Raw genomic sequence first — 139768 nt, 5'->3', positions numbered from 1 at the left:
TCCTTGCAAAATCAACAACTACTTCCAGGGAATCTGACATCTGCAATTAAACTAGCTCTAATTTTATAAAGTCATATCTGCTTCACATTTAAGAAGGCATGCTGAGTGACCATGTGCAAAGTTGTGTGAAATTTACAGACATTTTCATGCAGAAGAGAAGGCAGGAACTGTTTGTTCCCCATGTTGTCTTTCTTTCACTGCAATCAAAAGTTCACATTGAGTAGAAGTTGTTCAGTGTCACCGAGGACACACCAGGCCCTGAGATAATTGTAATATAACTCGCTAAAATCACAGCGAGTCAGTCATGACATCCCACAGCTTTCATTTTACTTTCCTGCAAGTCAAAGAACAAAAAGATGTTTGATGTTCTTTCTTTTGAGGATGTCGCTGCAGGCAAAGGTCAGAGATGGAGAGAAGGATGGCTGAAACCTGAATAACACCACATTTTACAGGCATGTACCGTCACAAATATCGGTCTAGACTTCACTGTTTTCAGATTTAGCTCTACACATGAACTCTCATGTATTCTGCTGTCTTTATTAAGTCATAATTACTAGTTTTCCTCCCAGTACTTACACACAAATGCACACACATTTACATTCCTTTAGTGTGAACAGTACATTTGTACGTAATGCATGAGACCTTGCTGCTAAGCAACAGTTGACTTGGTCAGAATGTCCAGGATTAAAGATTAGACTGGGAATGTGTCTCTGTGTTTTCCTTTCTCTAATAATGCTGTACTGGACCTGTTTGACTGGAGATCATGAGTAAAGGGGACATAAGGACATCTGTTAGCCTGTGTATGGGTTTGTTGCCACTAATCTGGATTGTAAGGTCGGTTGTGTGCATAAGCCACAAGGCGAATATATGCTAAGCACTGGCACCATATTCAATTTTACACTCACAAATTTCCCTTCTTTCTTTAGGATATCTCCACTGTGTTGCATTTAGTTTACAAAGTTCTTGTGTACTATCTTTTTCCTTTGAAGCATTTCTGATTCAATCTCTGTTTTGTTGTGTGAAGTGTATTCTGCACACAGAGACTAGCATTCAATCAAACAGTCGGACTGAGCTTTTCCTCTCCAGAGATTTGCAGTTCTTTGTTGAAAGAGTGTCAGTAAATTCCCTGAATGAAGAAAGTAGAGGCTTTGTGCTTTACAGACTTAACTAACTTTCACAGGCTGGAACAGTGCTCTACAATAGATTTTTTTCTGCTGTATTTTTCATTTGAACTTAATAACCTTAACTAAAAATTATTCTGTTACATTTACACCAAATTGCACTACTTGAGTTCAAGACAGACTTCTGCAAGAGCACAAGTGTATCCAATTCTATCTACCCTTTCCTATTCTTATCATATTTTGTATAATCATATTGTGCAGTTTAATATGGGGCTTTCCCACTGTGACTTTTGGCCATGCCGAGCCAAACCAAGCCATGCTGATTTGCTTTGCAGAGCCAAAGCGAGCCAGCCCCACCTCCAAGCGTGCCACACTGACATCAGAGCAGCTCGCAAGGTGTGATTTGCCGGGGGTATTTACCCCTTTTGCTACTGCTATGGGTTGCACCAGCTGTGCGTAAGTTAAAACGTAGCCTAGTTTGAACGTAAGTTCTTACTTACGATGGAGTTTACGCTCTCCTAACATTTAAGATGTGGCACCAGCTGAGATAGTTTCAACGTAGGCTTAGGTTATAACTTAAATCTTACATCTACCCTCTACTAGGTGTAAAGTCCTCCGTAGAATATGGCTGTCATAGTGATAGCTTCAGCACTGTGTTCTCCATGATCAGAAACACTGTTGTTTTCCATGAGTGGAGATCATTTCCGCCACCCACTGTTATGTTATCTCGTGTTATTAGCGATTTCACCACTCGATGTCAATGTTATTATTTTGTACTGGCTCTAGGTTTAGTCTGTAGGCTTTACGGTACTCAATTGTCATATTTTTCGTCCACACTGGACGTTGTTTAAGGATTAACGGCAGTTAGCAAACATTATTTTTAGCCATTAGCATGTGTAGCAAACACGAGGTTAAAAAATGCTTCTAGTGATTGGTTAAAGTAAGAGAATACGTCATATCTGTGACAATATTTTGGTCAGTTTGGACATAAATCTCTACTAGTTAAGATCAACCTAACGTCTCTGTGGTGCAACTGAACAATGGAACAACTAAAATTAGAACTTAACTAGTTTCAACGTAGGGTTTGGTGTGGACTTTACTCCATAACTTAAGGCAGAACTTTCTGTCTCTCAGTGGCAAATCCATCTTGCAAAACTCCTGTCTGAACAGTTTGGTCCTGGTTAGAAACTGACAGGACCAATCAGCGATGAGGGGCAGTACTTTAGGACACAGTAGAGTTCGTGACCTAAGCAAGCAGCAACAAGAGGCCTGTGCAATTATGGTGGAAGACATTAGCGTGGATGCTGCTAAAGCGTCAGTTTTATCAGAACTTGATGACATTTCTTTGTTTAAAGGAGAACAAAGAACAGCATTGAGTTGTTTAGTTTTCAAAAATGACAAAAGTCGTGTACTGACATGTCTACAGTCGCCATGATTTGTGTTATGCAGTTCTCTATGGGGTTTACTCATCGGTAGATGCTACAACGTCACGCGTTTTGTTGCACTGATTGGCCCGTAAAGACAGAACGCTCATCCAATCACCCTCAGAGTTTTTTTCAAAGGCTCTGCCCTTTTCCAAACACCATCTATGGGAGGTTATCCGGATGAATGTGCGAACCAAATCCATCTGGCGTGTCAGGTTAACGGATACCCCACCATGATACATTTTCAGCCCACAGGGAGACGGGGAGATATGTTTTATACCTGCCTCTGCTCCAGCTGTCTATAACTCTGTTAAATATTTGTCTAATGTCAGCATTTATTGTATGACTTAAACATTTATGACACATGACCAAAACTCCAGATTTCTGTGCTCATACTACGATCCGATAGTCGCAGGTTCTCACACTGATGAGTGAGATCAACAAGGCCCAAGCTAATCCAGGATTTCAATTTTACTGCACCTTTTAGTAGGTAAGTTTGACCCTTTCACCTTCTTATAGAGAAATACATTTTAGACTTTAAAAGATAAAACGCTTGAAATGTTTGAAACATTTAGTCTATGACAGAGGCGGTCTTTAATTTATTAACTGGCATGCTAGTAAAGCATGCAGTTTTCACTGCCCAATCCAAAAATATGATTGTGTTCTTTCATGGCTGCTTTAATAAAAATAGTGCATAATTTTCTACTATTCAAATGTGTTTCTCAGAATAGATGCACTGAAATAAATGCTAAAGCTTGCAGTAGGTGCATTTTTATTTCTTAGCCACTTGTATTTCATAACTGTATCTAATCATGATTTATGAGAAACAGGATGGATTACATACCTTTATTGTGTAGCTATGTGTAATTCATTATTTACATTATTACACAACTGTTTACTGAAGGGAATGGCACATTGAGACAGGATGTAGTCAGTACAATGCCAAATATTGTGTTGTGTAATCCACATGTTAAGCTTTAAGGCAGAGGTCAGAGTAGCACATGTCCACACATCTGGATGTTACAGTATAGAATGAAACATTATAGCAGATCAATCCATCAGCACTCCAGAATCACACAAATTATGTCTAAATATAGTATTTTAATCACTTATTTAATCAATAGGGGCTGTTTATGCCCTTTTATGGATTGTTCATGTTCAATCTTTGGGATTAAATTTTCTGAAATTGTGATGAAACTGATAAGTCTTCTATTTTTTGTTATAATAATCGTGATTTGAAATTAATATTGTACTTTTTCTAATACGGACAAAAATCAATGACATGAAATGCTCTGTTTAACTAAATAACTCTAATCCAGGTGGTGAATTCTGCTGACTGAGTCAGATAGTTGAGTAAGTATGTGCAGTTTGCTGCTAGAATGTGGAATTACATGTTCACCCACATACAAGAGACGCCACAGTGTTTGTGACTAAACATCTTTCTGTTGTAAACAAACAAGAACTCACCTTTATGCTCTAAACTGTGATCGCCTCTTCTTCCTACCTGTGATTGTATACATATATCACACTGAAACAGGACTAATGATATTTCAAATATCCCTACTGCTTTCCTTTCTATGCACGCTGGCATTCAATCATTGTGCTATTGTATGCAGTAATCCTCTTGTGATGAGCTTAAGCCCGACTTTTGCTGTCTTTCAACAGCACTTCTCCGTACATGTCGGAGCCGAGCAGTACTGAAGCTTATCATATCTTTTTAGGTCGGGGGGTACATCTCAGCAAAAAGAACATTTTTATTTGGATGTACGCTGCTCCCATTGGACTTTTAGGTTCTACCGTGGTCAAAATATTAGAATAGGCTATAATAACTCTCACTCTGTCTTGCAAGGAAGTTGTGTTAACATTGACTTACTTTAAATGTTGGAAACTCCACCTGTAAGGTTTGGGCTGTTGAAAATAAACTACTTGCAACATGGAGAGCATGGTAGCAGCATTAGCAAATTAAAACAACAGCCTGTGATTGACTTCCACTCTACATAGCAACAACTGAACAAGATGTGATTTATGCATGGCTATTTTTAAATTTGTGCCATTTACTTGCCGGAGATCTTTTTAACAGTTTGATATTTTGGTATGGGTTTGTGATATGACAGTGTGCTAAAAGCTAAGCTATTTATGCAAGACATCGAGTATGGCAATCTTCAACCAACGGGCCGTCAACCTGTACTCATTTTCTTGTAATTGTATTAAATCTTGTAATTGTAATTTTATTGACTATCATAGTCTGAAAGATGTTTTACTTTGAAAAATTACTGGATTCTCTTCTGTTATTTTACCAGTCTGTGCCTTTTGACCTCTTGAGACATGTAAAGATTCTCGTCTCAGTCACACAATACCCTAAAATTAACCCAAATTAACATTTTGTGCTATTTGCTTATTTATTTTCAAGCCATTTTGGCTGTGTTGAATGAACATATCTCAAATTTGCCAGAGAAAATGTCTTTTTTTAAATGTTTAGAACTGTTACAGTTCCTTAAATTAGCCTAAAATGGCTAAGCTACACAAAAAAACTGACACATTTGTTCCTAAGGACAAAAAATGTCCCTTTGAAAATGATTGAGAATGCCATTTTTGATCCTACATTTCTATTAACATAGCAAAGCAACTCCTTTCTATCCTTTACTACATGGCCACTTGATTTGGATAAAGACAAATCCTATGGCCGAGTTGTGGGTGTAGATTCTTGTGTGGGCTGCTACAAGTATAGTGGAACCTTGCTGTCTGCTGACTGTGTCAGCAGCATGGGTAGTTGGATTAAAAACATTAGACAGCTGTTTAGGAAGATTTTACATATAAGACATTGGAAAAATCTAGTCCATACACCCCATATTTGTTATTCTACTTTAAAACTGCATTTAATCATCACAGATTGATCGTGTTAACACATACATTTTTAGATATATCTATATTAAGTACCTTTTTTTGGATTTTTCTGGCAAATGATAAAATGCCATATACAAATCAGCAAGAGAAATCCACAGATTTTCCTGATGTCTTTTACATTGTTTAAAAGATGAAGTTGTGTTGAAATTAGTTGAAAGAACTGTCTATATGTACACTGTCCAAACAACCCTATAATGATTTAATGCAACCTTATGCAGTTGTTTGCATGTATGGCTTCTTTTTGGGTACTCCATTTTCCTCTCAGGAGGTCCTGAGGTGTTCATAGTTTTGAGAGTGACAGTGATTGCTTGTTTGTCTCCATTTGTCAGGAACTGTTGATGGGTGACAAGTCCGGGTTGTACCCTGATCTGCTCCAGCCTTCTGCCACAATGCATGGATAAATAGTATACAGTAAGTATAAAAGATACTAACACTATTGGACGTTTTACCTTTTTACTGATTTTATGAATCAATCATAGTCAACCATTTCTATGTAGCTTTCGTTGTGTTTTTCAGGTCATTGTCTTGCTGTTAAATAAATCTATGGTGTTTTTGTGATGTCCACCAAACATAGCATCTTGTCTGATGACCTAAAAGCACCATTTTGATCTCATCAGACCAAAGAATTTTCTTCCACTTGACCATGGAGTCTCCCACATGCCTTTTGGCTAACTCTAGTTGAGATACGTTAGGAGCGTTTTTCAACAGTTGCTTTCTCTGTGCCACTCTTCTATAAAGCTTTGACTGTATGCAGAGTCTCTCCCATTTTGGCTGAAGCTTGTAACTCCTTCAGAGTAGTCATAAGTATCTTGGTGGCCTCTCTTACTGGTCTCCTTCTTACACAGTTGCTCAGTTTTTGAGGACGGCCTTATCTGGGCATTTCTGATAGATTCAGCTAAACTCGGGGGATTTTCAGTGCCTTGGAAATTTTTTTGACTTACACTTTGCAATAACCATATCTCTGAGTGTTCTTTTGTCTTCATGGTGAAATGGTAGCCAGGAATACTGACCCTCCAGACACAGGCATCTTTATGCTACACCTGCTGGGACACATTCATTGCACTCAGGTGATTGATTGCCATTTTCACTAATCGGCTGGACCCCTTTAAAGGGGGTGAATATTTATGCAGTCACTTATTTTACCTTTCATATTTTTATTAAAATGGCATTACTTTGTAGACATATGTTTTTACTTTCACATTAAAGAGGGTTTTTTTTTGTAATTTTGTTGTCTAAAAAACCAGATCGTGATGACCTTGATTGATGAAGTGTCAAACATTGAACCTTTGTCACCAAATAAAGACTTGTTTTGTAGAAAGAAACAATAAAAATTTTCAAAAAATTAACGACTTGTTAAGGATGCTTTTATTCAAGCACGTTTTTTTTTGGTTTGTTTTTTGGAAGTAAAAAAATACAACTTTACACTAAATATGACCTCGAACAACAGAAAACTATTGTTAAAAGGCACTGAGTAATGAGCAAAGCAGAAAAGGCACCTGCAAGGCATAGTTGTAGGTCAATGGAGGATTAGTCCAGTGGGAGGTGGTGTTGCTTTGAATGGATTCGGCTCTGCTCTCTCTCTCTTTGCACCATGTGTGTCTAAGGAAGGGTCTGCCTGTATTTAACCGTCAGTCGGCCTTTTGAGGCTGTTGGGAATGTAAATATTGGTGTAGTCACGTGTGAGAATGTGGAAAAGTTTCAACTCACTTCACTGGTTTTCATTTGATTTGATGAATATAAGAAAGAACCCCTCTCCTGTCTCGTTTTTTTCCCAATAATTCTGCTGTCCACTGCTTGCACAGATCACGTTTTGTGTGTCTGTGTGTGCTGGTAGTTTTCCATGAGGGGAGGTCGAGAGGGCCTCAGGGGGAAAGTCTTTAAGGGGGAGGAGCCTGCAATGGAATTCTGAGTGTGTATGTGACAGTACGATTATGATAACGAAGAGTAAGAGGGAATGTGGGGGGGGGAACAGGTGAGCGTATGAGTGAATGAACTCCTATTGGGTAACAACAGCAGCACCAGAAAGCGGAAAAACTCCAAAGTCTGTGCTGTGAAAGTGGAAGCTGCTAAAGTTTGGAGCAGACAGAGCAAAGAAAGACAGGAATAAAAGAGTGGAGGAGAAAGTGGAGGAGGTGCAGACAGACAGGAAGACAAAGAAAGTGTTTGTTGTAAGATGCCGGTGTCCTTTCCAAGGACAAGCAGGCATGCCACTACCGTCATGTGAGGCTTCCTTGTCTCCTCCTCTGCACTTTTCAACTCCTCCCTCCTCAACTTTCACTCTTCTCTTTCAGCTTTCCTCGAAGCTGGAGGTGAAGGAGAAAGCTGCCGTTTGTGGCGACACTTGGGAGGAAAAACACCAGAAAGTTTTCTCAGAAGTTGTTTGTGCAACACTCTTCAAGTGATTCTGTCTTCAATCCCTCGACTCACTCTGCCTGTGCTACCTTAAAGAAGATGCACTGAAAATGCTTGATGTTTCAAACACTTTGTTTTGCTGGAAAAGTCAGCCATACATCACAACGAGCTGGAACAGGAAGTGTATTTACAGTAGCCGACTGCCACCAATTTAAAGCTGCTTCAAGTCCATTTGTAGGGCTTCCTCTTTCTCTGTGTGTGTTTTTCCCTTCCCCCCCTTCACTTCTACTCGTGTAAAAAGTTACCACCGACTCAATGACCTTTAGCCCACTTAGTCATCAGCCACCCTGTCCCTGCTATCCGTCCGGGAAGTGCGAACAGCTTAGTTTGTACGGCAAGTTACCAGCAGTGCTTTTATTCTGAAAGCCTCAATGTACCAGAGCTCTGACTCCAGTGACGTGAACACAGCATGACCAGTGAAGGGAGGCAGAGAGGGACAAAATTACTCACTGAGAAGTTATGTTGTGTTTTGAAACCTTAAATTTCAGGACGTTGAGTTTATATGACTCAACAACAAAAATAGCGTACATGTAGTGTTTATGATTCGTAAAGTTGTAATTTACTGTCTTCTACAGCAAATTAACTCAGCACTTAGCTTCAGATATTCACATTTGCAGCCTCAGGGAAAACCTTTAACATAACACACTTAAGCTAAACATAATGTTGGGTTTTAAGGCAGTAATTATATGCTGTTTTGTTTTGGTAGGTGCATCCATGGTGTGTAAGTAGCGACATGTTGTAGTCATAATCCCAAATAAAGTAGCTCTCTACAGCAGCTGAAAGATTATTTTTTTTAGAACAGCGTCTCATAGCAGGGAAAAGATTTCCCAGCACAGGCAATTAAGCAACGTTTTCGCCTTATCAGGAGTCTTGAGTTCACGACCCAGAAACAATTTGCAATGTTTGATGGTCATTTCAACACATTCGCTCACATGAATGCCCTGATCTTATGGCCTGAGTCTGACTCCAAGCAGACAGCAGAGAAAGGAGGGTATCAGTGGTTAAAGAATGGCTCAACATGAGAAGTGGGATAACACATTTATACAGATAAGTCCCATTATATCAGAAGTTATCAAACTGTATGCTAAAGGGTTGTGTGAAAATCAAGGCCAAGTGAGTACCAGTTTTGCTACTCATGTCTCTCCCTAATGCTTTGTGTCTACTTGTATTTGAATGTTTGTATTATTAGCTATGTTGTGATAGAACAGACACACATTGGCTTCTGGGAAATTAGCAATTAGCATCCAAAGTCAGGCAAACACACTCTGTAAACCAATTTTACATTGTACTGTGATGGTGCAAAGTGGGTTTAAAGAATGTCGCTAACGTTAGCAGTGCTTTCACCACCGGCCTTCGGCCCTCTTTGCTGGGTAAAATCCACACTCTGGTTGAGTGGATATGCGAGAATAATCTGACAGCCTCTGAACAACTGTACCCGTGTTGTCAAACATAATAGTGCTAAACTGTGCTGTTTCTAAGAGATGCTATCGTTGCTATCAGTTCAGTGTTGTTTACATTAGGCTATAGAGCACTGTGGCAGCAAAGCAGTAGCCACTGAGAACAGCGACAAGGGCTACAAGTGACAGACGGCTGTGTTACAATTTGGACAGAGCGCTTGACAGATATTGTGGGCCTTGACTGATAAAACGATTAATAATTAGTATAACCTTCTTCTAATTTCAGTGCTGACAACCAAGGGATCTGAATTTAATCGTTTAGCGGATAACTGCACATAACTCTAGTAATATCATTTGTAAATTTGGTGTCGCACATCTTTCTATACAGGTGGGAAAAAACCCAAAGAAAGTAAAGGAAAACTTCTTACTGTTGCACATGACTTGTAAGAAAGCACATAAACAACAGCTTTATGTTAGGGATGCGCTGATTCATTAGTTTAACATCAGTATCAGTCAATATCTATCTTGCTGACAAATACACCTATGTTTATCCATTGTTTCTAATCAGTTTAATGGTGCTATGTAGTCAATTTCCTGATTGAAAGGTTTTTTTAATAGCCAGAATGAGTCACCTGGTGAGCAACTCTGATCTGTTTTCATGGTCAAAAACAAGAGAAAATGTCAGTCATTGATCTGCAGAAAATAACTGCAGATCTAAGACCTCTACAGTGATATGCTGCATCTGTCAAAACAGAAATGCACTCTGAAACTTTTAAAATCACGTCACATTCAGCTTTCAGTAATTGTTATGGTAAGGGTTAAGATAGAGGTTGGGATACCAAAGGTTAAAAGTAAAAAATACTTGACCTGCAACACCTGATAACTCTGATTACACTGGAAAGCAGCTAACATAGCTAGATCTAAAGCTAATGAAGCTACCATAGCCACATAGATATCATTGCTACATAACATAGCTAAATCTGAAGCTACCATACTATATAGATAACGCTGCAACATTACATAGCTAAATCTAAAGCTAATAAAGCTACCGTTGCTATGTAGATAACATTGCCTTGTAAAGTAGCTAAATATGAAACTAATGAAGCTAGCATTGCTACGTAGATAACATTGCCTCATAAAGTAGCTAAATCTGAAGTTAATCAAGATACCATAGCTATGTAGATAACGTTGCCACATAACGTAGCTAAATCTAAGACTAATGAAGTGTCATAACTAATATAGCTAAAGCAAACAAGCTACATCAGGTATATTTGATTAGGCTACATTTGCTAAAGATAGACCTATTTTAGAAGTAGCAACTCAACAGGTAGCTATCTTTACCTCTGTTAGCTTTAGCTAACATAGCTACATTAGCTTATAAAGTAATGTTAACATGTAGCTTACAAAGCCATGTTTGCTCTAGCTAAAGCTAAAAAGTTAAAGCGAGCTACCCTTTGCTTAACTACGTCTAGAATGGGCCTATACACAATTGAATCCTGGATTAGAAATCCAGCTTTTTTCTGTTTTTTTTAATGTGGCTTAGTCTGTAATGTTTGCATTTCATACATAAACATTTCAGAGGTGGTGTCTCACGGATGTCGTCTGCAAAAGAGGGTTCTGAGATCTGCGGTCTGCAGCCAGACTCCTTTCGAAAATGTTGGTATACTTTGAGACTGAAAACACATCGGTATTGACATTGGCTTAATTGTCCATTTAAACATCAGAGTTATTTTTGGAATCAGTCGATTTCTACCCTTGAGTGATACAACAGTACCAAGAGTGCACTTTTTTATTTATTTATTTGTTTATTTTATTGTTATTTATTTATTTATTTTCAAGATTCCACTTTTGTATCGGCAGCGTCTTACTCACCCATTGGGCAAGAAACCAGCACCTCCTATCCTTGTGCTACGATGCTAGCGTGGCAAAAATCACTGCTAAAAACTGCCGCAGTATGGCATCATATAGCCTATTGGTTTTGTCATTCACCCAATGTGCAGTGGCTTTACTCCTGGAACCACGCTGTTGGAGTTTGACTCCAACACTTGGCACTTTTACACAAATCCTTCCCCACTCATGCGCCCCCATTTCTACCCATCATCCAATTGTACAATAGAGGCACAACATGGCCCCAAAAATAAGCTTTAAAAAAGGCTGCAACTGTGAGGCTTGTCCCTGGCATTGAAAGTTGTAGTTAGCAAAGTTTGAACTGAAGTTACGTGTCGGCCTGTACGTCTATCTTTAGAAAGTCTGACCTCTAAAGAAGGAAATCTCTAAAACAATATTCACATTCTGGGTTATTTCAGTGTTTGTGTCGTCTGTTAGCAGGCTTTAATGTGTCTATGCTTTGGTGTACACAGTACAGTATGTGTGTATGTGGGAGACAGAGTGAGCAGAGACAGTGGCTCTTTGTTGCCGTTGCCAGGGCTTTGGATCAGCCGGGCTGGCAGTGCCTACAGCCACTCTTTTCTTCCTTTATCCTCTCATTCACTCGCTCGCTAGTTTTCTATGTGGTTGTTGTTCTACCCTGCAAAATTATGAACAATCTAAAATGATAAAGCTACATGTTATGTTAGAGTGGCACCTTGTTTTTGTAGTTTATTTATCCAGAGGCTGGTAGATTGTTGAGAAATGAGCATGCATGCTTGGGTTATATCATATTTAAGCTCACAAGGTTTATCCAGGATTTTCCTGGTTCTTCTTATTTGCACTCTTGTGTTTTTGAAGGGGTTTGATGGCTGGCGAAGAGACAAATATTCAGGTGTTATGAGTAAAACTGGCAGCCCTAACTTTGTTATTTCCACAACAGGAATATCAAAAAATCTGAGGGGCAATATGAAAAATAAAACCTGGTGAAGCCCGTGGCCAAACGTATTATACGCATGCTTGGTCTTGTGATTTTTTTAATAAATGTGGAGTTATGAGACGAGCCTCCAGCTGTGAGTGTTTGAGGAAACAAAAATATAAACTTCTAATGTGCCAGATTTTTACACTTAAGCATATTTGAGACAATTTTCAGAAGCTGCAGAAACTATTGAGTGGCAAAACATCATCCTTGCAGAATCAAGAGACAGTAGCAATGATAATAACAGCAATGTAAATTAGAAAACTAGGGTGGGTGTGTCTGCATCTCTTTCTCTTCCTCCCTCCATATCTCTTTCTCATTCCTCTAATTGCAGCCGTAATCCTCAGCCAGATTAAAGGGATGTTCAGGGTCTCCGTGTGCGTTAGCTGCGGTGTGTGTGTGGTCTGAATGAAGGATGCATTGATGCTTTCAGAGATTACACGATCCCTGTCATCATCACACGGGTCGGGACTGACAAGAATCCAAATCCAATTTACCCTCCGCCGACATTTACTCGTACAAGGAATGCGATCTGGCAGCTTGTGAAGCTACCAAGCCCCACCGCTGTGCTTCTCAGAGATGCTGCGTTGTTTGTTTTTGTAGCCTAGTTTGATTAAAGTTCGGCGTGTCAGCTGTCATATCTTGTTCTGACGTCCTCTCTGATTTGAATGTGTAATGTATTTACTGATTCTACATCATTGGTTCTGCCTGATTTCATAGACCCTGCCTCCTCTTTCTTCAATGCAAGTTGGCCTGGAAGGAACTGTGTTTCTGGCAAATGTTGGGACCTAAAAATAGCAGCACTTTCCCTTTTGTGTTGTTTCTCTACTCCTCTCTACTGCAGTCTGACCTGCTTAGCTTAAGCAAGACTTGGTTCATATTGTAATTAATTTTTCATCTGATATTTTTTGGTTTTCTTTTATCATACAAGATTAAAATAAGAAAATTTCATAAATAACTTTTGTGTAGACTTCCAAATAAGAAAGCATTCTCACTGAGTGGAGGTTGAATAATTGAAGTTTTCCCTTAGGCAGCGGGTATTTTTGGTGGTGGATTTTTGGCTCATTATGAGATGAATTTTAATGGGTTTTCATGTCGCGTGTTGCAGAAGCAAAGCCACCAGAATAGAGTATTAAAGTCATGCCAAAGTTAAACTTGAATGCTCAAAAAGGGAAGGACTTAAAGGGACAAAACATGTGGTGTTCTAGCTGTTGAAAGAACACTGAAATAAAGAACAGGTTTTAGGGAAAACAGAATTATGTGAATCATTTTTGTCCATTTTCCCTCAACTGACAGTTTGAGTGTGACACACCCACTGGCATTTTCTTCCGTGCTCCTTCTCCACCTTCTTTGGCACGATGATGCAGTAGATGTGTCAACCCTCGTCAGTGTCATTGGCTTTTTTGACAAAAAAGTTCAACATGGAAATTTTTCTCCATTCTTCTATGCAAAACTGCTCAAGCTCTGTCAGGTTGCATGGAAAGTGGGAGTGAACAGCCACAAACTCTCTACTGGATTGAGGTCTTAGCTTTGACTCGGCCTCTCCAGAACATTCACCTTGTTGTCTAAACCATTTCTGTGTAGCTTTTTCTGCGGTTCATTGTCTTGCTGGAAAATTAATCTTCTCCCAAGCCATAGTTCTCTTGCAGACTGTACAAGATTGTCCTCTTATATTTTGCTACCTTCATTTTACCCTCTACCTTTACGAAATCCAGGGAAAGCTGCTAAGAACCATCCCCACAGCATGATGCTACCACCGTGCTTCACAGTGGGCATGGTGTGTTTGTGGTGATGTGAAGTTCCATCATTTTTTTTGTAGCCATCCTCTGACCTATATTTTTCAATAACCTTTTCTCTGAGTTGCTTGGAGTGTTGTTTTGTCCTTAAGGTGTAATGGTAGCCAGAATACTGACCTTCCAGACAATGGCATCTTTATACTACAATCACCTGAGACACATTTATTCTTTTATTTGACAGTGCATATTTTACTTTGTAGAAATCTGTTTCACTTTTACTTTTTTTTAATTTAAAAGCGAAATTCAGTTGACCATGATTGAGTTATAAAAACAGTATAGGGTTAAACATCCAAGGGGGCAATCATTTTTTATAGGCACTGTAAGAGGAAGCTTCAATTTTTGTATTCAATATGCAACGTCTGCAAAATGAAAGTACTGTGGGACTGATACAAAGCCCAAGCTCACATCATATGCCACCAGTTGGTGCTGACACAGCATAACTTTACCCATCATCCAACCAGTTCTGGACAATAAATAATAAGATTCATCGTCTGTTTCGTGTCAGAGACCTGCACCCTTAGAGTGTCATCAACAATGGAGGTTTCAGATTTATGACGGACATTTTTCCATTGTAAAGTTTCTGATAAATGTAATTCTCGAGCAAGGACCACACCATCAACAGAATGCAGTTTGACAATCATTTATGTATCAGTGATGTTGGAATGGTTCTTTTGAGTCAGTGATGTTAAATGTTTGCTGACGCTGGTTCTTGAAATCTTGGGGGATCTGTTGTACCTCCCAGGCACAATGAACCCCCGTCAGAGCCCTATGGAAAGGGGGGAAATGGGAAATAGAGGGACTGTGGAGTGTTCAGTGCAAGAGCAAACCACTTAAAGTTAGATATTGCCAGCTTAAAAACCTTACAAACATGAAAGCTGTTCTATCTGAACACATTTTATTTTACTTTTTTGATGTAAAATAATGATATACATCTCTTAATGCACATCAGATTGGAGTAGATCCTGTAATAAGCACCCCTTTTATCAAAAAGGTATCTGAAGATTGGTTTTCAATGAAATCATAAATAAAGGTATAAAAGACTCAGAAATGCATCTTTAAAAACATGCGACCCCAACAAAACTAACTAAAAACCAAATGGAATGAGTCAAAGGGCCTTAATGGCATGTTGCTCTCCATTTTCTCTTATTTCCATACATCTCTCTACTGTCTACTTTCTAAAAGAAGACTTCAATAAAACACTTTTTTGATCTGCTACATAGTTTAACTACAAGTCTAGACAGTTTTATAAGAAAACAAGACTTTCCTCTTCTGCCTGTCACTAGATGAATACCTGCATGTTTTTTATTTCGATCACAGAAAGAAGCAGAAGTTTTTCCGTGTCACCTTTATGAAGGTTTTGTCATCTATTGGACATATGGCATTAGCCTCGTTTGGCCCTCATGAAATGCAAAGTTATGCGACATGGGCGCAGCTGTTAAAATAGCCATAATAGATGGGAACACCCAGGGGAAACGCATGTGTCGTCGAAAGGGCGTTGGACCAGGATGCTACTTATTGTGAATTTTGAATACTTCAACAGCGCTAGTTGAAAAAGTTGGTTGACTTCATGTAAAACAAATCACCTTTGTATGATCTAATACAGCATCTACTGTAGGTATTTAAGGGCTAAGATGGACTGAGCCGGTCACATAACATCTTAGTCCTTTATCTGACCTCAGCTTGTTGAAGATACGAGAGGAGAGGCACTAAGAACACGGAGGCAGACTTTTTGTGCGTTTGCCGTCCTTATCAGGCTCACCAGCCTGAGCAAGAGCGCACTGTTTTCACTTTCTGTCGTCACCTTTATCTGTGACATATTTTGAGGAAGGATGTTGGACCTTGGCATAAATGTAGCAAAGAAGATGGAAGACTGAGGTTGATGGAGCGAATTGTTTGTCCTTTTAACCATGATTTGTAGCTTTTTCAAGTCTTTGTTGTGTGATAAAGCCTTTCCTACCAAATCAGTTTGTATTCTCTCTCAAACACAATTTAAAACTACTCAAGCTAAATTGAGCTACTCAGAGTTAAAATAAGGATTCCACTTTGTTTCCACCGTGAGGATTCTGCCTGAAATAAACACTTTGGTTGGGAATTTCGAGCAGGTGTGTGAAAGCGCTTCTGGGAGTTTCGACTCCCTATTTATTGTCTGATTCACTGGCCACGTTGCTCAAGAGATTGCATGTTTTTATCAGTCTGCTTTCAAAAGTTCTTGGCTCTCAAACTAAAGGAACTATAACTGGCTTGTTCCTGTGCTTTACACAAAGACAGACTTTTTGAAGAAGCTTTGGATATGACATTGGCACTGCCAGCATGGCACTGGCAAGAGCGGCGGTGTGCGTCATAGATGCACTCAAGGGAATTGCAGGTGTCACCAGCCAATGCTTAAAAATGTGGAGCTGCAATCGGACTTGAACACCCAGTATGTTTTCAGGCATTATTCTCAGAGACAGAAGGGACGTGATGTGGGCACTTTTATCATTTTCAGTTCCATCCTGTTTGGTTTGACACGACAGCAGCAGTTCCGGAGATAATCTTCATACTGCTCTGTGAAAAAGCTTGTAGATTGTCCTCCATATCTCTGAAATAAGCTGGAGTTTGGTGCTCATTAGGTCCTTTAAGTCAAAGATTTCCTCTTCATTTTGTCTCTGATAGGTTCTGCTTTCCATTTCGGCCTGACGGCAAGAACTCTTTCTGCTCTCCAAATTGGCTGCAATCTTGACTCTCAGCTTGACACGGCCAGTGCTCTCAACTGTGAATAAAAAGAGATGACATCTTGTTCAATGTAAAGCTCAACACTCTGTAAAGGAGTTGCTGTGACTCACTCAGATGAAAAATATTCTGGTTTTATGTTTAAAACCTTTGCAAATTAAGCTGGGAATAACACCAGATAATCCACATTCAACTTGCTTACATTGCTGCCTTGGCAGTTAAATGATATGCTGATGACACGCACATTTACAAGTTAGGACACAAGGCAAAGGAATGTACAGAATCTTGACGGTGTTACAGTTCTCACACACTGATAAATCATGGCAAGGTTTATATATAAGCCATCGTATTGCTAGTAGAACAGCAAAGGGAGGAACATTTCCCCTGTATAAAGGCAGATTTCAGCTTACAAACTCATTTAAAGCTTAAAAAAACATTTTCACAACACAAGGAAGTCAATGTACTGCACTGTGCTGTAGAAATCAAGCACTGTATTGTAAGAAGAGCTCGGTAGGCTGGGGAACAAACTGTTCTTATAATGTAGTGGGTTGGAATTTGACTCATGGTTTGATAATTCACCTCCCTGTTGCTTCTTTCCATTATTATGTTGAATTCTTACTTAGAAATTGATTTATTTCTAAAGGCATTGCCATTTTCTCTGCTTTCTAATGAATGACCCAAGGGGAAATTTAGAGCAGAGCTTTAGGCATGGTTAGGCCAAAAATTAAGGCTGATGTAAGGCATAGAAGTGGCAAGAAGCTGGCTGGGGATGATTGGCACAACCCCAGTGGTCCTCTGGATGTCCTTGCATACTACCAGGAGGGGGAAAAACATCTACACCTTAAGGGCAGGGTAAGGGGTGGATGTAGGGAGTACACATGGCGTAGGGCAGTGGCTCTCAATGTTGGGGTTGGGACCCCCATGGGGGTCGCAAGATGCCCTAAAAGAACTAAGAATATTTTTTAAATTACAGTGTTGCCACTTTACACCAATTTTGCTAAATTTTAACCTCTTCTAATCACTTTTTCCCACCAATTTTAACATATTTTTGCCACTTTAAACCCATTTTTTCCCATTTCAAACCCTTTCGAACACTTTTTCTGCCAGGTTTTACCAGTTATAAACCAAGTATTGCCACTTTACACCTATTATTGCCTCTGTTAACCCATTATTGTTTCTTTTAACCACTTTTTACCACATTTAATGCCCATTTCAACCACATTTCACTATTTGATATGCTCATTTTTGTCAGTTTAACCCATTTTCTGCCCATTTTTTATCTTAGTTAACCCATTTTTGCCAGTTTATAGTAATTGCCATCCCATTTTACCAAATTTTCCTCCAATTGTTGCCAACTTAAAGTCATTTCAGCCACTTTGTAATTCCCCTTACCACAAACTATCCCCGTTTTTGCCACTTTAACCATATTTTGCCACTTTTTGCTTATATTTTTATCAATTTAATCAATTTTTTGCCACTCCTAACCAATTTCTGCAATTTTTAAAATACAATTTCATCACCTTTTTCACCGTTTGTGCCATTATTAACCTATTTCAGCCATTTTTTTTACCATTTTATTTCTGTTTTTAACAAAAGGGAGTTGAACCCATTTTTAAGAAGGCTAGCTACTACACAAATTGATAAAAAATATACTTGCTTCTTTGGTAAGAGAGGTAATTTCTCAGGTTAAAGCTCTCCCCTTTATCCCCCTTTATGGGTGGTCTTGTCTGCACACGCTTCTAGATTGTGCATGGCTGTGTTCAACCACCTTCAGGTACAGTGGGGGTCCCCAGTCTCTTGCACCTTTATTTTTGGGGTCCTGGGCTGAAAAGGTTGAGAGCCACTGGCTTAGGGTACCATTTGGGTGGGAAGTAGGGTTGCCACAAGACTCTGGTCATGCTATTGGTGCCCCAAGGGCTCAAAAACCGCCTCCCATCTCAAGTGTCTTACCACAATGGAAAGGCAGGACAAAAGAGATGCCATTGAGCTTGACCTTGGCTTGACCTTGGCTGCTATATATGTATTGACATGTGTTGAGCCCCCACCCATCCAGCCCATTGTAGGCCCCTACAACATCAGGCCCCATGAAACTTTATGTGACTGTATATTGATGAAATTGATGAAATTATAATTTAAAAGAAAAGGAAAGTTTGTTCATCAAACGAGCCACAGATGAGGTGGTGAAAAGCTTGTAATGGGCGCTCAAGAGGACAATAGATCTTTGTCTACTCAGGCTCGTCTGGAGGAGGAGGAATGACTTAACAGGGCTTATTATCTCCCCACGGCCACTAAACTTCTCGCAGTCTCAAGAGTCATTGAAATGGTAACTAAAAGTAGTTCTACAATGGAAATTTCCAAACTCAACTTATCTGTATTGGGCCTCAAGTCTAATTGCCATTTATGTATGAGCTAAACAATCATGCTTTTATGAGTTTAACTGATGAGATTTCTCATTATCATTCATGGCCACTAATATAAATTGGCTTTTTGTTTTTAGTTGACATTTTAACCCCAATTCAAAGACCTTAAAATCACTTATCATGGCTATATCCTTGGCTTTTGTTGAAGACCAGTTGTGACTTCCACTGCACATAACAAAGCTCCATTCAGCTCACCAATGTCTCAATGACATCCATTTTTCCTAGCTGTTTTTCCCCATTGCAAAACATTGATTGAAGTGTTAGTGAATGCTGATAATTGAGTGTCACAGTGGCAGTATTTCAGCAATAAGGCCAGACGGCTCAGTGAACACACATTTCTATCTTTGCCAAATAAACTTCAGACAGCTTGTCAGTATCAGAGTGTAAATACAATCTCAGTCAGTGGTGTTGGAATCATCATTTATCTGTTGACTGTCTCGCACAGCGTCTGGCTCTCTCCTCTTTTATGTGTCAATCAATGCTGAGCTTCTATCAAATAGTAACAGCTTAAAAAAACATTCGGTTTTGGTTTGATAATTAAACGCTGTAAAACGCGTGTACGTCACAGGAGGTGCAAAGTTCAAGAGAGTGAGTTTGAGTGTGAGTGCAGTGGAGTCAAACATTTACAGTGATCTGTTAAAGACATATTTGGACCAGCCAATGGAAAAATGAATGTACACTAAGTTCAAGGGCCTATGGCTTTTACCCAAAGACTTCAAAGTCAGCTCTTGCAGATTTGGTACCAACACGGCTAAATCCTAAGCCCCTTACTTCTTATGTTTCTCTTTGTAATATGACCATACCTACTGGTATTTCCTAGCACAACGACATTACAAAGGCCACATTTTAAGTAATCAGCTCACATGGTGTTTATGTATTGCAAAACATTGTTTGGGGTTAGTATCATGGATGGCCTCTGATATGAATAAGCTATCTTTTGTTATTGAAAATTAATGTTTGATTGATTGACGTGAAGTGTAACCTGACCATCAGACCACTTTTTAAAATGAAAACCAACATTTCTGGGGATTTTGTAGTGCTGTTAACCAGTTGGGGTCCAAATCTTGACATTTTTGTACCAAGTACCATTTTGTGTTAAAAACGTACAAAACAAATGCCCCCCACGGATTGAAGCCCTCTATGAAACCATGCTAAGTGACGTCTGTGGTGCTATCTGTTGTCACCATTGCATCACGATGATATATGCTAATGTAGAAGTTACAAACACTGTGTTACTGACCTTGTTGTGTGAGAAACATTTCATGGGCAATCTTAAAAAAAAATGCACTTCCACCAATCAGTCATGGCTGTGGTTTGTGATGAGAAAACAAGTTTTGGTGTTAAGGTGGGATCAGCCAATCAGAGACGTCCCTGTGACACTAAGATTGGAGGTCATGTTGTGCTGATTCCAGAGGTCGCGAATAAACTTTTTTTTTTCTGAAAATAAAGTCCATAATATGAACATGATAATGTCTTCTGCATGAGCATATTTCATTGGTACCTGGTGGAAAGGCTGCCTTGAATGGTGATGATGTCATATCTAAGTATTAAATCTGGAAAACAGCATTGGCTAAATCCATTGTTCTCAGTGTGGGGTTGGGACCCCCTTTGGGAGCACCAGACACATTTGCCACTTTATACCAATTCTGCCAAATTGTAACCCATTTCGATCACTTTTTTTTCCACCATTTTTGCTAATTTTAACACATTTTTGCCACTTTAAACCCATTATTGTCCATTTTTAAAACCTTTCCACCACTTTTTTCTGCCTGTTTTGCAACTATTAAACCAATTCTTGCCACTTTTTACCACATTTCATTATTTGTTATGCTCATTTTGCCAGTTTTACCAATTTATGCCTATTCTTATGCCTCAGTTAACCCATTTTTGCCAGTTTAAACAAAATTTTCATCCCATTTCACCACATTTTCCAACCATTTTTGCCACTCAAACCTCATTTTGACCGCTTATTAATCCCCATTTTAGCACTACTAAGCCATTTCTGCACCTTCCACCAATTTTGGCCATGTATAACCCATTTTATTTCTGTTTTTAAGAAAAGGGATTTATATTTTTAAGAAGGCTTTTTACTATGTCACAAAAGAATAAAAAAACTGATTTGTTTATTTGATAAGAGTGGCTATTATTCAGGTTGATTTGAAAATATGGATATCCCGGCTTAACTTTACAGTTGAGCATGATTTTGCTGACCTCCATGGGCCTCTAGTTTTGCTGGGCCCCAGAAAGTTCTCCAATTTATTCCTCCCTATGGTCAGCCTTGTCTGCACATGACTATTCTTGATTGTGCATGGCTGTGTTCAACCACCTTCAGGTACAGTGGGGACCCTGGTCTTCGGCACCTTTACTTTTGGGGATGCGGGCTGAAAAGGTTGAGAACCACTGGGTAAATGATGTGGCTGATGAGGGACAGCAGGAGGGAGGGCATGTCGTAATTCCCTTCTCCCTAACCCTTTCTGTGACATTCAGAAGGTACTTTTTGAAATTCCAGGGTTATGTTCCTCAGCTGAAATGCTGGTGTTTCATTGCTGTTTAAGTATCATAAATTTAAGAGTATACTGACCTTTTTTTGTTGTACTGGTAATAATGACACTGCTCTATTCCACTCGTCTGTTTCTCAATTAGATAAACTTTTCCATGCTTTTCATGGCCAGTGCCAAAGTGTGACATAACACCCAAATTATCTGCAAGCGCCATAAAATTTGACCCATAAACAACTCTCCACCACCTGCAAATCTACCGCCAATATGGCATAATTGTACGTCACTTGCTACTTACATGTTTTTTCTTTAACACTACCATAACTCAATACAAAGGCCACATTTTACGTCTTCAGCTCCCATGCTGTTTATGTATAGCAGAGCATTGTTTGGGGTTAAACAAGACCCTATACTGCCTCAATTATAAAGCTCTAACACCCACAAATGGCATGAAAACTCACAGCCACTGAGGCTCAATCGTGGTTTGATGTTTTGGTTTTTATTCATGCAGGCTTGACATCACAGCAGCGTGGGAGGTCAATTTCCCAAAGACTTAAACACACTCAAGTACAAATCCTGCAAAGGAGACGTGTAAACAGAGGTTCTGGATGTGTGTGTGCAGATGTGTTTGAATAGAAGGTGTGGTTGTAAGGCGAGATGCAGGTACTTAAAGCACGCGAACAGACATCTACAGCTGTTGACATACGTGCCGTGAAACACATGGCGTTTGTTAGCATCTCAATGAACTTCAGCTGATTGTCATGAATAACTCCAGCGCTAACCACTTTCCCGTGGCTTCTCCTGCATTGTGGCAAAGCTGAAGCCATTAGCTGAGTGGGTATGCAGCACTGCGGGAAAGACAGAGAGTGATTTAATTTTGGGTCCCCTGAAGGGTTTTCCGAACCTCCTTTTTCTTACATCCCAGCCCTCTTTCTGTTAGCTCATTTCATCCTTTTTGAATAGAACTGGATCAGAGCGAATTCAGCACACTGCAGGTTTGCAATGGCAGGATTTCTTGGCTCATGTACTGACAAAACAGCAAAGAAATCAGTTGCTTTGATTATGCAAAAATAGATCAATACCAGGGGAAATGTGCTATTTCTGCCCCACATACGCAAGTTTGTTTTACTTTTTTAAATCCCCTCTCTCTTTCTGCTATTCTTTGAATTCCCTTTCCCTCCTCCCCTGCTATTTTACTAGCCCTTCCTCCCTGCATACTCCAGTGACCATAAACAGTTGGAAGTTTACTACAAACATGTCAAACAACCCCCCTTCCAACAAGGACGATCCCTCCCTCTGCTAGAGAGTAACAATGAACAGGAAGAGCACTCCTTGGTTTCGTGGCAGCTTCAGGGTCAAGCGTGTCCTTTGGTGGCAGCCATAGAGCTGTCATGACATTGTGACAAGAAACTTTTTGTCCAAAGCATCTCCTGTGTAAATATGCAATCATAACTTTTCATATTCTGCTTTTTTGGCATCAGCTTGTCTTCCCAAGGACGGAACAGGGGCGTTCAATGGCCTGATTATTCATTTACATACCCCTCTGTAAAACTTTATGGCTCCTGCCAACACCAGGTACACCGTGGCACAAATCTCTTGGGTCTTGTCCATTTATCAACTGAGCCAATTAAATAAGTATTTGTGCTTATTTGCTGGTTTAGTGGTAGCTGAGCTTTGCCCAAATTTGTACGGGAACCTAAATCACACCTAGGGCAAATTGGGTGTGAAATGGGATTTTTTTTTTGTTTCTTTTTCTCAAGATGATTAGCATATATTAATCCCTTTGTCCCTGCATTGGAACAATCGGCAGCCTGCCAAGGGTCTTTGGGGCCAAGGTGTTCCAGCTGTGTAACTCCAAGATAAAAACAATGGTTTTAGCATTGTGAAGGGCGCTCAGGTCCTGTTGTTTGAGTTTTCCAAAGGTGGAAGGACTTCAGAATCAAGCTTTGTACTGGTACTTGACAACACTTAAAATAGGCTGACTTAGGCCACTTGACCAGCAAGCTTCACTACTGGGTAGTCCAGTCTGCCTCTGCTTAATACTTTAAACTTCTGGCCTATAGCATACATCCAGGGACACAAAATTGCAAGCTATGAATTCTGAACCAACTTAATGTGACATTGATGTGAAAGTATGTGGACATGGACTCAGCCTATGAGTTTTCAGAGGTCACATTGACCTCAACCTAATGGAGAAATCTCATTGGAGTCCTCCCTTTACATTCCATTGGTTATCTTTGCCGCGAGCGACCACGTGGTCCAGCCTCTTTTTCCCGTGCTCACACTTGGGGAAAGTCATTCACTTTGAAACGTCTTCTCACCTTTGGTTCTCCCACCAGTTGTTATTTAAATGCCTCGTTCAGCTCTGGGCAACCGACCAGTCACCTGCAGAACTGGACTTTCACCTCTCTGGCTCTGCCTTTATCTCGATCTGTCTCATTCACTATTCCACTATCTTGTTTTCTCCCCCCTGTTCATCCCTGTTTGTACTGTAAACTAAGCACACATACAGAGACTGGCGGTGCACCTAGTGGTTTCTAAAGGGCGTGGGTCTTTGGCCGCCAAAACCACATACCTGTTTCTGGAGCACTGAAACGTTTGAATTTAAAGATATATTGAGATTGCATTAAAAACAAATGCTTGAGAATTATTTCATTTAGGCACGTTTATATTATGTGTAAAAATCAAATGATATGATGTCTTTTTGATACCCAACATTTGACCTTTTTTCTGTTATGAAAATTGCTAAAATATTACATGAATAAATTATCAGTATGTAGAAAAGTAAGCTTAAGTGGCAAGAGGCAAGGGTTTCACTAACTCCCTGCAAGTTCTAGCTTTTTTTTAAATAATGCACCATATTAGGCCTTTTTTGGTTTGTTTTTGCCATTTTAAAATAATGGCAGGAAAATTCTATCACAATGTCTAAATCGCACAGATACTTTGGCAATATTTGGAAAAAATGAAATGGTAAGGAAGGAGGGGTTCAAATGTTGCCAGCAAATACCCAATATTGGGCACATTTTTTCTTTTTTATTTATTTATTTTCTGAAATTGTTAGTCCAGGTCCTTTACAATGTCTAAATTGTACAAATACGTTGGCAATATGGGCAAGTGTTTGGAACTAGCAATAAAAGAGGGTTGTCCTTGCCAGCCCCTAATTCAAATGTTGCTTCAAATACCCAATATAGGACAATGTTTTGGTTTTCAGTTATCAAACAATTGCAGATGAACTCTTTCACAATGTTATAATTGCACAAATGCGTTGGCAACAGGTGAATAAAGTGGGCATTACTGGTGAGGAAGGAGGGTTTCCTCACTCCTTGAAAGTGTCAGCCCCTTTTCTAAATGTTAACTCCAGAGACCCAACATTTGGATTTTTTTTTTCATCTTTAGTTATCAAAAATTGCAGGCAAACACTTGAAAAAATGTCAAAGTTGCTCAGATATGTTGGCAACATTTGGATAAGTGCATTAGAACTAGTAAGAAAGGAGGGTTTTTCTTTGTCCTTGCAAGTTCCCTCCCCATTGTTCAAATGTACCAAAAAAAATACCCATATTGGGCAATTTATGTGTCTTTAGTTATCAAAAATTGGAAGTAAACACCTAAAAAAATATCACAGTTGCTCATGAATGTTGGATAAGTGTTTGGAAATTTCCAGCCCTCTTTTCAATTGTTGCCAACAAATACCTAATACTGGGTAATTTCTTGTTTCAATTATCAAACATGTAGGGCAGACACTTTGACACCGTCTAAATTGCACAAATGCATTGGCAACACTTGGAAAAGTGGGACGCAACTAGTAATGAAGAAAGGTTCCTTGCTTCTTGTCAGTTCCAGCCCTTTTTTAAATAAAATGTTTCTAATAAATGCTCAATATTGAGGAATTTTTGTTTTTAATTACAAAAATGTACATTAAAACTCCAGCACAATGTCTGAATTGCGCAAATTTGTTGGCAACAATGGATAAATGAGTGGGAGGAGGGTTTTCCTTGCTCCTTGGTAGTGCCAGCCCTCTTTTCAAATTTTGCAAACAAACATTGGAAAATTATTTTTTTATTATCAAAAATTGAGGCCAATCTCCTGAAAAATGTTCAAATTGCTCAAACCTGTTGACAATACTTGGAGAAGTTGGTGGCTAGGCAGTGTGGGTTTCTTTTGCCGGTTTAAGACAATGAATGCCAAAGAATAACCAATTTAAGACAATGTTTTTATTTTTAGTTAGCAAAAATTTCCCGCAAACTCCTCTGCAATGTCAAAATTGCACAGATACATTGGCAACTTCTGAATTAGTGAATAGCACTGGCATGGAAAGAGGGTTTTCCTAGCTCCTTTTCAAATGTTGCCTACAAAACCACAATACTGGACTCTTTTCAGTTTTTCATTACAAAAAAGCACAGGCAAACTCCAGCACAATGTCTGAATTGCACAAATTTGTTGGCAATGTTTGGATAAGTGGGTGGAACTAGCAAGAAGGACTGCTTTCCTTGCTCCTTACGAACGCCAGCCCTCTTTTCAAATGTTTCAAACAAATACTCAATATAAGGCAATTTATGTATTTTTTAATCAAAAATTGTGGGCAATCTCATTAAAAATGTTTAAATTGCTCAAAAACATTGACAATACTTGGATGAATTGGTGAAACTAGCAAGGCAGTTGGGTTTTCCTCCCTTTTTGCAAGTTCCAGGGGTTTTCAATGAATACACAATATTGGACGACCATGTTCTTGTTTTTTAGTGATTAAAAATTGCAGGTAAACTTCCCCACAATGCCTAAATTGCACCAATACATTGACAAAATTTGGATTAGTGGATGGAACTAACATAGAAGGAAAATTTGCCAAGCTCCTTTTGGAATGTTGCTGACAAATACTCAATATTTGGAATTGTTTTTGTCAGAAATTGCAGTCAACCCCCTTTACAATGTCTACATTGTATTTAAGTTTGCAACATGAGGATAAGTGGTGGAACTGGCAAGGCAGTAGGGTTTTCCTCACTTTTTGCAAGTTCCAGGGGTTTTCAATGAATATCCAATCTTGGACAACTATGTTTTTGGTTTTTAATGATCAAAAATTGCAGGCAAACTCTCCCACATTGTCTAAATTGCACTAATATGTTGGTAACATTCGGATTAATGGATGGAACTAACATAGAAGGAAAGTTTACTGTGCTCCTTTTCAAATGTTGCCGACGAATACCCAATATTTGGCATTTTTTCTGTCAGAAATTGCAGTCAACCTCCTTTACAATGTCTCAATTGTAAAAATTAGTTGGCAACATGAGGATAAGAAGGTGGAACTGCGAGGAAGGAGGGTTTTCCTCTTTGAAACACAGTATTCAAGAGAATTGAAGATTTTGGCGGCCTCAGTATATGGAAATGTTCCCAATCTTTTGTACGATGAAGACAATGTTTAGGGATTGTCAGTCATTTCTGATCATTTGAAACGTCAAACTTTTTTATGTAAGCCATTCAGCCAAAAATTCTATTTTTTTTTGTCTGTATTTCCCAGCCCTACCTGTTGCTCGTAAAGGTTAAACTTAAGCTCAAAGGAATGCTAAAGGAAAAAGATTAAATGAGTGAATGAAGGAGAGGGGAAGCAGTGAGAACAAAACAGGGAAGTTGAGCAAGCATTACCCCTCCCCTTTCTTCCGCTTACCTCCTCCACCAACGCCTCCCTCCCCCTCGATCGTCCCCCCCCTCACTCCCTTTCCCACCACCACTACTCACCTGTCCAGTTTCTCTCCCACTACATCCCCCCTTGTCCCCTCAGGCTCCTCCTCTCTGGGCAGGTGAGCCTGAGAAGGGTATAAAGGTATGCTAATGTGAGGAAACCTATCTTCTCTGCTCTGGGGAGTGTGGAAGACACAGGACGGACGCAACAGGGCTGAGAGAGAGAGAGAGAGAGAGAGAGTGAGAGTGAGAGAGAGAGAGAGAGAGAGGCGGAGTAGGAAAGCAGCAATTTAAAAAGACAATTGGATTGAGTGTTCTCAGACTTGCACTGCAACCATGGGGCTGGGAGTAAGTATTGGAACTTTGTCACATGCTTTGGCCTACTTTCTAAGAGTCTTTAGATTTAGGTTGGGATTAGACCAGTTATGTTTTTAAGTTTTTGAGCTCAGACCAAGTTTCTGTCACAAGTTATTGGTTAAGCTTGACAGTTGTGGATCGCCTGAAGTACTTTGAACCTAACTTTTGAAAACCTCATGTGCGAGCGTACAGCTGTGGAAGTTTTTAGACCTCTTCAAACTTTCCACATAAGAGAATTTTTATGAGTTATTCACATTCCCTCCAACAATGATTAACAGCAGTTTCTCAGCGTGTTTAAACAGCAACGTTGACACTTCTTGCCGCGCAACGAAAGAGGAAGCTCAGACGCTGACTTCTCACATGTGCTCGCTCTTACGCGGTTGCTCATTTTTGTCTCACTTTCTTCTGCACAGAGAGGGAAAGATGAGTACAAACTGGCGGCAACGTCGGATGGCGGGGACAAGAAAGGCAAGAAAGGCAAAGGGGAAAAGGATATGGACGATCTGAAGAAAGAAGTTGACCTGGTGAGTACACAAAGAATGAAAAACCTGTCTTTCCTTAGGGGAAATGCAGCATTGCATGTACAGTTCTGCAAAATCCCCTTGATTCAGACTGAAACAGACTGACCTTCTTGAACTTTACAACCCTTTCTTCCAATACACACTGCTGACTCACACTTAAAGACAGCCTTATCCAGGCCGTGTTAACACTCCTGGTCACTGCAAGTCCCTGCTATTGGTCACAGCAATGACACAGTCACAGCTTTGACCTCACAGTCGGTCACATGAGATGGAGCCGTCTACCTCACATTGCATAGAGATTGCTACCTACTGTCACATGTTATTAAGGAGTCAAGAGCCATACTTAACTTCTAATTCATGTTTATGTAGAGTCTAGTGCGGGGTTAGAGGCTCTGTAGTCATTATTGTTTTAAAGATACAAACTAGCCCTTTCAAAACTCAGTTAGATCAGTAAATAGTTCTATCAGCTGCTACGAAACTTTCACCACTGCAGCCAGCTATTCATAAGGCATGTAAATATGCGGAGGGTTGCCTACATGGAGGGTTATGTGGTTTTCAAATTTCCTGTGTTGAACAGTCGCCCTGATTTCCACTGGTGTCAGCTTTTTCTGCCTCTGTAGCTGGCTCAGGGCATATCCCAAGGTCAGGGAGGTACTCATGCATTAGGTTCTCCCCAAGTAACAAAAAGAGGAATGATTTCACACCACTGATTAAAGGTTTAGATGCACAACAGTGGCAGTATAAGCAAAAAACTTTCTTGTTCAGTTATTAAGGGTTACAAGTTGAATAAAGTCTTTTGATTAAAGTGATCTTAGACCTGTTTTAGTTTCTCAGACACTTTAAAAATGCCTTGAGGACAGAAGGTCTTCAGACTTCCTTAAACTTTTACTTTAAGTAATGCTATGCCGATTTCTATCCAAAAACATCCTTTGAAATGTCGCATTTAAGGACAAAGAGTCCTTAAACTTTTAATAACGGTGACCTTTTGCCTTTTTTGGTTCATAAACGTCCTTGTAAATGCCTTGTTTAGGGGCAGAAAGCCTTTAAACTTCCTTAAGAATGAACTTCAAGTAGTACTACACCCATTTCTATCTGTAAATGCCCTTTAAAATGCCCCGTTTAAGGACAAGGAGTATTTAAACTTTTAATTACACTGACTTTATGCCTTTTTTGTTTCGTAAACTACCTCTTAAATGCCATGTTTAAGGACAGAACATCTTCAGACTTCCTTAAACTTTTACTTTAAGTAATGCTACACCTATTTTTATCTGTAAATGCCCTGTTTAAAGTCAAAGAGTCTTTAAACTTCTTATTAATGTGGTCTTTTGCCTGTTTTGGTCTACAACCTACCTCTGAAATGCTAAAGCCTTCAGACTACTGAAACTTTTACCTAGTAATGTTATGCCTATTTTTATCTGTTAACTTCCCCTTAAAGGCCTTGTGTAAGAAAAAGTGGCTTTAAACTTCTTTAAAGTTTCCACTTAGCTCTATTTTGTTTGTAGACCACCTTTAAAACATCGTGTTTTAGGATCTCCTGAATTTCTGTTCAAAGACTTTTAGCTTTTTCAAGTTCAAAAATTAAGTAGTCTCGTCTGCATTTTTTGTCCAGAAACTAACGTTAAACTTCTTTAATCTGTTAAGTAAGGTCATCTTTTATCTTTTGCTATCATGATCTACCATCAAAATCAGCCTTCAAACTTCTAAAAGCATTCAGTTAAGGTGATGTTAAAGCTATTTTGACATTCAGGATGCCTTGTTGAAGTACAAACAGCCTTGCTCTGCTTAAAAATGTAACCAAGGTGATGATATTCCTATTTCTATCTTGTTTTCTGTAAGGACAAACAACCTTTTAACTTCTTAAACTTTGAATACAGCTGATCCATGCACTTTTTAAATGTCTCCTTTCAGGACAAAGAGCCCTTTAACTTCCTTTCATAATGCCCTTCACAAGGTCATGCAGGTCTCATGTTCTTCTCAAATCTCTGAGAAGATAGGAGCTAACACGGCATGCTCAAACGGGCCGCTAATGATAAGATAATACAGTCATAGTGGGTTAATTTCAGTTGTTTTGTGATTGATGGTTTTATCCTTGAACAGGTGTTTGACTTTGACAAGGTCACCTAAAAAAAGGTCGAGATGAGATCTCTCAGCTTGCTGCTTCACATCTGTTTCTCGACTAAGTTATATAAAACGCTGATAGTTTTAATCAAGTCTTTGATTGCTACAACCTAGCAACAGTTGCTGCCCAATGTTATAACGCAGGTCAGAGAGTACTGCGGGTTATTAGGTAATAAAATCCCCATCTAGGTGACATATTAATGATTATTGTCCTCTTTGACTAGATCTCAAAGTCCTGCCGCAGCTGAAGGACATCTCAATGCCATAGCAACCGTATCACCAGAGTGCCATAACCTCCTCGGCTTAGCATATCATTTACCGCAATTAACAGCAGGCTATCGCTTTTAAGTGTCTTTAGAAAGGCTTTGATTTTTAAATTTACTGGTGTGCGTTGATGACGCTCTGGTTTAGACTGGTTAAAGAATAAAAGCACATTGTGGCGTAGTAGTAAAAGAGTCAGGGAGTCTCTGACACGTTAATGATTATTGCACCATCATACTTGCACCATCATTATTAACCGAGGCATCAAAGTCCAGCTGAAGACAATGGAGAGTGTTCCCATGGAGACATAAAGCATAAAATGTGACAAAGTCCAACAGAGAAGGCAACAAACAGAATCAGGTTGGATCAATTTTATACACCAGTGAAGAAGCAGGAGTTTTGATGTGAAGATATCATCCAAAAGAGTGGGGTTAAGTGATTTTTCCCTTTGAAAGGACCACAAAGATCTTAAAAAAGCAACAGTTGTTCACACCATGTGATTTAGCATTATCCACGGTTCATTTAGCATGGAGAGGCTGGGCAGACAGTGAATCCACTGTAACCTTTTCTCAAAGATTGTTAAGGTAAGAAGGACCTAGATATCTGACCAGAAAAAAGTAGCACTCTGTGTAGCAGTAATGAATTAAAGTCAATGTACTTTCCACATTAATGGTGACTGACTCGCTGCATTTGTGAAGGCGTATGCCATTCAGGTTTAATCACTGAGAAAAAAGTACTCCAAACTGGAAAATTCATCACCGTTTCAATCACAACAAGAATTTCTCACATATGTGAGGCCTGGAAAACCAACACAGAAACCTCTGTTGGCTCCTCCATGTCGCCGCTCTGCTGCGTTCTCAAACACGTTAGCTGTTAAAAAATAAGAGGTGGGAGTCAGATATTGCTGCAGATCATCCAAATTACAATCTCTATTCATTCACTGGCTGTAGGCGTTATTCAAACAACAGAGTAGGCGCGCGAATGTGCCAGCTCCTCTTGTTTTAAACACACTTTCCTAAATAACACAGCTGAAACCTTCTTTTAGTGTTACAAACACGCTTTGATCAAAAGTCTCCTCAAAGCCAGTTTTTAGATGATCAGATCATGCGCCAAATTGACTTTGATGGTGACGTGAGTTCAGCTATGAATGCACGAGTGTGTGTGCCACTTCTGGGCAGAATCCTCTGAAATGTCAAGATCATGAGTAACATCAGTCGGGTGACACTGATCAGGCTGGATGGACTGTTAGCTTACAGCAAGCTCAGACCTTGTGTTCGGCTTTTTTAATCATCTACGGACTCGATTTTTACTCAAGCTCTGCAGAGTTGCAAGCATTTATAATCCTCAACTGATTCTTTGTCATCTTTATGTTAAGGACATGATGTTTTTAATATTTAAAGGAGATAATATCTGCAGGGATTGTGGTTTTTTTTCCATGTTACATCTCTCAATCTCTCTTTGTTTCCCTCTCGCTCCATAGGATGATCACAAGTTGACCTTGGATGAACTCCACAGAAAGTATGGAACCGACCTGACCCGGGTAAGCCAGAGAGAGTGATTGTAAGGCTCTGTGAGGAAACTCGGCCAAGAAACAGAGGAAGATATCCCAGTGTAAATCCAGGCAAAAACACAACTTATCCACTACTTTGGCATGACAATGTGGTTTAATTTTGCAGCTCATACATCCTTAAACTTCAACCACATCCTCTGCCTCCACAACAATGCAAAAATGTCACATAAATCATTAAAAGGTACGGCTAAAACCTTAAAATGAGGTGAATTGTGAAAAACACAAGCATCAGTCTGACTCAGTTTCACAGAAATTAAGGCAGTTACCTGATTATGACACCAAAGCTTTATCAACAACAGGATTTCCTCAAGTGGCTACAGTCTTGTGGCTCCTTTTGCACCTCATTTGCCACTTTCCAACTCTAGCCACTGTCCTATTTGTGACAAAATGTGAAGAACAAAACATTATTTTCTTTCGCAGAAACCCAGTCTTTACTTCTATCATCCTTAAAACCTTGTCAGCTGTTGCCAAAGACCCCATGTAGTGCTCCTGGAAACTTTCCATAATCCACCGTACACACTGTCAGCATTCCTTTCATCAAAAAAATTCTCATAAGGGAAGTTACCAAGGGTAACCTGGAGTAGCAAAACCATGGCATGACATACCTAAAAGCCTGAGGCTTAAGCAACAGGTACCTACACAGGCAGACATTACAGTCAGACTACTCAGAAACTTGTTATTTTGGTGAACTGACCCTTTAAAGTGTCTCTAAATGTAGCATTATGAAAAAAAGGGGAAACCCAGCTGTTACAAAATGTTCTTTCCACGTGTAGACCGTGTTCTTCATTAAGCTGAGGACACAAACACACACTGAATCCCATTACACAACCATACACCGGCTAAATGCTTCACTGATGCTGATTATCTGCTGAAATCTGATCTGTCTGCATTTGGCCCAAAACAAAGACTTCATTCAGGCAGGAACACCGGTCTTATTGACCCTACCAACATCAAGAAAAAACTCCTGGTACCCTTCCAAAGAGACCTTCAGTCACGCTTTACCCTTAATGCTGCTCCATTTTTATGAACTGGAGGAAAGTGTGACCTTGGCCGTGTAGAAGCACGCATTGGTTATTGATAACACTGAAACCATCTGATTATCCTGTCTTGTTCTTTTGCACTCATATCACAAGTAGGGCTGGGTGATATGGACCATAAACCAGATTTCAAAAGTTTTTAACTTGATACAGACCCACAGAAATAGAAAATGCCAGAATTACAAACTTTGATATGATTCTAGTAAAACTCAAGCCATATAACAGACTTACATTTTAATGATGAAAAGCTGCAAACAAACTTCTATACACTCAAAGTTGTACAAAAACATTGGAATCTTTTCCATAAAGTTCAGTTGTCAAGATTTTCTACACTCTTAAAATTGATGTGTTTAAAAATTATTAAATATATATTATTTTATCAAGCTCTGGTATGAAAAAGTGCAGAAACTGAATGAACCTTAATTACATTTTTATCCAAAAGAGAGAGAGCGAAGGTTAGAGTTAGGGCTGTCTAAACTGCGCAAATTTCATTGGCAACATTTGGCAACATTTGGAAAAGTGGGTGAACCTGGTAAGAAGTGATGGAAGCCTTCTTTCCAGCCAGATCCACCCATTTAACTAAATATTGCCAATGAAAATTGTGCAATTTTGGCATGGTGCAGGAGTTGGGTTGCAGTTTCTAACCATTTAAGAAAAAACTCCCCATTGATTTTTTTTTATTAGCAACATTAAAAGACGGGACTGGAACTGTCAAGAAGTAATGGAAACCCTTGCTCCTTAGCAGTTGCACCCACCAATCTCAACATTCCCAACATATTGTGCAACATTTGTGCAGTTTACACAGTGTGCAGGAGGTTGCCAGAATTTATTTAATTTTAAAAAAGCTGATTTTTTTATATATTTGAAAAAGAGTCTGGAGCCAGTACAGAGTGAGGGAACCGTTACCCCCACTTATCTGAAATTGTTGACTTATTTGTGCAATATTTGTGCAACTTAGAGTGCAGGAGCTTGTCTGCAATTTCTGATGATTAAAAACAAAAAAAAAAAGCCTAATATTTTTCATTGGTGAAATTTGAAAAAGGGGCTGAAACTGGCAAGAGGCTAGGGAAACCCTTGCTCCATGCCAGTTAAGCCTACTTTTTCCACGTGTTGTCAACTTATTTGCAAATTATAATTTAAAACAAAACATGCACATTATCGGCTTTTTGTCTGCAACATTTGAAAAGTGGTTTGGTACTGGCAAACCTCTCCCTACCAGTTATTTTCTACATGTTGACAACTTATTTGTGCAATTTTTGTGCAAATTAGACAAAAGGGAGTTTGCCTGCAAATTTGAAAAATTTAAAACTAAAAGAAATTGCCCAATATTAGATATTTGTTGGCACTATTTGAAAGGGGGATAGAACAAGTACAGAGTGAGGTAACCCTTGCTTCTCACTACTTACACACAATTATCTGAAATTGTCTACTTATTTGTGCAATTTTAATAGAGTTCAGGAGTTGGTTTGCAATTTTTAATCATCAAAAAAAAAAACAAAAAAAAAACTTATTTTTATGTTGGTTAAAATTTGAAAAAAGGGCTGGAACTGGAACCCTTGCTTCATGCCAGTTCTGTCTACTTTTTCACATATTGGCAACTTATTTGTGCATTTTTGTGCAACGTAGACTTAGTGCAGGAGATGGATTGCAGTTTTGATCATTAAAAAAAAAAGAAAAAGAAAAAAACCTGCCTAAAATCTGTGTTTTGTTGGCATTTGTAAAAGGAACAGGCAAGGGCCAAGGGAAACCTTTGCTCCTCACCAGTTCCAATCATTTATCCCAATGTTGCCAACATATTTGTGCCATTTAGATAGTTTGCAGGAATTTTTAATGAACAAAAAATTGCCTAATATTCTTCTTTTCGGTAAATCTAAATAACGGGTCTTGAACTGGCAAAGAATTAAGTTCAATCCTTGCTCCCTACCAGATATGCCTACTTTTCTACATGTTGCCAACTTATCTCTGCCTTTTTATGCAATTTGGACAGTCTGGAGGAGGTTGCCTGCAATTTGTGACACAAAAAAAGGTCCAGTATTGAGTATTTGTTGGCAACGTTCAAGAAAGGGGGCTAGAAGTGGCAGGAACCAAGTTGAACTCTTGCTCCACACCAGTTAGGCCTATTTTCCACATGTTGCCAACATATTTGTGCAATTTAGACTGAGTGCATTATCAATTTTTGATTATGATCAGAAAAAATGTGCAGTAATGAGTGTTCAAGACTTCTAATCTTGTTGCATGGTCTTTACCAGGTATGATTATCATTTAGTTTTTACTAATAATACGAACACTGATATAAACTCAATATTCTGGCCCATCCTGACTCGTACCACAGGCTAAAAGTTCCATTAAATACATAGAAATGCAGTGAAAAGAGCAAACAGATATTATAAGATTACTGAGACCTTTGCTCATGTGCATTGTGGTTTCTTTTGTTTTTGTTCCAGCCAAACTTTAATCCTCCTCCTCTTCAGCTAATAGCAGTCTAGCTGTTTACTAAATAAGTAAAAATGTTGCCCTGACTTGTCCTTCATAGCGTCTTCCTCCTCTTCAGGAGGACAAAGTTGAAGCTATAGAGTAGCAGGGCATAAAAACTGGTATCACAGGTTTTCTATTGAGGGTTCTCTTTGTTTACACACACCTTACCACAAACAGGTATCATGCAAGATAACAATGGGCTGTTTGTGATCAACCTTACACTTCTTTGTGTCTCTATTCAGGGTCTTTCCAACTCTAGAGCAAAAGAGATCCTCGCCCGAGACGGCCCGAACGCCCTGACGCCTCCTCCCACGACACCTGAATGGGTCAAGTTCTGCAGACAGGTAAAGTGACTCCAGTGTGGAGATTCCCACGACAATATCCATGCAAAACTCAAGCCTGCTTTGCATATTCAAATGATTAAAAGATTTAAATTTTCTTACTGTGGCCTGAAAAACCAGAAGAGTCATGACTGTTGTTTCTTGTTTGTAGCTGTTTGGTGGTTTCTCCATGCTGCTGTGGATCGGTGCCATCCTCTGCTTCCTCGCTTACGGTATCCAGGCTGCCTCAGAAGATGAACCCGCCAATGATAACGTAAGAAAGACTGTATCTTTTCCTTAAAGAGGCGGTACCACCATGACTGGAATGACTAAACATCTGTTCTTTTTGGCTGTAGTTGTACCTCGGTGTTGTGCTGTCTGCTGTCGTCATCATCACTGGTTGCTTCTCCTACTACCAAGAGGCCAAGAGCTCCAAGATCATGGAGTCTTTCAAGAACCTGGTCCCACAGGTGAGTATCCTTTTTCCATTACTCTTTTTGTCTTTTGTGGTTATAGTACGAAGCAAAATCCATCTTAGGTATACAGTTTTGTTCAGAATTTGCTCGTAAATGTTTGCTTTTTAAACTTTTGTTGAACAGCAAGCCCTGGTTGTCCGTGACGGTGAGAAGAAGAGTATCAACGCTGAAGAAGTGGTGGTGGGAGATCTGGTGGAGGTGAAGGGTGGAGACAGGATCCCTGCTGATCTGAGAGTCATCTCTGCTCACGGCTGCAAGGTCTGAGACGTAGTTAAACTCACATTACAAACATTTAACAAGGGACTGTGGACTAAAACCGGCTAAATTTAAGACCATAGCAAGACTAGGTGAAAACCTAGTATTTGGCTGACCGCGACTATCTGGGATGCCAGCTGAAATGCCTTACTGAATTGTGTGGCAGTGATTAGTTTTTATGTGTGTGTAATTGTGCTGTCCCTTATTTCAGTGGGTTGAGAACTGAAGGATCCCATAAGTTTAAAACATAAAGCCCTGTCGTCAGGAAACAAACTTTTGCATGGATATATTTCACAGGCATCTGGGAAAGCTTCTATAGACAGCATTTGGGATTTTCATAAAATTCCCAAAAGGTGATTGGAGGAACGTTCTGGTTGTAACATTCATCACGGACCAATCATGAGCCTGACAGGCTACCACTGCCATAGATTATTAATAGCGGAGCTTCTCTGTGAATAGCATTAATGCTAAAGCCATTCAAACATCTTCTGTGCCAAGACAAGCTTTCTGTTTGGCTTCTTGCTCTTGTTTTAAAAAAGAAATGTTGTCCCTACAATTAAACTGCTGCTTTCCTACAGTTACATCCGAGCTAGTAGCTAGCATGGCAGCAGCCATTACATACACCAGCAAACCCCACCCGTAACCTGTAAATCACAAACCCATGCTAAAACAGACGGGAGAAGAGCGAAGACATCTTTTCTGTCATTAAAAGCTTTCAGTGTTGCTCTCTGCCCTTGCTTTGATAAAAACATGTTGTCCAATTCTGCTAAAATTGGCGCTGTGGTTACATCTGAGCTAATCAGCAGCCATTGTGCACAACCAGTCACACAACAACTAACCCTTTACCTCGTAACTTTCAGAAATCCATGCTGAAACAGGTCAGCAGAAGAACGGAAACATCTTTCACACCATGAAAAGCTTTTAGGGTTGTTATTATTATTTAATTAATACGGCTTGCGGCCTTTCCGCTTATTTCTGTTTTCTAATCCTGTTTTTTATGCCGAGTGAAATATTTTACAGCCCCAGTCTTTGTTAGATAATTGGCGTGCTTCCTGAAATTAGACAGATTCATTTAAGGATTTTCTGATATCACGGGTGAGTTTCATTGGAGAAATTTACTTCTGGAACCAGAGCCATTTGGATAGTAGGCCGTTGCTGTCAAGCTCGGTTACTAATGCCCTCTAAACATCAGATCCAATTCCTGAGATTAAACAGATTCATTTAAGGATTTTCTGATGTCACGGGTGAGTTTCATTGAAGAAATTTTACTTCTGGAGCCAGAGCCATTTGGATTGTAGGCCGTTACTGTCGAGCTCGGTTACTAATGCCCTCTAAACATCAGCTCACTTAGACTGTTTAGGATATCTATAGTATTTAATTCTAGTTTTACTTTACTCTCTCCAGGTGGACAACTCCTCTCTGACTGGTGAATCTGAGCCCCAGACTCGTACTCCAGACTTCTCCAACGACAACCCTCTGGAAACCAGGAACATCGCTTTCTTCTCTACCAACTGTGTCGAAGGTAGAGATGTCACAAATACTATTTCAACAAAGTTTCATAAAAGCCAGATCAATGGGATTAATGCTCTTGATTATTCCAGGTACTGCCAGAGGAATCGTCATCAACACTGGAGATCGCACCGTCATGGGTCGTATCGCCACTTTGGCTTCCAGTCTCGAGGGCGGCAAAACACCCATCGCAAAAGAGATTGAACATTTCATTCACATCATCACTGGCGTGGCTGTTTTCCTTGGTGTGTCCTTCTTCATCCTCTCACTCATCCTCGGGTACGGCTGGCTGGAAGCGGTCATCTTCCTTATCGGTATCATCGTCGCTAACGTGCCAGAAGGTCTCCTCGCTACTGTCACTGTGAGTCCTGGTGTTTATTTTGCATTTAGAGCCAAATTTCCCCGTTCTTTTGCTTTTACCTCTTTACATATATGACTGATGTTTGCCTCTAGGTGTGTCTGACTCTGACCGCCAAGCGTATGGCCAAGAAGAACTGCCTGGTGAAGAACTTGGAAGCCGTGGAGACCTTGGGTTCCACCTCCACCATCTGCTCCGACAAGACCGGCACCCTAACCCAGAACAGGATGACCGTAGCCCACATGTGGTTTGACAACCAGATCCACGAGGCTGACACCACAGAGAACCAGAGTGGCACCTCTTTCGACAGAAGCTCTGCCTCCTGGGCTTCCCTCGCCAGAATCGCTGGACTCTGCAACCGTGCCGTGTTCCTGGCTGAACAAGGAAACGTTCCCATCCTGAAGGTAACAACATGCTTCTTTTTGTAATTGCTGAATGTTTTGCTCCACTTCCCCCATTCTGATCATCACAAAAGGCTCTAAATAATTCACCAATGGAGTAGGATATCAATAGCATTGGCTTTTGGTGTAACACCATCTCTGAGTCCAAGCAGAAAGCTAATGGAATATTTTTCTGCCTGGAAACATTTTGTTTAATTTGATACTACACACAGATGAATCTGAGATGCAGCGTGGGAGGTGACTTGGCAGTATGAACTTTTTGGATGCAGAAAAATACAAAAGCAGACAGACTGCAGTACAAATCTTTATAAAAAGCACTCAACATAATTAAAGCCTTTTCCACAAATTTATAGCTGCTGTAGCAAGATGTAGCCAGGCAGACCGAGTGTTTTATTCCTGAATGAAGACTGGCTAGTTTACTTTCCTTCCAAATGCTCACTGAGGCTGAAAGAATTAAGCAGAGCAGACTTATTAGAGCTGGGTTTCTACCAAATATTCATTGCAATTTGCAAGTTCAAATTTGGATTTTTTCATGGAAGTAGACATGTTTCACTTGGTGTGATCCATCTGTCGTGGCTTGCACTTAGATTTCTGCTCTTAAAACTCAGCCAACAACTGTAAAGGGCACATAAATTGTTAATCTCAGGGTGTTTGTGACCAAAATGGTCATATATACATAAGTAGAAATTAAAAATAATACACATAAAAAAGTTTTTAAACCAAGATCAGACAGGATGACAAATATCAACTATTGATTTGTAGAGATTAAAGCACTTTAATGCCAATTTAGTGCAAAAATCAGATTTTTATAATGTAGAAAAAAGAAAAGAAGATTTTTCTTATACTACATGCAAATTGGTTTTCCTTGAAGGGGATAATTAAGTAGTATTAATTTAAAGATAGTAGTAGTAAGTAGTATTAATTAAAAGTATTACACTTGTTGTGTTTGTAACCAAAAATGGACACCATACATAAATAGCAATAAAAATACTATACAGTGAAAAAAATCTACTTGTTTTGCATTCAATTTCAAATCAATATCAGTCAGGATCAAAAAATAACAAATATTGTTTGTTTTTTTTGTTTTAAGAAATGTAATGCCTTTCTGTGCCAGGTTAGTGCAAAAAACAATTGATTTCTTTATTACAATCCCACAGAAATGATTCTTTTCTTTGAAGGGGATTATCACAGTCTTTAATTTTTTATTACTGAGCTACAACTTTAGTATATATGCTTTATTATTTTGTTATTTTAGGATTTTAATAAATTGTTATACTCAGGATGTTCAAGACCAAAAATTGGCATAAATAAATAGCAATAAAATTACTATACTTAAACTTTAAAAAAATCCACTTTGTTGCATTTATTTTTAAATCAAGATCTGACAGGAAAATGATTCTCTAGTCTTTTTTTAATTGAAATGGAAGCTTTCAATGCAAATTTAGGACTAAACGGAAACATTTTTTAATTTAAAAAACTAGAAATATTTTGCTTATAAAAGATGCAAATTTGATTTCCTTGAAAATAATGTTAGAAATGAGCAGTAATTTTGTTTTTTATGCATTTTTTGAAATTCAAGATTTTAATGCATTGTTACCATAGTTCTCGTACAGGAAACCAGGAAATAGGCATACAAACTGCTCTCATGTCAAATATGGGAAAATGTATTTGTAAGTAACTTATTTATTTGGTGACGAACAGGTAAAATTTCAAATTTGAAGAAGTAGCTCCAGAAGGACCGCCTGATATCATAAAATGCAAGGGTTTATTGTTGTTAGCATTCACAAAGTCAAACTCATCAAAAAGAAATAAAAATCACCAAAATAGCCGAGACACCCCTCAAAAAGTTTTACTAGTTCTGGACATTTTTTCCACATTCAGGCCCACTGTCCTCGTCGTTTGTAAAAACTGTAATGAAGCTGTCTGCCACAGGTAGCCAACGTAGCTCACGTGCATGGCTACTGCCATAATGCGCTACTGCTCAAATGTAAACAAGCAGAGTGAACAGATAGTATTGATAACACCGTTAAAAAGTTGTAAGATTCTGTTCAGGTTCTGACCTGGAAAATGAAGGTTACGTGGTATGTTGTGGCTGTGTCGGGTTGTTCTCACATATAATAATGATGTTTGTTTAAAGGGGCTGTGATCCCATGCCAAATAAGTAGTGCTCAAAAGTTTATTCAACTAAATTTGCATTTCAGTGGATATGACATTCGTCACTAGTTAGCTTTCTTACCTTCTAACCTTCTAGTTATTTTACTTAATTATTTAACCACTAAAAACTATAAGGAAGATCTCATAACTTTGTTTCAGGTTGCAGAGATTATAGTTTGACATAAATCTATCCTTACTGAACTCTCTAAATCTGTTTTAAAGTAGAATTTGTGCAAAATAAATACCAAAAAGAAAGGTATTTGATTCACAGTAGCTTGAAATCCACTGATACATCTTGTTGTCCTGAACCTGCAGAGAGATGTAGCTGGAGACGCCTCAGAGGCCGCCTTGCTGAAGTGTATCGAACTGTGCTGCGGATCCGTCGGCGGCATGAGAGAGAAATACCCCAAGGTTGCTGAGATTCCCTTCAACTCCACCAACAAATACCAGGTACACCTCCTCCAAGTTTCATATGATCTTACAGCTTATAAATTTGTTCAGCATGTTTTCTGGGGAAATGGTGATTTGCGCCCTCTTGTGGTGGGGGTTATTCATAGTTGCAGTGAATGAAAATGATTACAAAACAAGTATTAAGAATTAACAATCCCCTTTCCCACAGCTTTCCATCCACAAGAATGCAACTCCTGGAGAAACCAAGCACCTGCTGGTCATGAAAGGAGCCCCTGAGAGGATTCTGGATCGCTGCTCCACCATCATGATCCAGGGCAAAGAGCAGCCCCTGGACGACGAGATGAAAGATGCTTTCCAGAATGCCTACGTCGAGCTGGGAGGACTTGGAGAGAGAGTGCTTGGTATTATATAGCTCCATCATTATGCTGGGATTACAAGGCTGGTAAAATTAACATTTCAGCCCCTGACGAGCATTTCTTTCCTGCAGGTTTCTGCCATTTCAGCCTGCCTGATGACCAGTTCCCTGATGGCTTTGCTTTTGACACTGATGAGGTGAACTTCCCCACTGAGAATCTGTGCTTTGTCGGCCTCATGTCCATGATTGACCCTCCTCGTGCTGCTGTGCCCGATGCTGTCGGCAAATGCAGGAGCGCTGGAATCAAGGTAGAGAATTCATCCCTTTCTTGATAGCCAGTGCATGAAATAAAAGGAGCAATGCAATCACAAATTAAAGATAAGGTTGATTTATCTCATTAGTGTGACAGTCCATGTCTTTTTTCACACATTTTACATAGATTTTTCCGTTATTAGACTGTTTCATTAACATCCTGTTTCCCCTCAGGTTATCATGGTCACAGGTGACCACCCCATCACAGCCAAGGCTATTGCTAAGGGTGTGGGTATCATTTCTGAAGGCAACGAGACAGTTGAAGACATTGCTGCCCGCCTCAATGTGCCAGTTTCAGAAGTTAACCCCAGGTTTGTACACTCACTGAAGCTTAGATCTCAGTGCTCTGCATGCGTTTTTACACTAGTCATAGTAAATTTGGGTTTTCTGGCTGAAAAAATTAATCCCTTGGAAAGCTTAGGCTGTCATTTCCTTCTTTTTAAAACTTTTTTGTCGCAGTACTTGAGATGAATTCAATCAGTGTTGGCTAACAAGGCCCTGCTTCCTACTTTGCCAAAAAGGCTTTTTCCATTAATTCACTGCAGACAAATAAATCTTGGGGTGTCTCAGAGCTGATGGCTTCAGTATTTCCCTAATCAGAATTTGCAGTCAGTTAAAAACATACTGTGGCCAAATAGAGAAATGAAAAATTGAATCCTTGGCAGAATACTCTCACGGTAATTCTTGTCATGCCGATTCACCCTCCACAATATCAAAAGGATCAGCATTGTCGGCTAATGTTAACGGTTCTCCTGTAGCACATCCAACAAATTGTTTGTTTCGCAAAAAAGAGATTGACTAGATAGAAGTAAAGATTATGTATTAGGCTTTTTACCTCTATTTGATAGAGAGAGGCAAGGAATATCCCGAGGCTGGGAATCTATCCGCTAAGCTAAACCGGTGCCCAAATGAGAAATTTTAAACAATTAGATCAGCAATACAAGACTAGATTAACATCAAGTTGTGAGTTGATATTACAGGGTGTCTACAGGGTTTTTAAAATATTAAAAGTTGATGAATCAATTCAGCAAAAACTAAGGCTTTTAGAAAGTATTAAAAAGTCTTAAATGCAAGACAATGAAGTCCTAAATATGTTGTTTAATATTTATATCAGCCAAAATAGGTTGTAGGCTAGTTTTCTGCTGTTCTTTTGCAAGTAAAATCCAGCTTTTGTCTAGTGTAGTACCAGCACAGAGTTAGCACTGCTAGCATCTCAAAAGAAAGCTTTATCTGCATATTACAATAACAAATACTATCTGCATTTACTTGACTATGTGGTCACATTTTCATCTTACAATCTGAACAAAACATGCACATGATTGTCACCAGTCTAAGTGGTTAGAAATTAAAGACGCTATTGGGTCTTAAAATATATTGAGAGGGTATTCGCCAATGTAACAAATTAGCAATGTCACTGCGGCATTATGCTAACGCTGCTAACAGTACAACATAGGAGGTTGCTATTAACATTTTAGTTACTTAACACCTGTTGATATAAAAAAGGTTTTCTCCTATCTTCAAGTTTATGTAAGCAGTCTTTCTGATTGGTGGTGAGTTGAATTGGCAATGTGGTCATCCAGTCATATCCAAAGATGCCATTTTTCATAATCAACCTCCAGTTTGGGAGAATGGATGCCTGATTACGATGTGGAAATCTCAACCCCAAACACTTTTAACCACGCTCACAATTTACTGAGACATACTGAAAAAAAAGTTGCCGTTTGTTTCACTGGAAGTAGCCAGCATTAGTTGCTTTGAGAAGGGGCTCCCTGATTGGTGGGTTAGCAAACAATTAAAGCAAAAAAAGGGTCGCGTGTTTGAGCAATGTAGAGTAGTTGTATCTGAATCAAGCTTTATGCCGACGACACTGGTGTTTATTTTTCAGTGTTTGTTTACTGTTTTCCCATTCTTGCCTCAATTAAACCTCTTGGCCATGTTCAGGTTTGTTGACATTTTGATTTCTCCTCCAGGGATGCTAAAGCCTGCGTTGTCCACGGTGGAGAGCTGAAAGACATGACCTCAGAGCACCTTGATGATATCCTGAAACACCACACTGAAATCGTCTTTGCCAGAACCTCCCCTCAGCAGAAACTGATCATTGTGGAAGGTTGCCAGAGGCAGGTCGGTGTCACAAATACACCTATAAGTATTTCAGTTATTGTCTATTCGTGTTGATACTTAAGCATTCTGTTCTCTCTCTCTTTAGGGAGCCATTGTAGCCGTGACAGGTGATGGTGTGAACGACTCTCCCGCTCTAAAGAAAGCCGACATTGGTGTTGCCATGGGTATCGCTGGATCTGATGTTTCCAAACAAGCTGCTGACATGATCCTGCTGGATGACAACTTTGCCTCCATCGTTACCGGAGTGGAAGAAGGTAAGAAATACACCTGCAGGACTGTGGAACCAAAACCCACAAAAGGCTTTGTTGTAACTGGGTAATTCCCTTTTCTAGGCCGTCTGATCTTTGACAACTTGAAGAAGTCCATCGCCTACACTCTGACCAGTAACATCCCTGAGATCTCACCCTTCCTCCTCTTCATCATCGCCAACATCCCGCTGCCCCTGGGAACCGTCACCATCCTCTGTATCGATCTGGGAACTGACATGGTGAGTTCATACTCTGAGATGCAAGAAAAGCCTATAAAAGATCAAATCTGTGCCACAAAGAGATGCAAATATGGAGTAAATTCCTAACTGTGTGTCTTCCAGGTCCCTGCCATCTCCCTGGCTTATGAAGCAGCTGAGAGCGACATCATGAAGAGACAGCCCAGAAACCCCAAAACAGATAAACTGGTGAATGAGAGGCTTATTAGCATAGCCTACGGACAAATTGGTAATTGCTTACACCTTCATTTTACCCCATCAGTAAATCTACTGAAGACTCTTGATGTAAAACAACCCTTCTTCTTCTTTTTTAGGCATGATGCAGGCCACAGCTGGGTTCTTCACATATTTTGTGATCCTGGCTGAAAATGGGTTCCTCCCCATGGACCTGATTGGGATTAGAGTGTTCTGGGACAACAAATACATCAATGACCTGGAAGACAGCTACGGACAGGAGTGGGTTAGTAGCACTTATGTTATTTCCTACTTAACTTGTCTGTTTTATTATCAACATTTATCCTTGTGGGGTTTTTTTCTTTGACCTTTCTTTGACCTTAGAGTAGACCCTATTGAAAATTTAGGGTTTTAAAATAAATAAAATGGTAATTTGGGGACCTTAACATGCCCCAAAAGCCACTAAATTTATAGACATATCAGTCCCCACAGGGGCAAAAAATTTCCTAATTTTTTTTGCTAGATGCATGAAATTTGGTTCACACATGTATCGTGTCCAGATGAACAAAAATGATTTTAATGTGTTTTATATAAAACTACAGGAAGTGAGATTATAAAGGGCAAAGTTCACATTTTGGCTTTTTTAAAAATTAACCTAGGCTGATATTTTTATCTGCATCATCATCATCAGACCTGCAAGAAAGCCTCTTGGACCATACAAAATGCCAACAGGAAGTCCAACAGCTTCACCTCCATTTCAAAATAAGACATTTTTCATGGTGCCAAATCCGTGATCTTTTATATCGACGATAGTATCACATGCAAACATCTCATCATAGAACCTTATATGGCCAACAGGAAGTGACACAGTTGTATCATTTTGAATTCTTCTCACTTTGCTTAACCCATCTGGCTCAGATTTAGAACTGAAGTCCTCAACAACTGTACACAACCCTGACATGTAACAATAATGGACTCTTCACTGGCAATGGCAAGCATTTTGGCATCTCGCCAATTTGACAGGAAGTTGGCATAACTCTCATATGACACATCTAATTTCATTCATATTTCACATGTATGGTCAAGGCTTGCCCCTCCACACATTAAGTGGTTAATTTTGATGGTTTTGCTGTAGTGCCACCTACTGTAAGAAGCTGGTAATACCTTTGAAAAGAATCGCCAATCTCTTTTAGATTTCATGTGGTAAATATCAGTCCTGCCCAGGTCACATCTGCTGTGCATATTAGGATTTTGCTTTGTCATACTGACAGCGTTGGCATCATGTTTATCTTTAGGTACAGTGTGGAACTCTGTCTCGTCCAAATATCATCAATTTAAGTGAATATTAGTCTGTTGTCCTGCGGTTTTTAATTGTTCCCCAGCTGGCCGTCTCTTAATGGTCAATAATGCCCTCTGAGGATTGGATTCAGTCCACTTAACTACTTGAAGTTTGTCAAGTCAGGGGATGTGGTCTGAGGATTTGGTGACCAAAGCTGGAACCACATTTGTCTACTGTAAACTCCAAACCACCAACATCAGCACAGCAACTCTACTTAATAACCATATGCTTAGGTTTTTAGCTGATTATAGTGGACCAGGGGCTTAGGGACTCTTCATGTCATGCTTAAGGAGAAGATAAAACAGTTCTGTAAGTTGTTTTAATTTTCTAAATGCTCTTTTTTCCAGACATACGAGCGCAGAAAGATCGTAGAGTTCACCTGCCACACAGCTTTCTTCGTCAGTATCGTGATCGTGCAGTGGGCCGATCTGATCATCTGTAAGACCAGGAGGAACTCCATCCTGCAGCAAGGAATGAAGTACGTACACAGCAGTTCAAACATCATAAAAAGTGTCGAACAATTTCGTGTTGGTTCAGAAGTTTATGTCATAGAATAAGGTCAACCTGTGTCCTTTCATAGCTTTATAAATAATGTCATATATTTCAGGATATGTAATGATCTGAAGGTTGACGCTGAGCTTCATTTCTTTGTCAACACCGCTGAATCAAATTCAAACAAATACAAAAACAAGAGTCACTTATTGTAGTTGCATTTGTTGGTTTAAAAGTTGTTGTAAGGACAATGTTATGTTAATGAAAATCAGATTAAATTGCTCTAAACTCGCGCTCTTGCTTGTTCCTTAGGAATCGCATCCTCATCTTTGGTCTGTTTGAGGAAACAGCTCTGGCTGCCTTCCTTTCATACTGCCCGGGTATGGACGTCGCCCTAAGAATGTACCCTCTCAAGTGAGTAAAGAGACACTCTCACACTCAAACTATGTTTATTTCATTCAGGAATTAACCCCTACTTAAACAGCATGCTAAAAATATTCCACACTATCTAATGTCTTTGATAAGCTGTTGTGGTTATTTATGTTTGCATGGTCTCATTTTCTATGTGTGCTCAGAATATTAATTTTCATGTATGCCGGGGATTTGATGAGCGCAATATGCATTATCCATATTAAAGTGGTCATCCGCGAAATCCTTTTTTCTGGGAATTTGCTGACATTCAAGAGACTTTACAAAGGCCTCTTGTCGATCAATGCAGCAAGTGCTTAGTTCTCTCTAAATTTAATAAATGAGCTTTTTATTTTTTAAACATTTAAAGTTAAAAACTTGGACATTATCTAGTTTTACAATTAATTTCCACTTCAGAAGCAGATTGGAGCCATGGTGCTGCTGTACTAATGAGATTTTTTTAACCATCAGGGGCAAATGAGAGTAGGAAGATCACCTTAAGCTCATTAGTGCTGAAGTTTCACACAGTGAAGAAGCCTCCTTGTCTTTTTCTCTTTGTTATTGTCTCACCCACCCACTCACCTCCATCTTTGGGTGTTTTTTAGATAACCTTGGCTCGTCGGATTTCAACTTTTGCTGTCATGTTTGCCTTTTCTGCAGGTTTTCTCACCAAATGTTAACTCCTAATGTGAAATGAAGCTATACTTAATGCTATAAAAGTCTGAAGTCTAACTGGTCATTTAGGGTGGTTCACATTAGGGACCTGGACTTGGTGTGCTCACTCTTCACCCATTTTTTACCACGTTTTTGACAATTATTGCCACGTTTCGACCTTTTGTAGACCATTCACTCATTTCTTACCACATTTATTGACATGTATTGCCATGTTTTGACAATTTTTGCCACTTTTGCCAATTTAGTCTATGTTCACTTATTTTTTGCCACATTTTTTTTTTTTACAATTATTGCAACGTTTTTACAGTTTTTTGACCATTTTTGCTACCTTTGCCCTTTTCAGACCATAAACACCAATTTTTTGCCACTTTTATTGACAAATATTGCCAGGTTTTGATGACTATTGCCACTTTTGCCCATTTAATTCTATTTCACCCATTTTATGCCATGATCTTTGACAATTATTGCCACATTTTGACCGTTTATTGACCATTTTTGCCACTTTTGGCCATGTCAGTCCATTATCACAGATGTTTTTTTGACCATTTTTGCTACTTTTTGAACGTTTTTTGACCATTTTTGCTACTTTTTGAATGTTTTGTGACCATTTTTGCCACTTTTGCCCATGAACGTCCCTTTTCACCCATTTTTTACCATGTCTTTTGTCAAATATTGACCCGTTTTGACTATTTCTGCCACTTTTGCCCATATTAATCTTCTTTCACCCATTTTTCCCCCATGTTTTTGACAGTTTTTGCCACGTTGTGACTATTTTTTTACCATTTTTGCCACTTTCTCCCCCTTTTTGCTATTTTTCACCCAGTTTTTGCCATATTATACCAATTCTGCCACCAACAAGGATGAGTAACAGTGTACTAGAGCCTTCACCCTAACCTAAAAGTAGATGGCAAAGTCATTTTCAAAGTCTATGATGTGCTTTTATTCTGAAGGAAATATCCCTTATGTTTATCCTGTTAGATCTTTTGTTCAATCTCAAGTCCAAATGGCACCATTTTTCATTAAATATATTTGGTTATGATTGAAAAAGGTACAACATTTGGGTCATGAATTGCCTTTAAGGATATGACTGTGGCTCCTGATGTTAGTACTACACTAGAGCGCAGTTCACAGGAGATGTAAGTGCAACTGTGCTTGAGTGCAGCAGATAGAGTTGTAAAGGCAATTCTTAAATGTCACTTGTGTCTTCAGAAAGCATATTTGAGCTGCGTGGTAGATGGGGAAGTAGAAGGAAGGTCATCACTGGTGTCTTATAAATAATTAAAACCTTCATAGTGAAAGGATGGACTCCATTATCTACACAAACAAATGTGGATGCAATGTTTTCTTCTTGTGTGCATATTCAAGCTAGTGTGAACCCAGACCAGCAGAGTAGAGGGCAAAACAAGCATGCCCTTATGTAAAAACAGCCTGAAATTGTCCTTAAAAAGAAGATCAAGCCCCAGCAAATTACTCAGCTAAAGCAGCCCACAGGTTAAAGAACCTAATAAGCATCATTTAAAATCTCCATATGCAAGCGTTTGGAGTAATGCATCATGGGGTTTCATTGCTGTCAGCACCGACGTCTCCACAGCCTCAGAGTTAATCCTAATAATTGAGTCTCAACAGTCTAATGTTCTCCCCTAAAGCTCTTCGTGTGCTCTTAGAGAAGCTCCAACCAACCATAGAGCCATAAAACCCTCTGCAGATGTAACACCCTCTAACACTTTAACAGCCCGTGGAGAGCACTCGACTCTTTGTCACATTCCAGCTGTAACTCAACCTCTGTCCATCTGTCTCTCCCTCCTCAGGCCATGTTGGTGGTTCTGTGCCTTCCCATACTCCCTCCTCATCTTCCTGTACGATGAAGCCAGAAGATATATCCTCAGACGCAACCCAGGCGGTAAGACACTCACTCAGGCTTGTTTGTTTGGAAAACATTTGTGTGGTACATGTCTGGTTCTGCTCTCTGTATCTGATCGGCAAAATTATGACATTTGCTGCCTTAAACAGCAGGATATAATGTTGAAACTCTTTTAGCTGGCCATAAAACAGACTGAAATTGATAGCAATGCTTCCTTATTACTCATGCAATCAAGCAAAAACCATCACCAACACTATTGACTACGAATGCATCAATTTTAACACTATCATGCAACAAAAAAAGTTTTACAGTTTTTTAACAGACTCTTTTTCGCCTTTTGGACAAGAAAATTGAATTGTCCACAGGGGGGCGCCAAATCAACCCCAACTAAAAGTTCACTGGAGCTTTAAGTTTGTTTGAGATAAACCGAATGATTAAGTTAAGGCTCAGGGGGGAAAAGTGGCATTGAAAGCTCAAGGTAAGAGGATTTTTGCGCAAAATTCAGAATTTTTTGAGTGAAAGCAGAAGATTTATGACATAAAGATTCTTGAAAGACTCCACACAATCAGCAAAATAAAATATGAAAAGTAAAAGAAATGCAATTAAACTTTAATAAGTTAAATCAATTAAATGAGATTAGACCTCCTCATGACTTGCTTATTGACTAGTTTACAGCTGTGACACAGAGAGCAAACACAGTCATGTCTTTGTCAACGATGGTACAAGCTTTAGGAACAACACGGATGTGTGGTTTCATGGGCCGCGTATGTGTACCTCGTGACTTTCTATGTGTGTGTGCCACAACTGCGCCCCCCACACAGACCAGTGAACTGTGGCAGATGGCAGAGCCCAGTGGGATTTCAACCCTCAACCCCGCCATTGTTAGTTAAAGCCTCGTTCCACCCACGGAGCTGAACGCAACCTGTATGCAGGGCTGGCTTTGGTGCAGCTGTGTTTGTTGTTGTGTGTATGTGAGCGAGGGTCTGCTACATCTGAGCCCCAGCGCACAGATCAGTGAGCATCCCATTGCCCATCCATGTTGAATAATTTGTCACCAACAGACAGAAAAAGCAAGTTAAAGCGACATTTTTAACAAACTGGAACGGATTAAAGTGGAAGATTGACTTGCTGAGCTAACAGGCCTCAAGAAACTTCACTATTAACCCCAAAATCAGACCACTTGAGCTGTTTTTTTAGCCTTCTTTAAAAGACAATTACTCACGTTTGAAGCCTAAAAAAATAAAAATGGCTCTAGGCTCAGTGGAGCTTAGCTAAAAGATGCTAAATCGCATAACTCAAGCATGCAAATCACAAACTTCCTATGTAGTTTTATGTGCATCCTTGCAGTCATAAGTAAGGCCTCAAGGATGAGATCATCTCATGACACAACGTCCACGTTGCTGCAGGAGACATCAGCGGCATTTGGCTCTAAATTGAGAGCGTGTCTTACTCACGCTCGCTTGTCAAGTCTTGTGATATCACCCTGTAGCACGAACACAAAAAAGGAGAATTTAGACCCCTAAAACGTGTCCCTAATTGTGTCTCCTTTGGTTTCTAGGTTGGGTGGAGCAGGAGACATACTACTGAGTCAACAATCGGAGGGAGCAGTCAGTTTTTCATCGTTATTTACTGCCATGTTACATATTTGTCTGAAGTTTTAGCCAGGCTCGAAGAAAAAAAAAACACATAAAGCATGGATAAATTAAGAATATCTTGATGTATATGTCCTTCTCAATAAAATATTTCCTTACCATTGTACACCAAGGCTGCTGAAAGTTTGTTTCTTTCACTTTTATTAAAAGAAAAGGAAATTTCAAGCTTTGATGCAGGATGTTGTTTCAAGGTTGAATAGGTATGAGTCATGTTCGGTGACCCGTGCTGGGGGATTTTACACCTGAACAGTTCCTAAACTTGGGTTCTTGCATCTCATGTGGAGAAGGGGACATGACGAATGTTTGGCAAGACCACTTTTCAAACCAAGTTAAACTTTATATTGTTTTTTGCTTGCCTAATAGCCAAAATAATGCATCTTATCCTAAAACCATCAGCATTTTCTGCAGATTTAAAGCAGAAAATTAGATCAAATTCATGAGAAAGTAACTGATTTGTTCTAATCCTATCAGTCTTATCTGCTGCAACACAGGATTCCACCTTTTTAATCTCTATTTTCCCAGGGTTTTATCTCCCAGAAATTAAGTAGTAGCTTCTACAAACATAATGACTGCTTCTATGTGTGTCCATTATCTCAAGGGCCAGTCTGCCACAGTGCTGTTTGCAATGGATCGCTCTGTTGACCGCTGATGCAAAAAGGCCTCCAGTGAAAATTAACCGGAGCCACTCTCGCGCTATCTACTTTCTGTTTACCCCAGGTCATTATGAACGCCCCCTTCTCCATCAAAACCCCTCTAATGTGTGCAAACAGTATCATTAAAGCAACCTGGGCACAGATGGCCTGCTTCACACACACTTGGGGAGCACTTACAGGCTGAATATTACTGTAGTTTGTGCACTTTCATTAGGGAAAACTGCTAATTCAGGTTGCATGCTCCAGCAGCCAATCAGGTTTCCTTTCTAGTGTTAGAGATGATTGCTTTTACAGCAGAGCAAGGCCGCCCATAAATGGGACAGCTTTCTGGGGCTGTGCCAAATGGGGGGCCAATGGAGGTCAGCAAAATCATGGTCCATTGTAAAGTTTTCAGAATTACCTTTTTATTGGTAATGTTAACTATGTGGGTTGACACACATTTGGGAAGTAATGTCAGATGTCATAGCTGAGCCCTGATGTGACTGAACAAGCAGGATACCAGGAAATAAAGTAAAAGGAATGGAAATAACCTTAAGGGAACTATAACAAGATAATTCTGAAAGGGGAAAAAAGGTGTAAAGTGGCAATAATGGGTTAAAAGTGGCAAAAATGGTCTACGATAGGCAATAACAGGGTCAAAAAGGGCAGATAATGGTGAAAAGGGGTTAAAAAGGGGCAAAACTGGTTAAAGGCATTAAAAACTGCAAAAAGGTAGATACATTGGTGGCTAAAGTATTGAAATTGGGTTTAAAGTACAAAAAAATAGGCAACAAGTGGCAAAAATTGGTTAAAAGAGGTCAAAATGGGTAAATGCGGAAAAATGGGCTATACAGGGCAAAAATGGTCAACAAAGGGCTATAAAATTCTGAGGAAAAAATGGGCAGAAAAATGGTAAAAAGGCAGTATAAAAGTGTCAACACTGGTGAAAAGTGGTGACAACAGGGTACAGAGGCAAAAATGGGCACAACGTGTCATAAAATGGTTGGCTTAAGTAGTCAAATGGGTTAAAAAGTAGCAAAATTGGGGCAATGAGTGTCAGAAATAAGTGGTGAAGAGTTGTTAACTGTGTAAATAAAGGGCAAAAATTGACAAAAACTGATTCAAGGAAAAAAAAAATGGGATAAAGGGGGCAAAAAATTAAGAAAGTCATAAAAGGGTTCAAAAATGGGGAAAAGCGGTTAAAAAGTGGCAGAAATGGTTGTGAAGTGGCAACAGATTGTTACAGAGGCAATAAATGGGCTGAAAGTGGCTACAACTGGTGATTAGAGTAGAGAAAAGGGGTTAAAAATTAGTGTCAAAAATGGGCCAAAGGTGACAAAAATAGTTCAAAGAAACAAAAATGGGAAGAAAGAGGCAGAAATTTGTTAGAAGACACAAAAATGGGTTTAAGAATTTGATTAAGGAAGGGCAAAAAAGAGCCGAAAATGGTAAGTTGGATGAAAAGCAGTTAAAAAGTGTCAAAAAGGGGTTAAAGGTGGCAAACATGAGCAAAAGGTGGCAAGAAATGGTGAAAATTTGTGGCTAAAGTAGGAAAATGGGGTTAAAAGTGGCAAAAATAGGTGAAAATAGGCAAAAATGGGTAAATGGGGATGAAAAGTGGTTAAAGCTGAACAATTTCAACATCAGACCCAAAATAACCCTACACACTTTTCAGCTCCAAAATGAGGTTACTGTTAGCCAGGATTCTATAATCCAACACACATGCATTGATATATCAATAGATCACCACTGGGGACGGCCCATTCTGGACGTGTGCAGACAAAAGGATGGAGGGATGTAGAGAAAGAAAGATAGATGAGAAATAAAGTGAATCAATGCAACAAAAACAAGGTGGAGAAAACAGAAAGTATCGGCTTTTGGAGTGTACATTTTCGAGACACAGAATTCATCATCTTATTAGGATTTTGGAGCATAAATTAACGTGTGTGTCATTTGTCATCGCTGCTTTGTTAATACGCTTTCTGATGAATTGTTGTGCCGATAAAAGCGATTCAGTTGTGATGAATAGAGCACGGAGAAAGAGAGAGAGGGGCGGCAGACAGACACCAACATTATCATGCCTTCATCCTTTGCTCACCAAGCAGGGCCCCATGAACGTGCCTGTTGCTATGGCAACTCATTTTAGAGCCTCTCTCTCTCCTCTCTCTTTTCCCTCCAACATCTAAATAAAATCTCGGCTATTTTTAGAGCAACACAGAGCAACACGCGAGCTACACAGAACGCACATGCATGAAAATATAGCAAAGTGCATGAAAGCTTCACATTTATGCACCTGCTAATGCACATATGCTGCCAGAAATACCCACGATTCCTGTTGTGAGTCCATCTGCGAAAGCCGGAGTTGTCGTCTAAATGCATTTTTTTTTTTGTGCTCAAAAAAGATTAAAACATGTTGGAATTGACTGCTGGGCATTCAAAGTCTTCCTTGCTGAAGCCTGGAGTGAAATCTCCCCGTCGCTGTTTGATTTGTTTCAGATTTATCTTGTCAGTCGCCGCAGAGAGCTCTCCAGGCCAAACTGATAAGCTCTATTAGAATACACTGGGAGCCAGACAGTGATTGACACAGTCCTCCTATCAGGATACAATTGCACTTCAATGGTTTATCCTGCATTTTCCCGCGTTGTCTTCTTATTGAAGCTGTCTCTTAGATGACTATCTTATCTATTACAGCCTGTTGATAGAGCAGATAGGGGTTTTCTTGCCATTTTCCATTAGATTATGTAAAATCTGACACTCAGGTGAGGTTAAAAAGTCCTCCATTTCTGTCCCTGCGTACAACAAGTGGCTGAATGTTTCGGGTTGCAGGCTTAGATCCAGGGATGAAAGACTAAATCTCTCATTTGTGTCGCGGGATGAAAGGGTTTAAGAGCTCCTGGAACAGATGCAAATGGACACACGGGTGCTGCTGCAGGGTTACAGCGCGGCTAAACTTGCATGCGTTGCTGCTATGTGATCATCAATGGGGATATGTGCAAAAAAATCTGCCACTCCCTTTATACTTTCATCTCCATGCAGGGCAGAAAAGGTCATGGATTCTAGAGCTGTTGCAGCCATGTTTGAGTCAAAAAACAACTTATCACATGCTCTACTTTTGTTCATCCATAATGCAGTGTCGGTTATTGTAAGTTTCAGGTTAACCTGCTTGTTTTGCAGCTCTGCATTTAGAGGGACAGGGTTCACAAAGTTGGCTGCCTGCTATCAGCATGCAACAACCTTGTCAAAGCAGCGGGGGAAAGGAGGTGTCTGAGAACCCAGCTGTTAAGCCTCGCTGAGGTGTAGATGAATCAGGAGTGTTTGTGTGCGTCTGTGACTGTGTGCAGCAGAGCGGGGTGAAGGTGGTGTGGGTTTTATTAACACAACAGGAATGGAGTTCAAGTTAAAGGTGATAGTGCAGCACTTTTGGGAAAAATACTTGTTTGGTTTCTTGCATTTCTTGCTTTTTATGTGAAAAAAGTGACAAAAATATTCAATCTGGAGCGCTTATAGCTCAGGGGTGAGGTTGAGCTCTATATATGTAGGTTAAAGTTCCTCAGGCAGGTAGTCAGCTCCTTTCCCAGACATCATTCCCTCTCCAAAATGTCCTTCTCTATCTACTGTCCTACCTTAACAAAGGCAGAATGCCCTAAAATGAATCTGAAATAGGTTAGCATGTTTTATCGAGTTCAGACCATTAAAAGCAGTTAAAGGAATCTTTTACTTTAACATATAAAAGTGTTTTCCTAAATTCAGCTAACATGTCAATTACAAGTTTGAGTTTGTAAAATTGACCTGCTAGCCTTCCCCCCTCTAATTTCCATTGTTGTTCTAAGCTAAGCTAATTGGCTTAGCTTTATATCAAAGTATTTCTTGGCTAAAACAACCTGCCCGACCACAAATGTGTGAGCGTTTGGGAAAATATTTATTTTCTATTCGTTTGTTAATGAATTAAGCAAATACAACATGGCATATCAATAAACTACTACATTTTAGCTAAGCTAGCCACCTATTAAAAATGCTAATTTCGCAGCAAGTTTTACGTCAAAGTATTACTTGACAAAAAACAATGCAATTCTAGAAAATGGTTGAAAGTGGTGGTTTTTTTTATCGTATTTATAAAAAAAGACCCACTAGTTTCCTTTTTTTCAAACCTCTATTTCCCATCGTTGTGCTATAGCTAAGCAAACCTGCTCTTAAAAAGGCCAGTTTCACAGATCACGCTACGTCAAAGATTTAAGTGTCTGAAAGCGATAGCTAAGCTACAGGACTATTGCAAGAATCTTGAGCAAATTTTATTTATGTATCTAGTCAGTATATCCTGCATATATTTCTGTATTAGTCCTACACTTAAACACAGCACAGAGCACTTGATTATAGCAGGTTGGTATTGTCCCAAACTGCACACTGCCATTTTTCTTGTTCAGAAAGTGACGTTACTTTAACCATAGACATTATACACGTAGACGCCTCATTGGCCAGTGGGCCGTACATCAACGCCGCCGCCATCTTGCCAGAGGTATTCCACGTTATATACAAACAACTCATAATGATCACTTAAATGTAAACTTGTGTGTTTTTAATTACAAAACCCTTCATCCCTCATTGACTTACATTGTTTATGGAGCGGTCTTTCCTCTGGTAATATGGCGGACTTGTTGCCGTATAGCGGCAGTGGGCAAGCACAGTCAATGAGGCGTCTACGTATATGATGTTTATGAATTTAACTGCATCTGTTTCTTCTACTTTTTCAACAGCAAGTTAAAAGAAAATGTCGGGTTTTAATAATCAAAATTTGACATTTTTTCACTCACTATTCATTATTCATTAATCAAATGTGCTGCTGTTGCTAATAAATGCTTGGCTGGTTAGGAAATGCTAACGTCAGCTAGCGCACTAGCATGCTATGCAGCTATGTCAGTATGGCGTTCACTGAGATTGTAAATGTCCATTGTTTGACTTTCTATTCTTGGACGGTTTTTAGTGCACCACTTATGCACTCAAAATATGTTGTATTTACTAGAGAAGTATGCAATTTGGGACACACTTAAGTGTGTTTATGAATTATGCTAACACAACAAAACATGCTAATATGAACGAGAGACTCATGATGAAGTTCTGCTAGCTTTTCAACATCTACTTTAATTCAAGCTAAATTTAAGTGTCTTTAAATAATATGCTGACATATCAGGACGTACTCATAAGAGAGGCAAATTTGTGATAATGTCTTGCTAGCTTTATATCTGCTTTGTGTAGCTGTGCCTTAGCTGAGATAACCTGCTGTCTACAGCGCCAAGTTTGTATTGTGTTTAGTATATTTTAGTATTTAGCACGGCACAGAAGTACAAAATTCATGATAATTTCCATCTAGCTTTTTTGTAATCTTTTAGTGCTAAGCTAAGCTAACTAGCAGCCACCAATAGCCCAATTCAAACTTTGGGGTTTAGTGACCCAGAGGAGTGAAAAAGCCTATTCTCAAACTATTTTTTTCTTCTTCTTTTTTTTCTATCCTTCACATTTAACAACGTTACACAGCAGGAGGATAATGCTTTTGGGCTTGTGTATACATAAGTATGAATGTTGTGGAAAATGGCTAATTTTGGGGGGAAAACTTGGTGTATTAATTTAAAATTAATGTCAAATTTACTCAATTTAAATGATATGATATTTATTGATGATGTAACTGTGATATTTGTTTTATATTTGTATTTAATTTCCATCCTATTGTCCATCTATGGTGAATGATGTGAGCCATGTATGTGTGCTGCATGGGCGAAGAAAAAAAAAAACGCCCAGTAATGGAGGACGGCCCGCCCTCATCCGTGGCGTTACCATGGCAAAAGGCGTCGACGTCACAATGGAAGGAACGCTGTCTATAAGTATTGGAGGGTCTGCCGCGGCGGCTTCCGAGCTCGGATGTGCGTTGTGGAGGAGTGACACGTGCTGTAGATAAAAAAAATAAAAAATAAAAAAAAAATAACAAAAAAAAGAACTGTCACATCCTGGAGTTTTATTTTCTTTAAATCTTTTTTATTGTAAATCATTTTTAAGGTGGAATTTTGTTCGTCTACTGTTACTTGAACTGGGAAGTCTACATCTTCGGAACCATGGGAAGAGGAGTGAGTACAAATTTGTCTTTGTTTGACTTCTCGGATGCTTTTTTGGACATATAAAACAGCGAAAAAAGATTGATTTAGAAGTTGACCATTCAAACAAGTGGCTTCAGTGTTGATGTTGTCACGGGAGGAGGTGGAGTGTCACATGTGTGAAGATAAGACTGGTTTATCTCACTAATTCAGTGAAAGTAGTGGCAGGACTTCCGTGTTTTTAACTCCCCTAAAACACAGAAGACCCCGTTTCTTTCCAGTCCTCAAGAACAAGTTTCCAAAGGCTGAAAAAGATGCTTGTAGCGGCTCGGTGTCTGATTACATAACGGGATGTTCTCAAACGCCTGGACTGTCAAAGTTTTCAGGCTAACGGTTTGAGCTTAGACCCGTTTGAAGTGAGGGGACTGGGAATGTCTGAGGGGGGCTATTTCACGGTTTATTTTGGTCAAACTCGAGCCGAAAAATGGCGACAATTTCACTCCTTCTTCATGAGGAATTTCAAGTAGTCCTCTTGTCGCTGTTGCTCTCTAAGAAGACACTCTCGGTGTTGCTGTTTTGCTCACATTTGGCTGTTTTTTGTAATCTTTTATGGCACTTTAGAGAAAGAAACGGTTGTGATAGTGGGGAGGGATGTGTTAGAAAAAGTCCAACCCACTTTATTCTCTGCTAGACTGGAGCTTTGTAACCAGTAACTTCATGTAAAGTCACTTTAACGCCCCTGTTTTGGTGTTTATTTACATCAGAGTGGCTGCTTTAGACGTTAAGCAACGTGCTGTTTTAAAATGCATTGCATTGAAGCGATGCTTCTGCAGGAAAAACAGTGAGAAAGGGAGTTTAATGTGATCTTTGTGCACATGGAAGCGCTTCAATCTTGGTATTCTGGCATAACATGTAAATCTGCAGCAATTGCAGCCGTTATAGTGCAATTACAAGCAATCATATCGCATAAAAAGTTGTTTTTTTGCAGCTCTGCAGGGTGTTTTCTTCAAAATTGTCTGATTTTACTACGAAAAAAATACATATGCTTCCATGCTATTTTTGCCTTATGAAAATGCTTCAGATTTGCATTAATTAACTAATCAAAAGAGGAATTTTCATAAGCATTTCAGCCATTTTTCATGCAGAAATGCTAATAATTTGAGGATCTTTGCTTCTCTTTTTATTAAAATGCATCAAATATGAAGATATTTGTTAGTTTCACTCAATATTTCAATATTATACAAGCAAAATAACATGATTTAGACCATGAAACAGCTGTTTCTTTAATTGCAAATCCTTCTTTTTTGCATGCATTCTGTTGCCATGTCTTTTAAATACAAAGTGCATTGATTATTTCTGTGAAAAACTGCAGTTGCTGACTATTTCAGTCATTTTTATGCACATATGTCACTATTTTGCTGACTTAAATAAAAGAAATAGATTATTTATTTACATTCTTCACATTAAATGCAGGGTTTCACTAATGATGCTTTGTATTTGGTAGTTGCAACCTCAAATGTAGAGAGATCTAGTGTTATTTTACCATGCTGCATGCAAAAAGCATCTGATTTAGACTCTGCAGCCCTTCTGTTGTTTTCCTCCTTATTTGAAGCCACAAACAGCTGTTTTTAATTGCAAACCCTTCTTTTTAGCATCCTCCTGTCTTTTAAATCTGAAGTGCATTGATTTTTTAATGCACGAATGTCACAAATTTGCAATCTTAAGTGAAATTAGTTGATGTTTGCTTTGAAATGTTCATAGTAAATGAAGGATTTGATATTTGAGCCACAAAAGCAGTGAGTTCTGGTGTTATTTTTCCATGTGGCATGCAAAAAGCATCTGATCTAGACCCAGCAGCCCTTCTGTTGTTGTTTTCCTCCTTATTTTTAGCCACAACACAGCTGTTATTTTCCCCAAACTTGACTCGTATGAGATTAAATTAAACCCGGTTGTATGAAATATCAGGAGTCGCCACACCCTGCCATGCTGCGCAGTAGAAGCGCTCATTATGGATGCAGCCTGCGAGGGATGGAAAGGTGGAGGGAGGGAGAGAAAGATGGACAGAGAGAGAGAGAGAGAGAGAGAGAGGGGTGGGGGAGATCTGTGGCGGGAGATGTGAAGCAGAGCATCTCATTCAGTCATTTATGATTCTGAAAATCTTCGCTCTCTCGCCCTCTCTCTCTGCTGCTGCTGTTTATTTTTTCTCCCTCTTCTTCCTCCCATATGTGATGAAAGCCATGCCCTGCCCCCATCCAACCTCCCTTCCACCTCCCTGCTGCGTCTCCCCTTCTTTTCCCTCCCCCCCGTCTTCTTCTCCTCTCCTCTTTTCAATACATTCAGCTCTGGCACAGACAAATAGCTAGACTTGGAAGAAATAAGCGCGACTACAGAGCTTCCCTGGTGGGAGGAAGAGGAGAGAGTGAGAGATAGAGGGGGAGGAAGAGGAGGAGTTGTTTTGTTGTAATGGAGAAGAATCAGGGCAGTGAGACTGAGCACAGGTATGAGACATTACTCCCTCCCACTTTCCAAGCATGTTTTAGATGTGCTACTTAATATGAGATTACCCCTCTGCTGCCCTTTTGATGCTCTCATGTTTGCTCATCACAGCGCAATCAGCGGGAAAAAAGAAAGTGAGCCGAGAGGAGAAGAAAGAGGAGGTGGTGGAGGGGGCGATACTGAGGGGGAGCAGAGAGGCACCAGTTGCCGCATTGCCTCCTCCTGTTCAACAACTTGGCTCCCAGACAAGATATACATTCATGTATTCAGATGCACCCTTTTTTTTGGTGTATTTCTCTTGCTATTCTTGTCAAAATACATGCAAAACACATGCAGTATGTTTTTCAAAAAAGCAGATGATTACAAGTCTATTTTCGCTGATGTGCGGCGATGCAGAGCAGAAACTGGTAGACAGATGTCGAATCCACAGGAGGCTGAAGGTGGGAATCTAGCTAAATATTTTATTACAATACCTGACTCTCTTCTTTTCATTTATTCTTTCAAACAGTCTGGATTTTACTGTCAAAAAATGTCCTCTTTTAAAGAGCACTTACTAGAGATGTAAGAATGCTGACATTTGCACAGTTTTAGGGGAAACAAATGGAGTTTTTTTCTAACATTAAAATGGATTTTCCCACTTCTTTATGACAGGTTGTTGTGCACAATTCACACCTTAACAGAACCGAATAAAAACTCCCAAGGACTGCTGGAATTTTTCACAGTAAAGTTGCAAATTTAAGGCTCTACACCCAAAAGCATATTCAAAACCACTTAAAAAAATCCCCTTGCACTTTAGCTACAATGAATGCATCACTGCTGGTTGGCTTTGTAGAGTGTTTGGCATTTTTGTGTTACCTAGGCAGAAATATGGTCATATTTTACAGCAAGGTCCCCTTCAACAATGCTATTCCCACTTTTCTGGTCAGCTGCAAGCAAACCAAGTGGAAGAGCACTGATTTTAATTTTGGTTTTTAATTGGGCAAATGTCTCCAAGTCTAGCTTGAAGTAGTGCAATTAGCCCTAAGTAGTAAGCAGCAGAATTCAGGTATCTGGCTTGCAGACCTCTACAATGGGGCGACCTCGACCATGGGGCGGGAAGTGTTGGGTTTTCCTTCGTTTGTGGTGTTTAATTTTTAAGTCGTAGCCCCCTCCACCTTGCCCTAACCTTAAAGGTTCCGGTGCCTTACCGTAACCCCTCTTTAGGCCTTTCAGACTGGTAGGGCTCCGTGCCGGTTCTGGTTCCTGAGTCTTAATTTGAACCGGCCGGCGCCTTCAAATCAGGAAAAAAATTGGTTCTGAACCCGAAAAGTTTGTTCTCAGCTGGAACCAAAAATAATTGGTTCTTTCTTGGGAACTGTGACGTCACCAGTGGGCATATCACATTCTAGGTTGTGAAAATGAAAAGAAAAAAAAAGAAGTGGTCTGCTGGAGGGACAAAATGTTTGGTTGTGATCTGGACATTGACAGAATTCCAGGTGAAGCTGGAGAGTAGTACATGGAAGAGCACGTTATATGCCGAACTTGCAGAAGAGATGGCGAAGGCTGGGTTCACCTGAACACCAGACAAATAATAAATAAACTCAAGAAACTGAAGAAGGAATACAGGAACAACATGAACGGCTTGTGCAAAAGTGGAGCAGGACGTGGTGATACATGTCCATCATGTCCTCCCACTTTGGTTCCACTTAAACTGGTGTGAACACAGGCTGGTTACCCAGAAAGCACCAAGGTTCTGAGACTCTAGAATGAAACTGGAGCCAGAACCAGAACCGTGTCTGTCTAAAAACACCTTTTGGGTTTACCTTAGTTTGTTTGTTTTTAATTGTATCTCCCTAACCCTAACCTTAAGGATTCCGCTTCCCCTTCCCTAACCCTCATGGGGCCTTCCTTAATTTGTCATGTTATTTTTATTTGTATCCCCCTCCTATTACCCTAACCCTAACCTTAAGGCTTCAGGTGCCTAACCCTAACCCTGACCCTCTTCTGGTTTTTCCTTAGTTTGTGGTGTTTTTGATTCTTTCATCAAATTTCTGATTTCTATTCATAAAATTCTGCTGTTGTGAAAAATAGCCACCTACCGTAACTTTTGGCAGCGAGCGGTAATGTACATCGAAGTCCTCCCATTGCAGACGAGCCCAAAACACCCCAACATTAAGGTCTGAAGCCTGATCCTCTTCATAAAGTTAATGGATGCAAGAAGGCCAACACTAACCTTGAAAAACAGCAATAAAGATCAGAAACTAAGTATAAAGAGAATATTTAAAAAAAAAGGCAGTGTCATTAACATATTTAGGAGCTACAGAAGGAGAAAGATGGCAGTAAAATCCATCAGGAGATTATAAAGCCAACCCTAACCTTGAAGGGTAGCATTCAAGGGCCAGAATTAAGCAATATGAGTCTATGTGTTGATGGGAAAAAGACAGAATCATCTGCATATCGAGGACTCCAGACTATAAGGGTCTGAAGACAGATTCTCTGGGCAAAATACTAGTCTGTTAACTTAATTTGATTTTTTTTTTTTAAATTTAGGGCCTTATTTCTGCTGTGCCTAGACTGTAATACAGCTACCTGCCACTTGTAGCCACTGTTGCTAAGTTAAAAGCTACCACTATGCTGCTATAATGCTCTTTAACCCAGAGCAAACAATTGCAAACTGATAGCATTAATAGCACCTTGTAGGAACGGTGCAGTTTTGCACATAGAAAATTGGGATGAGGTTTACAAAAGCTGTTGCACAGCATAGCCACGTATAACTGGAGCAATGAGTTATGATATTCAATGTAGGAATGCGGACATATGCGGATTGACGGTGGTCCTATCACTGCTAACATTAGCTACATTCGGCTAATCTTGGCATTGTTTACTACCTGTGGCTGTAGTCCCACCTTAAATAAACTGTGCTTAATTTTGACTTAATTTCTTTATTTTAGACTCAACATTTACACTAGTTGGAAACTTAGAGAAGTGTACTTTCCTGGCTACATTAATGCCTCAACTTATAAACCTTTGCAAGTGAGAAACAAAGAGGAAAGTAGAACGTTTAATGGAGTGTCACCAGTTAATCTAACACCAGTTAAAGTGGTACACCAGTTCTGTTTATCCGATAGATTGAAAGCTGCAAGTTGCTGTGTTTTGGGCCTCTTATGGCTCACCTGCAGTACCTCTAGGGCCCACCAGGAGGCTGGGGCCCATACTCTGGGAAGCACTGATTTAAACCACATAAGATCTGGAGCCATTTAAACTCCTGTTTTTGTTTTATTGTCCTCCAAACTCTTGCAGTATGGCATTCAGTTAAAGGAGAGGTTTCGTGGAGGAAGTATCTCTGTAATTCCAACAGACATCCACCAGAAACCAGCTTCCATATCTCCAAGCGAAGGCTCCGCTGGTTATAGTTCACACTGTCCTTCCCATTGTGACCTGACCCATGATGTCAGCCCGGGGGCCACATATAATCTCAACCAAAGGGGGCACCCCGACTCCACCTTCACATCCATTCTTTACAGTCCGTTTCCCTCTTGTTCTCTCTGTTTCTACCTGTTTTCTCTCTCTCCCCATCCCTCTCTCTCTCTCTGAGGATTTAACATTCTTTCCGCTCGGCAGTCATTGTGTATTAACCGGGGGCTTTTGTCACACGCCACCTCTTGTCTGTGACAGAACACAGCCCTCTCTCTCCCTCCTTCTTTTTTCACGCTCGCTCCATCCCCGACTCCCCCCGTTATTCCCCTTTGCCACGCTGTTTGTGCCTTTATCTTCTTGCTGCCTCTTTCTCTCACACGCCATTCCTCTCCGCTCTCTCTCTTCATTCGTCTTGGTCTCTGTTTGCTTTAGCAGCTTCTTGCCGTGCGATTTGTTTTCTCTGAACTTTTCCCTGCGAGCCTGTTGCTCGGCCAAAGTAGAACATTAAAAATGATAGTTTCTGAGCGCGCTCTTTCACCTGTAAGAGGAAATAATGTGACACTTTCCCTGCCGAAGGAATGCCACGCCATAATCCAGACGTTAACACAGTTTGTTTGTGTGATTTATGTGTTTATGCGATGTGCTCTAGACGAATATGTGCTACATGTTTGGCGTCCTCCTCTTGAGGAAATGATGCAACTTGTAGCTATGGAGTCTTGGCCTGTAAATGTCACAGAGGCGGGGCTTCGTACTGAAAGTGGGAGAAGAAAGAGCCATTGATTTACTCTTTCATTCATTCTGGTCCAGAGCGGCTTTTTTCACATCCAGAACATTTTGTCTTTAGGAGAACTGGTAGAAAATAAAACACTAGCTTGTGGAAAATAGACCATTTAAGTCTAGCCAAAAGGATTTTGTAACCCTTGATATATGAGGACTGAGTAGGAAGACTTGTTGCTTTAGAGGAATTTTTTTTCAATGAATTATAGGCAACGGGATCAAGAGATGCATGGTTTGTGAGCGAAATGATAGAGCTAATAGGCTCTTTTGATAGAAAATAGTGAAAATAAGTAAGAAAACTCCCAATGCCTTGTAGAACTCCTTTGTTTCTCTTGTCCATTTTAGTGAGTGACAGCAAAACAGAAATAGGCTGTTAAGAAGGAAATGGCGTGTCCTGCTTGTCTTTGTTATGCGTCATCATCAATCCCAAGCTGTTAGGACACTCTAGTTGGAAAGACGCTAACTTTGTCACTGATGCTTGTTCACACCAAATGTCGTTAAGACAGTCTAATCAAAAAAGCAAACTCTGTGACAAATGCAGTTAGGACACTCCAGCAGGGAACAAACTAACTCTGTTACCAAAGCAAGTAAACATAGCATGCAATCGGTACACTCTAGGTAGAAACTCGCTAACTCTGCTGTAATGCAAGCAACTGTGGCATGCAGTTAGGACACCCCATATTGAAACAAGCTAGCTCTGCTACCAATGCAAGCAATCATTGGATGCAGTCGGTACACTATAAATAGAAACAGGCAAACTGCTACCAGTGCAAGCAAGCATTACGAGCAGTTACGACACCAAAGATTGAAACTAGCTTACTTTGTGATCAATGCAAAAAGACATTGCATTCAGTCAGGACACCCCAGGCTGAAACAAGCTGACTCTGCTATCAATGCAAGGAGTGATAATATGCAGTTAGGAAACTCTAAGACACAAGCTAACTCTTCTGCTAATGCAAGCAATTATTGCATGCAGTTGGTACTCTATAAATAGAAACAGGCTAACTGCTACCAGTGCAAGCAAGCATTACGTGCAGTTAGGACACCAAAGATTGAAACTAGCTTACTTTGCTATCAAGGCAAAAATACAGTGCATGCAGTCAGGACACTCCAAACTGAAATGAGCTAACTCTGAACCAACGCAAGCGAGCTTTGGATGCAATCAGTACTCTCTAGATGGAAACTAGCTAACTCTGCTTCTAATGCAAGCAAGCATCACGTGCAGTTAGGACACACCAGTAGAAAACAAGCTAACTCTGCTACTGAAGTAAGAAATTATTGCATGCAGTTAGGACATTAGGGATGGAAACAAGCTAACTGCTACAATGCAAGCAGGGCTTATATGCAGTCAGGACGCTCCAGGGAACAAGCTAACTCTTCAACTAATGCAAGCAAATATTCCATGCAGTTTGGATACTAGACAGATGGGTTAAATGAGACCTATTTAAGCTATCCTTTTCAGGCGTATATTTGTAATAATGACTGCAGCTTGCAAATTTTAGTGGCATTTTGTGCATCACCTTGGCAGTAGATCCATGCCCCTTAAGTTCCCAACAGCGAAAGCCATTGATTCATTCATTCACTTTTGTTCTGCGTGAAAAAAGCTTAAAGTTGCTCAGGACGTGGAGGGAGTGTTAAACACGACCCCCGTGTAAATTAACACCCTCTTTTTTTCACCGCTTCAACAGAAAACAGAGGAAATGAAAAGAGAAACTAGGAGTGGGGGAACAGAAGGAGGAGGGGCTACATCACTTGACTCTGTCCATTCACATATCTCCAGAGGTGTGGTGTTAGTCGCCGCTAGCAACGGGGCAAAGTCCCAGAACTGGACATGTGTATGTGCGTTTCTGCACAGTTGAATGAGCAGCTTGTGTATCTGGCACCAGGAAGAGCCGTTCATAGGAATTCAAGTCGGCCTGTAAAACCAGTGTGCGCTTTAAAATATGCGAGGGCTTGACCGAACGGTCCTCTCTGATGTGTGTGAGCCTGTTGAGCATTGTGCTCTCAGGCAGAGGAAAAAATGGGGGTTTAGGGGCTTCAGAAATTCTCGGTTAAGCTCTTAAAAGGGGTTCATTGTGAGTCAGTGAGGCTTATTTTTAGAACATTTCTCAATTCTTGTTTTCCTCTTTTCCTGCTTTTTATCTGATCTTCCTTCACTTACATTTCCTCCAATTTGCCATCCAAGTCATTCAGCACCAATTTGCAAGGTTTAAAACTTCCTTCACACATTTATCATGAATAATGGTGCGCTAAAGCTATATCTTTGTATCTACATTAAGGCTAAAGTCACTGCTGAGCTGGTCCAGCTCACAGCAGAGTAACAGTCCACATGGCAGGGGTTTTAAAAGTCACATGAAAAGACTTCTGAGGCTTTTATTTGTGTTGTTTTGATGCAGATTTTATGAAAGTTGGACAAAGGCCCTTTGTTCAGTGTCCTTCTGTGTTTGTTTTGCTAAGGCTTCCTTCCATTTCCATTTACTCCACATCTTTGTCCTTTTGAACATCCGAAATATGTTGATGATTCTGTCCTTTTCCTGTCAAACCATATTCTCGTTTCTGCCGCTTAAATGTTTATCTTTAAGGTTAGTATTGGCCATCCTACCTCCTTTCAAATTTTATTGCCTGCTTCTCACCTTTCTACCTTCGGTACTTCCTCAATATGTTGATGATTCTGTATTTTATCCATCAAACATAGTCTCATTTGACTTAATTTTGGCCCTTGAATGTTACACTCCTTTTTCTATTTAAGAATATGCTCTTCATATTTATTTTCTACTTTTTAACCCCTTAAGCCCTAGCGGGACAAATTTGGTCCTGCTTGCCTCGATCCAAACAAACTTGCTCTGTGCACTCTATTTTTGCACAAAAATAGTCATTTTACACATCAAATTAAACAGAAGAAGCTCAGCTACAAGCCAAATAAACCGGTCTGGTATTGGTATCAGTAGATATTAGCTTAAACAGGCAAATATCGGTATCAGCAGATATCTAAATTTCTGCCGATATTTACATCCGATATTTTGCCTGTGTATTTCAGCATTTATCGACTGTAAATTTTGTCCATATATACTAATAAATTAGTGGAGTTTTAGTCTGAACCAACAGACCTATGTCAGGTGAGATCTTTTTCTTTATTTATCCTCATTCTTTAAACTTGAAAGTGTTTTTTAAGGACTGAAAATTGTTTCCTTGGTCATCCTTGAACCTTAAGGTGTCCAAAAGGACTGACATTTTTTGTCCAAAAAGGGAATTAAAATATTGGTATCGGTATCGGATAAAAAGAATCTGTAAGTATCGGCATATCGGATATCGGCAAAAGTCCAATATTGTGTATCCCTAGTGCCTGGGACTACAAACACAAACATAGTCTCATTTGAAAGCCCAGCCTCTACTGAAAATTCTAGTCATGCTTGTGCAGTTTCCATTTGTTTCAACAGTTTCTTTTAGTTTTCTGCACTTTATTTTGTGAAAATAAATCTGGGCCTCTTGGTGTCAAACTCTAGTTCCTTTGAAAGACTTCCTTTGAAAGGGAACTATATGGAGGTTTGGGTGATGGGGTGTCCATGATGCAGTGACCACCTATAATGGCATATGAGAGTTTGACCCCTGAGATTTTTCAAATGGCAGAGATTGTTCCAAATTGTGCCCAAATGGCACAAGAGGGGATTTCACGTGGATATTTTTTTTTTTTTACTAAAATCTCTCTGATTTTGTCCTGATAACCCTCTAGTGGCATGAAATTTGAAAGAGGTAATGTCAAAACGTGGTGCTTTGGCCTACTGGAGATTTTTGGACTTTAATTGCATTATTTCTAATAGATATTTATGCAAAGATTGCAAAAAAAAAAAATTAGGCATAAATGGATTTTTCATTTGCCAACTTGATTCTCTCTTATTCAGTAACATATATACACATATTTACACTTCTGAATAAATTTCACAAGTGCCCTCTTCATAATGGTACCATGATCATTCAAATAGTCTTTGTAGTTACAGAGTTATACTCATTTAAAGATGGGCTTTTTTAAGCAGTAGCCTAAAAAAGAGGCTCGGGCTTAATGCTAATCTCTTAGGTTAACTTTGGCCTTCTTGCATCAAGTTAAATTTTATAAAGAGGATGTGGCCGCAGACCTCTGTGTTGGGGCGTTTAGGGCTCAACTGTTGCGGACCTTTACAATGGGGCTACCTCGACCGTGAGGCAAGAAGTCATTGATCCTTGATATGTTGCATTTTTGCCTACTGTCTGATTTTATTGCCGCCTTCTCACAATTCCCCTTTCTGCACTTCCTTGATATGTCGATGATTCTGTCTTTTCTCTATCAAAAAATAAATTCTGATGTGACTTGTTTCTGCTGTTGAATGATATTCTTTAAGGACAGGGTTAGCCTGCTTGCCCACTGTTGAATTTCATTGCTTTCTTCTCGCAGTTCTTCCTTTGCACTTTCTTCATATGTTGATGATTTTGTACTTTTTCTATAAAGACATATTCTCACTTGAGAGCCCTTAAATGCTATGGTTTAAGGTTTTGGTAGGATATCTTGCCTACTTTTGAAATTTAGCCCATTGTTTTCTCTTCATTTTCCTCTCTTCCGTACTCCCTTGATATGCCGATGATTCTGTCTTTTTCTATCAAATCATATTCACCTTTGAATTAATTTCTGCCCCTGATTGCTACCTTTTAAGGTCATTTCATAGGCCATTTTTTCTGCAACATACCAAACTGCTGCCTGGCGGTTAAAAGTGGCGCTTCAAACTGTGACATTTACACCCCTGTGATGTTTTGCCATCACTTTTGTCCATCGTGTAATGAGGGCAGAGCTCCAGAAAATGCATAAATGGACGTTTGTGCAAAGACTGAAGAAGATCCCTCAAAGGGTTCTTGGCCAGGGAAGACAACCAAAAAACATACCAACGCCCCAGAAGCATTGAGAAAGGGGGACGTTTTGGAGATGGCATCAACTTTCCAGTCCGTGCTGCAGAAACTTAGAACAAAATGTTAAAAAAAAAACGTGTTTTTAACGCACTATTGTGTCAAAAGCTTAATTGAATAATCTTAACCTTTGATTAGTGTAAGTGGCAGGGCTTTCAGCTGTGTGAAAATGTTGCCAAAAGATGTGAGTTAAATCCTGATATTAAGGTTTTAACTTTGCTTTGAAGCCGTCTCTGTACACCCAAGAAGAAAAGTCAGAGGGAGACACTTTGAAGCCTCTTTTCTGTCATTTGTCTGGGTTAAAAGTATTTAAATTCCTCTCATTTAAAGTAGTAATGACTGGAAATAGAGTAATAACCTAATTGGTATAAACACAAAGCATGTCCTTCAGTTGTAGCTACAGCCATGCCGATGGAAGTGTTGAGGTTACAGAAGACAAATCTGTCTCCATTTTATTTTAGGCTCTGTTTGTGTTTGCATTTCAGGTGAGATAGAAATAACTGTGCAGAGGAATGCTGTGGTGGAGTGAACAGAGCCAGCTCAGGGCTCCACCGCTGATCTTGACTTTTCAATTTGCTCCGACTACGGAGGGAAAATGTCAAGAGACGACGCGGGATGGGCTTTATGTGCAACAGCTCAGGTTGTTTGTCTGGTGTAAACAACTGCAGGACAATTTTATTGTTTTTTCTTTAAAATGTGGGACCAATATTTGAGTCTTTTATTAGAGGTGAGGGAGCCTTGGTCTCTTTATTTACCTGAAGTGGAGCTCTTAAAATATCTTTCAACAGGCCTTATTGGTTTCTTTTCATGCTCCTACAGTAACCAGAGTGGTAGTACGTTTGACTGCCGGGGTTTTGGAGCAGCGTTTACATGCTGACATGTGACATAATAGTTGGTATGGCATATTATACTTTTGACTGATGAATGAAACATACTTAGGGCTGCAGCTCTTTAGTTTTTTTAAAGTTTGCATGCAAATTATTTATGGAAAAACACATTTTGCATGGAAAACATGCCTGAAAATAGTCTTAATAACACTGGATTGTTAAGCCAGAAGTCAAGCTTGTTGCAGGCCTTAACATGCTTATAAATATTGCATTTTTTGCCTTCAATTAATCAATAAATTATCCTGTGATTACCATTGTCACATTCACATATGAAATGCAAGAAAATAACTAAAAATGGTGAAAGTATGCCACATCTGAAACAGACTAAGCTTAAGGTAGAAGAAGAGGAATAAACCGGAGAATGTTATATTTAAAAGGCTTGAATATGAAGGGTTAGGGTTTTGCCTATATTTAAATGTTTATCAAACTTGTTGCATATTAATTTTATTTAGAAGTTACGTTCCTCCTCAAACTCTGCCCTGAATCATAAAAAAAAACTATAAATGATTGAATTTTTCTTGTCTCTTGTAAAGAACACGTCTGCATTCCACTTCCATGCTCTGAACCACTGTTTTTGCCTGAAGCCAGATGGCCCCTGGGGGCCCATCGGGGGGTCCAGAGGCTGAGATGTGTCCGCAGCGATCCCGCGCCAGACTCAGTGTTTTCCCAGCTTAGCCGGCCGGGTGGCTGGAGCAACAATAACAACATGTGCTGAGATCACACACTCTGCTCCACGCTCTGCCTGGGAAAAACTTGAAAAGGCTAACGCAGAAGAAAAACTATTAGTTAGCATATTTCCATGACTGGGGCTGAGGGCAGGAAGTCCATATTTGGCCCTTATATATCGCCTGTTTTCAAAATGGCTGCTGCACCCATGTGTGTTGCATGCAGATAAACGGCTCATTAGTAGTCACTTCAGCAGCCTCTGTCCCTCACTGCTAACATGCTAACACCTCTGATCCTTGTTTTCTGCTGAATTATAGATGAGTTTTAACTGCTAATCGATGTTAGCGTCTAGTGTTGCCATCTCCTGTTACCTGAAACACACACAAGCTGAACTCTAACTCCCTCCCTGAAATTGGCCGGACTTCTCTCACCAGTGGAGTTATGCTACAGGTGGTTTTCATATGGCTACAGGCCATTTGGAAGCTCATGCACTGGCATTGATGCAGCCTTTTGAAGCATCTTGTTTTTGGCTTAAGCCAATTGATTCAAATCCTCAAATATTATAGTTCTCCTCTTACATTTTCAACCTCAAGTGTCAGTTGGAGCCTTGCTTTGTGTTTTATTATGGTAGATAGGGATGGTCGTTCAGGTCTACTGGTGGAAAAAAAAGTCCCATGAAATACTATAGCAAAGAAACTGTGAAAACTCATTAGGCAACCCCAAGAAAATCTCCCAAGACCCACCCTATTGATTCCTATCGCATCATATCCTGTTGTATCCTGCCATATTGTATCCCATCCAACCATTGCATTGTACCATATCCTGGTGTATACTGACAGGGGTTTATGTTAACTTTTTTGCTCACCAGCCACTGTGGCTAGTTGTTTTTGAAAATGTACTAGCCACGAAGCATTTCCACTAGGGATGTAAAGGTACGTGTATTCGTAGCATGCTGATTCGGTACGGGCCTTTCGGTACAGTTCAGGCAAGTCCCGAACAGATACATGTGGAACTAAGCTCATACACGGATGGAAAACCAGAGAGCAACTCACTGTCATACTGTCCTAACCACACAACCAAAGCAAACGCCAGCAACAGCCTGAATATTCCCAGATAAAAGTGTCCTGTTTAGGAACACTTTGTTTCCTAGTAAAATCCAACAGTGGACAAAGACAACAACAGTAGCGCTGACATTATTCAGCAGGTGTGTCGCTGACAGCACGTCGTCCAGCAGATCAATCAAAGTGTTTGAAAAGGCACCACTCGAACTAGAAGGCCACTGTAATGAGGAGGAACAATTAAAAGTCTCACCAGCCAGTTATGAATTTCCCTTAATTTTAGATCTTTTGTGAATCCAATTCATTCTAAATGCGTACCCTCAACTGTCAGCCTTGGAGGAGAGGGAGAGGGGACTCCATCATGTCTGCAGCTGCGTCATAGGTAGTTATCCTCAGATTTCACGCAGCTGTAACCTTTTTATCCACCAAGAAGGGTTGTGAAAAAGTTCTCCAAAACTTTGTAGAAGGTCCCATTGGTTAAAAAAGTAATCCAGTGCTGAAGTCCGTGTTGAAATTGGCAGGAAAGATGCTAATTAGCATACTTAACGAGCTAACTTAGCGTTGTGTGATGACGCATTCAAGTTGGCTGGGAAATTTTAGTGTTTAAAGACTGGGTATAAATATGTCAATATATCAATGAAAATAACCTAGTAATTCAAAAATGTATTCATTATTATTTTTATTAATTGAAGACCTTTTGGAGGGAGGTTGCAGCATTATTAATAATTTAAATACAATTTATTCAGCCTATATATTTTTATAAAATGTAATACACTTAAAAACAAAACAATTCTGTTTACTGTACCAAAAACGTACCGAACCGTGACTTAAAACTGAGGTACATACCAAACTGAAATTTTCCATACCGTTACACCCCTAATTTCCACTAGCCACAGTTTTGTTGTCGGTAATCTACATGTAGGCTATATGTCAAATTGGGTACATCTGGTATGAGATGAAACACATGCTCTGTTTCCGTCTTTCATGGATATTAAGTTTTTAGTAATATTAAAACACTGGCTGTTCATTAACATCATTCAAAAAATCAGTAATGCAGCTGGTCATAGTAGCTAGTTGGAGTCAATCTGGTACCTGTCACGGCTGAAATCTACCCACATTTGGCTAATTGGCAGGTGTAAATGTCAAGCCCTGACTGATGTACCTTATCACATCGAATCACATGTACTTACTACTCTTCATCCCCTATGGGACATATCATGTTGAATTGTACTGTATCATATCGTATCATATATCTTGCAGTATCCTGGAGTACTGTATTGTATTGTACTGCATGGTATTGTATCATATTGTATTGAATGGTATCCTAGTGTATGGTATCTTATTACATCCCATCGTATGATGTTGTATTGTACCTTATCACATCATATCATATCCTGTCGTTTCCAGGTTTACCGTATTGTATCGTATCGTACCATATCGTATCCTTGCATATCCTGGCATAATGTATCGTATCATATCATATCTTGATGTATAGTATCGCATCATATTGTATCGTATCCTGTTGTTTCCTGGCGTCCTCTATCATCTCATCGTAATGATGTATTCTATCGTATTCTATTGAGTCCAACAGAAACATGGCGCTGTCCCCATCCTGCACCAATCCTTTCGCCATAATAATCCATTTTAATAAAACGATGATACACTAATAAAGAAAAGGAAACTTGAGGTGCTAATTTGATTACTGCATGATTCAAGATGGCACAGTGGAAGACATGTTAGTAGTCATCAGACAACAGCATACCAAGTTATATAAGTGTTTCTTTGGCGGAGAAATTATGATTTCTTTCCTTCATTTTGAGCAGTCAGTGTTCTTTATCAATAATTTTCCAGAAGTTAGAACTGTTGGGAAGTGTTTATGGCTAGATTTGAATGCAGACCAAGATTCATGTGCATGATAAGACTAGATGTAGCTCTGACTGCCTTGTTACACTTGGTGTGTTAATTTGGGGTTGGTTGGGGCTGAGCCAGACATCTGAGATAAGGCCGACTTCTCTAAACCCAGCTGGTGCCTTCATTGATTAGTTTGATTCATTAGATAGGCTTCATAACTGCAGAAAACCTTACGTGAGACCAAGCTGAACTACTGCTTACAAGATAGCAGCAGCTCATTTCACAGCCCAGACATCCACTGTCCTCAGAAGAACTGAGTAAGACGTTCGAGAAGACTTGAGCCTCATATTATGCTGTAGCTCCTGCAGTACATTGTGCCCAGTGACACAGCTTAAAAACGAAACCGTCTGACATGATGCGAGTCGACTCAGGCTTTCCTGACTGATGATTCCAATGATCTAATTTCATGGAGGCCCAGCTTGACTCTGCACGGCCTTAAAGAAGGATCCTTGTAAGAATAATGCAAAGAGTAGCTTCACTTACCATCTGTTGGTGCAGAGTAATAAAGTCAGGGCGTGGTGTTTATAAGCCAACCGTAGCCCTGTATGTATGCAGGTGTTTTCCACTTGTCTCCTAATTTGACCTGTGGCTCAGCAGCTGCCAGGATGGATTTTTGTGAGGCATATTTGTGCTGGGTAAGAAACAATGGAAGTATTTTTATTTGCTGCTGTGAGACGGTCATTATTTTCCTGCATTCACAGCAGAATTTTGGACGTTTTTGCTGATATTTTGGGCTCCTCTCCTGCCTCCTCCGCTCGATCTCCCGTCCTTGTTCTGTCTCTGTATCTCACCTTCTCTCTGTCACTCCGTCTCTCACACCCTCTGGCTTACAGCCGTCTGGAAGACACAATCTTTGCTCGGGCTTTTGTTGCTCTGTCAGCTACAGCGGCGGCTGATAATGAGAGGGGATGTCTGTCTGAGGAGGCGACGGCGAGGAGAAAGAGGCTGACTGTCGTTCTGAGTTATAGCTCCAGAGCTGATGGAGTGATACGAGGAGATTTAGAAGGGAAAACACAGTTTCTGAATATTTTTCCACTTCAACAGGATTGTTCACAACCTGAACTACTGCAAGGATGTTTGGTATCAAAATATAATCAGTTTTAATTAGATCTTCCCCGCCAACAGCGAGAGAATTGGTGTCACAGTCGGTGTTAAATCAACAAAATGTCCCCAAGTGTGATTACCAGTAAATGACTCCGTTGTGGTTTATCCCTCCTCTCCGGGGTTTGGCGTGAGTGTTGAGTTAATTGACGAGGTTATGTTACTGGTGAATGAATAAAGTGTTGTTTGTATTTTTCTCACTTTGACTTTGGCACTCGTTATTCCAAGCGTGGGTGTTTAGATAAGTGAATATTGTTTTTACTCCAGGGATTCATCTGTGTCACCATGCAAGGAAAAAACACCTTAGCGTCCAAGAAAATGACCAAGAACAACACATCACGTGACTTTAGATGAGTAGATCTAGAGTAGATTTGTCTTAATTTGTCAAACATTCTGATAATTAAGTGAATTTCAAGGGCTTTGCCCTTTCAAGTCGATTTCACACCACAGCAGTGTAATGTTGCTGATATTTCTGTCATTTCCTCCCATTTTTTTTATTCCTGTTTTATAAATTGAGAGAAAATGTTGGCATTGTGGGAGTTTGACTCTAGAAGGAGTGATGAAGAAAACATTGGTATCAGCCCTGATTCTTACAGTCACTGCATCTCTAATTTAAATTTAAATGCTAATTACCAGGATATCTACATAAAAAAGACTCGCACAGCAACTGCACTAAGGGTCAAGCACAGCCACTCAAGAACGTTTATTAACTTAAATCGGCTTTCTTTGTGTCTGATCATTGGCTTTAAGACTTTCTCTTCTGATTGGTCAACGTCTGAGCATCCCATCCTCTTTTCTTTCTTTACATCAAACTCAAAGAACCATTTATAATAACTGAAAGTTTAAAATTTAAAACCCCTACAGGTACTATATGTAGTTTTTTTTAACCTAATTGTCTTAAAAATTAGTCAGACTTGTGTGCTGTATTTTTTTTAGTTCAATGCCTACGTTACTTTAGATATTCTGAATTTCTTTTGTTCTAATGGAAAGTGTCTTGTCAGCCATGAAGTTGGCCGCCGTCCTGTTGCTGTACCTTGTTCGTGTTTAGTGCTGCTTACTTGCAACAACCACAATTGCTGTCTGCTATTTGCTGGCCGTTCTGTCGCCCATGCCCTGCCTTTTGCTTTGACCATGGTCCATTTAGAGTTCATTTTCATCTGTCCCATTATCCCCTGCATGCATCAATGTCCTCCTCTGTTGCTGTTTTGAGTGGAAGTGGAATTTACATACTGTGTTGAGTACCAAAATGTCACAAATAAATGGTTCAAGTCCATCAGGAGTACGTTTTTATTTTAAAGGCTTTTAAATGGAATATGTCTGGTTTAGTATACCATTATATCTATTATTCCATTTATCAATGGGAGTCAGTAGTAAAGAAAAAAAAAACAACATTCATGTCTTGAATCAAATTTTTTTTTCTGCTTGTTGGACAAAACCACAGTTTTAAGGATGTTGTCTTTGACTTGCAGTGATGTATAATTTTTCCATCTTGCTGATGTTTATAGACCAAACGATCCACATGTTGAGCTGTTTATCCACAGATTTATGGACAGTAAACCATCTCTTGCTCAATGGAGTTGGACTTCAACAAATGAAAGTTTATTAAAAGCTTCTCCCATCTCCAAAAGTTCTCAAATACCTAAAATTAGATTCTCAAAAAGCTTGTTTTTCTGAAACAGATGGCACAGTTGTCCATGAAACTACACATCTCCCAGTCTCTCAACCTAACAGCATGTGACAAGTAAAGAGGTGCCTCTCTTTGTGTTTTCTGCTACTGTCCTTTTAAGTTTTTGGCGGTTTGTCGCCCCACTTTAGTCCTCAGATTCCTGAGGTCTTATACCGGAGTGCGTTTACTCTTTAATCGCTTTCTAAGTGCGTTGATGTATGACAGAATATCTCCTGCCATTTTGAGTCACCGAGCATGTTCATGTCCCATCAGACACACCTCAGTGATAGTCAGTGTGTTACTTATGCATGGTCTCGTGTCATGGCCTAAAAATACTCCAATAAAACGGTTTGAATTTTTTTATTTTACATCCCTCGAGGGCACAATGACGGTTATGAGAAGGTGTCAACATTGAACAAAGTTTAGGGATTCACTGGACAGGAAGCAGCTGTGCAAATTTATCACCTCTCCAACATCAGTGCCTCTTGTTCCAGTCCAGTCCAGCCGGTGGTAGTAGTCAGCATACAGTCAGGAAAAAATCTAATTATTTTGTTTGTCCGACACCGGACTGAATCTGGACTAGATTATGCTTTAGACAGGTTTACTCTTGAATGTACACCTCAGTTGGACCGAAACCAGACAAGGTATTCTTCAGACTAAGTTGATTCTCTGATTCATATCAATTCTCATTTTTTAAACTACGATATCGATTCACATAACCAAGAGATCAATCTTTATATATAGGCCTGCTCTATTTCATGGTGGCCCGTCCTCCAACTTGGACTTAAGTAACTAGTGCAGCTTGGGACTTGACCTGCACTCACCTCTAAAACCCTTTAGACTCATAAAACACTTGAATCTTACACCCCATAATTTGGGTAATTTTCAATACGAGCTTTGAATTATTTCCAACTTTTGTTGTCTGGTTGCTCAATTCGAATCAAATTGGGACTGTGTGATTTGGAATCAATACAACTGAGGCGTTACCCAACCCAAGGTGTTCTGAGCATGCTCAGCAGCCTCTATGCTTGGCTTTGACCTGGACTGTGCAGAACTTGTAGACATGTTTGGACTGAAAATTGAGGCAGAAATCAGGTGACACTGGGCAAGGAGGAGGATTGACACAACCCCAATAGTGCTCTGGATGTCTTTGCATATTACCACGGTCATTGGAAAAAAGCCTGTTGAAAAAATAACAAAGGACACACTTTTAGGGCACAGTAAGGGGTGGATGTGGGGAGTTAGCACGGCCTAGGGTGCTGTCTGGGTGGGTAGTAGGGTTGCCACGAGCATCTGGTTGTGCTGAGGGTTTCCCAACAGCCTGTGAACCATTTAGGTGTAATACCAGCAGTAAAAAAGGCCTGGACAAAAAAGATGCTGTCGAGCTTGACCTTGGCTTCTGAGCGACCAGTGTTAATTTTGTCTAGTAAAACTATGACTAAAAATGTCTGTCAACAGCCTTTTTCCCAAAAGAAAGACTAGACTAAGGCTAACAAAAATAGATCTTTGATGACTGAAACTGATTAAAAATAAGTTTAGTTTTCATTAAGATGACTAAAATGCAATTGCTTGCCTCTCAGCTGTAGAAAGCAGGGACCCCGGGTTTGGCGAGGGGCATAGAACACACTAGCATGACTTCAGATTCAGGCAAGAGAATAAATGCTTGGAATAAAATGTGTTATTACCAGCAGTGAAAAGCGATACCGTCGAGCTTGACCTTGGTTGTGTTGACTTATTTTGAGTTTGACCCTACATGCCTACAACGTATGCACAGGACTGTTTATGCCAAGAATAGCCGGAGTTTAGGTACAAGCCTGAGGCCTAGGCCCCCTTGGAGGAGGGCTAAAAATCCTAAGCCTTTATCTTTGAACAGTTTTCTGTGCTGCTTTGTTAAAAATTGTCTTTTGTTGCATTTGCAGGAAGGACGCGAGCAGTATGAGCTGGCTGCGACCTCGGAGCAGGGCGGCAAGAAGAAGGGGAAGGGGAAGAAGAAGGAGAAGGATATGGATGAGCTCAAGAAGGAAGTGGATATGGTGAGTGTGGCCTCCAGGCTTTATCCTTCAATTATCTATCTTATTATTTCCATCTTGACACTACTTTTATTGTAAACCCACACATGATAACCAGAAAATATGGATCTCACAAAGATAGAATGTCTCAAATAGTGTGTTAAAATATTGACTTTTAACATTTTTTTTTCAGTTTATAAAGCCATAATATAAAAATGGTTTGATTTGTGCAGCTTCTCCCCCACTTATTGAAATTGAATTACTTCTAAATTCAATTTTAGGACACTGTTTTATATAAAATCTCAATTTTGGCTTCTGAAATATAGCAGATACACTGAATTTCTGCTTTTTTCTGTGCCCACTTGTTCTTTGTTATATCCTTCCAACTCCCTCACTTTCCTCCTCTCTTTCAATCATGTGCCCTCATTTCATTTCACGCTCTTATTTCTTCTTTTATATCAAACCATATTTCCATATTCCATATGCTCTCCCTCCTACATTTCCTCTTTCATCCTTGCCTTTCCTCCTCCTCCTCCTCTTCCTCCTCCTTGTCGACATCATCCATTTATCCACTCTTCCCCTGAACCATCAGAAGTCCTTCTGTCAGTGTTAAGGCTCCTCCTGTCTTTAAAATGAAAGGGCAGGACACAATGTGCTGCAAATGTCACTGACTTTTTGGTATATTGAACGCATGCGTACAGTAGAGCCAACACGCACAAACACACCACTGATAAGGTCTTCTTTTCTTGCAGGATGATCACAAGCTGACCCTGGACGAGCTCAATCGCAAATATGGAACAGACCTCAGCAACGTAAGTGAGAATAAAAGATTTTTGCTCTTTCTTTCTGTCTTTTTGAACATGTTGTACTACTATATAAATGTGTCACACTGGGATCTAATTATATCTGCCAGATTTCTCCCTCCAAACTCTAATTGTTTGAGTATTTCCCTCTTTCAAAGTGCCCACATTCATCACACAGATGACATAAATGTCAAATAGCAGCAGCCTGCTGTGTTCATTAAGTTTAATCCATCTGTTCAGTTGATAAATGATTAATGAGTCTGATTTAAAATAAGCAGATATTGTTTAAAAGGAACAGGATGTAAACATCTTTCACGGACTTTCTTTCACATTACTCAGGATACAACTGGTCATTTATATCTTGCTTTAAACATATATTTTGGGGGCCTGCACTATGCATTAACAATATGTCTTAGTGACCTACAATCAAGCTTGTTTGCCTGCTCCTTATGCTAATAACAGCCTTTCATAATTGTCATAGCTCTCAGGCTTACTGTGGTTCATTTGTGGCAAGTATCGAGAATCAATAAGGGTGAAGAAACTTCACACAAAGTGGATAGAGGCAACTTTTGAACCGCTTTTCTCCCTCATTTTGTTATAAGCATACTTTAAAAGGGAAAAAAGGAAAAAAAACACCTTGTAGGGTGCTCCTTTGTAAGCTTAGCTTTAGCTCTGTTAGCTTTAAAGCTATCTCCAGTATGTTGCTCCGTTATCCACAGGGCTTATGCAGCTAACGGAGTTATGTAAGCTACCCTGGTTGTGTTAGAAAGTTTTCATGGCTGCAGACCAGGCATCTCGGACTACCACTCTCACGGACCATTAATCTCAGACACCGTATACCTCAAAAAGGAAGTACATCATTTTCCGGTACAACGTATTTCCAGTGTTAGATTTTTTTTGTTTACGTTCAACTTTAGTCACAAACAGTGAAACACAAACAGTAGTTACAGTCATGAAATAACAAAATTGAAAAAATCAGACTAATCAACATTTCATAAATAAAACAGAGAAAGAGATCAGAGGTCTGATCCAGGTTACATTAGATCTGTTTTAGAAGTACTTACAAAAATGGTTGCCCGCTCTAGCTATGTTAGCTTTAGCTTAACTTTTATTAGCTATGCTAGCTATGCAATTAACATAATTACGTAAGTCAGTGTAGCCAATTTAGCATTAGCAACATGCTATGAAGCTTAGTTAGCTATGTAGCTCCACATCTATGTGGCTTATGTAGCAAACAGAGCTATATAAGCTACCCTGGCTGAGTTAGCATGTTTTTATGGAGGACAAGCTTTTTTTTTGTTTTTTCAAATGTTTTTTAATCAGGTTTTGCGAGTTTGTTTGTTTTTTAATTGTACGTACCATAACCCTGAATGGAAGTTTGATCCGATTTTATGTCGTAAGTTTTTCCCTGTTTTTCCATTCTGAGATATACATCTCAGACGAATGGCCATCACAAAGCTATTGGATATCAAGCATTTTCAGTTTGTGTTGAGGTGCATCCTCATCTAGCATTAGGGATTTAATATTAGTAGCCAAACCATCAAAATCAAGTTAATCTGAGTTAGCGCAAGGCAACAATAAAAATTCATAAACAGCTGTGCTATTCAAGCACCTATATTTGCTTGTACTGTACTTTAAGCTCAAAATGATGTGCAAAATTGTAATAATACATTGTATTGTAATTTGTCCTTTGGATATTGCATAGCTAGCTTTTTTCAGTCTTTGCTACTCTGTGCTAAGCTAACAGTGTAGCCGTTTAAAGTGTCTCAATCTTCTTTGGCCAAAGAGAAATTTCCTCCTCTACCTTATTTAACAAACTCTAATTAGCGTCTCTCCTTCTTCATGCTAATGTGCTTCTGGTCATGAGAAAAAGATCAAGGAGAATAGTTAATCAGTGCCTCTAAACCAGAGTCTCCAGGCTTAGCATGCACGCATGTGTTGTGAATTATTCATCACCTGCAGAAACCCCTGTGCCCTGATTTCTTACCATCTTGTTTCTCCTCTTCCCTCCGTCCTTTACCTTCATTTCTCTTCCTTCTGTTTTTCCTTCTACCTGCTGATGAGGGAAATTGCTCTGTTTGTCTGTTGATGCAGCGTTTCCAGGCAACTAGTAATACCTACAGTTCCCTTTAGACTTGAAAAGTGTTACTGAGATTGTGTTTACATGTGTGTTTGGCTTGAGAACAATAAGGATGAGCTGAAAATGTGGTAAACAGCAGTTAATTTATCATGTTAGCCATTATTTATTGATTAATCTGGGGGGTTTCATGGTTTTCTCAGGGTTTGACTAGCACAAAGGCTGCTGAGATTCTGGCACGAGATGGACCCAACGCCCTCACTCCTCCTCCAACCACCCCAGAGTGGGTCAAATTCTGTAAACAGGTAACATCAGCTTTATTAACAGTACTTATTAGGCACTTTTCTCTCTCTCAAATCAAGATTGTACCCTCTTTTTTGAGGTTTAAACTCAACACAGTGTTAAAATTGACCCATTTCTGCAATGAAAAGCGAATAAGGTGTCTATTTTTTTGTATCTTGTAGATGTTTGGCGGTTTCTCCATGCTCCTGTGGACCGGTGCCATCCTCTGTTTCCTGGCCTATGGTATCCAGGCTGCAATGGAGGATGAACCTGCCAATGATAATGTAAGAAAAGGTCCTCAAAATATACATGTAATGCCTTCTTTGAAAGCACTTTAAGCTTGGAAAACCTACTGACAAATGTAGACTTCTGCATCATATTAAACCTATAGCTTTGCGCCTAAGTAGAATCGATCATACACAACCGTACATGGTTTCAACTACATGTCAAAACCATGTAAACCACAAGACCTGTTATTGGTCAGCTGTAATTGGGTGTAGGCAACCCAGTGGAGTGTGCTGCGGCAGAGCACAGAAAGCATGTCGATCCTCCTAGGACTGTTATTTATCATGTCAAATGAGAAAAAAACAGGATGTTTTATGTTGGAGATGAATCTGCTTTCTTGCAGTAGGTGGCACATTTGCAAAAACATGTTCTACACATTTAAATATGTAGAGGGGCAGACCCAAATCATACATGTGAGATTTAATGCAAATCAGAAGTTTCATATAAAAGCTACAGTGACTTCCTGTGAGATGGCGAGATAATAAATTGCATGGCAGTAAAAAAATGGCCCAATTGTGTCACTTCCTGTTGCCAGTAGGGGTGCTACAGCAAAACGATTAAATTAACCTTTGATTATGTAGCGAGAAGACCTTGACACTACATGTGAAATTTGAAGGCAATCAGATGTTTGGCGTGAGAGTTGCACATACTTCCTGTCAAACTGGTGAGATATTGAAATGCTTGCCATGGCCAGTGAGACATCCTTCAGTGAAACATGTCCGTGTTGTGTCCAAGTATTAGGGCCTTTCTTCCAAAATCAGAGCTCAGTAGTTTAAGCACTGTAAGAGGAATAACGATATGACCCAGTTTTGTCACTTCCTGTTACCAGTAGTGGGCGCTTTGATGAGATGTTTGCATGTGTGTACATTCAGTGGGATACAGGTGTCTTGCAAAACAGAGCAGAAGATAACAGAATATTGTAGACTAAAGTTATAAAGGTTGAAAGTAATTTCACACCATCAAAAATGCCTTATTTTGAAATTGAGATGAAGCACATGGACTTCCTGTTGGGATTTAGGCATGGGTCCAAGAGGATTTTTTGTAGGTCTTATGATGACCCATACGCAAGCCAAAAATCAGATGCCTGGGCTGAATGGTGTGCAGGGGCTGAATATTTAAAGGGAATATTCAAAAAATACGATGCAGAAATGTTTAATTGCCAGAAGGGGCGCTGTAAGAAAGTAATGGTATTGATGTATGAATTTATTCAGGATCAATGTGTGATCATCCCTGGGAAGTTTTGTGATGATTAGAATTGACATTTTAAAAGTTATAAGGCATAATCGGTGTGTTTTCTCTGCAAAAAATGCACAAAAAAGTAGTTTAAGTATGAGCTCCAGTCACAGCCCCGCCACATGGTAAACTCACAGTTCGCACAACTTTAGATCTCCAGGTTGTCTAGTATGGGCAAAAAAATTCTGTAGTCAATTGGATGAAATCTCTCAGAGTAGTTCATTGAAATATGAAACTCGTGAATCGCAAAAAAGGCCAAAATTTGACCTTTAGCTGTTTGTAGTGTGCTTCTTGTACACTTTAGAAGATGGCCCCAAGAGACTTTTTCGTCTAATCATGATACACATGTGCACCAATTTTCATGCATCAAAATATTTTGGAATTTCAGCCTTCGTCTGAAGATTTAAGACATAAAATTTAACAGTAGAAGTAAAGGAAATGGTTATAATTGTCTCCCAAATTATCTTTATGCTATTTAGAAAACTAACTGGAATATGCTGATGTCCACAGTTGTACCTGGGTGTTGTACTTTCTGCTGTCGTCATCATCACTGGTTGCTTCTCCTACTATCAAGAGGCCAAGAGCTCCAAGATCATGGACTCCTTCAAGAATCTGGTTCCACAGGTACCCCCCATATCTCAAACCTTTATCCATTAATTTGCTTGTCTTTATTTTTGGCTGCTATGGAAACACAGTGTAACACCGTTGTAATAAGTCCTTTGAAAGCCCTTACAATTGTCACCATTTCATCCCTGCTGTAGTATGTTAATTCAAGGTCTTACCCACTTCCAGCACAACAACAATAGAGTGTCATTTTTCTAGTTGAGTAGTCTGGAGTTTAATAATGAAAGTCACTTTGCATTTTTATGAAAGAAATAAGCGTTGCCTGCAGAAGTGGAGGCCCAAAACAACAGGAAACAAAGCTGTCAGTCTCAGTCTCTCCCATCTTACATAAGTGTCTGCCTCCGCCATGTCTCGTCTCATAGCAAGCCCTGGTCGTCCGTGACGGCGAGAAGAAGCACATCAACGCCGAAGACGTGGTGGTGGGAGATTTAGTGGAGGTGAAAGGAGGTGACAGGATCCCGGCTGACCTGAGAATCATCTCCGCCCACGGCTGCAAGGTTAGTGCCCTCGACACGAGTTATTTTCTTCTGTCTGTGAGTTGTATTAAATGAATCCATCAAAACATTTAAAGGACGCCTTGACTTTCTTCGTTTTGCTGCTGTGCTTCAGTTGGCACTTGAAAAACATCTTTGTTTGTTTGGCTTTGAGCCTCTTAGCTTCTTTTATAAAAGCTCAGCTTGAAGCCAGATATAAGAATTACTAGACTTGATTTCAAACAATTTTTGGCTCATATTTCTAGCTTTATTCATCAGCCCTGAAGCTCTGAATCTCCGTTAAACTTAAGTTAAAAGCCACTTCTTTAAGTGAAGGGATTCATGGCGTTTCATGTGGAAGCGTTAGGACAGGTTTGTGAAACATCTTTGGAGCCTAAACTTAAGACCCGAGAGCCACACTCGACCTAGTTATGCCTCCTTCTTTGTTAAACTAAGTCACACTACCTCTGCATCATTTAGCCTTTTCTCAGTTGGGGACCCAAAGAGCGCCGTTCGACCCAAATCTGCCATAAACTCTTCTTAAGCTGGAGGAGAAAAGTTTGTTTTCTTGCCTGTGAAGGAACTTTCTTGCAGCTATCCTCTCAGCCCTAAAAGCTTTGATCTATGCTGTTACCGCATTTTTTGTCATGTTTTTTCCATCAATCACGGCCCGATGTTTTGTTCCCAAGGTGGACAACTCCTCTCTGACTGGAGAATCCGAACCCCAGACTCGTACTCCCGACTTCTCCAATGAGAACCCGCTGGAGACCAGGAACATCGCTTTCTTCTCAACCAACTGTGTCGAAGGTACGATGAAAGGATGATGCTACAGTTCAGTTCCCTCTTCCGTTACCATACTTAGAAACTTTCCTCAAGTGTCATGAAATATAGCTGCTTTCATTTAACTCCAACCAAATAATGCTACGTAGAATCTAAAACAGACTTTTTAGGACAAGGGTGCCCCCAAGTTCCTGCCTTTGATTTTTTGGTCAAAACAGATTAAAGAAAGTCTCTTAAGTATGGACATTACAGTCTGTTTTAAGATAAAAGCAGATTATTTTCATTGTTGCAGGAACTGCTCGTGGTATCGTGATCAGCACTGGAGATCGTACCGTCATGGGTCGTATCGCCACCCTGGCCTCAGGTTTGGAAGTGGGACGTACCCCCATCTCCATCGAGATTGAGCATTTCATCCACATCATTACTGGTGTGGCAGTTTTCCTTGGCGTTACCTTCTTCATCCTCTCTCTCATCCTTGGATACACCTGGCTGGAGGCTGTCATCTTCCTCATTGGTATCATTGTCGCCAACGTGCCAGAAGGTCTCCTCGCTACTGTCACTGTGAGTCCTGGTGTTGATTTAGCATTAAAGTCTAGTTTGGATCTTTGAACCTCTGACTAAGCAAGGAAATCCCATCCCTAGGTGTGTCTGACTCTGACTGCCAAGCGTATGGCCAAGAAGAACTGCCTGGTGAAGAATTTGGAAGCTGTGGAGACCCTGGGTTCCACCTCCACCATCTGCTCCGATAAGACCGGCACCCTGACCCAGAACAGGATGACTGTGGCCCACATGTGGTTCGACAACCAGATCCACGAGGCCGACACCACCGAGAACCAGAGTGGGACTTCCTTCGACAGGAGCTCTGCCACCTGGGCGTGCTTGGCCAGGATCGCTGGACTTTGCAACCGCGCCGTCTTCCTGGCTGAGCAGAGCAACGTTCCCATCCTGAAGGTACGATATCCCCTCTTCTCCTCTTTCTCTGTTGACTTTCATAAATATGTAATTAATGAGATAATGAGCTCTGCAAACTTAAAAGCAGGAGTCTGCATTATCTTTTGTGGAACGATAAGAGAGCCTTTTTGTTGATCCAGGCCTTTAGTTTGTGTCCTCATTATGTGGGCAGAATTTAAAACTTCAGTACTGCTGACTCATTTTCCAGCTCAAATATGCCCTTTTCCTATTAGTTCCAGAAATAACAATAAAACCAAACAATTGTTCTTTTTCTTACTGTCCTTGTTTCCTTCATCCGGCACCATTGAATTTCTGGTAATGCCAACACCTGTTTGTTTATTTCAGGAAGGATGAGTGTGTTTTTAATTGTAACAAGGCTGAGGCAAGATGTCTAACTTCAAAGAAACGTTTAAAGTCAGTTTGATATGATATAAAAATACAATACTATACATTACGTTCCATTTCATTACATTTTGTTACATAACAAAGTTATGTAACTAAGTGTAACGTTATGTAACATTACGATACAATACATTGCATCGCATTTTCTTGCATTGTGTTACATGATGTTGCGTTTAGTTTTGTTATGTTACATTACATTATGTGATGATATTTTACATTACAATTTGTTATGGTATACAGGCCTTTTCTATCCTTTTTGTCTTTTTTTTCTTTTTCTTTTCCTTTTTTTTCCTTTTCAAAATACACCTTGATACTGGATGGTACGTGAAAATATAATACGATACATTACGTTTTGTTACATTACATTTGATTTATTATTGATACCTTTCGTTCTGTTTTGTTTTGTTTTGTTTCATAACTTTTAGTAATGTTACGTTACGATGCCATACATTTTGTTGAATTGTGTTGCTTGCGTTACGTTGCATTACATTATCTTGCGCTTTCATTATGTAACATCATGTTATATAAAGTGTCATTATGTTACAATAGAAAACGTTACGGTTTGGTATGGTACTTGGGCCTTTTCTTGTCTTTTTCTTGTCTTCTTTAGCTTTCCTTTCTTTTCTTTTTATATTCTTTTCTTACCTTGCATTTCCTTTCCTTTTCTTTCCTTTCATTTCATGACCACACAATTTGATACCCAAAAGAACATAAAAATATATGATACATTACATTGCGTTACGTTTTGTTACGTTACGCTTTGTTATGTTACACTTTGTTATGATACACTCTGTTACATTGTGTTTAGTTTGCTAAACCTTTTTTGTTTTGTTGTGTAACTCAACGTAACATTACATCACATTGCGATAACATACATCAGATTGCATTGTGTTGCCTTACAGTACGCTGCGTTACGTTATGTTTCATTGAGTTTCGTTACGTTACCTAAAGTGTCGTCATGTGAGGATAAGATACTTCTTTTCCTTTCCCCTCCTTTCCCTTTTCTCTATTATTTTCTTTTCTTTTATCTTCTTTTCTTCTATTTTTTTCCTTCCCTTTTTCCTTGCCTTGCACTGCCTTACCTTGCATTTCCTTTTCCCCCCTTTCATTTCAAGAACATACAGTTTGATACCATTCTGTATGATAAGTAATAATATAATATAATACAATACATGACATTATGCTACATTAAGTTTTGTTTCATTACCTTTTTTGTTTTGTTACATTTTATGTTACGTTTTGTTTTGTCATGCTACATTTTTTGTTTTGTTGTGTTACATTTTGTTGCGTTAAGTTTTGTTTCATTACGTTTTTTGTTTTTTATCTTACATTTAGTATTGTTCCGTTTTGTTTTGTTCCGTTTTGTTACTTATTTTTACATTTCGTTATGTTATGTTGCGTTATGTTGCGTTGCGTTATGTAACATATGTTTTTCTTTCCTTTCTTTTCCTTTGGATGAGACACCATTAGACACCATATATTTTGGTAAAATATGCTACAATAGGGTACGTTACGATACCATACCATATGGTGTGATGCAATACAGTATGGGACTGTTTGATATTGTACAATACAATGGAATAGGACACAAAATATTATAGTATGGCATGGTTTGATATAATATGATAATACATGAGATGACATGAAACAACCCAAAATGATATGATAGGAAACAATATGTCGAACACTTTGTTTTGAGATAAAGTTTCAGAAGTCTCAGAAACACTGAAACCCAACAAATAAAACAAAAGATGAATACAAAGAAGTTTTGTTTTCCCCTTTATTGTCCCCTCAGACATTTGGTTCTCTGCAGATAAACCATCAACAATATATGTGTGCCATCAGCTTGTTTTCCAGCTCGTATCGCTCCCTGTTGCATTCACACACATCTTGCTACCACATAATGATTCCCAACTCCACTCACTGAAACGGACAAACACACCCACCCAGGAGTAAGAGCAGTCTCTTGGCGTCCAGACTTTCCTTGGAGCCCGGTGTCTCGTTTCCACGCTTGTGTTAATAACCTGTTAACGTGTGTGTGTCTGCGTGTGTGCATGTATCTGTGTGTGTTAATCACCTGTAAATGTCTGGCCGGCGTGGCGGCTCTAATTACTAGTCACTCTCCTCTCACTGCTCATTATTTTTCTCTCAGACACTGTTACAAGAGCGAGAGGAGAGTAAACAAGGGGTTGGTGTTTATCAAGGCCGCTAATTATGATCGCAGAATGGGGAAAATTAGCATTTTTCTCTCAAGGCCTTTTTCCCAAAGGAGTAATTCCTGCTTCCTATGTTTTTGCATTCTCGTGTGCACTCATGAGCCATTTAGTTATTTCACATTAAGCACAAACCATGTGCATACAAGTAACATTTTCTTCTCCTTGCAGAGAGACGTTGCTGGTGATGCCTCGGAGTCAGCTCTGCTGAAATGCATCGAGCTCTGCTGCGGATCAGTCCAGGAAATGCGGGAGAAAAGCCCCAAAATAGCTGAGATTCCTTTCAACTCTACTAACAAGTACCAGGTATGCAAAGAGAAGGCTAGCCTGCAGCTTAACCGGCTGATATAATGGATGTTTGTATCTACAAAATTAGTGTAATTGTTTGAAAATGTCATGAGATCAGTGACATATTACACGTCGAGTTGTTTTCTCCTCATGTTGACAGTAAATTCACAATATAAAAATGATCTCTGCACAAGACACAGCCCAAGAATCGATCATAATATGACCTTTAGGGACAATATGAATTTATTTTATTGCTAGAAATGGACTCCCTCCATAGCCTGTCTGCTTATTTTCTTCCTAGGAAAGCTCTAAATGTCAAAGCTGCTTTGGCTTCTTTTAACTCTTACCAAATGTTTCCTTTTGTGCCCGTAGCTTTCCATTCACAAAAACAGCAACACTGAAGGTGAGTCCAAGCACTTGCTGGTCATGAAAGGAGCCCCGGAGAGGATTTTGGACCGCTGCTCCTCCATCATGATGCAAGGCAAAGAGCAGCCTCTGGACGACGAGATGAAAGACGCTTTTCAGAACGCCTACCTGGAACTGGGAGGTCTTGGAGAGAGAGTGCTGGGTAAGGAATGAGATCAGAAAATCGAAATTACAACCCAAGGTTACCTCTGAAAATAAGACGCTTTCATGTTTGATTTTACTCAGGTTTCTGCCATTTCAACCTTCCCGACGACCAGTTCCCAGAGGGCTTTGCTTTTGATACTGACGAGGTGAACTTCCCCACTGAGAACCTGTGCTTCATCGGCCTCATGTCCATGATAGACCCTCCTCGTGCTGCGGTGCCCGACGCTGTCGGCAAATGCAGAAGCGCTGGAATTAAGGTAGAGCCAGTAGAGATACAATTTACACGGCAATATGCATAAAATACCAATTCAAATGTTTAAGTGTAAGAAAATGTGCTTTATTTTAGGTCATCATGGTAACAGGTGATCATCCAATCACAGCTAAGGCCATTGCTAAAGGTGTGGGTATCATCTCTGAAGGCAATGAGACTGTTGAAGACATTGCTGCACGTCTGAACATCCCAATCAATGAAGTTAACCCACGGTATGGTTTTATGCTACAGTACTATAGCATCTCAAAATCATTCATAAGTTGTAGTTTTTGCCAGGGTACAGTAAATAAATCTAATACTACTCACTATTTTCTGACCATGGCCAGTTAAATAGATAAGGCTTACTTTAATGGGCTTTGTTTTTCTTTGTATTTTTATATCTGTTAACAGCATTAGCAATTTTAAATTCCTTAAACATAAAGATAAGATGATGAGATTTATAAACAAGGTTTATGCTGTAAAGGAGGTGACTGAGGTGGGGGAGGTGAAGCGGGTGAAGGCGAAAACATATTTTCCACCATCAAAAGCTCTCAGTGTGGCTCTTTGCTCTTGTTTTGAAACAGGAATGGGGTCCAGTTCTGACAAAACCCCCGCTGTGGCTAAGTCTGAGCTAATCATTCCACTAGCAGCCATTATATACAACCACTCACAGTACAGCCAACCACCACCCTGTAATGATCACAATCTCAGAGAGTGCAAACATCTTTTCTGTATGTTTTTAGTTCATACAGAAAAGTGGTCCAGTTACGATAAAACTGCCGCAAAATCCAAGCTAATGACCACACCGGAGGACGCCATAGCAGCTAGTATAACTAAACCCAGCCTATAGCTACAGCCTAATTCTCCTCAAATGACACTGATTGGTCCAAACAGCATTCTGGATTGGAGCTTTTCAAGATGGAGTCTGGTAAATCCATCTGCTTTGCCATGTTAATTCCATGCCCGACAACTCCAATATTAGCACTTTAGTACGAAAATACCTTAAAGAACTGCATTTGGAGTGCCTCAGAGGGGTGTCCCGGGCCCCATGCTATTCCAAGTGTGTTTGATTTAAATGTAGAGTTTGTTTTTTACCCAATGCTGAGATAATATCCTCATCCATGTCCAGTGACTCTGCTATTTTGTAACTTTATATGTAAATACCCTTAAAAGCTTAATTTGGAGTACCCCAAGGTGATGTTTTAGGACCCATTGTGTTCTAAATGTCTTTGAATCAGATGTGTGGCATTTTTCCCATTCCAATTATGATATTGCGTCTCTGTGTGTAATGATTTGTAATATTTTGCAATTTAGTGTGTAAATTATACCTTGAAAATGCAATTGGGGTACCCCAGGGTTGTGTTCTGGGCCGAGATCTGTTCCACCTTCCTGCAACACCCTAAACGCTGTACTTAAAGAACCTTGGGCCCCATTTTGTTTTAACCATGTTTGATTCTTAATCTGTGTGTACTGATTCAGCTTTTTTGTGCTTCACTTTGAGTACCGCCTTAAGACAACACTTGTATCTTTGTATATGATGTAGAGATGCCAAGGCTTGCGTCGTCCATGGTGGAGACCTGAAGGATCTCACCGCAGAGCAGCTCGATGACATCCTGAAGTACCACACCGAAATCGTGTTTGCAAGAACCTCCCCGCAGCAGAAGCTGATCATTGTGGAGGGCTGCCAGAGACAGGTAGGAGCAAAACAAACAAGGAGGCGTTTGTGTGTCAGGGAGATGTTCCCACTCTTATGTGCCTCTGTGGTGTTTGAACTGCTGCGCTGTTGTACAGTTTGGCAAACGCAGCATGTGTTGCGCCTTATTATGTAAATTCATATGTGAATATTTGATATCCCTGTCCCCCCGGTGCTTATTTATGATTATTGCTGTGCTCTGATGACTGAGTTGGCAGAATAATCAGGCGTAGCATCTGTCATGCTGTGACCTCGACCACACATTAATATTCACAGATGCAGCAGTAGGCAGGATAAACTTTCTACTGTTGTGAAGGCTGGTTTGATTTATTGATATGAAAGTTTTAATAAAGGGCGACTTAGAAGCAATAGTTAATAGTTCCAGTTTCATTCCTGAGTCTTTGATTTTTGAGGCATTTTTCCCTAAAAAGGACCACTTCCCAAAAACTGATTTAAAAATAATATATAATATTTTTTCCACTTTAATTGAGAAAGCCTTCTAAAACTACTCCAGTCTGAAATAAACACATTAAATATGAATTATATTTGTGTGATTTTAACCCTTTAAAGTCCAGTATGTTTACACAACTCCACTGTTTTCCTAAAAAAAATATAGTAATAGTAATTTCCATAAATAACATCTCAAGGAGTATTTGCTTATAATTATAATCAGGCTCTGAGATGGGTCAATGATTGGCAGCAACATTGATTTTAAAGCATTACTATTTTTTATACAGTGTCAGATTAAAAAAAAAACTCACACTCCAAGTCCGAATGACAGAAAGTATCAGCTTCCTAAACTCTGCTATAAAAAATATTATTTATGTTTTTTTTATTTTCCCACATTAAATAAGTCAACCATTTAAGACTACTTGAGCCTGAAATATACTTATCAATTTTATTTTATTTTATTATTATTATTTTTTTTAGGATTTTAACCCTTTAAAGGCCAGTATGTTCCACTGCTTTTTAATCAAAAAAGAGAGAAAAAAATAATAATTTCCATTTCAATGAGTTTTTTATTATTATTGTTGTTGTTAATCCCTGAGATATATCAAGATTGGCAGCAACATTGATTTTGGTGCCTTTTTTTTGTTTGTTTTTTGTTTGTTTTAGCAGTGTCAGATTTGAAAAATACAAAAACTCACAAACACTTGTGGTCCTAAGGACAAAAAATGCCTGCTTCCTAAAATCAGCTGAAAAATCTTATAAATTGGTTTTTTTTTCCATTTTAAATGAGTCAGTCTTTTAAAAATACTTAGGTCTGAAATATACATATCAAATTTAACAAAATGGCCCAAGGATCTCTCAATGGTAAATTGGGTTTGGTATTAAATTCATAAATTAAAAGTGAACTGGGGTCAGTTATGATCAATCACAACTGAAAGACTCATACATTTGCTGAGGTAATTAAAATAATGTATTTAAGAGAATAGCAGATAACTCCCGGAGGGGATTTGGTTTCAAATCATACTCGGTTTGTTTTTAATGAGGTTATATTTCAAATTATAATGTGTTTAAATGCAAAGATTTGATGTATCATGTGGATAAATCCACACATTTAGAAGGACTTTTATGATTTGATTGATTAAATTTGTTATAAATATAACCCAAAGTAATTACTATAACGTAAAAGAGGTGCCTTTTGTTCTCTTTTTAAGGAAATCCCATATCTGTACTTGGCATACAGCGCACCCTCTGACTATCTTCAAAACCAGACATTCACATTTCTGCCCAGGCGCCAAGCTCGACTGATCCCCCCCGCCGTCTTATTCGCTTTTATCGCATTCCTCTGTTCTGTCAAATAAAGCAGAATTGCCCTGAAACCTTTTGAAAAATGATTCTTTTCTCTCACACAACAGGAAATTATTCCGTGCGACGTAGTGTAACTTCAGAAAATTGAAATGTCACTCAACAGCATGAATGTCAAATCCTTTCTGAAAAGAAAGTGACACCTGTTACTTTCTCTGAACGTCTCTCTATGCACAAACAAACCACCCCGACTCCTCCTAAATACAATAAAAGCCTCCCCTCTTTTCTTTTCATTTTTCTGAGTACATTAATATTATCCTCGCATGTCGTCTCTTTGCAGGGAGCGATTGTAGCCGTGACAGGTGACGGTGTGAACGACTCTCCTGCTCTGAAGAAGGCTGACATTGGTGTTGCTATGGGTATCGCTGGATCTGATGTCTCCAAACAAGCCGCTGACATGATCCTGCTGGACGACAACTTTGCCTCCATCGTTACCGGAGTGGAAGAAGGTACTGTGCCTTTAATAAGCAGGCTAAATGATCTCATTCAGTCTGAGAGTAAAAATGAGTTGAATAATAATCGCTTGCATGTTCTCCTCAGGTCGTCTTATCTTTGACAACTTGAAGAAGTCCATCGCCTACACTCTGACCAGTAACATCCCTGAGATCACCCCCTTCCTGCTCTTCATCATGGTCAACATCCCCCTGCCTCTGGGAACCGTCACCATCCTCTGTATTGACCTGGGAACTGACATGGTAAAGACGGGTGCCAGTTAAATCTTTGTGCAGCTAAAATTCTCCAGTTCCACTTCCTGATACTGATTATGATACATGAACTTGTATAATATCTGTTACTAAGAATAAATTAGATTTCAGTACCTTATTATTCATAAGAGCAGTGTTACTCTTCCTGATAGCTAATTTTTAGGGAAAAAAGCCTTTGCAGGAGCCACAATCCAAATACAATTCTATAAATATATATATATATACATATTAATAAGAATGCTCGAAATTAAAAAATCCAATGATAGCAAAATAAAAACATAGTATTTAGAGCTAGCAGGGATACAATTTTCACCTTTCCCTTTTGTCATTTTCCTCAATCTATAGTCAAATCAGATAATTACTTCAGATAAAAAGCTAGTTAGAGGCATGACTTTTTATCCCCTTTGTCAACTCTGTCAGTTGATTGTCAAGTCCATCAGTTGATTGTCTAATCCGTCAGTTGATTGTCTAATCTGTCAATTGAATGTCTGCTCCGTCAGTTGATTGTCAACTCTGTCAGTGTTTTTGTCTACTCCGTCAAGACAAGATTACATTCATTTGGTTTAAAATGTCCATAAAGTTTTATGATGACTGGTGAATTTATGTCAAATATAACTGGATTTATTTTAAGGTTTTCTACATTCTCTTGAGGCCTTTGTGTATTAATTTGATGCTTGTTTTAGCCGTCATTGTCTCAACTTGCTCAGTCCTCACATCTATGTCTGTCCTCCAGGTCCCTGCCATCTCCCTGGCTTACGAAGCAGCTGAGAGCGACATCATGAAGAGACAGCCCAGAAACCCCAAAACAGACAAACTGGTGAACGAGAGGCTCATCAGCATAGCCTACGGACAAATCGGTAAACAGAGGCTTTTATTCACGCAGCTATACCAGACATGGAAAATGCCGCCCGTGTCTCCTTTGTTAGATTTTTCTGAAGGGGCAGCTCTTGATCTGGGTGGTCCACGATAACTGTACGAGAGGCATGCACCAGAAATAGGCTCAGACTGATAGAGAGCAGTATGTGTGTGTTTTTGTGATGACGGAGCTGTGCCTCTGGCTTTTGATTTCTCCCTCTTCGGTAATGAAGCCAGGAATAACCTGACCCTCCAGGACTTCTTCGACTGCCTTATAAGAGCAGAAAACAAGCAAACACATGTGGCTGAAATGATTTCTTCTCCAAGTTGCAAAGTTTGTTGTAAAGACATTTCTGCTGACTTTTTAATCACAAAAACACAAAACTGAATGCAATCATTCAATTCACACGACCCTTCAATTCAGTTCATTCAATTTAATTCAATTCATGATGCATTATGATAATGAAGATATAAAATATTAGAATAACTATGTAGTCTTGCTGTAACAATACGATGATAATATGAAACATTACAATGATGATGTGATGTTATCCAATTCAGTTATAAAACAATGCTATAACACAGGATAATGATACAATACAAATCCATGCAACACACGATGATACAATACTCTAATGATGCAATATGATGCAACACAGTAATAATGCAATTAAATAAGTTTGCGGTATGATATACATTCAAGCTCAGAAGTCCCACCCACTTTTTCGTTGGCAGCTCTGTTTCCAGAAGTATAATTCAGCATTCAAACTCCCCATAGACATTCCCAGAAATTCTTATTACAACACTTTGAATGTGTGAACCAATCTTACCAGCTAAATGTGTAGTCTTGACTTTAAAACTTTTATAACGCATTTGGAAATGAAGAAAACAGCAAAGGTACAAAACTGTCAATTTCATCGACTAAAACTATGACTTAAAATGGTCATCAATACACTTCTCCCATGAAAAGGACTAGACCAAGACTTGCCAAAAACAGATCTTTGATGGCTAAATCTGACAAAAGTAAGTTTAGTTTTTGTCAAAATTATTTAAATTAGACTAAGATGTGATTTAGTTTTCGTCAGACATTGAAAATCCATGCTATTTCTCCATTGTGGGTAAATCTGTTAAAATGCAATGCATCTGTAGCTATTCTACCTCTCAGCTGTAGAAAGCAGGGACCCCAGGTTAGGCTTAGGACACACTACCATGATTTGGTACCAGATTTAGGCAAGTTAATAAATGCTTGGACTAAAACTAGACTAAAATGTTTGAGTTTTGTCAACTAAAATTCAAAGGGTAGAAATGACTAAAATGTGACTAAAACTAAAAGCCATTTAATCTAAAGACTAAGACTGAGACGAAACTAAACACTGGTACAAAACTGTGAAGATATTTCTCTCAAGGCTGAAGGAACTATATGTCCCATAATCCATTGCGTTCTTAGTATATCGTAGCTTAAGTTCATCGCTTCATGCCTCGGCCACATGAACGTCATCACTAACAGACAGCCGTTGTTCGTGGGTGTGGTAGACACTTCATTGTAACTGGAGACTCCACCAATCAGAGATGTTGCTGTCACACTCTAGGTTTATGGGTACTGTAGTATTCTTAGCAGAGATCACGAATAAACTCTTGTTTTTCTTAATCAGAGGTTAATATCTCAGAAACATTTGTTTTGTACAGGAGTGTTTACCATCGTTTTACACTTAGGTAGCTCTTGGGGAGTCTGTCTTGGGTATTTTGGATAATACGGCTCATAATCCAATCTGCTATGGAAAAAATGAATGAGGTTTTTACTTCTGGAACTGCACTGATACATTTCAACACAATACAACACAATATAGCCACAATACCATATGATATTATAACTAAATATAACATTTATGATTGGAAACAATGCAAAAGTGATGTAACTCAGTACTAATGTGATAAGATATGATTCATACAATATGATAATTATGAATTACAAACAACAACTATAGTGTGGTAACAATAAGACATAATACAGTGCAATAAGAAGAAATATTCAATCGGGTTTTGAATTCCACTGCTTCCTATAATGTCTCTATGCAGCTTGCCAACCATTTCAAGTCTTAAAACCAGATTTTTATGTCTTTTCTCCACTTATTATCCCTGAAATTAATTGCCTTAAAAAACCCCAAATCATTTTTATGTTCAATCACCATATACTTCCACAGAAAACAGCCTAATCTCATATTAAGCCATTTATCAAATGAGATTTTATTCCTAAATTTCATGCAAAAGACAGACTAATTAATCTTTCCCAAAAGACCAAAGGCTAGGTTTTTAATCATTTATTGATTGATTGCAAATTCTAAATGGAATGATACTCATTCAGCAGTGTACCACTGTAAAGGGACTCTGATTTAAAGCATTATTCAAAGATTATACACAGTAATGATTTATTTAGATATGATTTGGTGTCAGATTTCTGAGCTCTTGTCTGTCCTGCAGGTATGATCCAGGCTCTGGCGGGTTTCTTCACCTACTTCGTGATCTTAGCCGAAAACGGCTTCCTGCCCGCCACCCTAATCGGCATCCGAGTGAACTGGGACAATAAATACATCAATGATCTGGAGGACAGCTATGGGCAGCAGTGGGTCAGTGACGTTTTACCTCAAATAAAGGTTATAATTCAGTGATCACAACCTGATATAAACAAATGTTATCCTCTGTTTCTGGTTAGACCTACGAGCAGAGGAAGATCATCGAGTTTACCTGCCACACAGCCTTCTTCGTCAGCATCGTCATTGTGCAGTGGGCCGATCTGATCATCTGTAAGACCAGGAGGAACTCCGTCTTCCAGCAGGGCATGAAGTAAGAACAAAAAAACCATTATCTATTAGAGTTTATGTAGTCATTCTTGATTTAAATGCCCTTCTGTGGTGATCAAATTAGTTTGTTTTGGTCCTATTTTGACGATAATTCTTCCTTGTGTGTTTCAGGAACAAGATTCTGATCTTTGGGCTGTTTGAGGAGACCGCTCTCGCCGCTTTCCTCTCTTACTGCCCGGGCATGGACGTCGCCCTGAGAATGTACCCTCTAAAGTGAGTAAAGCACCAAATACTTATTTCTCAGGTGGTTTAAGGGGTAAAATAAGAAGCTTTGTGTAATTTGTTGGCTCTGCATTTGACAAAACTCCAGTTTCACTTGATACCAAAGTATTCCAGTATTGCCTTTTTTCCTCGGATGGGAAAGACATGCTTATTTCCTGTGTTGGTGTGTTGGTATGGGTATAAAGCAAGCCAATCAATCGGTTTTCATTTAACACAGAAACAGTTGACAGAATGTCAGCGTTTATATTACAAATGACCTGAATGATTACAAGTAGAACATAATTAGGGATTCAAACCTTTAGCGTAAGGTAGGAAAGAAGGACCATGATGCCCTTCACTACTGGCTCTATGCTGTATCTACAGGTTGATATATGAAACCCTGATTTTTGTTGTATTTTGGCAGTTATGCTGAAATGAGGATATCTGACAAAGATGTCCATTTTTAATGAATTTTGGAATTTCAGCATCCAAACTGTGCAGACAAAATTTTCCACTGTGCAGACAACCGACAGTCTTCCTTCTGGGGCCCTTTTTGGCCTCATTGACCATCATTAAAACCACCTTTTTTCATTTTACAGCCATTGCAATATAGAAATACGAAATCCTGTTAATTCCTCTGTAACCCTGTCATTCAGAGGCATCATTTCTCTCCACTCATGTTGTGTGAAGCTTTTACTGAAAACACTCCATTTACTGATATGGATGTTTCATAGTAAATGCATTCAGACAATATAACAACTGGAGACTTATTTAATTCTGAGTAAGGCAGTATGTTAGACACAGATACAGTCAGTCAGACACTATTTAGCACTGACCTGTCAGTCTTCTTGGATGAACCTGATTGAAACAACATGTCATAACAGACTGGATTTAACCCTCAGGCCCTCCTATAAGCACTTTGAAGCCAGCTGAGATGAGGATATCCAACAAAGATTTCATTTTTAATTCATTTTTGTTGTTGCTGACAAAATTTTCCTCTGTGTAGACAAAAACTGACAGTCTTCCTATTGGAGCCCTTTTTGGCCCCATTGACTATCATAAAAAAAAAAAAAAACACTTATTTTTATTCTGCTGCCATTGCTATACAGAAATATGAAATCCTGTTTATTCCTCTGTAGCCTTATCATTCTAAGATTTAAACAAATCACACACAAAAATATAACTGCTAGATGTCGCCTTTTTTTCATGTTAGCACCATAAAAAAGTTTGGGAACCAAGAAGCAGCCAACCCCTCCAGAGCATTTCTATCTGTCTGCAAACCAAAAACAAAAAAAAAATGTACACGTTTGAAATCAATTTCATTTCCGAGTTCAAAAAGTTGATAAAATCATTGGAATGCAATATTTGTGTATAATGTTTATATTATCTATCAAGGCTATTAATTTATGGTGTCCCTTTTAGGGTTGCAGGGGAAAGTGTGTGTTTTTTGTAAAAAACTTTTTATAATTGCACAAAAAGTAATAATCTTTCAAAATCAGTGCTGTCTCTTACCAGCAACATATCCAAGACTGATAATCCCTGCACAAAAATAAAACACTTTGCATTCATTAAATAAAAAGAATTATTTTTTTGTACAAGAAGTGGCATTACATACATAATCTGGCATTTAGATAGTTAAAATTGTTAAAATTAATTCTGGAGTTTATGAGCAAAAATTATTTTTAAAAGTTGTTTTTCATGTTTAATATTTTTAGATATATCCAGAGACCTAAAAGGGCCTTAAGGGGAAAAGTGTGATTTTTTTTTTTCTTTTTTTTTATAGGAGGGCCTGAGGGTTTAGAAACCACTGTGGATATACTGTATATATTTTCTGTGATAGAGGTGTAGGCTTAAAAAAGGAGTCAGTCTGCCATGCTGTTGCTTCTGAATTTTCTCCATGTTCAACATCCCAGCTGAAGCAAAGCTTCCACTAAAGCCTCAAATGTGCCTAGCTGACTTGTGTACTTGTGCTAATTCCACCTTGCTCATGTAGCTCAGAGAGGCCTGAGGGCACCAGATCAGTTTCTCATCTCTTTCTGTGTGTTTTTCAGGCCCAACTGGTGGTTCTGCGCCTTCCCTTACTCCCTGCTCATCTTTATCTATGATGAAATCCGTAAGCTGATCCTCAGACGCAGCCCAGGAGGTGAGTCCACGATCCGTGTTTGTATTATCTTTTCCTTCTGCACTGTTGTTTTTCTCTGTTCTTTCTCTTCTAAATCTTCCCTCTTATCCTACAGTCTGTTGCATGCTTTTAGATAAAATTAAATCGTATTCAAGTGAGGAAAATGCCTCTTAATCCTGGTTTTGTTTGTTTTCTCTTCTTGTGCATCCAGGATGGGTGGAACGGGAGACCTACTATTAAACGACCCGTCAGCCCGTCAGTCCAAGTCAGCTCGCATCTTCTCCTCCACTCCCGTCTTTGCATGAATATTGTCTTGCTGCTCGGAATAAAATTTTAACCTCCTGTGAAAAAAAGAAAACTATTGGAACGTGTTTTTTTATTAGGGAATGCTTGATACTACTATTAGACAAATATTGAGATGGAACGTGCTGATGATGCTGATGATGATGTTGATAAATGATAATGCTAATAATGACATGAACACTGAACAATGACATGACTATGCGTGCCTTGTTTCTGAAACAGGACCAATTTTATACATGTTTTTAACAGTTATAAACGTTCAATAAAAATGCGCTCGAGTCAGGTCCCAAGAAAGTTTCCTGTGCTTTTTTATTGTGTCTGTGTAGAGTGACTTTGTACAAACAAAGCAACACATCATCAATTTTCGATCATTGCTTTGCAGGAAAAGGCAGGCAATATTGATGAAACATGGCTATAAAACAATAGCAAACATCAGGTTGAACTTTCTAAAATTATCCTTAATAAATCTGCAACTTTAGATAGGCCAGTGAATGGGTAAATAATGTTTCTAAACTCATATGAACTTTGCAAAAGCTTCAAGTTGTTAAGGCATGGTGGGTGTTTGGTTTACCAAGAGGCACTTGGATGCCTAATCCAATACCCATTATGCTTAAAGCTTGGAGTTTGAGGCAGCTACAGTGTGAGGTCTCTGTCCTCCCACACACTGTTCGCTGAGTCTTGACATGCACGCATACAGGAGGAGATTGTTGAGACTTTAAAGAGGAGAGCAGCATCCTCCCACCTTAAAAATGCACGGTTTCAACAAAATGAGAGGAATTTGCACAATGATTCTTTATGCATTAGTAAATTATCTGCTGGAAAACAATAGTAAGACATTTAATTTATCATTCTTTGTAAAATTTTGACATGGTAGGATCAAAATTTGTCATGTTAAGGTGAAGAAAGTCCACTAGAGGTGTAGATTTCTTTATTGTGTAATAAGTCTTTTACATGGTAATATACAGAGCTCCAGGCTGGAGGGCCTCTGTGTATCATGAAAGATAATATGAATTTAGGGCAGGTAAAAACTCAAATAATGACTCAAAATTAATTTGTATGAATTATACAGTACAGGATGGAGTCATTAGATCCTTGTACCATCCTCTGATACTAAAAAATGATATAAAAACGATGTCCCAAGTCCGGCCTGAGCCAAGCCCTGCTTTCCCCACCTGAGTCGTCAAACAGTCTTCCAGAACACCTTTGGGGCCAACCTGGAAGTCCTCCCACTGTTTGTTTCCACAACAGCCGTAACAGACACGCAAGGCTGACTGAGATCAAAAGGCCTCCATCTTCAGCCTGACTGCTTCCCTCACCCCTGGTGTCCACCAGCAGGTCTGGGGTTACCGCCATGACAGGAACAGATGACCTTCTGGCTGGTGCTTCCACAACGGAGGCTTTGAACATGGACCACTCAGCCTCCTCTGGGATGCACAAGAAGCTCCTCTGGAGGTGGGAGTTGAAGACCTCATGGACAGGGGCTTCCACCAGACATTCCCAGTTCACCTGCACTACTTGTTTAGGTTTACTAGGTTTGTAAGGCAGCTTCCCCCACCATCTGATCCAACTCACCAAAACATTCGGATGCAGATCTGATGAAATGGCAATGAAGTCGCTCGTAGACCTTTGGCTCTGGTACCAAGTACACTCATGAACATCCCTATGTTTGAACATGGTGTTTGTTATGGACAGTCCATGACTAGCATAGAAGTCCAACAACAAGCAGCACTCGGTTTCAGGTCAGACAGGCCGTTCTTTCCAATCACCCCCTCCAGATGTCTCCGTCAATACCAACATGGGCGTTAAAGTCCCCAGTATGACTAGCTGGCTGTGCCTGGAATACCTCCAAAGGGAGGCACCCAGGAGGCATCAGATCAAATGTTCGAACCCCCTCAACCTAGGAGCAGCGGCTCTACACCTAGTTCCTCCTGGATGTCTGAACTCCCCACCCTATCGCTAAGGCAGAGCCCAGACACCCTCTGGAGAAAACTCATTTTGGCCGCTTGTTTCCGCCATCTCATTCTTTCAGCCATTACTCAGAGTTCATGACCATAGGTTTTTTTATCTGGCTCCGTTCCCTCTTCACCACAACAGTCTTGTAGTACTGCTGACACTGCACCAATCCACCTGCCAGTCTCATGCTCCCTTGTACCCTCACTCATGAGCAAGACGCCAAGATACTTGAACTCCTTCACTTGGGGCAGAGACTCACTTTCCACCTGTAGAGAGCTCTTTTCATTCTCAAGTGCAATTAAAATGCATTAAAATATTTAATGGAAATACAGTGTGCACATAACATTATTTCCAGGTCACTGGAATCCCCAAAATCAGGAAAACCAGGCTACATTCTTGTAACCATATGGGGATTTTGGATTCTGAATGGCATTCTAATTGGTAAACAATTAAGTGTTGACACAGTCTCTCATCCCAGAGACTCTCCTTAGAAAAGCTAAGGCTTTGTGTTCTGGGAGCTCATTAAAGGCCAGATCTTCAGATCTATTTGATGTCTTACACATGAAGGACTCTGTAAGTGCGATTCCCTTTGCAGTAATTGGCTGAAAGAACAAACAGAGTGCTGCTCAAGCTGCTTCTTTATAAAGCATATTATTAGTGCTCAGACAATAAAAACTTTTTTATACAGCACCTTTTAAAACAAATGTTTGCAAAGTGCTTTAACAGCAAAAGCATTAACTCAGGAAAAATTAGGGCGTACCTTTAGAACTGAGCTCACCTCTGTGGGCGGAGCTTATGAGGAGTAAATGGGGGCGGGGTAAAAGATGAGGTGTTGGAAGTCAACAGTCACGCACGTGATTATGATTGCACACAGTGTTGCGTGTTAGCTGCTAACGTGCAGCCAATCTGTACGCACTCTGTCTGGGCGAAAGAAGGAAACAGAATAAAAAATAGTCAACGTACAATGCCGTGCATGCTGCAGGCCTGACTGTAGCCGGGTGTGGAGGATTAAACGTCCAGCGCCGCGGCTGAGTGTGGGACTGGGACCAGAGATAAAAGCATCTTAGCCGCACTTGTTTAAAAGGCCTGCATATGTTTGTTTTTTTTAAAACCCCGGTCAGCTCAGAGGTCATCCGAGCTGTGCCATTCGTACCAACATGCACCACATGTTTTATGAAGGAGGGTAGCGCAGCAGAACCGGGAGTTTATCCCCTACAACCAGGACTAGACAAACCTCCGGAGCGTCATTGCACGGCCTCGCCGCGCCGCCAGGGTGGGATAGGCATGAGGATCGACTGGTGTCGCCCTCAGGGATGGAGCCGCAGCGGACTTGTCCGAGGCCTTGTTGATGGCAGTGGATATCTTCCTCCAGGTTAGTGATTATTTGTTAGCTTTTTCAAGTAGGGGTTTCTCCTCAGGGGTTATTGGTGGTTTCTCAGAAATAATGAAAACATCCCTTCTAGTAGCCACTCATGTCAACACTGTCTGCAGGTAGCATTGCCAGATGTTGACATGAGTGGCTGTCATGATTGCCTCGTTTGCTTCTTGTCAAATTTGCAAACCAAATTCGTGCAAACCTATACATCTGATAGATATAATGTCTTTTCTCTGTTGCTGTCCGTATGAGAACCGCTAGAAAGGTAAAGAACATCCAGCATTTTCAACAAATAAACTCTGTATATGTTTGTTGATTTATTGGTTCATCTTTTGAGGAAATGTCACTACCCAAGATTAATTGTTCATCAAATTAGCCAGAGTGAGATTTACCATTGGTTAAACTAATTACCTATATATAATCGCCCTTTATAAACACATATTTTTATACTGTAAAGAACCTCCTGCCACTAGAGGCCGCTGTAGCCTCAGCTTCTGTCCGTCTGAGCTTTCCTTGGCACTTAACTGGACGTAAGCCTAGCCGTAGCTTAGCGGTTAGCATGTGGTACGACCCATAGACATACGTAGACGCCTCATTGACTGTGTTTGCCCGCTGCCGCTATACGTCAACGTGTCCGCCATATTGCTAGAGGCAAGACCGTTCAATAAATGCAAGGACATGAGAGATGAAGGGTGTTCTGGTTAAAAACACAGGTTTACATTTAAGTGATGTAATGAGTTGTTTGTTAAAGTGGTTTACAGGTATATTTGTTGTTAATTAAATGATTCAAAATGACTATCAGAGAGCCAAAAATGTAGATAATTTAAGTATTAATATACGGCAACTTGAGGTGTGTCTGTGTTTCCTACTTTTTAGAACTTAAATGACACATACATGCTCATAGAAAATTTTAGTAAATTATTACACTGCCTGGCCAAAAAAAGTCACCACCCGGATTTAACTAAGCAAAGAGGTACGAGCCTCCTATTGGATAATTACTACATGGGTGATTATCTTTCAGCTGGCAACAAGTTATTTAATCCCAGCTGATGCAATGAGTAACTTCTCGTTTCTTAAACAACCATGTCAAAAGACGCATCCTGTGGTCTTGGAAAAGATAGTAGTCTGTTTAAGAAGGGTCAAATCATTGGCATGCATCAAGCAGAGAAAACATCTAAGGAGATTGCAGAAACTACTAAAATTGGGTTAAGAACTGTCCAACGCATTATTAATAACTGGAAGGATAGTGGGGAACCATCGTCTTCCAGAAGGAAATGTGGTTGGAAGACAATCCTGAATGATGGTGATCGGCAATCACCTAAATGTTTGGCCAGATCAAATCGAAGAAAAACAACAGTAGAACTCAGGGGTATGTTTAATAGTGAAAGTAAGAGCATTCCCACACGCACAATGTGATGTTAGATACTTTCTTCTTTCTCTACGATATGTTTTACATCATATCTTATTTTACTGACAGTGATTGAGTCATCCTTCTCTCCTGGAAACAAAATAACGGTTCGGCCAAACATTGTTAAAAAGCTAGCTTAACCACGGATAGTAATCCACTTAACAACAAAACTGGCTCTGAATGTGTTGTTATTCTAGCCAAATACGAAGGAAAAAAGTGTTTAATTTAACCATGAAATGTTATTCCACACAATTTTGTCTCTTCTGTGCATCTATTAGTGCAGCACAGGAGTGAGGCATCTTGCCCAGGAATGCCTTTGGCAAAATGGCGGCGGCGTTGACGTACGGCCCAATGGCTAATGCGGCTGCATATCCTGAATATGGTAGGAACAGCATAGTATGATAGTTTTTTAAGTAGTATATGGAAATAAAGTGATGTGTAGGCAGTCTAGGGTTGAACTGACGTGTAACGACTCAACCAAAGTGAAAAAAGGCGACATATCAAAGCAGCATATTATCTACAAAGATGAACCAAGGCTGCCACAGCTAGCTGCTAATGTTAGCCCCGGTTGCATACCTGCTGACACAATGAATCTGTTAGCAATTTGACTGGTTTCTAAGTATTTTCTCCTCTTAAGACTAGTCAGTTAAACTAAATTTAAATGGGCGTTTATTCAAATGGGGAAATAAACGCCTAGGAGCGTCCTTATTTGTTATTAGAGAAGGAACACAATCTAAGTTGAACTAGGGCTGCAAGCAAAACTAAAGGGCCGTCGCACCCTGGTGCATGCAGACAAAAATCATAAGCCTAGGCTGAATGGTGTGAGGTGGCCAAATACTGTAAGGGAAATTTTTAAAAATCAGATGCGGACTGTTCAATTGCCAGAAGGGGTCGCTGTGACACTGAAGTGTTATTGATGTATGAATGTATTCATGATTAATGTGTGATCATCCCTGTAAAGTTTGGTGATGACTGGCATAAGCATTAAAAAGTTACACGGCATTATTGGTGTATTTACTGCAAAAAATGTACAAAAAAGTAGCATAAGTTTGGGCTCCAGTCATGGCTCCACTGTATGGTCAAAACTCACAGCTTGCACAACTTTGGATCTCCAGATTGATTAGAATGAGCAAAAAAAATCTGGACTCAATCAGATGAAATCCCTTGGGCTAGTTCATTAAAATATAAAACTTGTGAATCGCCCCAAAAACGCCAAAATTTGACCTTTAGCTGTTTATAGTGTGCTTCCAGTACATTTTAGAGGATGGCCCCAAGAAACTTTTTTTTTCGTCTAGTCATGATAAATATGTGTGCCCGATTTCATGCACGTAGCTTTACCCAGTCCCCTATCTCATTTTTGGGGCCCCTGTGGGACCCCTGTTTGATAGACTTTCACGATTCCACCAAAATACACAAAAACACCCTGGGGGACAGTTTTTGTTAAGTTTGGTGAGTTTTTGAGCATATTAAAGCCCCCAAATTGGCGATTCGTCTGACAGAGATATGATGCCTACAGATACATAAGAGTCCAACGATGCGACTAACTGATCCTTGATTTAGAGCAGATCAGAGGTGTGAAAACACCCCTAAAGTTCCTTTTTTATAGAAGTGTGAAAAGAAGAAACATATGTATTGTAGCTGTGGTGTAAAAGTAGGACATAACCTGTGCACAGTGTGCTTCAAATGTGTTATGAAGGGTAGAGGAAAGAGACGTAAAGTCCGACCAAATGTTCTCCTAAAGGCTGACTCAACTTTAAACACTAGGGACACACACACGCCTGAAGTGTAGACGCACACACACTGTTGGTCACACAAAGCGACAGACACGGACTGTTAGGCAGTGTGTTGTGTTTCTGTGTCAGTGAACACTTCAGCTCTGTCAAGATATCGCACGTCTCCCCACTGACCCCAGTGACAGCTCTGAAACTCTGATCTCGGCTGTGTCCGTGGACTTGGTACCGTGTAAAGCATGCAATTGCGTGCTGACAGCGCCGCATTAACCGAGCTCCCGTCTCTCTTCTGATTCTCTGAGGATAGCCTTTGTTCAGAGGCGGCCGGTTTGTGGTGACAGATGTCATAAAGCTGGCGTGGAAGCAGCATACGGAGAGAAACGGCATAAAAGAGCGAGTAACCTTTAAGCAATTTCATCTCTTTCACTCTGCATTTGTGTCAGGATGAAAACAGAGATGTTGATAGAAGGGCACCTTTGCTGTCAACACCAAGCCTCAGTCACCATCTTTCAAGTGTGATTTCGCTCACCTGTCCAGTTCCACTTGGACTTTTTGGATCAGTTTACACACAGAAATGTTTTAAAAATGATTAATTTCCTTTCAGTCATAAATCTTCACTTCCTCTCCTGTCCCTTCCATAGTACTGTGACCATATTTTTACCATCATCAAAGAACAAAATTAGACTTTTCCTTTGAACTAAATGTACCAACCCTCCTCCCATCTTTGAGCAGCAGCACAGTCCTTCAGCTAATTATTATTTCTTATTATCAGTTAATCTGCCAATTATTTTTTCACAATTAATCCCGTTATCATTTGGTTTCTAAAATGTCAAAAACATTTGCATATTTCGGTTGTCACTATTTCCCAAAGCCTCATGAAACGTTTTCTGATTGCTTCTTTGTCAAACCAGCAGACCAAAACCAAAAGACCTTTGACTAACCGCCAAACCAGACAGAGAAGAGCAGCAAATCCACCTTTTTAAACACTAGAAGCATCATATTTTGTCATTTCTCGTCAGTTAATTTTTTAAATTGTGGACTAAAAGTTTTCCTCTAGATGACTGATGATAAATCAAATTATCACAGCTTTTGGTTGCAGATTTTTTCTGCATCTTGTGATCCTGACGTCATGAGAATGGAGTAGAATAAACCAGGTCATCAGGCCAAGAAAAGATGCACTGGATGTGATGAACTGTGTTTAAAGCTCTAGTATACTAGTATGTGAAAAACTGACACTCTGTTTCCTCATGTGTGATGCTCATTGCATCAGTATTTTCACTTTCACTGAAAATTAATTAATCAGATTATGCTGACATTTGCTGCCAACAACATTTCTCAAACATTAACCTCCCTTTTAAAAATATGCTGCCTTGCAGGGCAGTGTTTGCACTTGGCTGTGATGCATCATAGTCCCTGGTAATGAACCCAGTTTGACTGACTTTGTAAACTTAACTTTTAGCAAATTTAATACATTTTCCTCTTCTTTTTTTTTCATTTGTCTGTTTTTTAAAGAGTACATAGTGTTGGAGTATTAAGTGTGTTTGAGTTAAATGAATGATAAATACTAAAGGTAATAATTATGGTGACTGATGTGTTGCAGATATTATAAAATCGTGTTTAAAAAACGTTAGCCCATCATCAATCATAATAACTGTGATCAGGATTTTTGCCATGACCAATCAGCTCGAGTGGATCACATGGCGGCGTTTTTTACCAAGCAGTCTAGTTTGGTTCAGAACTGTTTGGCACGGTTTAGAAGGTCCTTTATGCCATGAACACCTGTCTATCCACAGGTGGATGTTACTTTGGATAAAAGGGTCTGCTAAATGACACTGTAGCTATTGTAGGGGTGCACAATATAAGCAGATATTATTGGCCTATATAATCTGTAAAACTCTACCTATATTATCAGTTGAAATTGACTTACAGCACATCATTCGTGAATATTGATGTATACCATCTATTAATATCGACCTATTTCATCTATAAACATTCAGCCTATACCATCTGTAAAATCACAATGATATCATCTTTAAATATTGGCCTATATAATCTTTAAATATTGACCTATGTAATCTGTAAATATCTCGTATATTACATATAAATATTGACTTATATCATCTAAAAATATTGTCCTCTATCTACCTATATTATCATTAAATATTGACATATACCATCCTTAAATATTGGCACATATCATCTATTGATATTGACCTATACCATCTGTAAAATTACAATGATATAATCTTTAAATATTGGCCTATATAATCTGTAAATATTGACCTATGTAATCTGTAATAAACCTATATAATCTGTGAAATAAAGACATATATCATCTGTAAGTTAGATCTAAGTCATTGGTCAAAATTTACTTGTATAATCGTTAAATATCAACCTGTATCATCTGTGAAATATTCACTTATATCAACCATAAATCGAAGCCTTTATCATTTGTAAATATCAACCTGTATTACTAGTAAATATTGACTTTATCAGCTATAAATATCAACCTATATCACCTGTTGATATCCACCTATATTATCATGATATTTACTTATATTATCTATTTATATTGACCTATATCATCTGTAAAATATAGACTCATAGCATCAATATCTACCTTTTTTATCAGTAAATATTGACTTAGATCATCTATTAATATCGACCTATGTCATCTGTAAAATCTCAATTAAATGATCTGTAATGTAGTATGTAAATCAACCTTTATCATCTGTAAAATATCCAATTATATCATCCATAAATATAAACCTATATGATCTGCAAATATTGCCTATATCAGCTGTAGATATTGACCTATGTAAACTGTTTATTTTAATGTATATGACCCATCAATATTGGCCTTTATAACCTGTAAATGTCATCCTATATAATATGTATATATTGCTTTTTTTTATCTGCAAGGATCAGCTGTTGGCACAAATAAGTGTGAAGTTTTAGCCAGGACCAACAGACCTCTGTCAGTCTTTATTTGTTTATACTCATTGTTAAACCTATAAGTGTGTTTTAAGAACTGGAGTTTTTGGTCTGGACTACATTTAGATGTTGATATTGGTATTGGTGAGTAAATAATCAATATCATGCATCCCTTCTTAGTCCAATGGACCCTGATCTTGTGTGCATTTCCATCGTCATTGTCCATAAGACCTTAACTGTTATGATCAGGCACTCAAACGGCCCTTCTTTTAGTAACATTTCCTGTTTGTTTTACGACTATAAAAGGACAAAAATGAAAACAAAAAATGAAAACCCTCCCTAATAGCAGCTTGGCCCCATTGTTCAACTAAAGAGCTGACTTTTAGGACAAGTGTTTGCTAACCAACACCCCACAAGGGTTTTTGCTAAACAGTATATCACTGTTTCCTCTAAAAGCAGAGAAAAGCTGCTCAGATTAGTACAAATGGCACGTTTTGTGTTCGTCCATTGTGACCACTGCTGCACACAAGGTGACGATTCTTTTGACCAGTAAACGACCAGCACAGTCTCGCTCCAAGGGTGTTAAAAAAGTGGGACAATTTGGACCAATTATATTACCGAACCAAACTGAACAGAGAAGAACTGATCCAGATCACTTGGTTGCTATAAAGGACTCTGATTTATGTTCAAAAGGAAACGTTCGTTACGTCAGGATATGTGCTTATTCAATACCTCTCTTGTATCTGTCTGTGAGGAGCAAAGCTTAGCATCCAGACGGCAAACAGGTAGCCTGAATCTGTCAAAAATCGTCCTCCAAAGCTCTCTAATTAGCACGTTGTATCTGGTGTGTAAAAGCTGTGAATAAAAAGCGCTCACAGTGACGACAGGCTGAAGAAAGCTGACGTCCTCCGTCTGTGTTTATCCTCCCAGACAGTGAGGCTTATTGTTGAGTCTTCTCTGCCGCTGTATCTGCTCTCTGTGCTGACAGAGATAAAACCGTCTCCTCTCCTTATAAAGCCATGATGTCGCAGAGAAGAGGGACACACAAACAAGTACACTGAAAAGTGTATCGAAGTGTTTGTGTGCCAAACAAATGTCTGTCTAATCAGCTGCGCCACGTATCCTGGAATATCAACCTGCTCTTTCAGGCGCTATTCTGTTGTTAATTTATGATGCTAAAAACTTGAACTCTTTGATTTTCTTATTTCAAAATTTAAGACTTTTTAAACTCAGAAATTTCAAGTATTTTCTTGTAAATTTACTATCCTGTTAACCTCTGAAATTCTAAGTTTGTTTTCTTGTCAATGTACATCTTCATGGGCACAGACGGACTAGTGGGCTAAGGCACACCCCATGTGCTCGGTGGCCTGAGTTCAAATTTGGCCTGTGGCAATTTCCCCATGTCTCTCCCCAGCTCTCTCATACCGGTTTCAGATTCTAACTATTAGAACTAGAGCAAACAATATATAAATATATTCTATTGAGGGTCTTTGTGTTTGCGGTAATCCAATTTTACCAGAAGACACAACGTAAAAGTCATTTTCCCCATGTTTATCAAAAGTTTCTCAGTGGGAGGATTCTTTTAAAGCCAGGATTTTGTAATTGCTTTTTTACTAGCAAGCATGAATATGTCCAAAAATATGTGTCTCTTTTACTGAGGCTTTCAGAGATTTTTCCAAGATACTTGAAAGCAAAGGAGAAATCAATGTACAAAGTTCTGCAATTAGCAGCTTTACTTCTCTCTACAGCAAGAAAACTTTGAACCACTTACCCTGGTCCAGATTAACAGAATTCATATCAGATTCTTCCTGCCAGTTTCAGACATGCTTTAATTATTTCTTAAGGCCACATTTACATGAAAACAATCCACTGAAAATAGAAAAAGAATCAGCTTATTAAAAAGTTTCTTGTTCAGACTAGTAATGCTACTCTGAACATATTTTCACATCTGAATAAATGCAAATTACGATTGTGTGCTACACAACACAGCCGTGCCGCATACAGCACAAAGTTGGTTTTCAGATTGTTAGCAGTGCTTGAAACACCATTTTTCTTGCTGGTTATAGTCCACATGCCTGTGCTGAATAGCACCATTTATTGTCTTGTATGTTCTTTGTCATGTTTTTCACTTTTTTCTTTTCCTTTATGATCATGTTTATTGTTTTTTGCATCTATTTTTTGCTGATTGTGTAACACTTGTTCTTGCACTGAGCTTGCTTTGTTGGAGTGCACTAGTTAAGAGTACACACCCACTTTTCTCACTGCACCTGAGAAGTAGTTGACTGATTGCAAGGCAGCTGCCACAGCCTTGAAAATCTGTGAACAGTCACTTGTTTTTTAATGCCCGATGAAGACTTGTATGTTGAAATGCGAAGGTGCTTATGCCTATTTATTAAAGGCTTTTTAACTTTTTCAATACACTATACATAGTGCCCTATGATTTCCGCATTAACTTAATCGAGGATGGAATTGCGGAATTGGTCAATAAAAACGGAATTTACAATTTAATGCGGTAATCGCAGAAATTGAATGAATTTGACTGAAATGCTGTGGTTTTTTTAGAAAGAGGAACGTATATCTGAGGAATATGTTCCCGGGGGAACACTGAAGCGGGGGACAACTTCTCCCTCACTCTCAAACACTCACCCCGCCCTCTCCTAAACAATAACAGCATGTCAAAGCGGCTTCACGAAACACCAGCAAACATCACGTAGCTCAGCACGGGGCAGTACTGTGGGACATAATGTTGCACCTTCAAGAAAACTCATCAGTGCTTCGAGTTATTTTACCTCATCACACCACCTGAGCGGTGTGTCTCACCTCACGCGAGGCACACCGCTCAACCCTCAGAGGCTCAAAATCGAGTTGGAGAGAGTTAAAAAAAAATTTAGGTAACAGGTTTACTTTTGACCATTTAACTTTAATGTGACCTTCTTATTAAGTTGATATCACTCTGTGTCTGAGAGAACAGAAAGATTTCTTCATTTACATTATAAACATCAAAATGCACCAAAAGAGAGAAGATCACAGAAAACTGATACAAACTTTCTTCTAGTTGCCCCTCTAGTTGTTCTCCGCATTGGATTTAAGATCATATGGTGTATGCGTTTTGTGGTGGTGGTAAAGGAGCATCAGATTTTGCTGTAAAACCCATAACAAGCTCAGTAGCTTCTGCAGCACAAACACAGCTCTGTAATACGCCATAGCTGTTTTGGCCGCACCCGCGCAGGTGTCTTAAGAGAGCTACGCTATGTGTGACATAATTGTTTCAAGAAAGATGTGGTTGGCTGTCCACATGGAGACGAAACGGTAGTAGATTGCGGATTTATGCACTCTGGGACCCATTTTCAAAAAGTATTGTTTACAGTCCCCCAAAACGCCGTTTCCATGTGGATGAAATGCCGATACGACAAAAAAACTTTTGCGTTTACTCCTAAACTCGTCTCCGTGTGTGGCCTTACTCTACAATACGAAAGGCAGTTGACGCAGGTCGCACCCTCTGTTGATTGCTACAGTGAAAACAGCTCTGGCGGTTTCAGTTGTGTGCAGTCAACTAAGTTGTGCAGAACTTTGGCATTTCTTGTTATTTATGCACACAGACTGAGCTGAAGCGTCAGTGGAAGGGTCAGCCCAATCATGTGAGGACCACATTTGGTTAAGACCTGCCAGTCTCCCTGAATGAGTCCACCGAGCAAGGCCACCGACTGGCAGTGTTTCTTTAAGACAGTGTAATGCACTTCAGCAGTCTAACGCTACATGTCCTCACCAAAAATTCTGGTGATATGGAGGAACAGAAAATGGTGCAATAGCCACCGAAAATTCCACCTGAAAAATCTGTCCATCTATATGCTAAGAGATTGTGACAACCAACCCCGACAACAGCAAGTTAGCTAACTAATGAGAGGCTTCTCGTTCACACTTTTTGAGAGTGCCAATTATTTTATTATAAAGCCATTGTAAAAAAGTTCAAGTTCAGCTTTCCAACTCCAGAGAAGACTAAGTAGGTGAGTAGGGGTGCACGGTTTGGCCGAAGTTTACATCCAATATTTTGCCTGTGTATTTCAGCATATATCGACTACAAATTTGTCCATACATACCAGTGATACTCAGTGTGTGGCTCTTGAGCCACGTGTGGCTCTTTTGTTATGCTTTGTGGCTCTTTTACGTCTTAATTTGAAATGTTATTCCCCCAGAAAACCTTAAAAAAGGGAAAAGTTTTTGCCCTTTTTCACCATTTTTCATCCATTTTAGCTACCTTTTGCCATTAAATAACACTTGTTTCCTATTTTTGCGCATTGAAGTCCTTTTTTACTCATTTTTGCCACGTTTTTGCCACTTTTGAACCATTTTTTGCAACCTGTAACTCATTTTTTTTCTCATTTCTCACCCATTTTTGCTACTTTCTGAGCCTTTTTCCGACTTTTCCTCCTCATTTTTGCCTATTTTCACCCATTTTTGTTGCTTTTTGACCATTTTTGCCACATGTAACTTATTGTTATTGATGTAAGCTGTAAGCTGTTTTTGCTCTTTCACCACTTAGACTGTGGCTCTTGCAAGGGTATTTTTAAAAAATTTGGCTCTTTGGTTGAGTAGGGTTGAATAACACTGATGTAATAAATTGGTGCAGTTTTAGGCTGAACCAACAGACTTATGTCAGGTGAGGTATTTTTCTTTATTTATCCTCATTCTTTAAACTTTAAAGTGTTTTTTAAAGGACTAAAGTTTGTTTTCTTGGTCATCCTTAAACCTTAAAGTGCCCGAAAGGACTTAATTTTTTTTTTTTTCCGAAAGCATATTTAAATATTGATATCAATATCAGTATTGGCTAAAATGAATCTATGAATTTTGGCTAATCAGGTATCGGCAAAAATCCAATATTGTGCATCCCTACAGGTGAGCTTTGGTCCCAATTCTGGAAATTTTCATACCAAATTTTGTGAGGCAGGACCCTCTGGTGGCAAGATATAACGAGTGTGACAACCAACCCTGTGTGACAACCAACCCTGTTCCGCCCTAATTCTAGTGCCAACTGCATACAGTCTGGACACAGTCCCTGATGTAGACTATAAAGTTACCTTAGGTGATGTTAGGTAGGAAGACAATGGTGTTTTTATTTCTATGATATCTAAAAGGATAATTGCTCATTTAACAACGTTGCGTAAACTCAAAAGTTGTGGTCATGCTGTCTAGAAAATGGGCCAGTTATTTGCTCAACCTTTATAAGGATTCCTCTGCAGGCTTCAGCTGGCCTTGTATGATGCATTTGCTTTGCCATGTAAAGCAGTAGTCATCTCAGTAGAGTAAGCTGATATGGCGAGGAGCATCAGTGAAGCAGATGGCAGCAGTCACATATTAGCCCATGTTAATGCCTTTTAGGGTCGATGTCCCAAAGAAACCTCAGATCCACATATTGCCTTCTTCTTTCTTTCCAAGCTGTTACTTTGAGCCCCATGTGTGGGAAGTGCTCAGTGACTTCTGGTGCAATTGCACAAAAATCTAAACTTATCAAGGTTGCTGGGAAAAGTGAAACCTGCCCGGGATGTGGCACAAATTGTCAGGTTACATGAGGCGCTAATGGACACAAGCCAAAAGAAATAGGATAATAAATTGGCTTTCATGGGTTTAAAGGTCTGTTTATCAGTCTAGCTTTGGGCGGACCCTTGTAACGGCTGCTCCCTGCCTTTTCTAAAAGGAGCCAATGAGCCAGAAAATTTGTCCAAGAGCAAAGAAGAAGCCACTTGTCCCTGTTTTACTCTTGGTATGACACTGTGAGTGTGTGTTTCTGCGTGTGCGTTTCAGAGTGGATGGGTTTCTGCTTTGTTATTCAGTTCGGTCTCCTGAGGGCTGAACCAAGTTGCAGAAATGTTTTCCCTCCTTTCATCCTCCTGCTCTCTCTCCTCCCTCCATCCACACTGCTCTCGATCTCCCTCTCTCCCAGTCAGGAGCAGGAGGCAGCCCTCGGGGCAGAAGTTATTTCTTAGGAAACGGCAGCTGTCTCCTCCGAGTAGAACACACGAACTCACATGCACACTCAAACTTCACACATGAATAATCCATGTTACCACAGGAATTAAGAACAGGAGCTGCAGTAACATGAAATGCTACTATAATGATGAAATTGTCAGTTGCAGTAATGTAATAAAGTTTTGTACTAAATAAGATGCTCAAACATGATGCTAGCTTTTATACAAGAGGGACTCTTAGCCCGTAGATATACGGTACTTAGATATTCGATTAATGGTCAGGGCTCCTTGAGTGTTTAGCCCCTTCAGCAGACACCTATACCTGAAGGTAAACATGCATGTTTTGGGATGTTTAAGGTTAATATATGTGAAAATACTGCCAATATGTACTGCCAGTATATTAGTTAATATCAGAAGAAATGTTCACCTTTGCTGGTACCAGTATTTACCTTTCTATGCTAATATTTGCAAGTACCATTATTATTATGCCGATAATATTGTCTCTATCAGCCCTGTCTGTCAGTAAAATCAAGTATAAACTATGGATGTGCGGGGTTAAACGGTTAAATTTGTTTACCAAATTAGCTTGAAATCCCAGTCTATAATGCTCGTTCATACTGTAGTTAACCTCCTGCCACTAGAGGCCACTGTAGCTTTGGTTAATGGCCGCTGCCTTCCTGTCATAGCTTAACCCCCAACACTTCACTAAACGTAGATAAATATATACATTGCAATAAAAAATCCACAATTTTTTGGGATATTTTTTAAAAGTAACACCGGACCTGGAGCGCAGATGGTCGAGTGGTTTAAGGTGCTACCCATGTACACGGGCGGCCCGGGTTCGAATCCGGCCTGTGGCCCTTTACCGCATGTCTCTCCCCACTCTCTTCCCTGTTTCCAAACCTATCCACTGTCCTTCCTCTGTCAAATAAAGGCATGAAAAAGCCCAAAAATAATTCTTAAAAAAAAAAAAGTAACACCAGACCTTATTAATCACTAGGGTGACACACAAGGTTTTCATGAAGTGCGCCATGAAAATAAAATACTGTGGAAGTACGACAAACATGAGGGCAAGGCAAATGCTAAATCAGCTAAACAGCTGAAAAAAGTGGTATATATATCGCAATATATGGTTTCGCAGTATTCATTTAATTGCAAATGTTTAAAATCACAATAAAATCACATCGTGGCCCAAGTATTGTGATAATATCATACGTGGGACCACTAGTGATTTCCACCCCTATTAATCACCACACTTTATTAATCTACAAAGAGGGATGAAGGCTGGCAGAGCTAGCTGCTAATGTTAGCCATGCTGTACTGAGTATATCAGACTCATACTGTTTTCTACGTATTTTCTCCTCCTTAGACAAGTCGGTTTAACACATTTTAAATGGACGTTTATGCAAATGCGGAAATAGACCCCTAGGAACATTTTTATTTTAACCTGTAAGGCTAATGGAAATAAAACTGGTGAATCTGTCCAACAGGCGACTGGAATGTTACCTTTCCTCTGAGTGGCTGTTTAGTTTTTTATTGATAAGGTATTTTGATAATACAATGAAAAACCAACAAAAGGGGCATCCGTGAGGTTTCTGTCTTTGACAGCTGTTGTAACAGGGACATTTCTGGATGTGTTTGGTTGACAGTCACCATTTAAAACAGTCTTTAATTTAAGCTAGGACTGTTGCGTCCAAACATAGAGGAAAATGTTGGAGAAATGGAGTGAAGGTCGGGTGGGTTTTGTGTTTTGTTTATTAGTCATTCGTCACCTGAGCTGAGTTGATATAACTAGCGATGAAGATGTTTATTTTGTGAGCTCAAGCATGAACAGCCGTACACTCAACACCTTTATCTGAGGTTGAAGGCGTTCAATTTTGCAAGGAAATGATAAATCCTTGGAGTTTGCTTTTTCTTAAGACTTACAACTCTGAAATGTAATAGGAATGTTTCATTTTGTGGCATCATGATAAGTCTGAGTTTACATCACTCTGAGTGCTAATTAACCAGATTTTTTAATGATATTAAGAAGATTTGAATCCCTTGAAGACTCTTTTATCCTTGTGTCCATTAAGAATAAGCACAAGTAGATTTTCTGTTGAAGATGTGCGACGCAGCGCAAGTTTAATTTCAGTCGAGAACAAACACAAATCAGATTTACTAGAAGAAAAAATCCAGTTCAATTCTGAAGTCTGAGGAGGAATAGACGCCTGATGGGAAAGTACTAATCTGATTTCAGTATAAACATGTTAGCATGAGCTTCAAAACAGACAATCACTTCAAAAATGTGCTTAATTGAGATGAGAAGTGAGTGGGTGGTAATGAGTAAAGGGGTCCAAAGATAAAAAAGCCCGTGTGTGTGCGTGCTGGAAGTGTAACCCCAGCGGGGTGAATCGAGGCTGTGTGGTTTGATGAGATTAAATCCAGCGTAGATCTACGGACTGTTAATTACCTGACCCAGTGTGTGTGTGCCTTCATGTGTGATGTAGCTTCAGCAGGGATGAGCAGAACTGAGTCATGAGCGGAGAAAGCATCTGGTTTGGATGTGCGATTACAGCAGCATGCAAATGAGAGTTATGCGTGTTTGTGTGCGTTCGTGTCATTGTTTTGTTTTGTGTCCTTGCAGTTTGAGAATTACATTTGTGACAGCTCAGAGGGAAAGTAAGCCGCAAGTTCACCCTGAGTACGTTCACCTTGTGCTCATAGTGTAATGCTGTTTATTTGTGTTTTTATATTTTTGCCATGAAGCAAATTGTCTCATGTTGTAGCAGAAATCCTTCAGACCTTTTCTGATTTTCATTTTTTCAGGGACTTTGACTTTGTGGAGTGAAATACAGTTTTCAATCATACAGCAGAAAAGAATGTTAGAACGTAGCTCATTTATCTGAAAACATTCTTCCTAATCATCTTGGGGCTGTCCAAAGTCTGGAGGAGGATTGTGTGGGATATGTTTTTTGATACCAGGGTATACTGTATTACCACCAGGTGTTTAAAACCCCACATTATACAAGCACTTACCTGCATGTATGCACAAGCACAGCAAAAAGAGTGCACGACTCTGCTGGATAATAATGTATCCTTTAAGAAAATGCGAAGGTTTTCAACACTTTTTAGCCACTTTTCACCATTTTAAGAACATTTTTTGCCATTTTTAGCAAATGGTTTGCCACTTTGAATACATTTTTGCCACTTTCAACCCATTTTTACCATTTGTCAACCACTTAACAGAATTTTTTTGCCATTCTTAGCAAATGATTGAAACTTTTTATACATTTTTTTTTTGCCACTTTCAACCAATTTATCCAGTTTCACCCATTTTTACTATTTTTTAAACATTTTTTCCCACTCTTAGTCAATGTTTGCAGCGTTTTCATTTTTGCCACTCCTAACCCCTTTTCATAACTTTTTAACCACTTTCACCATTTTTACAACCATTTTTTGTCACTTCAAGCAAATTTTTGTTACTTTTAATACTTTCAACTTTTGCCACTTTCAACTTTTTTTTTTTCCAATTTCAACCCATTTTTATTATTTTACAACTTTTTACCATTTTTACCACTATTTTTTGCCACTCTTTGGAAATGTTTGCAACTTTTAATATATTTTTGCCACTTCCAACACATTTTTGTCACTTTAAACCACTTTTAACCTTTTTTTCACAAATCTTTAGCCCTTTTTAGCAATTTTTGCCACTTTGAATACATTTTTGTACAGTGTTTGCAACTTTTTCATTTTTGCCACTCCCAACTCACTTTAACCATTTTTACAGCCATTTTTTCTCACTTCAAGCAAATTTTTGCTAATTTTCATACTTTTCTTATTTCACTTTCAACTTTTTTTTCCAATTTCAACCCATTTTTATCATTTTACAACCACTTTTTACCATTTTTACCTCTATTTTTTGCCACTCTTTGGAAATGTTTGCAAATTTTGTAGCTTAAAACCACTTTTAACCATTTTTACCACAACTTTTTAGCCCGTTTAAGCATTTTTTTGCCACTTTGAATACATTTTTATCACTTTATATACATTTTTTCCACTTTCAACCCATTTTTACCATTTGTCAACCACTTATCAAATTTTTTTGCCATTCTTAGCAAATGTCTTGCAACTTTTAGTACATTTTTTGCCACTTTTTCCAATTTTACCCATTTTTACCTTTTTTTAAATTTATTTTTTGCCACTCTTAGCCAATGTTTGCAACTTTTTCATTTTCGCTACTCCCAACCCACTTTCACCACTTTCTAAAGACTTTCACCATTTTTACAGCCATTTTTTTTGCCACTTTAAGCAAACTTTTGCTAATTTTAATACTTTTCTTATTTCACTTTCGACTTTTTTTTTTTTTCCAATTTCAACCCATATTTGCCATTTTCCAACCACTTTTCACCATTTTTTACAACAATTTTTTGTCACTCCAAGCAAATGTTTGCAAAGTTTAATACTTTTTTAATATAATGCTTTTTGGACTGATTAGACAAGGATGGACTTTTGCAAAAGTGATGGAACGACTAAAGTTCGGAGAAAGAAAGGATTTGCTCACACAAACACACGAGCCCAAAATGCTGCCAACAACAAAGGAGTTCATCCGGGCCAAGAAGTGGAAGGTTTTTTTGGCTGGCCAAGTCAGTTTCCAGACTTAAACCCTATAGAGAATGCATTTTACCTGCTAAAGAGGAGACTGAAACTATCAAGACAGTCAGCTGTTAAGGAAATTGCTCAGTGTTAACTTAACAACTTAAAAGCAGATAATTGGCCTTATATAAGAAGAGCTTTACCTAACTGAAGCAAGTGCATTGCAAACTAGTGATGTTTTTCTCATCTGCAAACTTTTGACTACAAGCCACATATCTTGTTCTTTGTATTAGTTTTCTTAGTATAACATATGAACCCCAAAGAGTTAAAACCAGAAAGTTCCAGCTGGAGCCAATGAGGGAAGAGAGAGAGCGAGGCGGTGAAGGTCTGCTGGAGAGAGTTTTCAGTCAAAGGCTTGAATAGATTTTCAGGAAGTAGTTTGTTCTTCACTCTGCCAACGTCATCGTCTCTGGCTCGCACTTTTTCCACTGCCTTGGCCAACTCTTTTCTCTGCCGCTCTCTCTCACATACTAACACACTCTCACAGACACACGTTCAACTAGGACACAGATAGCAGGCCGCAGAAACACGTGCACAGATACATCAGCAGGCTTTTTAAAGAGGCTAACTCGTTTTGGCCCTGCTGGTTAACCTCTCCTCTACCGAGCACACACAGAGTTACAGACCCTCTCTGTCGGCCTGTCTGTGAGCCAGCAGTGATGCTGGTGGCACCAAAACAATGTGGTCATTATTGGACTGGACACAAAGCAGAGGGTAGAAGAAGAACAGGGACAACATAGAATCAGAGCTCACAGAATGTACACACTAGTCCTTATGGACTGAACTAACCTCTTTCATGTCCTTGTAGCTCTAAAGATCAGCCATTCACACAGGCAGAAGAGGAGAATTCCACTTATTCTATTATATTTCTGAGTCTTTTAAGCCACCATGGGAAAGGTTAGTCAATGGACAGAACACCTTTATTTTAATATAGAACCTGAATGACATTTATGTCTGTTAGTGTGATTAGGCCTCTTGTTCCTCAGTAATTTATTTGACTGAAAACAAGCCTGTCCTATTAATTTGCTACATTCCTCCTCCTCATATTTTTTCGACTTGAAATAATTGGCAATTAACTTTCCAATGAATTCATCAGTTTTTATTCCTCTGCGCCGGCAAAAGCTGAGGCACGAGGTTTTGGGTCTGGGCCCGTTCTTATGAAGAAGTTATCTAGGGATTGCTTTCAGGGATTTTATTCAAAACTTTGCACAAACGTCCACTCAGACACAAAAATAACCTGATTTATGTTTGGATGTAAAAGGTCAACGTCACTGGGCTTCATGTTCATCCCTTGATGCCCTTTATTCTATTTTTGCCTTTAGTCTGAGAGGCCAGGATAGTGGATAGGGTAGTAACCCTTAGAGCGGTGCACCCTGGGTAATTCGCCTTGGGAATAATACACAACTCCTTATATGGAGTGTGTGTGTGGGTGTGTGTGTGTGGGGGGGTTATAGTCACATCTGCAGGCTTTACAACATACATTCTCGTCCTCTGATGTGTTTAACAGCTTTTCACCATTTAATCACCAATTTTTTGCCCCTTTTATCAAACTTTTACCCATTCTAACCTTTTTTTTAATTTTAACTACCATTTTTGCCACTTTCAACCCATTTTTCCATTTGTACCACAAATTTTGCCTACTCTGAGCAAATTCTTGCCACTTTTAATGCATTTTTGCCTTTTTAACCACTTTTCACCATTTTTAACACAGATTTTTGCCACTTTAGTACATTTTTTCCACTTTCAACTCATTTTTTGCTGCTTTTGAACCACTTTGCACAATTTTAACCACCATTTTGTCCACCTTTAACCACCTTTCACCATTTTTACCACTATTTTTGCCCACTCTGAGCAAATTATTGCAACTTCTAGTACATTTTTGCTAATTTTTAACCCTTTTCAACCAATTTTTGCCACTAATTTTGCCCACTTTGAGCAAATTGATATCACTTTTGGTGTATTTTTGTCGCTATGAACCCATTTGTAATACTTTTTAACCACTTTTTACTGTTTTTGCCACCAATTCTTTTGGCAGTTTTAGCAAATTTTTGCAACTTCAAAAGTTTTTTAATAACTTTAAACCCACAACTTTTTCCACTTTTTAACCTCTTTTTGACACCTTTAGGTGCCCATTCTTACCACCTTTAGTCACATTTTTGCCACTTTTAACCCATTTTTACCATTTGTCAACCACTTATCAAATTTTCATGATTTTCTGACCTCCATAAGGCCCCATTTAGCTGGAAAGCGCTCCCCTCTAGCCCCGCTTGTGTGCAGCCTTGGGTCAATGACTGCGTATTTTAATTCACAAAGTTAGGCGAATTCTCTCTTCTAGGCGATGTATTTCTATGAAGGTGATGCAGTTCAGCAGCGTCAGGAAGTACTTTTTCTTCCTGGCTTCGCTCTCCTGCACTCCTCTCTCTCTAATTCTCTCTGGTGGTCTTTGTACTTTGGGGTACCCCTCTCTAATTACTATGCTGAGTGGCCCCAACAACAACAACCGTCCACTGTGGCTGCAATTCAAAGCAGGAAACTAACGTTTTCTGCTCAGCGGCCTCAGTGGCATGCACTCACAAAGACTGGCCTGTTAATTCTACCGTTTACTTCCCTGCCTTTGCTTTCTATGTAGTGAAATAAGATTTGAGGAGAATCTCTAAATGTCGTCGATGGGACGAGATACATTCAAACCCTTTACTCTCACTAACCCTCCAAGATGTACATGTTTAAGGTCCTTTCTCTTTTTGTGTCTTTCGTATTTTGTTCTTGTGCATCTTTGTTTAAGGGTGAAAGTTTTTGGAAAACCCCCTCTGGTTCCTGGTAGGAGGCTGGGAAACTGAGTTAGAGGCCACGGGGGAAGAGGAAATGAGATTTAGCGTCCATTTGAGTCTGCGTGAGCCTGGATGAAATAAGATTTGAGTGTCATTTCTTGATATCAACCCTAGGGCGAAATGAGATAACAGATCAAGGATCACAACTAACAGGAAACATAAATTCACTGTGGAGGGGAGAGAGCATGAAAGATGAGAGAGGAGTGCTGCTAGGTGATGCTGTGATTTTAAGGCAGTTTTTCAGAGAATGTGTCTCAGGGTTCATTTATGGCTTTAATGTGATGTCACACTGATGGAGGGCAAGAAAGATTCTCACTGCTGTACACTGTGGAGAAGTTGATGTTGCAGTTGCCTCATATGTGTTGCCAGTCTTTCTTTATCTTGAAAATGATGTCTTTGTATCCCTTGACCTTTGCAGCCATGTCTGCATCATAAAAAAAGTTCAGCTGCTAATAGAGTTAGAAGTTTAGCCAGCGACAGATTGTACATTTCTGCCTGGCTGCAAACAACAACAACAAAAAAAAAACATTATTTATGTTTGAAATCAATTTAATTTCATAGTTAAAAAAGCTGATACAATAATTTGAACGTCGTAATCATGTTTTTATTATTCATGGAGGCTATTGATTTATGGTTTCCTTTTTAGGGTTGCAGGGTGGAAAGTTTGAGTTTCTTTGTATTTTCAATTGCACAAAAGTAAGTAACCTATCAAAATAAGTGTTGTAGCTAATCATCTACAAATCCTAGACTGCTGATCCCTGCACAACAAAAAACAAACAAACACTAAAACACCTAAAACGGCCTTAAGGGGGAGAGTGTGCGCTTTTGTATTTTTTTTAACTGTACAAAAAGTAACAATCTATCAAAATCAGTAATGTTGCTAATCATGGACATTTCCCAGACTGATAATCCCTGTACAAAAGAAATCCACTTTGCTAATAATGTAATGGTAACATAAGAAAAAGTAATAATCTATTAAAATTGGAGCCGAACGATTTGCAAAATTAATCTAATTGCGATTTTTTTTTTTCCAGTATTGCGATTTCGATTTCATATGCAAGTGATTGGCTGTAGGAGCTGGGAGGCTATAATTGGTGTCAGCTGGCTGTCAGCCAATCACAGCTAGGGGTATGACGTGCGTGCACAAATGCTAAGCTTGATCAATATTAGACAGAAGAAACTAGGGCAGAACTATTAAAAAGTATATCTAAATGCAATTACTGTTGCTCATATTGCAAATTTGATATCAATTGCTTTATTTAATGGGTATTATTGTTTTTATGTCACTCGTTTTAATTTTGAATAATACGTAAAATGCAAAAAGGACTATTTTTGTTAACCATTTTAAAAAAATTAAATTGCACTTAAATGTTTGTAAAATGTCCATAAAATCCTGGCTGCTGCTGCTGCAAAAAGAACGTATTAAACTGATATTTTGAGATGTATCAAGTTAAAGCAATATTTCAACATCTGCGATTTGTATATTGCAGCATGCCATATAGCGATTTAATCTAATTTGCGATTAATTACCCAGCCCTAATTATAATCAGTGACGATGCTAATCACTGGCATATCCTAGACTGGTCCTCCCCATACAAAAAAGCCACTTAATATGTTTAAATATATATCCAGTTATTAAAGGGCCTCAAGGGGGGAAGTGTGAGGTTTTTTGTTTTTGTTTTTGTTTGTTTGTTTGTTTTTTGAAATTGTGCAAAAAGTAATAATCTGTCAAAGTCAGTGTTTTTAATAATCATGGACATATTCTAGACTGAAAATCCCTTTTTAAATGAAATCCACTTTGCTTTAATTTTTAAAAAAATATATCTGGTGACCTAAAAGGGCCTGGGGGGGGGGGGAGTGAGTTTTTTTTGTTTTTGTTTTTTTGTAATGGCACAAAAAGTAAAAATCTATCATGTGTCGTTGCTAATCATTGGCATATCCCAGACTGATAATCCCTGCAAAAAAAAGACCACTTTGCATTAATTTTTTTTCAAATTCATCCAGTGACCTAAAAGGGCCTGAAGGGGGGATGTGTGAGGTTTTTTAAAAAAAAAAAGTTTTGTAATTGATTTTGATAGCGTGGTGAATGTACAGGTCACAACTTGTCTGGGAGAGCATTTTGAAGTTGTTGAATTGTGTATTTGATGAGTTTGATGAGGGAAAGCCAGAATACTGTAAGACTCCATTGAACAGGCAGAGCAGCTGGTATCTCAGCCCCGCCGATCTAAAAACAGCTTGCAGAGGGCAACTAAAGGTAACGAACCTATTACCAAGACTATAGGCAAATTTGCCAAAATGTTGAAGTATCCCTTTAAGTGGAAAAGTGTGATTTTTTTTTTTTTAAGGGGGGCCTGAGTGTTAAAACCCTTATTTGTTATTTTGTTGACATTATTTATTACAGATCTCATAAGACCCCAGACACATTTAATAACCATTAGTGTCTCTGCAGAGTTGCCTGGCCTAATGTTCTTAAATTTCCAGAGCCTCATTAATCACCTAAATTTTCATGGAGGAACAGTGTGAAACAAGTTAAAGGTAATGATGGTGTATTATGCACATGCTCTCCAGTAAGCACAGCACTGCTCTGTTTGTCTTTTTAGGTAATTGATTTCTTTATGTGGGTGTAAATAGTTCTCTGCCTTTTGCACATTTAGACTCACACTCAGAGAAACAGTGGTGATGGATTTATTCCTGGTTTGTGTGGCCTCCTCTTCGTCACAAACACTCATATAGTCCTAATTTGTTAGGAGAGGTAGACTATGTGTTTGTGCTGCATTAAGATGGATGGATGTTTATGAATAGAGAGAATTACAGCTATAGATTTATAGGCCAGCAGCCTTTGGCAAAACAAGCCCTAGGGACCACACAGTCCAACCATTTCTCAAAGACTGTTGTATCGGGGGAGGGGAAAATGATATCACACCTTGGGAATGACACAAGAAGGCATTTTTTCGCTGTAATTATGATGTATAGCTATAGGGAAGAAGGTGTGGATGAAAGAAGATACAATAAGAGATGGAAGGAGCAGGAATGGGGAAGGAATAAGGAGAGGAAGCAAGGAGGCAAAAAGAGGAGGTGAGATTGAGACGCCACCTGAAGGAAACAGATACGAGCATTACCTTTGGAAGAAGATTGTTGAAAGTCTCCTCAACCAAAACGACTGTCACTTTAGATATGACTGTAAAAACGCAATTAAAAAACTCATCTTTCTCTCCTGCAGACACCGAGTTTCTCTGCATGAGAGCTTCATTAAAAATAGAGAGGAGGACAGATGAGAGAAGAGACAAGGCTTTATTTTAGCCTTAATTATGAAATATAGCCTCATTAATTGTTACACAGCTCCAGAGCAGATTAAGGAGGTAGAGGAAAAGGTGGTGGAGAGGGAAGAGGAAAGGAGATATTTTAGAGTGATAGAGAAGGTACAAAAAAGAGGAGCAGGTGTGAATAATGTGTTTGGGGGCAGATTCACACCTCCAGGCTGACACGAGCCATTATTTATGCTGAAATGATGATACAGAGCGTCGCCCATCTTAAGCCCACAGACAGCTTTGTACTCCATCAACGGAAGCGAGGGCGCTACAGCTTCTTTAATCCACATGAATGATGGGAAAATGCTCCAAAGAAAGCAGTGTTTGGTATCAAAGATGGGTGCTGTTGTGTTTTATTTAGGCCATTTAAAGATGGCAGTTGTGTCATCTGTAAGGTTCAGCACTTTGGGTACTTGTTTACTTGGAGATTACTGAACACACTCACCGGCCACTTTATTAGGTACACCTTGCTAGTACTGAATTGGACAATGTCTACATGTCTAAATGTATTAAGTTCCTGCCATGTGATTAGGTAAATCAGATGAAAAACACTAAAACTACAATTTTGAAGGCATAAGTCCAGGATGCATTCCCAGCATAGTCAAATTCATGTTTTTTTATACCATGGCTACATTTTTTTTCAACACAGATTTCAGTGTGTGTTTTGGCTACACCTACACACTCAACACACACACTCGATTCAAATACACACCACACTCTGGCATTCACAGAAAACATCCAACATAGTTGAAATAATCTATTCCACTGGCCTACAGTCCCCGTTATATCCTATCACTTCAAACAAGGTAATTATCTTCTACAATGCCTCTCTGCAAACATGGAAAATGTCGACATCCGGTGGTGGATTTTGCAACTTTGTCGCCCCTCAATGATGGGTTTACAGCTGAATAAACAGGATTTCATATTTGTATATATGTGATTTAAGTGATAATTAATGGGGCCAGAAAGGGCTCCTGGAGGAGGACTGTCAGTTTTTTTTTTGTCTACACAGTGGAAAATTTTTTCAACACAGAATTAAATAAGTCCCCAGTTGTTATGTTGTTCAAATGCATTTACTTTGAAACATCCATATCAGGAAATAGTGTTTTCAGTAAAAGATTAACACAACTCAAGTGGAGAGAAATGAGTGGTTTTAGTGATGGGGCCAAAAGGGGCTCTAAGGGGATGACTGCCAGTTTTTTGTCTGAAAAGTGGAAAATTTTGTCAAAATAGTGGTGCTGAAATTTGAAAATTGCTTAAAATTAACCAGTTTGTCAAATATCCTCATCTCAGCATAATACGTGCCAAAATGAGAGCAAGAAAATACAACTGAGAGACCCTTAAAAGGTTATGGGACATATAGTATCTGTGTCTGATATGCCACCTTACTCAGAATTAAAGAAGTCCAGTTGTTATATTGTTTGAAGGCATTTATTATGAAACACCCTTATCAGGAAATGGAGTGTTTTCAGTAAAAGCTTCACAAAACTGGAGTGGGGAGAAACGATGCCCCTGAATGACAGGGTTACAGAGGAATTAACAGGATTTCATATTTCTGTATTGAAATGGCAGTAGAATGAAAAAACTAGTAAGTGGTTTTAGTGATAGTCAATGGGGCCAAAAAGGGCTCCAAGGGGTTACTGTCAGTTTTTTGTCTACACAGGGGGAAATGTTGTCAAAATAGTCCTCAAATCCCAAAATTCCTTAAAAAATGAACAACTCTGTCAGATATTATCATCACTTCCCAGTTGTCCCCAGTCCCCAGTTGTAAAATTGTCCGAATGCATTAATTATAAAACGTCAACATCAGGAAATGTTTTCAGTAAAAGCTTAACACAATTCCAATGGCGAGAAACGAAACTTAAAAAGCAGACAGATTCAATTACAAGACATAACATATTAAGAATTGAACCCAGAAAAAGATCATCTGTGATCTTATGCACAGACGTGAGTTGAGTGTGCCATCACAGGCTTGTATGAGAGGGAGAGGGAAGGTTGCAGCTCTTAGATATGCACTTCAAAGTAACGTTTATTTTTATCTACAAGGTCGCAATTCATTAGTCACTACAAAGAGCCAAGAATATCTTGATTTAAGTTTTGTTCAGCACCAACTTCTCTTAAGAGAAGCTGTACTTGCACTTCTATCAGCCTCTCTCCTCGAGTACATTTAAGGTGTCTGCACTTCTTCCTCAGTAGCTTTTGCCACCTCTGCAATTTTTCATATTCCTCTTCGTGGCACACAAGCTGTCGATCCTACATGTGCTAGAAAAAGAAAATCTGGTGTTCACATACAGCCCTGGCTCTGTGAACAGAAAACAAAGTGGCACAGAGCTGGACCGACAATATTTGCCCAAACATCTCACTTTGGAGTTTGCAAAGCTGTTGTGATGTTCACTGCTGCACAGAGAGAGTCGTTTTTGGAATCCCTCAACTTATCCTGGGGGATATGCCTGTAATTTACACCTTTTAATCTCTGTTTATCTAAAATACCTGTAACCCTCTTAGTATTATTGCAGTAGCATGACAAAAGTAGGGCATCCATTATAGCGGGGGAAATTTGGAAGAGCGGAGCACATGAGGATAGAAGAGGGAGGAAAAGAGGACAGGAGAGGAAGTTTAGGATTCAGGGCAAACAATTCTGCTGCTTTGTGATTTTCACCAGGGAGATTATCTTTATCTCATGCTTGCATTTTCAGAAATGATGTCTGAGATTTCTGTCTTGGAAAGAGTCGTCAGACTGTCAGAGGCGGTAAAATTGTGTTAAAAGGGAGGGAGAGAGACAGTGAGGATTTTTCGTTTGCTTACTGTGTTTAGCCTGTTTGGTAATTATCATACCCACCATCTGCTACAGAGCATATGATAAGTAGGAGAAGAAGCAGCGCTGCCAAGAGGAGATGGAGGGAGAGAGAGGAGAGACGTCCAAAGTGGGGGGGGGGGGGGGCATGTCAGCGTTGTAGCATGTTTGTACGAGAGCTAGTGCCTGCATGCATGTGCCGCTGCATACATTAATGCATGAGTGTGTTTGGAGTATGTTTGGTGTGCACAAAAAGAGCTATTTATAGCCACAGCCTCACTTCGCTCTAAGCAATGTGTTTACGAGGAACACAGAGGCATCACCTCACCTTCCTCTCGCCGTCTTCTTCCATCCTTCCTCGTCGCGCACAAGAATCCATCCCAAATCTGCCTCCAGACATGACCTGAAACAGTTAAAAGTGTCTCTGCAGTCGCTGCCACAGCAGCTCAAGAGCTTTCTGCCAAATTGGAAATCATGCCACCATGTAGAAAAAGCCGACTGTCAGAGGGCTCACTTGTGGAAATTGATCAGTCATTCGTAGGCTAGCTTGTTACCAGGGTGGAAAGACAGTGAATTACTTTTTCAGGGAAAGGACTTTTTGTCTGCAGAGATTAAGTTGCAGCTCTGCTTATCTTTACAGCGTGAAACGGTGTGTGGGAAACAGTGTATAACGCTTCTCCTCCACTGCAAAAAAGACAGTTTTTGGCTCTTTGGAAAACCACAAAAAGGATGCCTGTGTAGGAGAGCCATGTATACTGATAGACAGATATTATTGGCTGAAATGGAAAAACTGCAGAATATGTTTCATTACTGGTGGAATCAGGAATTGATATTGTCCACGAAAATTTCTTGCTATGTAGTATTATCATTCTCCTGCCCATTTTTATGGGTCGCTTCTCCTTCAACAAAATTGAACAGATTCAAACCATTCAAATGTCAAAATATTCAGCCAAATTAGGATTAGTGTGCTATGACTTCTTACATTTACATTCATTCAACTTTCAGAGATACTCACAGATTTCCAAAATATTTGGGAACATTGAAATGAATGGTTAGAATATTTAAACCATGCTTCAACTGCCAAATTCACACATTTTTTCCATCCTCATTCAAATGCTTATAATTATTCATACTTCTACTTACAAACTCTATTCAAACTTGAAAATATTCACAAAACATTTAGCTATGTCAGTATGATTCAGCACATTCATATCATTCAACGCTTCAGAACAGTGTTACCCAACCCTGCTCAACCAAAGAGCCAAATTGTTGAAAAATACCTTTGCAAGAGCCACAATGTAAGCGGGGACGAGTTAAAGGTGGCAAAAATGGTCAAAAAGCTACAAAAATGTGTGAAAAGTGGCAAAGGGGTCAGAAAGTAGCAAGAAATGGGTGAGGAATGACAAAAAGTGGTCAAAATGTGGCAAAAAAGTGACAAAAATGGGCCAAAAATAGGAAACAAGCGTATTTAGTGGCAAAAGGTAGCTGAAATGGGTGAAAAGGGGCAAAAAATGAGATAAAAGTAGCAAAAACAAGCAAAAAAGAGAGGAAAAATGTGGTATTTAAAGGTGCAGTGTGTAAAACTGAATATCAACATCTAGAAGTTGGTTCTAGATTGCATTTCTCTGCTGGAAACTGTGGCAACCAGTTGAATTTAATGTGTATCTGTAATTTGAATACAATACAATACAATACAATAACTTTATCCTTTTTTCCTCTATGTTACCATGGAAACATGTAAAAATCCAAGATGGCAGCATCCATGGAGGGGACCCTCCCTATGTATGAATTAAAGGTTTATTCTGAGTTGCTTTTTTCAAAATAGCTATTTTTGAATTTAGATGACTAAACACTTATTTTTATAGACCGTCTTAGACATGTTTAGCTTTATTTTACCAAATTTTCAGCTAAATGCTACTAGGCTAAATATTACACACTGCACCTTTAATGGCAAAAGGAAGCCTGAATGGGTGTAAAATGCTGACCCCCCCCCAAAAAAAGAAAAAAAAATAGAAAAGGACCAAAATGGGATAAAAGTGGCAAAAATAAGTGGCTAAAATGGGTAAAACTAGAAAACAAGTGTATTTAATGACAAAGCGTAGCTTAAATGGGTGAAAATTGAGAGAAAAACGTTGAAAAGTGGCAAAAAAGTGTCTAAATGGGCAACAACTAAGAAAAAAGTGGTATTTGATGGCAAAAGGAAGGCTAAATGGGTGAAAAATGGCAATAAAAAAAGTGAAAAAGGACCAAAATGGGATAAAAGTGGCAAAAAGAGGTGGCTAAAATGGGTAAAACTAGGAAACAAGTGTATTTAATGACAAAGGGTAGCTTAAATGGGTGAAAATTGGGAGAAAAATTGTAAAAAGTGGTAAAAATTAGATAAAAGTGGGGGAAAAATGTTTAAAAAGTTGCAAAAAAGGGTCAAAATGGGCAACAAAGTAGGAAAAAGTGGTATTAAATGGCAAAGAGTAGCTCAAATTGGTGAAAGGTGGCAAAAATGGTGAAAAAAGGGCAAAAAAATCAAAAATCACAAAAGAGCCACATGTGGCTCCAGAGCCGCACGTTGAGTATCAATGGGATAGAATCTTCTGACAGTTACTAAAGTTAGAGTGGAGCCACTCAGTTTTTAAAACTAAAAACATCCTGAACAAACTGCAACTGAAGCCACTAATCTTACACCACACACATAAAACAAATATCAAAACTGAAGAAATCTTGTCCCGCTCCTCTTAACTGAAGAACCAAAGCCATAGACTGTACGCTTTTGGCGTAAAAGGACCAAATGTCCCAAGAAATCCAGAATCCGCTTCATCTGCCCCTAGTATACAGTTTCCCGAAGACTCAGAGGGACGGACTTTTTTACATCGCTCCCCTGGCCACATTTTTCGCACAAACAACACAAATTTATAATGACAGCTCCATCAAACTCTGCAGATTCTCACTGTGAAATCCGTTTAATGATAGCGTGCTTGGTCTTGGCACAGGGCGAGGAGAAAGCACACTCAATTGTCAAGTAAAATACCCCTAAAATCTGCTGTCACGTGAGCTCTGCTGTCACAGGTGTGGATGATTGCTTTGACCACACATGCATGCTACTGCAGGCATTGGTTACCATGGCAACCAGGGGCACATCAGTCGGTAACACTGAGGATTTTATCTCCCTGTCCAACTTTTGCTCTGTAAATCCAATTCTAACTCATCATTTATCCTGGATTATTTTTTCTCACTTCCTTTAGCTCTTTAAAGAAACAGCTGATAAACTTTATTTTACAGCTTACAACTGTAGTATTCTCAGCTTTTCCTTAAGAACAATCTCCTAGAACACCCCAACAGCATGATGCTGCCACCACCGGGATGGGATTGGCCAGGTGATGCCTGATTTCCTCAAGACATAAGCAGACTAGAAAACCCCTTTTCTCACAGGTGTTTTTTTAAACAAACTTTGCACAGTAGGAACATTTCTTAACTGCTCTCTTTTATTAAACAGTCAGAAAAAGACTCCATTTGAATATTTCTAATCATGTGTTATTGTTATAATCCTTTTTTTCCTCTTAATTTGGATGTGAAGTTAGACTTAAGGAGAGCATCTTTATTGTCTTAGAGTGCGGTGTTTCTAAATCAACCATTCATTATGTGAATACAATGAGTAGAGCGACATTTGGCTGGAAAATCAGATTACATTCAGTCATTTCAAAGGTTTCTCTCTTTCTATTACCGACGCTGATTGAGAAAAGAGGCTATTTTTAGCATCTGGAAAGCAGATTCATGTGGCACTTTGAATACAGAGTGATTGGAGTCCTTTGAAGCTGCTTCAAACAGGATGAAGAGTGGACACAATACTTAAAAGATACGATAAAGCAGCTGCTGCTCTGGTGCAGAAGGACGGTGGGAAGGTGCAGAAAGAGCTGAGAAAATGGATCTAATGGGCAAAAATAACATTTGGAAATTAAAGATACATTATTGTAAAAAGCAATTCAGGCAAGAAACTTTGTAAAAGGAAAATATACTCTCTGCTAAATCTGCAGATGCTGAACTTCTCTTTAGGTTTGATGAAAAAGGTCTTTAATCAAGTTACTGTGGCTTTGCTGTTTAATGAGTGAGTGAATTTAAAGTACCAGCAGTTAGACTTGTAAATTCATTTGTGTGTGGGTGTGTGAAGGTGGGTGGGTGTCAGCTTGGATTATAGGGGACAGGAAGAGCCTTGGGCAAAGCAGAACTGTGTTTTAAACAGTGTGCTGAGTATTTATAGGCTGATAAGGTCAACATTGAATATTAAACATCTCACACAGGATCAGAAGCAACATTCAGCTGCCTTTTTCAGGATTTTAAATATTTAAGGCAAGTGTAACCGAGGTTATTTTTATATCTAGGGATGTTCCTCAGGCATGACTTCAAATCTGATAACAGTTTCATTTGGGCTGTGCATCGACACTGATCACACGGTTCAATTTCAGTTCATTCGATATCATGATGCATCATCAAGATGGGTTGCATTCTCGATAAATGACACTAAATGTTAATATTTGAAATATTAAAAAAAGATTAGGTTTTGTTTCAAGTGTAACATTTGCCTTAAAAAATACTTTAGATTTCAAAATAAATGGGCATACATAATAAAGAATAAAATTTTGGGGAGGGTTACTTCAATAGTTTTTGAAAACATTTAGATTAAATTGTGATAAATATTGAAATGAAACAGCTTCACCACCAGCTTCTCTTTCATTCCTTTACTTTCTCACATCTCTTATTGAGAGAAATGTACTTCAGGTCTCTCCGCTAGGAATTTAAACCCATCCTTAAAACCTCCAAGGTCATTAAAAGACTGTTGTTTTTTAACTACTCAAAACTTTCTGAACTTTAAGTGGACATTTTGGGTGTTTTTTTAGGATTCAGAATCAAATCTTTAAGATTTTAACCCTTTGAATACCAATTTTTTTTCTGTCATGATGCCACCATGTTTTTCAATTAAAAATAAAGAATTTTTTTCAATATACTACATGCTAAATTCATTTTTGTGTTGAATTATTACAGCCTGGAATAAATAATGATTTGCAGCAACACTGATTTTTATGCATTATTATTTTTTTGTCAAAAGTCACATACTCACTCTCAAGCTGCCAAGCGCACACAATTCTCTTTTCATACAGTAATTCTTTAAATATAGAACATTAATATTTTATTCTACTTTCATCAGGCTAATTTTTCACCCACACTTGACCTAATTATTGACAACTATGTTCATCAATTTTCAAAGATTTTAATCCTTTGAATACCTGTTTTATTGTCATGATGCCACAATGTATTTGATATTGAAAATACATTTATTTTTAAGATTTTATTCCCTTGAATGCCAGTTCTTTTTTGTCCTGATGCCACCATGTTTTTAAAGAAATAATAATAATAAAAAAACCAAAACAAAACAAAACGGAACAATAAAGTATTTTCAATATACTACGTGCAAAGTAAACTTTGTGTGTTTAATTATTAGAGTTGGGAAATATTCATGATTAGCAGCAACACTGATTTTTGTACATTTTCATTTTTTATACAACGTCAAATACTCACTTCAAGCTGCTAAGTGCAAAAAATGCACTTTTCATACAGTAGCTGCAAAATGTATCATACGTTAATATTTTATTCTATTTTCATTGAGCTATTTTTTTCCAAACTGTTGTTATCAAATATTCATTCATTTTTAAAGATTTTAACCCTTTGAAGGCCAGTTTTTTTAAACATGATTTTACCACGTTTTTTTGATGAAAAAAGGAAACAGAGAAATGAATTATTTTCAATGAACTATGTGCAAAGTAATTTCTTTTTTGTGTTGAAATATTACAACCTGGGATATGTCGATGATTAGCAGCAACATTGATTTTCATACAGAATTATTTTTTTTGTGCGATGTCAAATACTCACTCTCGAGCTGCTAAGTGCAAAAAATGCACTTTTCAGTAGCTATAAAATAGTAAACATTGATTTTTTTTATTCTTCTCTCATTGGTCTAATATTTTCACCTACAACTGGCCTAATTATTGACATCAAATGTGTATTCATTTCTAAAGACTTTAACCCTTTGAATGCCATTTTTTTCTCTTGATGCTCCCATGTTTTTGATTAAATAACAGAAAAATGAGTCATTTTCACTATGTTACATGCAAAGTAATTTTTTTCTGTTGAATTATTGCAGCCCGAAATATGCTTAGAATTAGCAGCAACATTGGTTTTTATGCATTATTATTTTTAGTGCAATGTTAAATACTGACTCTCTGGCTGCTACTTGCAAAAATGCACTTTTCATAAAAATATAATCTATTCATGGTTTATTGTACTTTCATTGATCTAATTTTTTCCATCTACAGCTGGCCTTATTATTTATTTAAAATATTTACAAATTTCTTAAGAATTTAACCCTTTGAATACCAGTTTCTTGTTATGATGCTCCCATGCATTTCATTAAAAAAGAACAGACATGTATTTATGCATTATTGTTTTTTGTGCAATGCTAAATACACACTTTGAAGCTTCTTAGCACAAAACATTAAATGTACTTTTATACAACGTCCTAAATTTCTTCTTTGGTATAAGTTGGTTAAATATTTTTTCTCCTGTGCATAACGTTTGCTTGAAACTGTCGTGACTAAAGAAAGCCAAAGTTAAACATAATTTTACTTTAATGACATGATTTTTTGGGGGATTTGTGAATGTGAGTTTTTGGTGTTTAATTTAGCTGCTGCAAATCCTTCTGTGGCTCCACAAGAAAATGTTGTTTCTTGACATTGGCATCCTGAAACACCATCGACGCAAACTCTCCAGAGACTCAGACATCAAAACCACCGGCTGGTTTGTATTTGAGTCAGACATGAGAAGAAACAGTGAAAAACGGAGGCAAACAGAAGAAAATCACTGTTTTTAACTGGCGCCTCATGTTGAACATCCAGCATACTGTTTGGTTTCTTTACTCCCAGCATGGTTAATGTGCTTTCTCACTCTGGAAAATGTTCCCAAACGACTCAACTTTGTACTAAATTGGTCGAGCGTCTTTATGAACTGCTTGCTGTTTAACTTCCTGCCAAGCACACAGCAGTAAAATCAGTCTGAAGCTGCTTTTTAGAGCCAGAAGTACACAAATACATGCTCACACATGTTGGCAGAAGGGTCCTGTTGAAGCTGCAGATGTATCTTTATTCTTTTTCTCTCTCTGGACCAGATTCATGAATAATAAATAACGGGTGGAGAGATGGATGGATGAAGTGACTGTGAGCAGGGGGAACAAGGGGATGAAAGAAGAGGATCAGAGGGATAGATGGAGGACATAAAAAGAGGAAGGGTAGCATTAAAACTGTCAGCAACACTATGGAAAACTGGGCCACTGGGGAAAGGAGAGACAGCGCGATTAAGACGGAGAGATGGACGTGGAAGAAGAGGAAGCGAGGTGTGAAAACAAGACAAGCAATAGGCACCGAGGGGGAAGGAGAGGAGAAATAAAAGAGGGGGATGGGGATGAAGAGGGGGAGGAGAAGACAAATCGATTGGAGATGAGCGCCACTATTCTGCAAGAAAGGAGCAGAATCATTCCCTGATTTGTCTTCAGCTTTCAGAGTGTGATGTAACGACAGATTTTGGCTCCATAATTGCCCTGAAATTGAGAAAGAATAGCTGCTTAAAAATTAAAACCCCCCTTTCCCATTTTGCAGACGCCGCTTTTTCTCTCTGGCACGGCGCCGATCTCGATCTCTATCTCCTCTCTGTCACTTTCCTCCTCCATTATCGCCTCGTCCAATATGAAGCAGAAGGAAGAAGGAGAAACATTAAGTGTCATGCAGCATCTTCAGCACTCACTCTAATGGTTGCTAATGGCTCTTTCCGTTTCTCCCTCACACATCAAAACAACATTTTACCTTCTCTTTATTGTGGCACATAAGATTAGGTGGGCAAAAGAGAGGCGGTGCAGCAGCTATCATCAAAAGCAGAGTGTTGAAGTGGAGGTGGGAATACAGGAGAGCTGAAGGGCATGAATGGAGGCAGTAAAGAAGGTGGAGATGCACCGATGCAGTCCTTTTATAATAAAATTAGAGTGCAGTTAGCAGACTTAATGGTAAAAGCGGGATCCATTTGTAGTTGATTAGCCTTTTGGTATCTTTTGGGCCCCCATTCCCAGTCAAATGCTCTGTGGGGTTGAGGTCAGGGCTCTATGGGCCAATCGAGGGCCTTCTCCAGACTACTGCCTCCAAGTTAGAAGCAAAGCATCGTCCTAAATGTCTTGGTATTCTGAAGCATTAAGATTTGCCTTCACTGGATATAAGAGGCCTAGACCTAACCTTCTTGGGGTTTGCAAGACACTGAGAGGGGGTCGCCAGATGTCTTTAAAGAAACTAAGAATATTTTTTAAATGATTTCAAATTGTATATTTTATTTGTGCCCATTTTTGCAACATTTTAACCTGTTTTTGTCACTTTCCCACAATTTCTTAAAAATTAACACATTTTTGCCACCTTAGTCCAACGTCAGCACTTCTTCTGCCTATTTCTTCCACTTTTAAGAAATATTTGTCACTTTTAAATCCTTTCTATCGGGTTTTCAACCTTCTAAACCATTTTTTTCTATCTATTTATGCCTCTGTTGACCCATTACTAGTGGGGATGCTGAGCATCCACACTATTGATATTCCTATCGGCCGTTTTGTTTATTATTATTCTTCAGCGCTGGCTATCTCCTCCTTCATACTTTGTCGACACCGTTTGAACTTTAAAGAATTCAGTTTCTTCATCATTTGATTGCTATGGTTTTTCTCATTTCTAACTTTTATAATTTTTGAAATATAGCTATTTTCATGCTATTTTCAGCTATTTCTATACTTTTTCAGCCATTGAATGCAATTTTCAGCTACTTTTAGGCCAAAATCCGCTATTTTTATTCTATTTTAACGCTACTTTCAGCTATTTTTAGGCTATTTTTAGCCTACTTTCAGCTATTTTTATCCTTTTTTTGAGCTATTGAATGCCATTTTCAGCTTGTTTTATGCCATTTTATGCTATTTTATGCTATTTTCAGCTGTTTTTGTGCTTTTGGCTATTTTCAGCAGTTCTTCCACAATTCAGCTCTCTGCATCTCCACGCAATTTCAATTTTCATGCCCATTTTTGCCCATTTATTATGCCTGTGTTTCCCAGTTTGCCCCATTTCTGCCATTTTCTGCCCTTTTTTTGCCTCAGTTAACCAATTTTTTCTTGTTTAAATGGCTTTTTCCCGCTTTTAAATCCAATTTTGTTCCACCCAAATGTATTCTATAGAAATTTGAGGGGTTTTTTTTTGTTTTTGTTTTTGTTTTTGTTTTTTTTAAAGCTGGAGTTTTATAAACACACTGGCTTTTAAAGGGTTAAAAAGTAAATAATTTTGGTATGTATATTTCAGGCTGGAATAGTTTTAAAAGACTGAATCTTTTAAAGTAGAACACAAATATTCATATACATTATTTTTACAGCAGTTTTCATGGAGGGGACATTTTTTTGTCCTTAGGGACAAATGTGTCAGGATATCAAAGGAACTCTTAAGGGTTAACCAAGGTATAGCCAGGGCTATTCAGTTAGTTTGGAATGGGGACCACTTCCTGAAGAAGCATTCATAAGAAGGGCCTACGAGACACTGCATGATGCTGTGAATAAGTATTCACCCCGTTGTAATTTTTTGGGGGAAAAGCCGTTGCCCCCTAAACTTAACTGGTTGTTCCATCTTTGGTGGCAGCAACAGCAAGCAAGCATTTGTGATAAATGTCATTGAGTCTTTCACATCACTGTGGAAGAATTTTGGCCCACTGAATTGTTTTAATCCAGCCCCATTGGAGGGTTTCCCAGCATGCTTTGCCTACTGGCTGCATGCTCTTGCACTGCAAAATAGTAACAAAAACAGTCTTTCTGGGTTGACACTTCGAAAAATGTTGATAGTGCCTTAATTTGAGGCAACATTATTTCGTGGCACGTTTACCAAAAAATCTTCCAATTCTGGAGAGAAACTGTACCCATCTGTTGTGCAGAATAGCTTAACTTCCTGGCCGGGACAACCAGTGAGTCCTGCGTTAAAGGAGCAATGCTCAGAACTAGAATAGAGAAGGCGGTTTAGGAAATATCTGTCAGATACAGTAAGACCTCAGTTAAAAATTATATAA

General features: G+C 39.2%; 2 protein-coding genes across 2 annotated transcripts; both read left to right on the top strand.

Annotated features, from left to right (window-relative positions):
* Positions 1-27366: 27366 nt before the first annotated feature.
* Positions 27367-51398, top strand: LOC121506161 (sodium/potassium-transporting ATPase subunit alpha-1). Its single transcript, XM_041781788.1, has 23 exons — positions 27367-27544; positions 27967-28077; positions 31934-31993; positions 35778-35879; positions 36028-36129; positions 36212-36325; positions 36455-36589; positions 37991-38108; positions 38188-38456; positions 38549-38857; positions 41324-41458; positions 41628-41820; positions 41907-42082; positions 42261-42397; positions 44057-44207; positions 44293-44461; positions 44540-44694; positions 44797-44920; positions 45006-45151; positions 46552-46682; positions 47009-47110; positions 49588-49679; positions 51199-51398. Exons 1-23 carry the CDS (start codon positions 27533-27535, stop codon positions 51225-51227), a joined length of 3072 nt encoding a protein of 1023 aa, XP_041637722.1. The 5' UTR covers positions 27367-27532; the 3' UTR covers positions 51228-51398.
* A 6417-nt stretch (positions 51399-57815) lies between these two features.
* Positions 57816-100969, top strand: LOC121506174 (sodium/potassium-transporting ATPase subunit alpha-1). The gene is made up of 23 exons (XM_041781820.1): positions 57816-58037; positions 78811-78924; positions 79653-79712; positions 81984-82085; positions 82245-82346; positions 84091-84204; positions 84567-84701; positions 85367-85484; positions 85750-86018; positions 86100-86408; positions 89195-89329; positions 89684-89879; positions 89963-90138; positions 90228-90364; positions 91675-91825; positions 93917-94085; positions 94177-94331; positions 95074-95197; positions 97674-97819; positions 97906-98036; positions 98165-98266; positions 100306-100397; positions 100588-100969. The coding sequence occupies exons 1-23, from the start codon at positions 58026-58028 to the stop codon at positions 100614-100616; spliced, it is 3078 nt and encodes a 1025-aa protein (XP_041637754.1). The 5' UTR covers positions 57816-58025; the 3' UTR covers positions 100617-100969.
* Positions 100970-139768: the final 38799 nt, after the last annotated feature.

Source organism: Cheilinus undulatus, linkage group 24 (genome assembly GCF_018320785.1).
Source record: "Cheilinus undulatus linkage group 24, ASM1832078v1, whole genome shotgun sequence".
Classification (NCBI taxonomy): Eukaryota; Metazoa; Chordata; class Actinopteri; order Labriformes; family Labridae; genus Cheilinus; species Cheilinus undulatus.
The sequence above is the reverse complement of the archived record's forward strand: the minus strand, read 5'-3'. Positions and strand labels throughout refer to the sequence as shown.

Coding starts and splice junctions, on each gene's coding strand:
- LOC121506174 (XM_041781820.1), top strand. Junction 82,347..84,090: donor ATGAACCTGCCAATGATAAT/GTAAGAAAAGGT, acceptor TGATGTCCACAG/TTGTACCTGGGTGTTGTACT. Junction 100,398..100,587: donor CCTCAGACGCAGCCCAGGAG/GTGAGTCCACGA, acceptor TTGTGCATCCAG/GATGGGTGGAACGGGAGACC.
- LOC121506161 (XM_041781788.1), top strand. Junction 35,880..36,027: donor GGGTCAAGTTCTGCAGACAG/GTAAAGTGACTC, acceptor TCTTGTTTGTAG/CTGTTTGGTGGTTTCTCCAT. Junction 38,457..38,548: donor GTCTCCTCGCTACTGTCACT/GTGAGTCCTGGT, acceptor GTTTGCCTCTAG/GTGTGTCTGACTCTGACCGC.